This window comes from Hylobates moloch, unplaced genomic scaffold (genome assembly GCF_009828535.3).
Source record: "Hylobates moloch isolate HMO894 unplaced genomic scaffold, HMol_V3 SCAFFOLD_13, whole genome shotgun sequence".
NCBI lineage: Eukaryota > Metazoa > Chordata > Mammalia > Primates > Hylobatidae > Hylobates > Hylobates moloch.
This window is the reverse complement of record NW_026652288.1, coordinates 19,874,697-20,018,875: the sequence shown is the minus strand read 5'-3', so window position 1 is coordinate 20,018,875 and position 144,179 is coordinate 19,874,697. Positions and strand designations below refer to the sequence as shown.

The window sequence follows — 144,179 nt, the reverse complement described above, 5'->3', positions numbered from 1 at the left end:
TGGCAAAACAAGCTCTTAAGTTGGCCCAAACCAGATTTTTTGTTTCTTTTACTTGTTAAATTTAAACATTTTAATGTTAAAAAAAAAAAAGAAAGAGAGATGGGGGTCTCGCTATGTTGCCCAGGCTGGTCTCAAACTCCTGAGCTCAAGCAATCCTCCCACCTAAGCCTCCCAAAGTGCTAGGATTACAGGCGTGAGCCACCATGCCTGGACCAAAATTATTTCTGGTCATCAAACCAGTAGCCATTATTTTTCCAATTTTGTTTGTTGACCTCTGGTGCCCAATTCTGTGCGTCTTTAGTAATTGTTCTAAGATTATCTTTTGGCAACTTTTCTAACTGGGCCATGAGGTTTGATCAGGAGGGTCTCTAAGAGGAACATTCTTTGTAGCATTATCAGCAAAGTGGTATTCCTCTAACCTCCATGAAGTCTAGTTTCAAATGTCCTGGAATCTTAATAATGACCAGAGCAGCAGGTAGCTGTTTTGCATCTAATAAGTCTTTTACATGAGGTTCCTTATTTATTTTGTCTCTATTAGAAGAAAGAAGTCCCTGAGCCCACACTGGCTCAGGAGGCTTTTCTGATTCAAAAATTTAAAAATTATTCTCACTCCCTTATGTTGCCCCTCTGTTAAAATAGAAACAGGGGCCAGGTATGGTGGCTCACGCTTGTAATCCCAGCACTTTGGGAGGCCAAGGCGAGCAGATTACATGAGGCCAGGAGTTTGAGACCAGCCTGGCCAACATCTCTACTAAAAATACAAAAATTAGCTGTGCCTAGTGGTGCACGCCTGTAATCCCAGCAACTTGGGTGGCTGAGGCACGAGAATTGCTTGAACCCAGGAGGCGGAGGTTGCAGTGAGCTGAGGTCACACCATTGTACTCCAGCCTGGATGACAGAGCAAGACTCTGTTTCAAAAAAACAAAACAAAACAAAAATACAAATGCGAATTGATTTATGTCCCACTCCTGAATACATGTAAACTTTGTGCAAAAATATCTTCTATGAAAATGATTTGTAATCTGTAGACTTAATATCTGGGAGATGTCCTTAGATGTAAAATCCCATCGTTTGGGTTGTGGGTTTTTTGTTTTCTCCAAATAAATCTGATCTTTAAAGTTAAAAAAAAAAAAAAGCTTTTAAATTAAATTTTTAAAAAATATTTAAAGAAAATGAGAAAATAAAATTGAAACAAGAAAACATCTCTGCTTCCACAATCTTTCAAAATCGTGAGCAAGTTTGAATGCATATCTACTATCTGTATAAATGTTAGCGGTTTTTCTCTTGGCAAGAAAGCAGGCTCGAATGACAGCAAATAGCTCTGTCTGCTGGGCTGAAATAGCTAAAGCAAAGAGGCTGCTTCCAGTCTCTAAGGAAGTGGTAATAGCATAACCTGCTTATTGTTTACCAGTATCATCCTGTATGAGCCATCTATAAACCAGGACAGCTGTATAATGGGGCTGATGATTCTCCCACAAAAGTATTCATGAGAATAATATGAAAATCCTTATGTCCCATTCTCCTATGGAGATGCATGAAGTTATGTTGACATCAAAAACTCACGCTTCCTGCTCTTACCCACCTTGATCACATGTGATCTCCAGGTCCCTGCAAAGTCTTCTGAAGTGTTTCAGGGACTTCTCAGGAAATGTCTTACCTCTGCTCAAAGCCAGCCTGCCAGCCTCATTCCATGTATGGCATCTCCTCTGTTCTTTCTCCTGCCCCAATTCTCCCCATCTGTGCCCAATGCCAAGAGTCAGTAGCTTTTTCTGAAAATACCAGCTACTCAATATTTCACTCTTTGCTGTGCACACAGTCCCTGTCACAGTGACTCAACTCTGCGAGAAAGCGGCCATTGACGACATGTCACAAATGAGTGTGGCAAGTTTCTTAATAAAACTTTATTTATGAACAATGAGATTTTCATTTTAATTTCATATAATTTTTGTATGTCATAAAATATTATTCTTTTTTTGCTTTTTTCCCCCAATCTTTTTGAAATGTAAAAAATGTTCTTAGCTCACAGGCCATAAAAGAAAGACAGGGAGCAGGCCAGGTTTTCCCACTGGCTGCAGTTTGCCAACCACTGCCCTATACCCATGACACTGCAGTGGAGGCCCCTCACTCCTATGAAAACGCCAATGTATCCAAGGATGCTGTCTGCAGTGTTTCCAAAGCTTCTAGTCCTCAAAGTGCTGGGAGGTGCTGGGATCCATGCAGAAATGAAGGAAGTTTCCTTTCCCCAGCTTTGTGGAATACTTCGTCACCTCAACCTGGAAGCTTCAGTTGCCCATATGCCCAGAGATAATCAAAGTGCAACCACATAATGAGGTCATACCCAAAGCTGACTGAGTCCTCCTCCTATAACCCCACCCAGATGTGGATCCAGGTTTTGTGGCGCTTGAAGAATGTAAAATTTGGAGGCCCTCTTTTAGGCCGGGCACAGTGGCTCACGCTTGTAATCCCAGCACTTTGGGAGGCAGAGGTGGGCGGATCATGAGGTCAGGAATTCGAAACCAGCCTGGCCAATATGGCAAAACCTGGTCTCTACTAAAAATACAAAAATTAGCCGGGCATCATGGCGCATACCTGCAGTCCCAGCTACTCAGGAGGCTGAGGCAGAAGAATCACTTGAATCTGGGGGTCGGAGGTTGCAGTGAGCCAAGATCATGCCACTGCACTCCAGTCTGGATGACAGAGCAAGACCCCATCTAAAAAAAAAAAAAAAAATATTTGGAGGCCGTCTTTTAATACAAGATGGGTGTGATGGTGGCATCAGTGAAAATGGTGGAATAAAAAACTCCAAAAGTCTGTGCCTCCCTAAAATCAATGAAAAATACTGTAAGAATTAACTTTCTCAGGATTCTTTTTTTTTTCTTTATAGAGACAGGCTGTCACTATGTTGCCCAAGCTAGTCTCAAACTCCTGGCAGCAAGTGACCCTACCACCTTAGCTTTCCAAAGTGCTGGGATTACAGACGTGGGCCACCGCACTCAGCCAACTTTTTCAGAATTCTGGAAACTAATCAAAAGCTTGTAGTAATCAGGAGAGTGTCTCAGCTAGTAAAACAGTTGCATCCTGTTAAGAGCAGGGGGTCTCTGTGGCCTTTTAACTGACTCTGGTCTCATCCTCCTCTCCCCAGCTCAGCAGTAGCCTTGAAAATAACAGCCTGTATTCCCAGTATTAGAACCTGTCCCAGAGGGAGCGGAATGGGAACACAAAGAATTGTAATTATTGGTTCTATCCCCGGAAGACCAACTCAAAAGCCCTGCCCTTAGCTCATCTAACTTGGAACTCAGCCAAGCCAACACAGCAGGCAGCAATTGCTAACAGTCAAGGCATACAATAGACTAACCAACGCACTTGGATGGAAAGCCTAGGGGAATGAGTTCCTTCCGGCAATAAGGACTTTGAAAACCTCTGCTAGATTCCTGGAAATCTAGAAGGCCACACACCTAAAGTGGTACGCATGCTCAGAAAAGACCTGATAAGGCTGTAAACTTCCATGTCAGGTTGACCTTCCCTTCAGGCTCTGCTCAAGCAGGTGAGGGCTAAGGCACAATTGCAAACCACCTGGCTGAATGTTGAAGATGTGTCCCAACACCCACAAAAAGCCCATCTGCAAAGACTGGGAGATATTTTGGTATCAGGTGTTCAAGGAAAGCTCTTTCTAATCATTAGCTGACTACTATAAGTCATGGATAATGGAATATAATTGAGAGTATCGAGAAATAAACTCATATATTTATGATCAACTGATTTTCAAGAAGGGTATCAAGATCATTCAATGGAGAATTGTCTTTACAACAAGTGATGTTGGGACACTGGATAGCTACGTGAAAATAAATGAATTTGGACTCTAACAGCTTAGTCCCTGGGCTGCTGGGGGAGGGAGAGGGTAGAAGGGAGGCGTGGCTGCTGGGGCCCCCTCTAGACAAGCACTCTGGTCCCCACCCTGCTGTTCTAGGGGTTCCTTCCAAGCACACTCTTTCCCCAACAAGATCATTCCATTTTTGTCCCCGTCATTTGGGAAAACGAAGTTTCTCTTAGCTTAACCGTGCCTTCAGCAACACAGAGCCATGCATGCTTCTCAGATGTAGCTCCTTGGACCTCTGGTCACAAGGAGCCTTTTAGGAAGCACTGGGGCCTCACACACCCTGGCAAGGAGCCCAGGGAGAGGGTCCTGTGTGAGGTGGAGTGGAGCAGCCCAGGGCTTTTGATACCCTGGACAATATTGGTGTCAAGAAATTCTTTCTATATGAACAGACACTTCTCAGAAAAAGACATTTATGCAGCCAATAAACATGAAAAAAAGTTCAACATCACTGATCATTAAAGAAATGCAAATCAAAACCACAATGAGATACTATCTCACACCAGTCAGAATGGCAATTATTAAAAAGTCAAGAAACAGGCTGGGCACAGTGGCTCATGCCTGTAATCCCAGCCCTTTGGGAGGCCGAGGTGGACAGATCACTGAGGTCAGAAGTTTGAGACCAGCCTGGCCAACATGGCGAAACCCCATCTCTACTAAAACTTACAAAAATTAACTAGACGAGGTGGCACACGCCTGTACTCCCAGCTACTTGGGAGGCTGAGGTGGAAGGATCGCTTCCTTCCACCTAGGATTACAGGCCTGAGCCACCATGCCTGGACCGGTGGAGGTTGCAGTGAGCTGAGATCTCACCACTGCCCTCAAGCCTCAGGAACACAGTAAGATTCCGTCTAAAAAAAAAAAAAAAACAAGTCAAGAAACAACAGATGCTGGCGAGGATGTGGAGAAACAGGAATGCTTTTACACTGTTGGTGGGAATGTAAATGAGTTCAGCCATTGTGGAAGACAGTGTGGCGATTCCTCAAGAATCTAGAACCAGAAATACCATTTGACCCAGCAATCCCATTACTGGATATACACTCAAAGGAATATAAATCATTCTATTATAAAGATACATGCACACGTATGTTTATTGCAGCACTATTCACAATAGCAAAGACATGGAATCAACCCAAATGCCCATCAATGGTAGACTGGATAAAGAAAATGTGGTACATATACACCATGGAATACTATGCAGCCATAAAAAGAAATGAGATTATGTCCCTTAGAGGGACATGGATGGAGCTGGAAGCCATTATCCTCAGCAAACTAACACAGGAACAGAAAACCAAACACCGTATGTTCTCACTTATAAGTGGGAGCTGAACAATGAGAACACATGGACACAGGGAGGGGAGCAACACACACTAGGGCCTATTGTGGGGTGGGCATGGGAAGGGAGAGCATCCGGATAAATAGCTAATGCATGCGGGGCATAATACCTCGGTGATGGGTTGATAGGTGCAGCAAACCACCATGGCACACGTTTACCTATGTAACAAAACTGCACGTCCTGCACATGTACCCTGGAACTTAAAATAAAATTTTAAAAAAAGAAAAAAGAAAAAAGAAATCCTTTTAAGAACACTGGGACACAAATGATGGGAACAAGACCGAGTCCTGATTTCTGAAAGTTCCGTGGCCCTACAGCCCCAGGAGCAAGAAGGAGAAAGTGATTGTCAACTCAGAGACCTCGAGTAGGTGCCAGGCCTCTCCCATTTGTTAAGGCAGGAACAGCTGGCCACAGCCTCCAAGCTTCAGCAAAGCCAGGCAAAGAAGCAGCCATTCCTGCCCTATCTACTGAACCCAGCATTTCCCACCCACAAGAGCCTTATAAGGACAGGACAGAGTCCTGGGAGAGGAGCTGCCTCATGGTCCAAGAGCAATCTTGGCACCATTCCCTACGGGAGCACCAGGCCCAGGCAAAGGCTCGGAGGGTGAACGCCCAGGCCTGGACGGGGGGCTGCCAGCCTCTAGTGGGCCCAGAGGGACAAAGGGAGAGAGAAGAACTGGACAGAGAGAAAGGAGAGAGAGAGAGAGGCGTCAACGCAAAGGGGAAACAAAGGACATGGACAGGGGAGAAGTGGGGAGAAGCAGTCTCGTTTCTGGGCAGTTCAGCTTCCCACTGGGCAGTGCATATTTCACCTGATTTGTACATTGGTCCCTGAGAGCTCTGTGAGGGCGAGTGTGGCCAGGGCTCTCATTCATCACCGAGAGCTCTGACCAAGTTGGGAATTCCTGAGCCACTGTTCTTTGCTGATCTTATCCAGCTGCCTCCTCCTGTGAGATTGCACCAAGGACCCACTGCCAGATGGGTCAACTTAGGTGTCGTCTCCTTCTGACTCCAACTGTCCCATCCATTCCTCTGATTTCCACCCCATCCTTATATTTTTGCTAAATCTGTAGTTCTATTCTTGACTTCCCTCCAGAGCTTCAGACCTGTACGCCCAGTTATCCACTGAACATCCCCCGTGCATGCCCCTGAAACACCTCACACTCACTATGTGCAAAATGCAGCTCATCGCCTTCCCCAAACCCACTCCTCTTTGTGGCGTTTCTAATCTTTAGCAACCCTACCATGTTTACTTAACATGGTAAACACTGTGAAGGGCCACCGAGGCTCCCCTCAGGAATGAGGGGTTGGGTTTATTCTCCCAACTGCTAGAAGCACTGCCGGCAGAAAACCAGGGGTTTCCTCAACTGCAGAGAGCCCCTCACCCAAGCTCATTCCTTTCCCAGAAAGGTCCACACCCTGTGACCCATCAATGTGAGAACACAAAGACCCAGACCCATTGCCCCAGCTGGCACAACTCTGCAGGGTAGTCCCAGCTTTGCAGCTCCCAGGAGGGTCAGAGGGCTTTCAGTTGAAGCTGTATCGCAGCTCACCTTCTCCATCTGCCCAATCCTGCTTCCTGCCCTTCCCTTCCATAGGCATTGAGCCCAAAAGAACAGCCAAATCAACCTTTGGAAAGCCAATGTCTGTCTGAGACTTTTTTCCTGGGAGTGCATTCTGCATGGTGCCAATCAGAATCCCAAAAGAAACAATCCCAAACACCATAATCGCAAATGGTGAAATCCTGAAAGATCTAAAATCCCTACCATCTAAAGTCCTAAATATCACAACCCCAAAACACTAAAATCCTGAAAGCTGAATTCTGAGGAAGGAATTAGAACATTTTCAGTTGCAGGCAGGACAGTTGTATATTAGTTGCATCACGTTAAGCAGAACTATTACCTCATTATTGTTTTTATTTGCATTTGGTGGAAAATTCAGATGAGTGGATTGGCCACTTAACTGAACGACAACAAAAATTAGAGTTTAAAAATGTGTCATTTTCTGCATTGGTGAATATTCCTTCTGGCTGATGAAATTCCAGGAGCTTTTAATAAATGTAAAGCTTCTTTTGCCTGAAGAAGTCAGCACAGTTATTGACTGGTTTGAAAATAATTATGTTCATGGTAGAATAAGAAGACACGGTGTTGCTGTCCTATCGCCAGTATTGCTTCCACCAAATTCATAAGCTGTATATGAGGGCATGTGAAATGGATTTCTGAGTCCCCAAAACAACATAGAAACATGGCACAGCAGATGGGAAAATGTAGGCTGGTTGCGGTGGCTCACACCTTTGGGCACTTTGGGAGGCCAAGATGGGTGGATCACCTGAGGTCAGGTGTTCAAGACCAGCCTGGCCAATGTGATGAAATGCCTTCTCTACTAAAAATATAAAAATTAGCCAGGCGTGGTGGCACATGCCTGTAATCCCAACTACTTGGGAAGCTGAGGCATGAGAATCACTTGAACCTGGGAGGGGGAGCTTGCAGTGAGCCAAGATCGCGCCACTGCACTCTAGCCTGGGCAACAGAGAAAACTCTGTCTCAAAAAAAAAAAAAAAAAAGATGAGAAAATGTAACAGGGAATACTGAATCATGGAAGAGTTTCTTTTCTTTCTTTCTTTCTTTTTTTTTTGAGAAGAAGTCTGGCTTTATCACCCAGGCTGGAGTGGGGTGGCCTGATATCTCGGCTCACTGCTACCTCTGCCTCCCAAGCTCAAGCCAGCCTCCCACCTAAGCCTCCCACGTAGCTGGGACTACAAGCATGCACCACTATGCCCACCTAATTTTTTGTTGTTGGTGGTGGTCGTAGAGATGGGGTTTCGCCATATTTGGGAGGTCTCAGCCTCCCAAAGTGCTGGGATTACAGGTGTGAGCCACTGTGCCTGGCCAAGAATTTCAAAAAGAGCAACACCACATTGAAAATGAATGTGAACATATTCTCTAAGGAGAGCCGTGCCCTAAAAGAAAAAAAGCAAGTATTCATCTCAATGCAGGATTTCAAAATATAATAATGATCATTAAAGTTGGTTAGCTCTTATGGTCTACCTATGTGCAATTACCCACAATCTATCCCTGTAATACACTTTTTCGTATGTCAATTTTTCTGGTTTTTTTTTTTTAGTTTTTTCGCACTATTTTAAATTGTCAGCATTACTTTTAACAACTCACTATGCTATGGATTTCTTTTTTTTTTTTTTAAGAGATGGGTCTCACTATGTTGCCCAGGCTGAAGTGCATTGACTAAATACAGGCATGATCATAGCACAGTACAACCTCAAACTCTTGGGCTTAGGCAATTCTGCCTCAGCCTACCGAGTCACTGGGACTATGGGTGTGTGCCACCATGCTCAGCTATTCAATGGATGTCATCGTCGCATCATGTCCAATAGGGGAGGTATAAATTGTATAAAGACTTTTATATTTTACCCAAATTTGCTTCCACAAAATTATATTATCTCAATGTTGACTTAGTGTGTAAGCAATGTGCATGTATGTAAAAACGTTGAAACTTCCTCAGTAAATGAAGGGATGTCCGTTTTCGTTCACTGGCATTTGTGAAAGATAAAATTTTTTGAGCACACAGTGGTAACTCACTGTGGTTTTTTATCTTTGATTGATCTCATCAAAAGACTTAGGTTGTCCATCACAGTATTGCAGATGACCGCAGTTATAAAGCTGAGCGCATTGGATAGGAGAGTGTTTTGTATTTAAGTATTTTGAAAAATTAAATAAATAAAGCTGGGTGCATGCAATTACCAACCATAGTGACATGTGTTTATATATTTCCCTTTTGGATCTATTTCTTTATGAATATGTTTCCTCTGCTCTTAACTGTTATACTCCTGTGACTGTCTTTATTCTACCTGAGTCTTTATGGTTGCAAAATGATGTATGCTATTGCCTCTCATATTGTGTCAAGTAGCCTATAAAGTGTTATTGTGTTTTTATATGTTTCTCAAATAAATCCCCTTTTAAAATGTAAGTAAATATCTTTAAAATAATTTCCAAAATTATTTTTTCCAGAATTATATTTTTGGGATTTTGATCTCTTGGGATTTCAACATTTGGGATTAAGGTGTGTGGGGCTCTGTTTCTCAGAATTATTGCCCAAACTCCTGTCCGCAACACCTGATCACGGGGCTTAAACCCTTAAAGTCCTCACGGACAGCTCCTCACCCACAAGCAGGAAGGCTGGGCAATGCACCCTCACTGCTTGTCTCAGACCCCTCACGTCCCTCATACCTATTGCCACTGCCCCAGGTCACCTACAGAGCTGCCCTCCTCCCTCCTTTTCTGACAGCACAACGAGCCAGATTCATCTTCCAAAGCACCACTGTCCTCTCCAAGCTGCAGTCTCTCGCTCTCTTGCCCTTAGAGTAAGTCCAAATGCCTCACCTGGGCCTCCATGATCCAGCCAAGCTGCCCTTGCAGCCTTTCCTCCCCGCACCCCACCGGCATCCCCTGGGCTGCCCAATCAGCCTCCACCAGATTCCCGGGCAAGGGAGCAACGGGGGAGTGCCCAGTGTTGGAGCTGGAAGCCGGGGACGCTGACTTTAGAACTGGCTGGTTGCTGTGGAGCCGCATGGAGTCTTCCCTGGGTTTGTCTCCCTGTTTGTGGTTTGCACTCCAGAGGCCCCTCTGGGCGATAATGAAGCACCAGGAGTGGCGCCAGGATCTATGGATCGCAGACAGAGATGGACTGCCTGGAGCAGGGTCACCAGGACCAAGGCAGTAACTCAGGTCTGTCAGCAACTTTGTCCACTTTGTTTGTCCCTCAGGCAATTCCTAGGGCAGAAGGAGGGCCCAGGACAAGCCGGGGCCCACCAGGGTGAGGATGAGGCCCGTTGCTTGCTCCTGGCTGCCAAATGACTGTCTTTTCATCCGGTTCTTGTCTCACCATCTAGACTTTTATTCATCTTAGGTCTCTAAACTATACAGTCTGATTCTGTGGCATTGACTGGGTGATATATTGATCTGATTACCCCTTATGTGAAATCAGGCCTGTAGATGCCATTTACTCATCAATTCAGAATTAGTTTCTAGTTTCTGAGGCTTTTTGTTGTTGTTGTTTTTACTTTTGCTCTTTACATGGTGTTTCTAAAAGAGCATTTGCTCTGCTCTAGGAGGTTGTTTTGTTTTTGTTTTTTTGAGACAGAGCCTTGCTCTGTCACCCAGGCTGGAATGTAGTGACATGATCTCAGCTCACTGCAAGCTCTGCTTCCCAGGTTCAAGTGATTCTCGTGCCTTAGCCTCCCTAGTAGCTGGGATTACAAGAGTAGACCACCACACCTGCCTAATTTTTTTTTTTTTTTTTTGGTAATTTTAGTAGAGATGGAGTTTCACCATGTTGCCCAGGCTGGTCTTGAACTCCTGGCCTCAAGTGTTCCGCCCATCTCAGCCTCCCAAAGTGCTGGGATTACAGGTGTAAGCCACTGCAGTGGACTGCTCTAGAAGTTTTATAATGACATTTAGACAAAACTGTAAAATTTTGCTTTTTTAAAAATTAATAAATATACATTTCACCTATATATAATAGGAACATTTTGTTTTTGAATGAAAACAATGTGTATACACAAATCTAAACTTTGCTTTCTACAAAACACTTCATTTTGAAGTGATTTTCAGAGTTGTGTGCTTCTTCCAATATTTAATCTTTTAATTTAATTTAATTTTTTGTAATTTAAATAGAGATGGGGTCCCACTATGTTCCCCAGGCTGGTCTCTAACTCCTGGGCTCAAGTGATCCTCCTGCCTTGGCCTCCCTAAGTAACTGGGATTATAGGCACGAGCCACCACACACAGCCCCATTATTTAATTCTTAATATTATTCCTATATATTTTACATTTATTTCTGAGTACTGGGGTTGCATGTTAAAATTGGGGATTTGGAGGTGGGTGGATGACGAGGTCAGGAGATGGAGACCATCCTGGCCAACATGGTGAAACCCTGTCTCTACTAAAAATACAAAAATTAGCTGAGTGTGGTGGTGTGTGCCTGTAATCCCAGCTACTTGAGAGGCTGAGGCAGGAGAATCACTTGAACCAGGGAGTCGGAGGTTGCAGTGAGCTGAGATCGTGCCACTGCACTCCAGCCTGGGCGACAGAGTGAGACTCCATCTCAAAAACAAAACAGAAAAAAAAACAAAAAACAAACAAAACAAAACAAAATGAAACAAAACAAAACAAATTGGAGATTTGGGTGATATGCTTAAGAAACACAGTTATATTATTTGATTCTTCACTTTAAAAAAGGCATCCAAGTATAAGTCCTTTAAATCAGCCGGACTAATATTTGGTGATTCCATTTGTTTGTTTATGAGATAGGGTCTTGCTCAGTCACTCAGGCTGAGTGGCAGTATCAACAGGTCAGTGATTCTCCCACTCAGCTTCCCAAGTAGCTGGGAGGTGTGTGCCACCACTCCTGGATAATTTTTTATTTTTTGTTTTGTTTTGTTTTTTGTAGAGATGGAGTCTCCCTATGCAGCCCAAGCTGGTTTCTAACTTCTGGGCTCAAGCGATCCTCCCACTTCAGCCTCCCCAGTTGCTGGCATTATAGGCATAAGCCACTGCCTGGCCCATCTCATTTGTTTTATGCACATGCACACTTGGAAATTTTCTGGAAGGATACAGAAGAAAGTGTTAACAGTTGTTCCTTTGAAAGAATGAGATTCAGAAGTAAATGCATCTTTCTGTGGCTGCTGGCATTTCTCCTAGCAAGCATAGTAAAGGAGGCATGTACCTTTTCTGTGGTTACAGAAACAGAAATTTCAGTGACAGGCCCTAGTTTTGTGAATGCAAAGAGATAGAGTATTGGGTATGACATTTTTTCTTAGGAATTGCAGTTGAGGTGGTATATCTTCAAGCCAACAGCTGAGATAGACTTTCTTGGCAGGCCATTCTGTGGAGTTGTTACAGGGGAGCCATTCCTGGAAGCTCAGCCTCAAGTCTGTTCACCTAGCCCTTGGAACAATTTTGTAATCACCTAACTCTCTGTATGAAGTCTATTTCTACTTAGTTTTTTTTTTTTTTTTTTTTTTTGACCAAGTTTCACTCTGTTGCCTACGCTGAAATGCAGTGGCACAGTCTCGGCTCACTGCAACCTCTGCCTACTGGGTTCAAGTGATTCTCCTCCCTCAGCCTTCCGAGTAGCTGGGACTATAGGCACGCACCACCATACCCAGCTAATTTTTGTATTTTTAGTAGAGACGGGGTTTTGCTATGTTGGCCAGGCTGGTCTCGAACTCCTGACCTCATATCATCCTCCCATCTCGGCCTCCCAAAGTGCTGGGATTACAGGCGTGAGCCACCATACCTGGCCTATTTCTACTTAACTTGTCTGGAGTTGTCTCCATTGTATGTAACCATACCTTGAACTGACACAAGGAACGGAGGAAAGAGGGGAGACTTATGAGTCTCAGAGGAGATCTTCGTAAGATATTGCTAACAGCCTCCTTTGTTTAATTTTCCCCCCATGGATGAGTACTATGCCTTGAACCAGATCCTGGTCTCTGTATAGAAATGTTCATCCCTTCCTTGTACTGGTTCCTTCTCCACCTCTTCAACAAGATATCTCTATGTTTGTGTGCTAGGACTGTTTGGTTGCAAGTAACAGAAACTGTTAACTGAATCTATTTTAAGACAGATAGATATAGATAAACAGTAATATGGTTTGGAGTTTGTCCCCTCCAAATCTCATGTTGAAATGTGACCTCCAATCTTGGAGGTGGGGCATAGTGGAAGGCCCATTGGATCATGGGAGTGAATCTTTCACCAACAGTTTGGTGCCTTCCCCATGGTAATGAGTGAGTTCTTATTATGAGTGAGTCTGTTAGTTCACTTGAGAGCTGGTTGTTTAAAGGAGCCTGGCTCCTCGTCCTCATTTTCTCTTGCTCCCTTTCGCCATATGACATGCCTGCTTCCTCTCCACCTTCTGCCATGACTGTAAGCTTCCCAGGGCCCTTGCCAGAAGCAGATGCCAGCACCGCACTTCCTGTACAGCCTGAAGAACATGAGCCAATTAAACCTCTTTTCTTTATAAATTCCTCAGTTTCAAGTATTTCTTTATAAAGATGCAAAAAATGGACAGACTGTGTCAGATAGCCAGATAGATATTGTATTGGATCACAAGCAAACAGCAAGGAGGTTGGGGTAAACCGTTCTTTTCCTCCCTCTCTCCTTCTCTCTTTCTCTTCCAGTCCCCAACTCACTTTGTCTTTTGGTCTCTCTTTTATGCAAATTTGTGTATGTTAGCTTTCCTCTCTTAGGCTGGCTCTCTCCCACAAAAGTATAATGATGACTACTGGGAGCTCTTGGCTCAGATCATTACAGTTTGTAAGAGAGAGAAGAGGGGCTTTCCTCTCCCAGCTTCAGTTTGAAAAAAATCCTGTGGAATAATTCCATTTGAATTAACTTGGTTTATGTGCTTGTCTTTTGGATAAATCATTATGTCATGAGGGTGGCTTAGCTTGATTCAAGCAGGGTCTGTTACTGGAAAAGGCTAAATGATGCTTTAAAAAAGTAAATGACCACTACAATGTGTCCCTCGACTGCTCAGTGCATACGTGACTCTATTTTTATATACAGTGAGTCCTCACTTAAAGTTGTTAATAAGTTCTTGGACACTGTGACTTTAAAGAAAAAGTTGATTATAGCAATGCAGGAATGGCTAATTTTTTTATAAAAAAGTATAATGAAACCAATCTTCTTTTCTCATCAATATTATAACAAAAAGGCATTGAAGGAAACTACATTATTCCAGGACTCGCTGTACAACAATTCACTTAAAGTCCCAGTTTCCAAGAGCCCATCGAAGATGTTAAATTAGAACTTCTTGCAATTTTTTTTTTTTTTGAGACGGAGTCTTGCTCTGTCACCCAGGCTGGAGGGCAGTAGTGTGATCTCGGCTCTGCAACCTCCTCCTCCCAGGTTCAAGCAATTCTCAGGCCTCAGCCTCCTGAGTAGCTGGGCTTACAGGTGCACACCACCACACCCAGCTAAATTTTGTATTTTTAGTGGAGATGGGGTATCACCATGTTGGCTAGGCTGGTCTCAAACTCCTGACCTCAAGTGATCCCCCCACCTCAGCCTCCCAAAGTGCTAGGATTACAGGCATGAGATTTTTAAACTGGTTTTCTGAAAAAAAAAGAAAGAAAGAAAGAAAAGAAAAGTCCTGGCTTATAGCATTTGCCAATTTCTGTTATATAATTACTTCCAGCATGGCTAATTTCAAGCTACCAGCAGCTTAACAACTGGCTTGTAAAATTCCTGGAAATTTAACATTTGGCTCTCAAGCTCTTGTTCCACTGTCCCATCCCATACTAGCCCAGGGTTTGGTCTTACGTCAATTCATGTGGCAATAGCAAATTTGCAACAAGCAGAGACTTGAAAAGCACTTGCACATAGGAGCTTACCCTCTCGCTGCACCTGGAACTCTGTTATCAACCATGAGAATGAGCCGGATGACTGAGCTGAACAGTGAGAGACACATGACCCAGTTGTTAGGGAAGCAGGAGCCTGGGAGCACCAGAGTAACATCATTTTGAGTTCAAACTCCATCTTGAAACTTGCAAGGCACATTCCTTGCCAGCCACAACTCGTCATCCTAAGACGTTTATAGTTGAGGAAAACCTACAAGGACATACTCCAGAAAGTCCAGAAGTCCTGATTCCCATAACAATATACGCTTTCAAGAGAATAATAGTTTTGTTTTGATGTACTCGCATACTAAAATGTCAAGAATAGTTTTCTTTAAATCAATAGGATAATAAATGTCATGCTCTCTGCTCACCAGCACATAGGCATAGCTGAGTTTAGTTTTTGCATAGACAGGACCCCCATATAAGAAAAACTTGTCCCTGTCTCAAAAAAAAAAGTCCAAACAGTTGGAAGGTGTAATTTGATAATCCACAGTCATTGTATCAGTTATCTATTGCCACAATAATGCTGTATAACAAGCCATATCAAACTCAGTACCTTGAAACAACAATCACACTTGCACGCCCAGAGGTAGTTGGAGTTCAGCAGCTCTGCCCTTGGCTTGACCACTTTACATTGCAGGTCTGCAGTTACCTGGGGCAGCTCTGCTCCATGGTCTCTCATTCTGAGACCAACAAGCTAACCCCCCAATATGTTCCTCACAGAGCAAAAGCATGAGAGGACACACAGGAACTCACAATTCCTCCTGAGACGAGGTCACTGTATTAACTATGTTTTCCCATTTTCTGTATCTTGATGCTCTGGCATTTGGAGGCTTTCCAGACACATGGAAAGTGCCCTTCTCAGGGCTAGCTAATTCTTAAAGATGGGAAATAACTGACTTAGGACACCTCCTCTCACATGCAAGCCAACCACCCGCCTTTATCGAACTCTCCTATACCAGCCCCAAAGATAAAGGCAAAGACTATCTCTGGGAGGGAAAAGATCAGACAGTATGAATATTCATACCAAAAAAGCACACCAGAGTCGTTACACTCAAGACCAGTAAAACAAATCCTTTTCACTCATTAATCAAGATTTTGTTAAGAAAAAAAACAACAGTGATTTTTTACTGTCCACTCAACTGGATTCCAGAGAGACAGAGATGGGGATTTTGGCTCATAAGAATTTTTTACCCTTCTGATGACTTGTCAGGTCCTGGTTTCCCTTGACTGCAGCTTCCAGAAGAGCAGAGTTTTGGTATCCTGTTCACAGCACCAAAACTATAGAGGCCAAGGAAAAACTTCTCCTTCACTCTCTGAACATTTGCTGAAAAATCAACTGACAAAAGGCAGATTAATAGGAGAAAAGGCATACAAATATACTAACATGTGTGCAGGAGAGAACCACAAAGTGACTACTTCACCCCTTAATGGGGTAGAGAAACTTTTTTTTTTTTTTCGAGGCAGGATCTGGCTCTGTCATCTAGGTTAGAATGCAGTGAAGCAATCTCAAATCTCAGCTCACTGCAACCTCTGCCTCCTGGGCTTAAGCCATCCTCCTACTTCAGTCTCCCAAGTAACTGAGACTACAGGTACACTCCACCACCCAGCTAATTTTTGTATTTTTGACAATTAAAACAATTTAAATGACAGGGTTTCACCATGTTGCCCAGGCTTGTCTTGATGTCCTGAGCTCAAGAGATCTGCCCACCTTGACCTCCCAAAGTGCTGGGAATACAGACATAAGCCACCACACTCAGCCCAGAAATGTATATACTCTTTTTCATAGGGGAAGGAGAAGATGGAGACTGTAGACAATTCTCACCCCTTGCATCAGCATGACCTGGATGTGAGACACGGACTCAAAGGAGATCATTTTGGAACTTTAAGGTTTAATGACTGCCCTATTGGATTTTGGACTTTCATGGGGCCTGTAGCCCCTTTGTTTTGGCCAATTTCTCCCTTCTGAAATGGGTATATTAACCCAATGCCTATACCCCCATTGTATCTAGGAAGTAACTAACTTACTTTTGATTTTACAGGCTCATAGGTGGAAGGGACTTGCCTTGCCTCAGGTGAGACTTTGGACTTAGACTTTTGGGTTAATGCTGGAATGAGCTAAGACTATGGGGGACTGTTGGAAAGTCATGAGTGTGTTTTGAAATGTGAGGACACCAGAGGTGGAATTATATAGTTTGGATGTAACCCCACCTAAATCCCTTCTTGAATTGTAGTTCCTGCAGCCCCGATGTGTCATGGGAGGGACCAAGTAGGAGGTGATTGTATCATGGGGCGATTCCCCCATGCTGTTCTCATGATAGTGAATAAGCTCTCATGAGATCTGATGGTTTTATAAGGGGCTTTCCCACTTCGCACAGCACTCCTTTTTCCTGCTGCCCTGTGAAGAAGGTACCTTTCTCCCCTTCACCTTCTGCTATGATTGTAAGTTTCCTGAGGCCTTCCCAGCCATCGGAACTGTGAGTTAATTAAACTTCTTATCTTTATAAATTACCCAGTCTCAGGTATTCTTCATAGCAGTATGGGAACAGACTAATACAGGGCCCTTGTGGTCCATATCCACACAACCTTCAGCTTCTAGAACAGTCCCTTTAGGGCCTCAAATGGTATTTGACACATAGCACATATTCAATCTATGTTTGTCAAATGACTGGAGGACTCTGAAAGTGAGGCCTGCTTACTTGTAGCTGCTGGTTTCATGACTAAACATTTTTACTAAACTGGCCAGAAGCTTGACATCACTCCTGTCAGACTGGTTTGGATGACTTCATTTCACAGAGCCCACATTCCTCAAAACAGCATCCTCACAGCGTCATCCCTCAAAACAACACCAGCACCTCAAAATAACATTTCACATGGTCATCCACTCAAAACACCTCAGCATCATCTCTCAAAACAACATCACGCAGCGTCCTCTTTCCCACAGCTCAACCCCGCTTTCCTGGGGCAGCCACCAGCTGTGGTAAGGACCCAAACAACAGGAGATAGCACTGCATGGGGGCAGGGACTTCCTCCACTGCATCTTCTCAGAGGGTCTGGAGGAAGTGCCTATCAAAGCTCCTTTCCCAGAGGTGCTTAGGCAAGAGTGAGCAGACACCTTCCTGTGATAAGTCTGCTCATTCATTCCACACCTATTTCTTTTTTTTTTTCATTAAAAAATTAGAGACAGAGTCCTCTGTGTTACCTCAGCTGGTCTTGAACTCCTGGGATCAAGAGATCCTTCTGCCTCAGCCTCCCAACGTGCTGGGATTACAGGCATGAGCCACCCTGCCCAGCCCCACACCTATTTCTTAAGGGCTTACCCCATAGCAGGCACTGTTCTAGAAGCTGAGGTAAGCCATGAACAGAACAAACTCCCTGGTCTCAGGGAGCTTACACTCTAGTGCAGGAAGACAGACAATAAACAAATAATATTTCAGGCAGTAATAAGTACCCCGAAGAAAAGCCAATCAGAGTAAGGAGGCGCAGAATGGCTAGGAAGAATATGAATGTGTGTTATACAAGAAAGAGTTTTTAGAGGAGGTGTTCCTCATACAATGAATTTGAGCAGAAACCTGAAGGAAGTGAGGAAGTGATGTCTGTGTGTATCTGGGAGAAAATGGTCCAGGCAGAGGAATTAAAAACACAAAGACCCTGAAGTAAGTGTGTCTGGTGTGTTTGAGGAACAGCAAAGCATCTAGTGTGGCTCAAGTGAGGGTGAAAGGGGTAGGCGATTTGAGAGGCAGCGTGGAGCCAGGTCATGAAGATATAGTAAAGATTTTGGATTTTTCCCAAGTAGCATGAGGAGCAATTAAAGCATTCTTAGCAGAGAAGTGACATGATCCAATTTGAGTTATAAAAGGAACACACTGGCTGGCTACAAACTAAACTAGATTTGGCCAAGCATGGGAGCAGGGAGACAGGAGGCTTTGCAGTAACCCAGCTGAGAAATGATGATAGCATGGACCACAGCTGTGGTGGAAGTACCTGGAAATTCATCTCAAAGGCAGATTTTCTGATGACTTATACGTAAGGCTTTAGAGAAAGATGAAAGTCAAAGATGACTCCCGAAATGACTCAGAGCTGAGCAAATAGGAAGAATGCAGCTACCATGGAGAAATGCTTTCAATTCAGCATCTTGCATTTCTCTGAAAAGAAAATGAAAATCAGGAACCAAGAAAAGGACATGCTAAGGACCAGGGTACAGGGATCATAGTCGGCTGAAGTTGCTGACCCTGCAAATGTGCATGCTGATGGGCATGTAGATACGAAAGGGGCACAGTGAGGACCATGACGCTGATGGCAGGCATGTGGGTTCAAATACAGATGAGTGCATTGTACAGGTAGGGTGCCACTTCAGGTGTGTGTTAGAACATGCATGTACTGCACAGTACACTCAGGTGAAGTCTTGTTACTCACCTTGTTTTTTTTGTTTGTTTGTGTGTTTGTTTGTTTTAATCAGACAAGTTCTCACTCTATCACCCAGGTTGGATTGCAGTGTTGCCATCTCAGCTCATTGCAGCCTCAACCTCTCGGGCTCAAGCAATCCTCCCACCTCAGCTTCCTGAGTAGCTGGGACTACAGGCATGTGCCACCACACCAGGCTAATTTTTGTATTTTTTGTAGAGACAGAGTTTTGCCATGTTTCCAGGCTGTTCTCAAACTCCTAAACGCAGGCAACCTGCCCCGCCTTGGCCTCCCAAAGTTCTAGGATTATAGGTGTGTGCCACTGCACCCAGTCACTCACCCGTTTTAACTAATGTATGTACTAGACTTCTGGCTGAATTGTTCAGTAAGATTTATCTGGTTCTAAATCCTCCAATGGCAAAACTTTGAGGTTTTATTTGGGACTTGGTGCATGAAAAGCCCATAGCCTGGAATGAGAACTATTAATACAAGCAGTTTACTCTGAATTCTCATAGACAATGAATTATAGATTCTGTGTAGAAGAGTTTGTTCTTGGGATCCAGTTTCTCCTTATGGGTAAGCTGGTGAAAATCCATAACTACTGCAATCAAGAGTATAGTCTTTCCCTCTCAGGTTTCCTCCATCCAAGGATGCCTGCAGATACCCCTTGATGAGCCCACACTGAGATGGTCTCACATGGCAAAGTTTGCTCTACAATGCTTTTGTTTTTGTTTTTTTGAGACAGGGTCTCACTCTGTCACCCAGGCTGGAGTGCAGTGGCACAATCACAGCTCAATGCAGCCTTGACTTCCCAAGCTCAAGTGATCCTCCCGCCTCAGCCTCCCGAGTAGCTGGGACTACAGGTGTGTGCCACCACAGCCAGCTAATATTTTTGTATTTTTTGTAGAGATGGGGTTTTACCATGTTACCCAGGCTGGTCTTGAACTCCGAGGCTCAAATGATTGGCCCACCTCAGCCTCCCAAAGTGCTGAGATTACAGGCATAAGCCACCCGGCCTGGCCCATGCTCTGCAATGTTTACTTTTTTTTTTCTTTTTTTTCTTTTTTTCTTTTTTGAGATGGAGTCTTGCTCTGTCTGCCAGGCTGGAGTGCAGTAGCATGATCTCTGCTCACTGCAACCTCTGCCTCCCAGGTTCAAACAATTCTCCTGCCTCAGCCTCCTGAGTAGCTGGAATTACAGGTGCATGCCACCACACCAGGCTAATTTTTGTATTTTTAGTAAAGACAGGGTTTCGCTGTGTTGGCCAGGCTGGTTTCAAACTCTGGACCTCAGGTGATCCGCCCACCTTGGCCTCTCAAAGTGCTGGGATTACAAGCATGAGCCATGCGCCTGGTCTGCATTGTTTACTTCTTGCCTCAAACTATTTGCTCCTATTCGTGGTCAATAATTCTTAATTTTTGCTTACATCCATATTTCAAAGAGTATTTGTTTTTGTCTAATGTCTGTAAAATGCTGAACGTCAGCTCAAGTTTCAGCCAGCCACATGATGGGATAGTTCTGCTTTTCCTGCCATGCTGTATTTGTCTCTGGGATCAGCCTTCCCTGTGAGCTTCGGCAACAGGATGGATATCTTAAACCCCTCTAAGAAGTCACTCTCACACACTGCACACGGCAGACTGTGAACACTGAGGCAGAGCCTGTGGCACAACCAGGAAGTTTGCAACAAGATTTTGTATATATTTTTTCTGTAACAATGCATCCCTGGATTAGTGACAAAATAAGAAAGCACAAAATGCTTTCAAAATATCCATTCTTGGCAGTCTGTCTTAATTAATTTTTTTCTCATTTTCTCATCCCATGGCACAATGTTGACATTCTTGGCAGTCTATAAAGTAGAAGATACCAGTAGATTTTCCTTGATATCATAAACAAATGGTGAATTACTGGTGTTTATTTTATTTTATTTTTTATTGTTTCCATGTTGCCCAGGTTGGTCTCGAACCCCTGGGCTTAAGTGATCCTCCCGCCTTGGCCTACTAAAGTGCTAGAATTACAGGCATGAGCCACCCCCGGGGTATGCAGGTCACACTTGGGCATTATGGAAGTGTGGCATGCCTGGAATAGTACAGGGCTTCTTGGTCCAGTTTTGCCCTTGCTGAAGTCAGAGACATTGGACAAAGTCATAGATCTCCTGGTCTCTAAGATCCACTTTTCTTTTTCTTGAGGCCTATTTTTTTATTTTAAGTTTTTAGAGATGGGCCTTGCTATGTTGCCCAGGCTGGCCTCAAACTTCTGGTCTCAAGAGATCCTCCCACTTCAGCCTCCTGAGTAGCTGGGGCTACAGGTGCATGCCACCACACCCAGCTACTTCTTTGCATAATTTGACTTCCTGACTCACCTTCTCACAGGCTCAGAATCACCTCCGTGGTATGCAGGTCAGGCCTGGGCATTATGGAAGTGTGGCATGCCTGGAATAGTACAGGGCTTCTTGGTCCAGTTTTGCCCTTGCTGAAGTCAGAGACATTGGACAAAGTCATACATCTCCTGGTCTCTAAGATCCACTTTTCTTTTTCTTTTTCTTTTTTTTTTTTTTTTTTTTTTTTTGAGACAAAGTCTCGCTCTGTCACCCAGGCTGGAGTGCAGCAGCATAATCTCGGCTCACTGCAACCTCTGCCTCCTGAGTTAAAATGATTCTCCTGCCTCAGCTTCCCAAGTAGCTAGGATTACAGGTGCCTGCCACCATGCCTGGCTAATTTTTGTATTTTTAGTAGAGACAGTGTTTTGCCATGTTGGCCAGGCTGGTCTTGAACTCCTGACCTCAGGTTATCCACCTTCCTCGGCCTCCCAAAGTGCTGGGATTACAGACGTGAACCACCATAACTGGTCTACTTTTCTTATTTTGAGCCAAGGAAAGCCCTCCTATTATGCCCAAGTATGAGGATTAGCCAGGATTTTTCCCCTGGGAAACCAAAACAGGCTGGGCGAACTCTATCCTATCTAGGCATGTTCATATTCAGGAAAATGCCTCTGGCTCTCCCTCTGATATTCAGTTGGCCCCTTCTTCAGGGGCTGGCACGGTTTGGCTTTGTGTCCCCATCCAAATCTCATGTTGAATTGTAATCCCCACGTGTCAGGGGAGGGACCTGGTGAGAAGTAATTGGATCACAGGGGCGGTTTCCCCTATGCTGTTCTCATGACAGTGAGTGAGTTCTCACGAGATCTGATGGTTTAAAAGTGTGTGGCTGTTCCCCCTTGCTCTTTCTCTCTCTCCTGCTACACCATGGTAAGACGTGCTTGCTTCCCCTTAACCCTCCACCAGGATTGTGAGTTTCCTGAGGCCTCCCAGTCATGCTTCCTGTACAGCCTGTGGACTGTGAGTCAATTAAACCTCTTTTCTTCAATAAATTACCTAGTCTCCGGTAGTTCCTTTTTTTTTTTGAGACAGGGTCTCACTCTGTTTCCCAGGCTGGAGTGCAGTGGCACAATCTCAGCTCACTGCAACCTCCGCCTCCTGGGTTCAAACAACTCTCCTGCCTCAGCCTTCCAAGTAGCTGGGATTACAGGGTGTGCCACCATGCCTGACTAACTTTTCTATTTTTAGTAGAGACAGGGTTTTACCATGTTGGCCAGGCTGGTCTCGAACTCCTGACCTCAAGTGATCTACACCTCCCTTGACCTCCCAAAGTGCTGGTATTACAGGCCTGAGCCACCATGTCCTGCCTCATGTAGTTCTTTATAGCAGTGTGAGAACAAATATAGGGGCCAACATGTTAAGATTATAAGAGCACTGGCCTCGTGCACAAACATTTAGAGAATTCAAGACATCACAATTTTTCTAAACTACAACAATATTCCCAGAACTCAAAACATACTGAAATCCAGATCCCTACTGTTTTATTGCCTTTCATGCAAGAACAATAGGTAGTCAATATTTAGCTAAGTGGAGTGTTTATTTTGTACAGGCATTTGGGCAATGGAGTGGGATTCAAACCTGCATGAGCCATGTTGTTCCTTAAAATACAATGAGAATGATGGAAGAAAATTGCAGAACCTTCAAGACTGGAAATAATAGCTTTGGAGAACTCTTTTTTTTTTTTTCTTTTTTGTGAGATGGAGTCTCACTCTGTTGCCCAGGCTGGAGTACAGTAGTGCCATCTCAGCTCACCGCAACCTCTGCCTTCCAGGTTCAAGCAATTCTTCTGTCTCAGCCTCTCAAGTAGCTGGGACTACAGGCGCCTGCTACCATGCCCAACTAATTTTCGTATTTTTAGTAGAGACGGGGTTTTGCCATGTTGGCTAGGCTGGTCTTGACCTCTTGACTTCAAGTGATCCTCCTGCCTCAGCCTCCCAAAGTGCTGGGATTACAGGCATGAGTCACCACGCCCAGCCAGCTTTGGAGAAATCTCACACTTGAGACTAAGTGTTCCACTTGAAGAACAAGGTATTATTTAGTGTTATGTAAGTTCATCAAACTATGAACACTAAGAAATTTCCTCATAATTTTGAAAATGAGAAGTTGATATAAACCATGCCTCCACAATTGCTTAAGAATTGGATTCTGTCCTGGAAGAGAAGGAGGCTTACGGTAGCTCTACGGAGGCTGCTTCAGAGCTCTTGCTTGATTCCAGCACTGAGCTAGGACTCTAATAGACTTGGCTGCTATGACAGGATAAGCCAGGAAGCAAAGCAGTCCTCCTAGCTTGCCATCTTCCAGGGCACTCTTAGTCAACACAATAAGCTGAAGCTCAGGGAAGTAGGACACACGCATGATTGGAAGACAGGGTCTTACTTTGTCACCCCCGCTGGAGTAGAGTGGCACGTTCTCGGCGCACTGCAGCCTCGACCTCCTGGGCTCAAGTGATCCTCCTGTCTCAGCCCCCCCAAGTAGCTGGGACTACAGGTGCACACCACCATGGCCCCACTAATTTTTTGTATTTTTTGTAGAGATGGGGTTTTGCCATGTTGCCCAGGCTGGTCTCAAACTCCTGAGCTCAAGCGATCCACCTGCCTCGGCCTCCCAAAGTGTTGGGATTACAGGGGTGAGCCACTGCGCCCAGCCAAGGGGATCTTTATTGAGCGATCAGAATCCAGGTCCTCAAGCAAGAATTCAACTTAGTGCTGACTAAGCTCCTTCCCTCCCCCACTATGGTTTTCTCAGACTACAGAGAAGTAACTCTACCCAGAACTGTACCCAGTATTCAAACTATAACTCTGAAGGGAAGACACATTGGTCTCAAATGAATGAGAAAGCTATCAAAAAGATTTTAGTTGCACTAAAGTCCAAGAAAATGTTCTAGGTCTGCCCATGATAACTTTGAGAAGGAAAAAAAGAAAAAACAAAAAAACAGTGACCTTTCCATTAGGCAAACATACTACAGGCAGCAAAGAAGAAACATATCACATAAAAGGCAGAGAACCCAGTCTGAAAGAAACTACAACTGAGAACAAAGGCCCTCCGTACAAGAACTCATACACAAAGGTTTATATTAGCATTACCCATATCTGACAAAAGGTAGAAACAACCCAAATGTGCATCAACTGATGAATAGATAAACAAAATTGGTATATCCATACAATGAAATATAATTTGGCTATAAAAAAGAAGTACTGATACATGCTCTCACCTAGATGAACCTTTAAAACATTATGCTAAGTGTGGGCTGGATGGGGTGGCTCCCACCTTTAATCCTAGCACTTTGGGAGGCCTAGGCAGTAGGATCACTTGAATCCAGGAGTTTGAGACCAGCCTCGGCAACACAGGGAGACCGTCTCTACGAACAAACAAAAAATTAAAAAAACAAAACAAAACATTATGCTAAGTGAAAGAAGCCAGTCACTTAAAACCACAAGTTATGTGATTCCATGCATATAAAATGTCCAAATAGGCAAATTATCTATATAGACAAACAGTAGATTAGTGGTTGCTGATAACTAGGGGGTAGAAGGGTAAGGGAGCGACAGCCTAAGTGTATGCGGTTTCTTTTCAAGATGATAAAAACAGGCCAGCGTGGTAGTGCACACCTGTAATCCCAGGAGTTTCGGAGCTTGAGCCCAGGATTTTGAGTACAGCCTAGATAACATAGTGGAAGCCCATCTCTACAAAATAATGCAAAAATTAGCCAGGCATGGTGGTACACAAGTGTAGTCCCAGCTACTCTGTAGGCTGAGGTAGGACGATGGCTTGACCCTGCGAGATTGAGGCTGCAGTGAGCCGCGATTGTGCCACTGGACTCCAGCCTGAGCAACAGAGCAAGACCTTGTCTCAGAAAAAAAGAAAGAAGACTGGGCACGGTGGTTCACGCCTATAATCCCAGCACTTTGGGAGGCCGAGGCGGGTGGATCACGAGGTCAGGAGATTGAGACCATCCTGGCTAACACAGTGAAACCCCGTCTCTACTAAAAATACAAAAAAAAAAAAAAAAAAAAATTAGCCAGGCGTGGTGGTGGGGGCCTGTAGTCCCAGCTACTTGGGAGGCTGAGGCAGGAGAATGGCGTGAACCCAGGAGGCGGAGCTTAAAGTGGGCCCAGATCGCGCCACTGCACTCCAGGCTGGGTGACAGAGCAAGACTCCGTCTCAAAAAAAAAAAAAAAGAAAGAAAGAAAATAAATGATAAAAATATTCTGTGTAGACGCTGGGTGCATAACCTATGAATCAGCCCTGCTCCACAAGGAGCAGCACCATTCAATAAAAGATTGCAAAAATAAGACTAATAAAAATATTCTATAATTGAATGTGGTGATGGTTGCATATATCTGCAAATATACTAAAAACCATAGAATTGTACATGTTAAATTGTATAGTGTGTGAATTATATCTCAATAAATCTGTTTAAAATGTAAGAACTAACAATGTTATCTAAAACAAACTCATTTAAACACAAAAAAAGAAGACGCAGAAAATCTGACAAGGCATGGGCAAAGATGTTTTACAGAAAGACATAAAGTCACATTTTCTGAAACTGCTGATGCTAGAAAAGAATATAATAACATGACTTCAATAAAATAAGTTCCAGAAGATGATGCATCGGTTAAGGTCTGGTCAGAAAAACAGAAACCACATTGATTATTTCAATAGAGAGAATTTAACATAGGGAATTGGTTAAATAGACATTCAAGAGATGGCAAAACAAAAAGGGTTAGAGAGGTAACACAGAGTGAGTAACTGCAGTAAGCAGCCACCACCCCTGGGGAAATAAAGGAATAAAGGGAAATAAAGGAGAGAGGTGGATGTTATCTGAACCTTCTATGTAGAGAAGCCCCAAGGAGTTGGGACATGGACCTCTGAGGAAGGGGTACCCTGGATGCTCCTGAGTTCGAAGAAGAGGCCCCACGGAGCTGGGTCTTAGGCCTCTAGGGAGGGGTACGGTCCAGCTGCTGCTTATTCCTCTGAGGGGTTAAACAAGGCTAGTTCTATTCTAATAGGAGAATGCAAGGGAAGTTGGAAACTGGAACCAGCTGCTGCAGTTGGGGTGACATACTGTTCTGGGTCATTCTGACAAAAATTACATGCGAACAGGAAGGAGCGAAAGACTTCTCCTTTCTTCTGCCTTCTTTTTTTTTTCTTGAGATGGAGTTTCACTCTTGTCACCCAGGCTGGAGTGCAATGGCACGATCTTGGCTTACCGCAACCTCCGCCTCCCAGGTTCAGGCGATTCTCCTACCTCAGCCTCCTGAGTAGCTGGGATTACAGGCATGCACCACCAGGCCTGGCTTTTTATATATATATATATATATATTTTTTTTAGTAGAGACCGGGTTTCTCCATGTTGGTGGGGCTGGTCTCAAACTCCCGACCTCAGGTGATCTGCCCACCTTGGCCTCCTAAATTCCTGGGATTACAGGGGTGAGCCACCCCGCGCCCGGCCTTCTTCTGCCTTCTATCTTTTTGCCACCATGCCTGGCCTTCTTCTGCCTTCTAATCTTTTTCCAGTTGCCCACTATTTGCAGAGCCTAACAGAGAGCTAGCTGGTAAGAGGTATAGTTTGCAGATTTCTTCTTATAACTTTTTTTTTTTGAACAGGGTCTTGTTATATTGCCCAGCTGGTCTTGAATTGCTGGACTCAAGTGATCATCCTGCCTCAGCCTCCAGAGTGTCTGGGACCACGGGGGCATGCCACTATGCCTGGCTAATACTTTTAAATTTTTTTTGTAGAGATGGGTTCTTGTTACGTTGCTCAGGCTGGTCTTGAACTCCTGGGCTCAAGTGATCCTCCTGCTTCGGCTTCCCAAAATGCTGGGATTACAGGTGTGAGTCACTGTGCCTGGCTATTCCACATTTTTATAAAATTAAAAGAAATACATAAAAGAAGAAAAAAGCAAAACCCGAGGATAGGTGTTATTTAAGTTTAACAGGAAAGCATTTTTACTTTTAGTTTTTTTTTTTGTTTTTTTTTTGAGACAAGGTCTGGCTCTCTCGCCCACTGGAGCACAGTGGCGCGATCTCAGCTCACTGCAACCTCTGTCTCCCAGGATAAACCACCCTGCCATCTCAGCCTCCCAAGTAGCTGGGACTACAGGCACACACCGCCATGCCCAGCTAATTTTTTTGTTATTTTTTGTAGAGATGGGGTTTCACCATGTTGCCTAGACTGGTCTCGAATGTGTGAGCTCAAGCGATCTGCCCTCCTTGGCCTCCCAAAGTGCTGGGATTACAGGCATGAGCCACTGTGCCTGGTCAGGAAGTCATTTTTAAACATGAAATAACTTGGAATATGAGGATATCATGGAATGAACAAAAAATTTTGGAATTCCTCCCATAAAAAGATAAAGTCTTTTGAATCTGGGCTGGTCTTATGATTTTTTTTTTTACCAATAAATTGTGGTGGAGGGGAAACTATTTGAGTTCCAAGCAGCTTCCATTCTTAGTCTGCTACCATGTGAACAAGCCTGAGCTAGCCTGTTGGAGAGGCTACAAGGTGCCTTGGCTGATCACCAAACCTCAACCATCCAGTTAAGCCACCAGCTGACTGTTATTGCATAAGTGAGCCAGGAAAGATCCACAAAACCTCCCAGTTGAACCCAGCCAAATTCACCAACCCACAGGTTGTGATCGAATAAACAAATGATCGTTGGGGGTAGTTTGTAACACAAGTAAATGCTAACTGATACATGATGAAATCTATATAAGCAAATCAAAATGAACAGGTCAGAAATAGAGCAGTGAACAATGAATATACTTAAATACTGAAATTAAGACAAATCAATAGGGAAATCATGGATAAAATAGAATGTAAATATCATAAAACCTGACAAAGTATTTTTTGACAAAGTATTAATATAATAAAAAATTATAAGGAAAAATTAGGAAGGACAGGGAAGAGGTGGTACAAAGTCAGACTGTTTTTTTCTTTTTGAGACAGTCTCACTCTGTTGCCCAGGCTGGAGTGCAGTGGCGCGATCTTGGCTCACCACAACCTCCACCTCCTGGGTTCAAGTGATTCTCCTGCCTCAGCCTCCCAAGTAGCTGGGACCACAGGCACACGCCATCATGCCCGGCCAATTTTTGTATTTTTAGTAGAGATGGGGTTTCAGTGTGTTGGCCAGGCTGTTCTCAAACTCCTGACCTCATGATCCGCCCGCCTTGGCCTCCCAAAGTGCTGGGATTAGAGGCGTGAGCCACCACGCCCAGAAAAGTTCAGACTGTTAATCTATCTTTAATGGAAAGGAAGTCAGCACTGATCAATACTGAAACATACAGTTTGAAAAATTACAATGTCCTATTAATGATTTTTATAATTTTAACCTTTGAGGCTGAGCACAGTGGCTTATGCCTGTAGTCTCAGCTACTACGGAGGCTGAGGTGGAAGGATCACGTGAATCATTCCAGTTCAAGGCTGCAGCTATGCAGTCCAGCCACTGCATTCCAGCCTCAGCAAGACCCCCACTTTTGAATTAATTAATTAATTAATTAATTTTTAGCCTTTGAGAAATGTTTTATGAATCATTTTCTCTTGAGATGAAGTAACAGTTATCTGATCAGTTCCTTCTGTTTTTCTCTTTTGTCAAATTCAAATGAAAATAAATTCAATACTGTATTTTTAAAAAAATATGTGGAGAAAGAACCTATTATTGTTAATGTTACTCTACCTGTATATTTCTCCGTTCATCCTTAAATCTGTATTTATGCCTATAATAATGGTGTTCACCAAATGTGAATAGTTTTCTGTGATATTAAAATTTGGATGATTTAAACTGTTTTGCATTTCTGAAAAATTTTATAAAGGGCTTGTATTTTTATTTTTTTTTGTAGAGACAGGGTCTCACTATGTTTCCCAGGCTGGTTTTGAACTCCTGCCCTCAAGTGATCCTCCCATCTTGGCCTCCCAAAGTCCTGGGATTACAGGTGTGGACCTCTGTGCCCAACCAAGCTTGTATTATTTTTATCAAATTGACAAGGTTACAAAAAGAGTTTATGAGAAGTTTCACAAACAGTCTCAGTGGAAAAGAGCATTTGCATAAGGAATATTAAAATGCTCTAAGATTTATGCTCTAAGATGTGATCTGTCTAAATTGGTGGTTCTCAGTCATGGCTATACATTATAACTACTGAGGAGTTGTTTTTTGTTGTTGTTGTTGTTTGTTTTTGAGATGGAGTTTTGCTCTTGTCGCCCAGGCTGGAGTGCAATGACGCGATCTCGGCTCACTGCAACCTCCACCTCCCGGGTTCAAGTGATTCTCCTGCCTCAGCCTCCCTAGTAGCTGGGATTACAGGTGCCCACCACTACACCCGGCTAATTTTTGTATTTTTAGTAGAGACCGGGTTTCACCATGTTGGCCAGGCTGGTCTCGAACTCCTGACCTTAGGTGACCCGCCCACCTCAGCCTCCCTAAATGCTGGGATTACAGGCATGAGCCACCATGCCCGGCTGTAAGGAGCTTTTAAAAAGTACCCATGTCCACGCTTCAGCTGAGATCCATTAAATCCAAATCTCTGGTGGTAGGGCTTGGGAATTAATATATTTTAAATGTTCCCCAGGTGATTCTGATGTGCAACTCTGGTTGAGAACCACTGGACTCAACAGGCCAATGAGACACATTCCCAAACGCAATGTTTGTTGCTGGAAATTCAAGACACTCCATTTTGTGCCTACTCCAGCTCATAAGGGCATACACACCAGGACCAGTTGTTAAGGTAGAAGGGGAGAATGAACACTGGATAGGCTACTGGCAGTCTGATTTCCCTTGTGGTCATAAGATGCCTGTCAGCTGGAACTGTGGCAACATGTTTTCTTGTTTACATTCAGGGGAGAGAGACTGGACTGGCTTTTCTTCCTCCAGAAGCTCTGAGTTAGCACCTCTTTGTGTCTCACTGGCTCAAAATGGATAAGGCACACCCATTACAGAACCAATTTCTAGCAAGCGGAATGGAATTATTGTGATTGGCTTACTAATGTTTCTCAAACTTTATTGTGTATAGGAATTGCCCGGGAATCTTGTTAAAATGCAGATTCTGATTCAGCTGATCTGGCATGGGGCCAAGATTCTGCATTTCTAACAAGCTCCCAGGTGATGAGAATGGCTGTTGGGGTGTCAATTATAATGTCCACCTCAACTACCAAGCACACGAGATATTTACATTAGCCTGAGGAGCATATTCTTTCCTTGTAGGTAAATCTAAAGAGAAGCCAGTTATAATCAGAAGTGCTTAATGAGCATGGCAGATTGCAAAGCATATGTGAAGGCACAGAAGCAAGAAACTGCTCACTGTGCATAGGGAATCATGAGCTGGAGAGGAGATAGGGACATAGGCAGATCACTAAAGGGTGGGGCTTTAAAGTGTGTCTTGCAGAGCACCAAGCCTGTAAGAGATTCTCCATGAAGAAACGCCTTCTAGGGTCAAATTTGGTTGGGACACATTGCATATTATGTCCCTCACTTGGATATTTACAATGCATATTTTGATTTTAAAGGCACTAATAAGTCTGGCAGAAAATAAACCTTTTGTCAAATAGAGATAATACCTCATAGGTAATTTGTGGAGCTCAGTTCAAAATGAAAATGAGGGGCCCTTTTGTCAAAAACCACTAAGACTTTCTAGATGGTGACATCAGAGCATTAAACCAATCGTAGGTACCCCCCAGGCCTTGTGCAACTGCACAGGTCACGTGCCTGTGCTGAAGCTGGCCTTGTTCTTGGGGATATCTGGAACATTAAATGAGACAATGTATAGAAAGTGCTTTGGTGCTTGCATGTTGTAAGTACCAAACAAATACCTATAGCTTACACATGGCTTTTAGTAGGACTCTTGGTTGTAACAGAAACTCACTTCATCTAGCTTAAGCAAAGAAGCAGAATTTACCATAAGGATCCAGGAATGCGGCTCAGACTCCAAGGGTAAAGGCAGCCAGCCAGGCACAGAAACATGTGAAAGAGAGACATTGTCAGCACTCTCCTTTTCTCTCTCAACTCCACTCTTCTCTACAGGTTCCCTGTCTTACAGGATGGAACGAGTCTGCCCAAGGGATCCCAGGTCCAAGAGACTTTGGAGGGTTGGGATCTCTTAGTCCCAGTTCCATATTCTAAGGGAGGGCCTGTGATGGATTTATCTAGTTTCACCCACACTAAGCAACTGTATATAAAGACCCTTCTGCTATTATCAGCTCAATGGAGGGGAAAGGAGAAGGAAGGCAAAATGTGTACACCACAGTATCTCCTATTCTTACTTGATCTTGAGACATTTCTTAAAGGAACATCTATTAACACTGAACACAGCACACTAGGGAAATGCTGTCGTGGGTGATGGGGAGCAATGAGATGGTTGAAGCAGAGGCCTGAGCGCCAGGAATTGGATTTGCATTTTAGATAGCAGTGAGCAGAACTGATTGGAGGGAGTGAGACTGGAGACAGGAAAGCTGATTAAGAGCCAGCTACAGAAATCCAGACCTGGGAAGCAAGGCTAGTATTAGTGAGGAGGCAGAGGAAGACTGTCTCCAGAATTACTTGGCAAGTAAAAATCTTCGAGGCTTGGTAAGTTATTTATATTTGGAGTGGGGGTAAGAGGAAGAGACAAGGATGGTTCTCAGAGGTGTAATTTGGGGAATGAATAGGTGGTGACACTGCCAATTACAGAGACAGTACAAGAGTGGGGGGTAGGGGATGGGTGTGACTTCAGTTTTTAACATGCTTGGTGACAAGAAGAATATTCAAATGAAAATATCTAGAAGCCTGAAATATGAGCCTAAGGTAGGGGCCTGGGATGGATTTCAATGTCAGACATTTTTCGGTAATAGTTAAAAACCGAAGAGCCCATGTATTCAACAGGCACTTGGGGGCACAGTGTGAAACAAAACACAAGGTCCTTGCCCTCGTGGAGCTCACAGTCGCCTAGGGAAGACATATATTAAGCAAACTATACGGGAGGCCCTGAATGTTTACGAAGTGCAGCATGTCAGAAGAGCCAGGACCTGTGTAAACCATCAAGAACAACTCGGACACGGTGCCTGTTACAGCTGTGTGACCTGGAGCCGGTTAGGTTAGAATCCTGGAATCACCACTGCTTTGCACGGAGGTCCAGGACAGCAAGGCAGATTTGGAGTTTCCAACTAGCCTGTAAACCGGGAAGGAGAGAGCGCTTAGTACGCGAGAAAAAGAAACAGCCAACGAGTGAGAATCACTGGCCCAGCTGGAGAACGCTGAGTTTCTTTTGTGTGCACTGGGACCAAGCACTGGGGGCCGACAATTTGCTGAGAGCTGGCTCCACCTGCCTGGGGTGCAACCACGAGAAGAGTGATAGCCCTCTCAGGGTACAATCTTCCACCCCCAGGTGCATCTCCCTCGTCTGGTTGTGGGAAGGTACAGGGTGAAAGCTAAAGGCCTGAATTAACGTCCGGCTCTTGTGGGCGCCAGCACTCCGGAAGCGAAATGCCAGGAGTACCCCAAGGTGGGCGGCGAGGGCGCAGACACCCGCACACCCAGTTGAGGGAAAACAATGAGCAACCGCGTAGGAAGCCGAGGGTGAGAAGATTCAGAAGTCGAGGCCCCACACGGAAAGACAGTCGAACACAGGGTTTGGCAACAGCACGCCTGCGCTGTCCGATCCCGGCGCGCGCTCCCCGCGCCGCGGCGGAGCCCCGGAGGGAAGCGCGAGCCCGCAAGGTGAGGGCGGGGGAGGGCACGCCGGAGAGGCGGCCGAACACGTGAGAGCGCGGAGAACGTGCGCAAGCGCAGGGCGCTCCCGGCTCGCGCGGCGTGAGCGCGGGAGCAGGGACGCAAGGCATTGAAAGGAGCCGCGCCTCGGTGAGCGCTCCCCCTCCCCTTTCTCCCGGGGTGCATTGCGCGCGCCCGGTGGGCGGGGGGGAGGGGAGGGGAGGCGGCGGTGGCAGCCATGTTGTTGTGAGTCTCTGTGTCTCACCCTCGGTACTTCGGTGGTTCGGAGGAGGAGGGGGAGGAGAAGGAGGAGGTGGGGTGGGGGGGGAGGGTGGTAGGTGGAGAAAGAAGACATTGCCGCCACCGAAGGCGGAGGAGGGGGAGGACCGCCAAGAGCGACGCCGCCGTGTGCCCAACGGTCGGTGTCCCCGGCTGAGGCAGCGCGGCCGCAGCAGCCCTGTAAGTCAGTCCGCGTTCGCTCTTTCTCCGGTTCTTTGGCGCCGCCGGGGATGGCTCCCCAGGCTTTGTGTGGCGGCCTCGGCTGGAGCCGATCGCCAGCGGGAGGGCGGACAGGGCCTGCTGAGTGCCCGGGCCGGTGCGGCCTGGGGCCCGCTCGCACAATGCAGGGGGAGGGGTGCCGGAAGGGGGTGTGCGCGCGCGGGGGAGGGGGCGCCGCGCCGGCCGCTTTCCCGCTTCCTTCCCTCCGCGGGGCCGCCTCCTCGGGGGCCTGGGGAGCCGACCCGGTTCACCCTCCGATTCGGCGCGCTGGAGGTTAGAGACCGAGCTGTCGGCCCTAGGGTTCGGAAAGTGGGGGAGAGGCCAGGTGGCCCCAGAGAAGCATGCGGATTGCAAGTGGGTGAAGAGGAAGGAGTGGGTTTATGAAAACAAGCGTGGGCATTTTCAAAGGCCCGAGTGTGTCCGGGAAAAGCTTGCCGTGCTCGTGCACAGATGTGGGTATGAAGCAGTGACTTGGATTCGCCTTGTTTAGGTTATAGGAACGGATTTCAATATTCAGAAAAATATGTAAATTAAAACCAAAGACAAGATTAGCGGCTTCTACTATTTGAGCAGTAGTTTTGAATCTGAATTGGGTCATATTTTGGGGAAAATGTTTAAAGTTTTATGCCCAAACACGTGTAAAAGTAAATGTTGTTTCTGAGAACACAGCTAGAGAAAACCTACTTATCTTAGCTTTTTATTCTAACATACGTAAACTTTTGAAGAGAGGAATGTATTGCCAACATATTAGGTGCAATAAGACATCATGTTAGGACTTAGTACTTGGAGATTTTTACTTGTTGAGAAAACGGGGCAGATGTTTTGGTGAAGAAAAACATGAGAAAAATGCTTATAAATGCTTAAGAGAAATGTAATACCTGTAAAGGTACTGTATGTCAAGAAAACAATATTAATAAAGGGAGTTACCGAAGGATTTTAAAAGCTTGTTTAATTGTTAGATTTCGTGTTTAATAGGTGACTCTTCACCATGTGACCTGGAGTATTGGAAGATGACTTAAGGAATCCTGAAAAAAAAAAAAAAAAAAAATGAATATTTTCAACTTGTTTCTATTCTTAGCTTCCTTTTAAACAGTGATTTACTTCATTTGCTCAATCATCATGAATAAATGATGGCCTTTTCCGTGCTGCAAGAATTTCTTTAAAATTCCGATTTTTGGTGAAATTGCGTTGTGTAGCATTTTCTTGGTGTCCATGAGGGCAGTTTTTGTATGCAGAAAAGGTTTACGATAATCTTCAAAATAAAATTTTATTTCAGAAACCTGGTTCTTGAGGATTTAAGTCCAGTTTTTTAATTCTGTTTACAGGTCTAGCTATTTTGAGTTATAATTGCCAGTAACAAACTTAAGCATCTTCCAACAATTTAAGCTGTGTTTAACACATGCTTTCCTTAATTTGATTCCAAAGTTCTCTTAGGTGTTTCAGTATTTAGCAAGATTTAAACTTCTTAAAAGAGCCTAAATTAATTACTGACATTTAATTTGCTCTTACAAAGCTGTCGCTTTAGAATAAATTCTCAGGCATTACAAATATTGTATATAAATTACCAAATAATACTTGGATTTTGTTTCTCTTAAGCATTCCATACTTGTTTATGAATCTTTTTTTCTTTTTTGAGACAGGGTCTGGTTCTGTCGCCCAGACTGGAGTGCAGGTGAGATCTTGGCTCACTGCAGCCTCCGTGTCCCGGGCTGCAACTGTTCTTCCACCTGAGCCTTCCGAGTAACTGTAGCTGGGGCTACAGGCGCACACCACCACGCCCGGCTAATTTTTGCATTTTTTGTAGAGATGGGGTCTCACTGTGTTGCCTAGGCTAAACTCCGATCTCAAGTGATCCTCCAGCCTCGGCCTCCCAGAGTGCCAGGATTACAGGCGTGAGCCACCGCACCCAGCTTGTTTATAAACCTTTCTGGTGTTGAAAGATAATTTGCCTTCCTGAGTAGGTACTTACCTTAGTTAACAAAAGTAATTATGACCAGAGATTTGGGCCAGGTGTGAAATCCACAGCCAATTTTCTCAGTGACCAAGCTGTCTCCTTTTTATAGACCCTAACATGATCTGCATAATTTTAAGTGGAGGTTGATTCCTGTCTCCTAAACTCAAGTTGTACATACGTCTTAACTTAAATACCTTGTTGGGTTTCCAGGATATGGAAATACTTTGTATTTTTTCATATTCTTAAAATTTACAGATATTTAAAATATCTGAATATTTGAGTCTCACATGGCTTTGTCTACATGGCTGTAATCACAGCTTGAGACCGTTTTACTAACAGGTGTGATTAAGATAAAAATTACACTTATAGCCAGGTAAATTGGTTCGTGGCATATTAAGTAGATTTCTTGCTTTTTTTCTTTATTATTATTATTATTTTTAATATAGGCGAGGTCTTGCTATGTTGCCCAGGCTGGTCTCAAACTCCTGGGCTCAAGCAGTTCTCCCGCCTTGGCCTCCCAAAATGTTGGTATTACAAGCATGAGTTCCGGTGCCAGACCCTTGCTGTTTTTAGGAAATGCATTAAAATAGTCTGACTTGTTCCTTTTGTCCTGCCTCCTCACTTCGCTTTGATGAGTTTGTAAGAGGGAACGCTGATGAAATATGGCTGAGCCCCTTCCTCTCTTTCTCTCTGGGAGTCTTCTCCCTGCAGAAAGCACTTAATTTGCCCTGCTTTTTCATGAGACTACCAAAGTTAGACTCCCCATTTCCAGAGGACAGTAGTTGTCCAGTGCTACTTGTGACTGGGTTAGAATAATTATGGAGTGTGCTGTTAGGAAGCCCACTTGGCCTAGGTCTGAACTATGCCTCCACTGTGGCTTTATCAGTAGTAAAGGAAATCTTTGGATTAACACAAGTCCAACTACTGTCTTTCAGTCAGTTCGAAATTCTGTTGTGGAAAAAGGTTTCCTCAAACCCTATCATTTAGGAGCTAATATTTTAATAGTGATTTTTATATTTGGCAATATATATAGACAGGAGACAGTTTTTATTTAAAACTTAATTGCTTTTGTAGTTGAAAAAGTGGAAGTTTTCTATTTTCAAGCTTTTCCAGTGAGTGAAACGCTGTATAGAATTATTAGGTAGGTGCATGATGAATGCTTTTTCTTTGAGTTTCATGTAGCATTATGTTTAGAGACATGTTAGTGTTTTTTTTTCCTTAGTGACTTTTTCTTCAAATAACTTGAGAGTTATCTTTTTAAATGAAAAATCAAGACATGCCTAATTAAACAAAAGTATTAAAAGTTTTATTTGGCCTTTGGCTGGTTCCTTTTTATATTCTTAAGTGCTTTAAAGAATTTTTAAACAGATTGTTTATTTAAGCACGTTGGCAAAAGCATAGTTTCATTAGTAAGCTCCATTCTGCAAGTTTAGCTACTGGATCCCAACCATTTTCAGGTTGCGTATTGCATATTGTTGATTTTCACATCTTACTCTCTCACTGTTCTTGTGGAGTAATAAAAGATTTTAGAATAGAGTGCTGGGAAATATCCAAATGTACACACCTTGTATGCATATCACTGTAGCTGGCAAGTGCAAAAAAAGAAGTAACATGAAGTATAAAAGGAGAAGGGAGGTGTAATTGAAGTGTTAGATGGTTTGATTGACTGCAAATGGGACAGGAAAAAAAAGGTAGTCATCACCTATTTGGAGCTAAATATGTTGGGACCACAGTAGCCCCCTAAAATGTTTCCTGGAAGGGACTTGGTACAATTGGCTATGAAACTGCACTCAAAACCACCTAGTCAGTACTGCCCAGGGAAATGGAACCTGTAGCTGGCTGCCAGCACACATAAAATGTGGTCATGGTGGGGCGGTAGGGAAGGATTATTTACATTTTTTTAGTTCTGGGGAAAAATACACTAATGGAGGGAACCTGGTTTGAGGACAGCTCTTTGATCTATTTTATTGTAGTAGCCATCTTATGACAAGAGTAAGAAGTTCTGGATCTCAAAGTGGTGATCCCTGACTTTAGGCAGTTTCTGAAAAACTTAAGATCAGTGAGAGAAAGATGCAATTGGTCTTATTCATTCAGACATGAAAGAAGGCAAATGAGTGTTAGAGGGAGAGTGCCCCTAAGTATAGGTCTTTATTAGGCAGTCAAATGAAGCAAACTGTAGGAAGAAAAAAATGTGGATTGTGTTGTATGATTTTATAAATACCAAAAATGTATACAGATTGGAACTACTTGTATCTTCCATTTTCTTGACCATGTCATTTTTAAGTTAGTTTATTAAGAACATCTCCATAGTAGCTTATCGGTAGTTTTAGCATGATTACATGCAAAAACATTCAGTTATCTGTGATAAAACTTGAATCTTTAAAACCAATTCAACATGAACAGAATTATGTTTTGAAGTTGAGAGGATAATGGCTCCAGGTTTTGCCTATAGGTGTTTTCTTGGACCACCTTTCAATGGAAGTGTAATTTATTACTTTTTTTCCAAAGGAGAGTCTTAGGTGCCCTCGTCTTAATATCTAAATTATGTGCATGCTACACTAGCAAGAATAGGAGTGCTCTACGCTCTTGCGAAAGGTAAATTGTTTGCCAGTTCTTTCAGAATCGTGGTTGAGAAAATATTCATGGAGTATGGACATTCAGTCCATTTGTAGTCTGAATATTAAAATTGTGTCTTTTCATCAAGCTAAAATACCTGCGCAAGTTTTTTGGAGACAGAGTTTCGCTCTTGTTGCCCAGGCTGGAGTACAATGGCGTGATCTCGGCTCACTGCAACCTCCGCCTCCCAGGTTCAACCGATTCTCCTGCCTCAGCCTCCCAAGAAGCTGGGATTACAGGTGCCCACCACCACGCCTGGCTAATTTTTCTATTTTTGGAAGAGATGGGGTTTCACTGTGTTGGCCAGGCTGGTCTTGAACTCCTGACCTCAAGTGATCCACCCGCCTCATCGTCCCAAAGTGCTGGGATTACAGGTGTGAGCCACTGCCTGGCCTCACACATTTTTTTTTGAGCGTTGCAGACGTATCATGTGCCACACTGTCCTTAGATGTTGGTGATACGGTGATATGTGGTCCTTGTTTTTAAGGCCTTTATAGGAAAGTGGAGAGAAGATTAAACTTGTGATTACAGTGCAGCATGCTAGCCTGCCACTGAGGTGGTATTATAAAAGTGCTGTGGTGTGGGCACGTGGCCCATGCCTGTAATCTCAACACTTTGGGAGACTGAGGCGGGACAATGACTTGAGTCCAGGAATTCAAGACCAGCCTGGCCAGCATAGGGAGACCTTGTCTCTACAAAAAATTAAAAAATTAGTCTGGCATGGTGGCACGCACTTATAGTCCAAGCTATTTGGGAGGCTGAGGTGGGAAGGTCACTTGAATCCAGGAGATTGAGGCTGCAGTGAGTTGTGATCGTGCCACAGCGCCCAGCCATGGAATCTTGAAATATTATAGAAGTTAATTTAGTCCCGAGATGGGTAAGGTGGCATTCAACCAGAGGGATTAATAGCTGTAGTAATCCTGATATGGGAGAATGACAGAGTTTAAGGTACAGTTATAGGGAGGAGGATGACAAAAGAGAGATAGGTAGAAGCCCACCAGATTGAAGTCTTTTATCTAATATGGACAGTTCAGGATTATAATTTAGGAAGATTTAGACAATCATGGTGTCCTTGAAAGCCTTAGAGAATTACTATGTAGTTAGTTTTCCTGGATTATATTAGGAGTTAGGTATTTGACTTTTCCTTGAGGAACTGACTATAAGAAAGACTATGAGGCTGGGCGCGTAACACTTTGGGAGGCCGTAGCAGGTCGATTGCTTGAGCTCAGGCATTTGAGACCAGCCTGGGCAACGTGGTGAAACCCCATCTCTACAAGAAATGCAAAAATTAGCTGGGCATGGTGGCTCACGTCTGTAGTCCCAGCTACTTGGGAGGCTGAGGCGTGAGGATCTCTTGATCCCAAGAGGCAGAGATTGCAGTGAGCCAAGATCGAGCCACTGCACTGCAGCATGGGCAACAGAGTGAGGCCCTGTCTCAAAAAATAAAATAAAGTAAAATAATACTATGAAACTTTATATCTGTTAACGGTAATGTTGAAGATATTTTCTGTTACAACTCTGTTGCCTCAATAATGCTCCATCTAAGAAATTGCCTTTTTTTTTTTTTTGATACTGGGGTGAGGGCGGGTGTCTCACTCTGTTGCCCAGGCTGGAGTGCGGTGGTGCAGTCACTGCTCACTGCAGCCTCAACTGCCCAGTCTCAAGCAGTTCTCTGACTTCTGCCTCCTGAGGAGCTGGCATTACAGGCACACAACATCATACCCAACTAGTTATTATTTTATTATTTGTAGAGGCGAGGTCTCACTATGTTGCCTTGGCTAGTCTCGAATTTGTTGCCCCAGGTGGTCTCGAATTCCTGGACTAAAGCGATCCTCCTGTCTTGGCCTCCTAAAGTGCTGGGATTACAGGTCCAAGCCACCATGCCCAACAGAAATTTCTTTTAAAGCTTAGTGTTAGGAATAAGGTTGCATCCAAGGGGTTGGTATGATTTCTTTCTCTGGATAATGAGAATCGTACATACCCACTGTTTGTACAATTACTAGCACAACTGGTTAGCATTAAACTTACTAGTTTATTTGCTATTTTATTTAATAAATTAGTTATTTTAGAAACTTTTTTTTTTTAAATTCGAGGCAGGGTCTCTGTCACCCAGGCTGGACTGCAGTGGTGTCACCCAGGCTGGAGTGCAATGGTGTGAACATGACCCACTGCAGCCTTGACCTCCCTGGCTTTAGTGATCCTCCCACCTCAGCCTCTTGAGTAGCTGGGACCACAGGCATGTACCAGTACACCCACCTAATTTTTTTGTTTGTTTGTTATATTGTGTATTTCCTTTAAGATAGTCTGCCGTCTTCCAAACATTTGCTTAAGTGAATAAAGTAAGTTTATTTAAATTATACTCAATATATATTTTTTTAAAACACAGACTCTTTTAAAAATATATAATTTAGCTGGGCATAGTGTGGCACTACTGTAACCCTAGAGGTTGAGGCAGGAGGATTGCTTGAGCCCAGGTTTGGAGGCTATGAAGGCACCACTGCACTCTAGCCTGGGTGACAGAGTAAGACCCTGTCTATAAATATATATATGATTTAATACTTAATCCTTGAAACTAACACAGATTTGGTTTCTCTCCATACATTTCTACCTAGATGTTTGGTGGTGTTTTTGATGTAATAACTTGCCTTTTTAAAACTTAAGTATTTAGGAAATTGGCTTGGTTATTTGATCTCACTTTAAAGTTAAACAATTCAAAGCTTGTTCTTGATTACTTGAGGAACTTTAAAAACCGCAATTCATACTAATCACCTAAATGATTCCTTTTACTTCAAAGATTTTATACAATTCATATATATTTCTTAGACTATTCATAAGTCATAATAAACTAAATATATTTTAAAACTTTTAACTATAAGTTAGGGTTTTCCTAGACAAAAGTTAAATCTCTATCCTACCCAGTCTTGTGAGAAAATTGAATATATTTCATACCTCACATTCATTTTTCTTTAAGATGTCTTGGAAATGACTAGAAACACTACATAAAATGTATTTGTGTTAACATTTACAGAAAAGTTATGGTAATACTGGTTTAAGGTTAAACAGTTTTAATTGTAGAATTTCTTGGAGCCAGTAACAGAAGGAAGGAAAGATTGAACATGTACTCAGAGCTTGCAAAGGAGCAAGTGGGTGCTACTGAGCAGCATACCTGAAATGTATTGGACAAGGGACCACTTATTTCTGAGAACACTGAGTTGGTGAATAAGGAGCACACTTAGGAAAATTCCAAAGAAACTGCATTAAAGTCTGCTTCTTAAAATTGTTATTTTTCTCCAGTTGTCTCAGACCATGCATTCAGATTTCTTCCTTTAGTTCTCTGTTACAATTTAGTTAACATTTCTTTTTCTTTCTTTTTTTTTTTTTTTTGGGACAGTCTCACTCTGTTGCCCAGGCTGGAGTGTAGTGGCGCAGTCTCCACTCACTGCAACCACCACCTCCTGGGTTTAAGCGATTCTCCTGCCTCAGCCTCCCTAGTAGCTGGGATCGCAGGCACCTGCCACCACACCTGGCTAATTTTTGTATTTTAGTAGAGACGGCCTTTCACCATATTGGCCATGCTGGTCTCGAGCCCATGACCGCAAGTGATCCACCTGTCTCGGCCTCCCAAAGTGCTGGGATTACAGGCGTGAGCAACCGTGCTAGGCCTTTAGTTAACATTTCTTAAGTTGTTTTTCCTTGGTGAGGTATTAATTCTAATTGATAGCATGTAACAATTGAAAATTACTAAGATAGCCGTGTGAGACGAGTCTTCATTTGTTGGACTTTCAGCCTAGTACTAATAGGAACAAAAAGTAACACAATAACTTTTGTACTTTGATAGTTTCCAAACTGTAATGCAGTTAAGCTATATTTATATAGGACATTAAGAAATTTATTTTGCTAACCTCAGTAAGTCTTACAACATGGAGAAATACAAAGATAAAGCTAACACTACCTTCTCCTTTACCAAAGTTGAGTGAGATGTTTATTTTTTCATACTTCCCACAAACATACGTAGTCATACATTGCCTCCCTCCTTTTTTGAACAAAAATTGGATCATATCATACACATTAGGCAACTTGGTATTTTTACTTAATATCATGGACATTTTACATATAACTTTAATTACTTGTAATTTTTGTACTGGCTCATTGTTTTAATTTTTTTCTGTTGCTGAGTTTGGCTTATTGTTTTAATTTTGTACCACCATATAAGTGGTGCTGCAGTAAATTATATAGTTAATTCATTTGTGTTGGTGCTGTTTAAGGTAAATTTCCAAAAGAGAAACTTCTGGGTCAAAATATTTTCTTTTTTTGTGGGGCAGGGGGCGGGGGGCAGTGTGGAGCGCAGGTAAGAGCTGTGGCCCCTGCTGTGTTGCTGGTCTTGAACTCCTGGACTCAAGCAGTCCTCCTGCCTTGGCCAACTAAAATGTTGGGATTATAGGTGTGAGCCACTGTGCCCAGTCCAAAGAATTTTATATTGATTTTTAAACAAATAAAAAGTTCAGTTTGATCTGTCATTAATACTCTAGAAAACACTTGCATTTCAATATCATTTATTACCTCACTTAATCTTTGCAGCAGCCCTATGAGGGAGGCATTGTTTCCATTTGCAAATGGACAAATGAGATCGAGTTCATTTAGCTAGTTACTGGCCAACCTGGAACTATATTCTAGGTCTTTTGATTCTGATTTCTATTACACCATGATGAGTGATACTAACAATTTTTTAGTTGGGAAACTTCTAGGGTGTTTGTGGATGTATTCCTTAGCCATATGGTGATGTATGAGTGTTTCAACCCTATCTGCACAGGGAAAGCATCACCCGGAGAGCCTAAAAAACACTAATAAAAATCCGCTTGTCTTGCCGCCCAGACTCGTTCAAGCCAGCCTTGGGTAGGTGGGACCTGAGCAACTAGTTTATAAAATCCTCCTACCTGGACTCTGATGTGTGTTATAAGTGTTTGAGAACCAGTGATCTCAAAATTGGGGTGCTCCCATCCCTGAGGGGTACATGAAGAGTTTCCAAACTACATCTGTTAGTGCATTTAGTCTTTTGGGAATCAGTTATCAGGTCCTCACCATATATGCACTGAGAAAGGTAGAACTCTGATCCATCCCATATCTTACTGTTGTGTATTTTACCCAGGTAGTTAAACTTTGGCGCCAAAGAGTTAGCTTTCTTTTGTGACTAATCCTATCTTACATTGCTGTTGGAGTGAAACATAGCATTCTATAGAACTGGCATATTTTCACCTCCATTGGTATTTTCTGAATTCATATCAACAATAGTCTTGGATGACAGGAGTAATGACAGATTTTTTTTTAAACCAGTTCACTTGTTCCTTCCCTAACCTGTTAAAGAATACATTACAAAGCAAAGGACAATACTAAAATACTTTGAAAGCTAGAAATATATAAATCATGTTTATCACAGCATACTGTCAAATATATTGGCTTTAAATTAAATGTATAATTTAGTTGGCCCTGTTTGTTTTTTTTTTTACATTGAGGAATTTATCCAGAGTAGGATAGAACTAATCCAGATGAAATGACATTTATAAATACTTATCCTGTGTTTTTCTTTTATTTATTATTTTTTGAGATGGAGTTTCACTCATTGCCCAGGCTGGAGTACAGTGGCACAATCTCGGCTCACTGTAACCTCCACCTTTCAGGTTCAAGTGATTCTCCTGCTTCAGCCTCCCGAGAGGCTGGGATTACAGGCGTGTGCCCCCACACTTGGCTAAGTTTTATATTTTTAGTAGAGACAGGGTTTCACCATGTCTGCTAGGCTGGTCTTGAACTCCTGACCTCAGGTGGTCCACCTGCCTCGGCCTCCCAAAGTGCTGGGCTTACAGGCATGAGCCAGCATGCCTGGCCTGCTTTTCTTTTTTCTTTTAAATCAGATGGTGAGAGAATATTTACATCTACAAACTGGGCTTTGCTTTTTAAAAACCTGGTGTATTAAAAGTAAGGCTAAAGATATTTACTATAGTAGGCATTGAGTGTACACATACATTCTTTTATATTGCTTCTAAAATGGTTGGAAGCTTACAAACAAGACTAAAATGAAAATATTTTTCTTTTAAGTGATGCTTAGTTTAGATGTTTTATTGTACTTTTTTTTTTTTTCTCTCTTGAGATGGGTTAACCCTGGTCATTTTCCCACTCCTGGTCTCAAGTGATTCTTGCCACCTCAATCTCACAAGTAGCTGAGATTACAGATATGTACCACCTTGCATGCAGAATTACATAACTGTAATTTATTTGCAAGTCATGATACAAATTCTGCATGTAAGTATATTTAATTTAGGAAAAATCTAGTCTTGCTCAGACATCGTAGTAAACATTTTTTTGAAATAAGCTATAGAAATAACTTATTTTTTAGTGCTTAGACGTGGCATATTATTAACTAATTTATTAAATATTTGGGTCCTACCATATATAAAGCCATTGATTTCCAAGTTAACATGACTATAAGAACTATATAAGTGTGTGATTTTATCATGTATATATTTTAAATATTTCTAAAGATATAACTAGTGTGTGGAAAACATTCTAGGAGTTAAGAACTGTAAAATGCAATGTAAAAATCATGCCTATCCTTTTTCTAGGTGTGACCACTATTAATGGTTAAGTGTGACTTATGCTTGCATCCTGTTTTTACAAAACTAGGATGATAGGAGCGTAGATTGGTTTTCACTTTGCCTTTTCGTGTAATAACCTGGAATATTTGTATTGTATCATTTCCCTTCCCTATTACTATATCCTTAGTATTCGTTTGACTTCCCTCATAACTAGTAACATTTCATGGAACACTTGTATAAGCAGAACAGTTGATGAGATTGTGTGGGATTTTTTTCTTTCCTAGTTCTGATTTAGAGAAGTTTTAAAATTTAGTGGGCAAGATATATTAGTAATACTGCAACATACCAGTTAAATTCTGTGGGAATTAAGAGAAAGATTGTTTGGGGTCAGCTTTAGGGAAAGCTGCATTTGAGCCAAACTTTGAGGAATTTGTGGGATTTGCGCATGAAGGAATAAATGGTAAATGATTGTCCAGGTGTTTTTTTTGTTTTGTTTTTTGAGACAGAGTCTTGCTCTGTCGCCCAGGCTGGAGTGCAGTGGCGCAGTCTCGGCTCACTGCAACCTCCGCCTCCCGGGTTCGAGTGATTCTCTTTCCTCAGCCTCCTGAGTAGCTGAGATTACAGGCACACGCTGCCACACCTGGCTAATTTTTATGTTTGTAGTAGAGACAGGGTTTTACCGTGTTGGCCAGGCTGGTCTCGAATTCCTGAGCTCGGGTGATCCACCTGCCTCGGCCTCCTAAAGTGCTGGGATTACAGGTGTGAGCCACCACGCCTTTTAGAGAGTAGTGTAATTGGCATTAGCTTGAGTGATAGCTTATGCTTGGTTGGTGTGGGAAAGAGCATGGGCTTTTTGGAATTTTGATAGTATTATGTTCTCTACCATTTTAGTAGCTTTGTATATTAGGGTAGGGAAATTGTGGCCAATTTCCCTGTTTGCAAAGTAATGATGCAGTATTGACTTTGCTAGATTATAGTGAGAATTGTATATAATGTGCCTGGTACAATCTGTGGCATAAAATGGGGTGCTCAATAAAATTTCTGTTATTCTCTTTGGGGGAAGATTATCTGATTAAAAATTAGTCTCCAAAATTTGTACCCATTTGGAAATCAGTTTTTAGGAAAATTTTTCATACACTAGACAAAAGTATGGTTGAGGAAGTAATAAGCCAAATTAAGTTCATATGAAGGCTTGGACCCTAAGTGAATTAAAAACTGCAGTTTATAAATGTTTTAAAAATATTTTTGTCCAAATTGTGTAACTGACCTTCAAGGCCCAGCTTAAATACCACCTGCTTTATGTGGCTATCTATCAGACTGCTATATGTATTTTATTAAACTTTATTTTTTTCTAACCACCTGCCCTTTTCATTTATTAAACTTTATTATGGAAGCTTTCAAACATGTAGAGAATAGTAAGTATTGTGAACCCTTGATAGCTACCATCCTTGTTCAACATTGTATGAAATCTTATTTATACCCATATTTTACTTTTTGAAGGAGTATTTCAAAGTAAATCCCAAACAATATGCCATTTCAAGCATAAATGCTCTTACTGATGAGGACTTACAAAAAACAAACCCAGTCCTCTTGCTAGTATCATAACTAATAGAATTCCTTACTGTTATCTAATACTCATTCTATATTTGAGTTTCCCTGATTTTTCTCAAAAAAGTATAGTTGGTTTATGAGAAGTAGGATTCAAACAAGGCTTACACAGTTTTTTTTTTTTGACATTTAGGCCTATACCACAGTCTATGTAATCTGCTTCCCCCCTTCAAAATTTTATGTCATAAATATGTATTTAGATCAGTAGTTTTATTATAATATTAGACAGATTGAAACTTAGTGTTTTTTGAAGGCAGTTCTTCATATGTAGTGGTACTGTTTCATATTACGAGTCATATAATGTCTTACTCCACTATTAGGATGATGTCACATTTTAAATCACAGAAAATAATTTAGGAATACTAGGCCAGGTGTCGTGACTTATGCCTGTAATCCCAGCACTTTGGGAGGCCGAGGTGGAAGGATTACTTGAACTCACGAGTTCCAGATCAGCCTGGGCAACATAGTGAGACCCCATCTGTAACCCCCCCCCACACACACAGACAAATTAGCAACATAGTGAGACCCCGTCTGTACCCCCCCCACACACACACAAATTAGCCAGGCCTGGTGGCACCCGCGGTCCCAGTTACTCAGAAGGCGGAGTTGGGAGGTTCCCTTGAGCCTAGGAGGTCAAGGCTGCAGTGAACCCTGATTATGTCACTGTGCTCCATCTTGGGCAACAGAGCGAGACCCTGTCTCTTTTAAAAAAAAAAAAAAATTATAATATATCTTTAACTTTAGAACCACTTTTTAGGCCAGGCACATTTGCTCATTCCTGTAATGCTAGCATTTTGGGAGGCCAAGGCAAGGTGCAGATCACTTGAGTTCAGGAGTTCAAGAAAGACCAGCCTGGGCAATATGGCAAAACCCTGTCTCTACAAAAAATACAAAAATTAGTTGGGCATAGTGGTATGCATTTGTAGTCCCAGCTCCTGAGGATACTGAGTAGAAGGATCACTAGCCCAGGAGGTCAAGGCTGTAGTAAGCCATAATCAATGCCACTGCACTCCAGCCTGGGCAATAGTGAGACCCTGACTCAAAAAAAAAAAAAAAAAAAAAAAACTTTTTGTGTTATGTAAACAGTTTTTTAAAGTTTGTCATCTTCATTTCCATCTAAATTATTTGACCTGCTTCTCTCAGACAATACCTAAAACATCAAAACCCAGCATAGATTGAGGCTGTTTAGTGTGTAGATCTTCTCTAAGTAGTATATTTTTCAAAATAAGTCAACTTTTCTTCAGCAGTATTTTGATTCTACAAATAAGTCAGTTGAGAGGATGCCTTATAAGAGGAGAGACTTTTGTAAGAACCCAAATATATGGTGTTTCCCCTTTCAGAGAATTTTAATGGAACAAAAATCTTATGTTTGCACATACATAGATTTGTCTAAATGATGGGGTTGGAATAAAACATTTAATTAAAAGATTTGAGCTTTGAGCTAATAGGGTCTTTGAAGGAGATTTTTGGCTTCTGTAAGTCTGTACGTTGACAACACTAATTTTTATGCCAAATTTCATTCAAAACATAAAACTTGACTTTTCCATATTGTAATTGAGTCAGTAATACTATTCTTTGTTATAGAGTTTTTTTGCCTTGCTAGTAAAGCAAGCAGAGGTAACTCCCCCACGAAAGTATTTGGACAAACTAGAAAACAGACTGTTGATGTAGCTCTTGGTTGACCCACTAGCTAAGTGACTTGTTCATCGTCACTGAAAAACTGTATGATTCAATTTATGCCCTCAGAAAAATAAGAAATTACCAAGAGTTGGTTTGAGTAGTAGAAACTTTGTTAAATCTTTGAAGGCTAATGGTCTCCTATAAATACCTAAACCTGGATTTAGATTTACTTTTGTCATGTGAATGAGAAAAGGCATTGCTAAACAAAAAAAATTTGTTGGCAGATTTGCAATTAAGTGATTTAATTTGCTGAGCAGAAGAAAGTGTTCTTTGGGAATTCAGCACTTGTTTGTTTGCCGTAGATAGCACTGATGTTCAATGATTATGTTCATTAAAATCAGTCCATCTGGGTGCTGCAGTGGCTCACACCTTTAATGCTAGCACTTTGAGGGGCTGAGGCAGGAGGATTGCTTGAGCCCAGGAGTTTGAGACCAGCCTAGGCAACATAGGGAGACCCCTGTCTCTACAAAAAATACAAAAATTAGCTGGGGGTGGTGGCATGTACCTTTAGTCCCAGATACTCCCAGAGACTGAGGCGAGAGGATGCAGAGAGCTATGATTGCACCACTGTACTCTAGCTTGGGTGATAGAGTGAGACCTTGTCTCAAAAAAAAAAAACAAAACAGTCCAAGGAGGATGATTACGGAGAATATGTCCTAAGAAGCTTAAGTCATTCTGTGTATTGACTTATTTGTGACTCAACTAGGTTTTTATGTAATTTTGTTGTCTTTGTAATTGATGCAAAAGGAAGGTATCCATGCTGTGGGTGACAGACTTGGAGAAGTAATGCCCGTGTGAAGTTGCAATCATTAGTCATTTTGTGTTGGTAAATGTCTTCAGCAGTACAAAAAGTCTAAGCGAAAGCCTTGTTCATTGTCCTTATGTTAAAATAAGCATTGTATATTAATATACAAAGACATATAAATACTTAGTCACTATCCAGATACTGATTGATTTTATGATTGGAATTCACATTTCATAAAATATGGTCTTTTTCATTCATTAAATGTTGAACATTTACATAGCTAAGACAGTCACTAATCCCTTTGACCCCAGAGGTTAATTTCTACTATGGTGTTAATTTATAATTACAAGATTATAAAAGTGTCATTAGTACCATGTGGCAATAGAGTGCTTTAATACCATTTATTGTATCTCCAAATGCTTTCCCCACCCTATTTTTAATGGTAGGCATATGGTAAGAAATTGAACCAGATATCCAGGAAGAAATAATATTTTTAATTTAAAAAAATTTTTTGAGACAGAGTCTTGCTTTGTCACCCAAGCTGGAGTGCAGTGGAGTGGACCATGGCTCACTGCAGTCTTGACCTCCCAGGCTCAAGCAGTCTTCCCACTTCAGCCTCCTGAGTAGCTGGGACTGCAGGTGCATGTCACCATGCCTGGCTAATTTTTTTAAAAAAAGTTTTTTTTTGTAGAAGCAGGGTGTATTTAAAAATATCTGAGACTGGGTAATTTAGAAAGAAAAGAGGTTGAATTGTCTCATGGTTGTACAGGCTGTACAGAAAGGATAGTGGCTTCTACTTCTGGGGAGGCCTCGGGAAACTTAGAATCATGACAGAAGGTGAATGGAAAGCAGGCACCTCTTATGTGGCTGGAGCAGGAGGAAGAGAGAGGGGAAGGTGTTACATATTTTTAAACAACTAGATCTTAGAAAAACTATCACAAGAGTAGCACTGAGGGGATGGCAATAATCCATTCATGAGAACTCCACCCCCATGATCCAGTCACCTTCCACTAGGCCCCATCCCTAACACTGGGGTTTACATTTTGACATGAGATTTGGGTGGGGACACAGATCCAAACCATATCTCAGGGTCTCACTATGTTGCAAGGGCTGGTCTTGAACTCCTGGGCTCAAGTGATCTTTCTATATTGGCCTCCCAAAGTGCTGAGATTACAGGCATGAACCATCGTGCCTCGCCAAAACAAATACTTTTAATGATGTAAATGTCCTATATTAATGCATTTTCTTGCTTCTTTACACAAGCTATTTGTCAATTTTTTGGCTTTTGTTTTTTTGTTGTTGTTGCTTTTTTTTTTTTTTTTTTTTGAGACAGGGTCTTATTCCGACCATGGCTCACTGCACCCTCAACCTCCTGGGCTCAAGCGATCCTCTCATCTCAGCCTCCCGGGTAGCTGAGACCACAGGTGTGCACCATAATGCCCGGCTAATTTTTTAATTTGTTGTAGAGCTAGGTCTCCCTATGTTGCCAAGGATGGTCTTGAATTCCTGGCCTCAGGCGATCCTCCCACCATAGCCTTATAATGTGTTAGGATTACAGGCATGAGCCACTGTGCTCAGTTGTTGACATTTTGGATTATGCACTAGTAAATAGGAAAACTATCACTGAGCTAAATCAAATTGTTATTTGAGTGCTTCACCTATTTTTCCTCACATCATTAGTAATAATCTGCCTATTGAAAAATTAGCTAATATTGTTAAAGTTTAGAATGAGCAAAATAAGATACTGTCGTTTCTTTTGCTAGGAAACAGTCATAACCTCAAAAATGACTTTTTAATTCAAATATAAGATTATACTGGGTCTTGGCCAAAGAAAAGTTTCTGTCATATATTTTCTGTGTTGGTAAGTTCTCATTATTTATTAAAGAAAATAATATTGGAGATTTGAGCCTTAATAATGCAGACAAAAAAAATTGAAGATAGAATTTATACCCCAAGCAGTACATGGTGCCATACTCCTGAATACATTTTTTTTCAAATAAACAGTGAAATAGTTTATAACCAGTTGCTAGTAGGTCCTATTGCTTGTTAGAAAAGATCTTTCCTCCCTAAGATTTAATCATTCGGATAAAGTCACTAAATTTATGTCCAAATTCCAGCTTTTTCATTACCATCAGATGACACCAGCATTTGTAGCTGTTTAAGAGACAGCAGATTGACATACTTTAGAAATTTAGGAGTCCCACTTAGTAGCATATGGGCAACTGTCTCCCCATCCCTTCAACTTTATTATAATCTATATGCTGAGTATTGCCTGAAGTTGGAAAAGTTATTTGTCTCCCATTGTCATGCCCAGTTTCTCCTTCATTCTCTTTCTCGTAATTGAAATAAACAGTAACACCCTAAACTGAAAAGCTGAGCTTAAGTCATGCTGATGGGGGTGGGGTTTTTTTTTTTAAGTCTTTTTACTCTAACTACCCTGATTATTGAAAGATAATAAAATCACCTCCATTTAGATATGATCTGAGACCCGCATTCGTTTAAAAAAAAAAAAAAAACACACTCTAGTAGTATAAGTGAAAAAGTTGAAAGCAAAGCCTTAATGCTTAACTTTCAGTATACTCATATTTGGAAGTGCATTTTGTGTATTTGAGTTTTGGGGAGCAGTCAAGAGAGAAAGTGAACGAGAGCGGAGGTCTGCAAACTGTGGCCTGCAGGCCAAATCTGACCCATCACCTGTTTTTGCATGGCCTGCTGTATGGGAATGGTTTCTACATTTTTTAATTGTTGGAAAAAATTTTAAAAGAATAATTTGTGATACATGAAAACCACATGAAACTCAGATTTTACAGCTTATCAAGTTTTATTGGGACATATCTGTGCTCATTCATTTTGGTATTGTCTATAGGTGCTTTTGTGCTACCAAGGCATAGTTGAGTAGCTGCAGCAGAGATCATATGGCCTGCAAAGCCTAAAATGTTGACTCCTACACTAGGGGTATGATTTATCCCAACAGTAAGAATGGATTCAAAGAGCTAAGAGACCTCTCAAAATTATCCAGAGGTTCTTTAACTTACGTGACCTCATCTGTTTGGACCACTGATAAAAACCTGAAAGTGAGCAAAAAAGGTAAAGCTCTAGTGCTTACTTTGACTCTTGAGAAAAATTCATGTCTACTACTGATACTGTTTTTTTTTTCCTTTTTTTTTTTTTTTTTTTTTTCCTGCTTTCAATACTGGTTTTAACAGTTTCTTGGGTTTGCCCTTTCCCCACATTGACTACCTTCTTGGTAACCATGGCTCTTAGGTTAGAAGTACTTATTGTTGTCTCTGCATAATTTTTCTCTTGCGGTGACAGCTTTAAGGCTACTGGCCGAAGCTCAGTCACTGAAATCTGAGGTTGGTCTTGTATTAAGGTCTGACCTAGCACTTTATTTTAGCTATTACGGATAACAGTAACCAAGGGATTGAATATTTCTCCTTAAAATTAGTTTGCATTTTCTTAGACATTTACTTTGTGAGAGTTAGGTCCATCTTTAAATTCCATTGGTAACTTTTACCTTTAGTAACTGAGCGCAGCACAGCTCCTGTTCCATACCGTGAGCGACCATGTGGCCACCAAGGAATCAAAAGTTTCTTATCCCCTACCCTTTCGTTCTTTCTATTCCCATTTCTCATCCCCTACCCTTTCATTCTTTCTATTCCCAAACAACGTGTTTCTTTTTTTTTTTTTTTTTTCCTCTCCCCAAGTTGTCTGAACCAAACCACGTTTCTGTGTGCCAGGGCTGTGTTAGCAAATCCCACTTCTGACACCAAATGTAAGGCTATAGGATAAAAATACAGTTTATCCTACTGTACCCTTACAACACAGAACACTTCTATGATCCCACATGTATTGCTTGATATGCTGTATCAAGCAATCAGTCCTGCAGCAAATTCTCCAGTGGACACCAGCTGGGCATCCTCTAACTCATTTCTGACCCTATCTCCCTGGAGAGAGCATCAGCTCCCACACACAGATTGAGGACTTGGGCCTATAAGACTTCCCCCCTACTTCAGATGCCAGTCGCAAGTCATAGGTTGTCACCTAGACTTCTGACTGACCAGCTGTAAATCAGGTGTTCCTCTGACCTTCTTTGGTCAATTAATTTGCTAGAACAGTTCACAGAACTCAGGGAAACACATTACTTAAATTTACCCATTTATTATAAAAGATATTACAAAGAATACCGTTGAGAATAGCCAGATGGAAGAGATGCATTAGGATGACGTATGGGAGAATGGGGCAGGCCACTCTCCAGGAACCTCCAAGAGTTCAGCTATCTGTAAGCTCCCAGAACTCAGACCTTTTGGAATTTTGCAGAAGCCTCATCTCATTACATAGGCATTAAAATCTTTGGTGATCCACTAAGTTTTCAGTCCATCTCTGGAAGCAGGAGGGGGAACTGAAAGTTCAAACTCTCTAATCAAAAGGATGGTTCCCCTGGCAACCAGCCCCCAGGCCGGCAGCTCATTAGCATGCAGAAGACACTCATCACTCCAGTGATTCCAGGGGTTTTAGGAGCTTTTTGCCAGGAAATGGACAAAGGCCAAAAATACATTTTACAATATTACATTTTCAGCCTTTATTCTAAGGTGATACTTTCCTCAGGTGTAAAAGTCTGGATTGGCACTCCTTTCAGCACTTTAAAATCTTGTCCTGTATGTTCTGGGCCCCGTTTTTTCTGGTCCAAGTTAGCAGTCATTCATATATCATTGTTCCTCTTTATGTAATATGTTGTTTTTTTTTTCCGGCGATCTTCAGGACTTTTTATCTTTGATTTTCAGGGTTTTTATAATGACTGTAGGTGTGGAATTTTTTTTATTGTTTATCTTTCCTCTGGTGTTCATGGGGCTTCTTGGATCTGTAAATTTGACTCTCACTAAATTTGGGGGAATTTCTGGCCATTGTTTTTTCAATATTTTTACCATCCTGTTCATTCCTGGAACTCCAGTTACATGTAAGTTATACTTTTTGGTATTGTTCCTGTGAAAATTATACACGGTAGGTCATTCTTGTAACACCCAACTAAATCACAATCTAGGGTCCAGAGGAAAAAGGCACTTGAGCACTTAACATCTGATCCAAAAATTAAATTTTCAACAAGCCTAGCTGTAGAAATGGCTCGCTGTAACCCTAAGACCTGTTTTACCTAGTAGCACCGGAAACAACTTGCCACTACTCTGAGACCAGCTTCATCTAGTCAGAGCTTGCCAGTTCTCAAAAGCTGCTCTAGTACCAATCTGTCAAAACAGTCTGTAACGTTTCTCTGATAACTTCCAGCCTTCTCTTTGTTCTTCAGACATACCCAAGACCATCCAGTCTGTATATATATGCTCCAAATTACATTATTTTCCTTTCTTTTTCTTTTGTTTTTCTTTTTTTTTTTTTTTTTTTTTTGAGATGAGGGGGCTCTCGTTCTGTTACCCAGGCTGGAGTGCAGTGGTACGCTCATGGCTCATTGTAGCCTTCACTTCCTGGGCTCAAGCGATCCTCCCACCTCAGCCTCCGGAGTAGTTGTGGCTATAGGCATGCCCTACCAAAACAGGCTAATTTTTGTATTTTTTTGTAGAGACATTGTTTTTACCATGTTGGTCATCCTGTGACCAAATGGGACCATATGGAGAACATTAGGTCTTATCTTTTTTTTTTTTTTTCCTTGGAGACAGGGTCTTGCTCTGTCACCCAGGCTAGAGTGCAGTGGCACAATGGTGGTTTACTGCTGTAGCCTTGACCTTCCAGGCTCAAGTGATATTCCCACCTCAGCCTCCCGAGTAGCTGGGACCACAGGCATGCACCAATGTGCCAAGCTGATTTTTAAATTTCTTGTAAAAATGGAGTGTCGCCGTGTTGCCCAGGCTGGTCTCTTAATTCCTGGGCTCAAGTAATCCACCCACCTTGGCCTCCCAAAGTGCTGGGATTATAGGCATGAGCCACTGCACCCAAATTAGATTCTTACTTCCTAAATACAACATTTTCAATTTAGAGAGGCATCTCTGTTTTATTTGGCTTTGACATTTTATAGGTCACTGAAGCTCTGTTCATTTTTTTTCCACTATTTTCCTATTCTTCAAATTAGGAATCTTGTTGATATATTTTCAAGTTCACTGACCCTTTCTTTTGTTGTTTTACAGTCTGCTAAGCACATCCAGTGTAATTTTTAAATATTTTTTTCAGTTTCAGCATTGGTTATTTTTATAGTTTTTTTTTCCTCTTGAAATTTTGCATTTGTTCATTCCTTAGGAGCATATTTTTCTTTATATCTTTGAACACAGCTATGGTAGTCTGCTAATTCTAACCTGGGTCATCTTGGAGTGGTTCTTTATTAATTGACTTTTTCCTTTAGGTCACATTTTCCTTTTTTCTCACTTGTCTAGTAATTAAAGATTACATTCCAGACTTCATGATTGATGTATTGAAGATGCTCTAGATTCTGTTGCCTCTTTGGAGAATATGGAGGTTGTGTGTTTGTGGTTTTTTTTGTTTGTTTGTTTTGAGGTTGGAGTCTCACTGCGATGCCCAGGCTGGAGTGCAGTGGCACGATTTTGGCTCATTGTAACCTCTGCCTCCCAGGTTCAAGCAATTCTTCTGCCACCCAAGTAGCTGGGACTACAGACGGCGTGCCACCGCACGCAGCTAATTTTTTTGTATTTTCGGTAGAGACGGGGTTTCACCATGTTGGCCAGGCTGGTCTCAAACTCCTGACCTCAAGTGATCGCCCACCTCAGTCTCCCAAAGCGCTGAGATTATAGTCATGAGCCACCACACCTAGCCAAATGTTGGGTTTTGTTGGGACTCAACCTCCAAATTTCTGTGACTTTTGTGGTGGTCAGTGGCAGAAACTTCTGCTCAATTCTTTTAGCCTTAATTGAGTTCCTTGGAGTCTGTCTCACATATGTGCAGTTCAGGCGTCATCTAAAAATCCCAGTGTAATTTATACACGGGACATGGCATGTCCTCTCTGGGATTCCCTCTTACTTTCCAGCAGCTCTGGTTGCTGTAGACTCTGTCCTTTGGTTTCTTCAGGCCATTAAGGCTGAGTTCTTAAAGGAATTTAAGGACCCTACTTCCACATCTAGGCCTTCCCTCGGGCAGAAATGCCATTTAAAAAAAACAAAAACAAAAAACCTTACTCTGTGCTACTCCTTTAAGTATAGACTATTCTCCCGTTTCTGGGCTTTGTTTTTCATTGCCTTCACATAGTTGTTGGCACACAGAATAATTCAAGAACCCTTGACCTAATGTTTTTCTACAGGTCTTAAGGTAGATTGCTATCATAAACTGTGGGAAAACCAGTCTTCATACAGAAATCAGTGCTTCCCTTTCTCAGATCATGCTGATATTAGTCATAGCAGCAATATAATATAAAAATAGTTGAAGTCTGTTTAAACATTTCTTTGTACTAATTTTTGTTTTTGTTATTCAACAGGTTTGATCTGTGGATGAAATGAATCATGATTTTCAAGCTCTTGCATTAGAATCTCGGGGAATGGGAGAGGTAAATGTTTACAAATACTAAGAACTTACACCTCACTTTATTTTGAGCCATTGGAACTTATTTTTTTTTTTTAATCATCACCCTTCCTGGAAATAGTGGTCATATCTTCCAAACTATATGGAGGGGTTTAAATTTAAGATTGTACAATTCTGCAATTCTGTTGTGATTTTTGGCTTAAAAAAAAAAAGCTTTTAGCCGTAATTTTTAGTGTGATTATTTGTGTCTAGGTGATATGATTGACTTGGTGAGATAATTTCTTGTATTTTGGTAATGAACTATAATTAGCTTTGCTCGAAAAAAAACTCTTTAGCTTTGTTCTGCTGTTTTATATATGTATGCCGTGTTTGCTTTAGCCATACTTATTTTACTATTCTCCCTTAGAAAAATCTCTTGTTCACCCAAAACTGTTTACTTAACAAACTTCTAATCTTCTACAAGACTCGACTGGGATGTATCTATTGTCTAGTTGCTATCTGCCATAGAATTAAGCCCTTCATCTGGCTTCTAGTTCTTTATACAGGCTTTTATTATATTGCTGGTTACAGTTTGTTTTACACTTGTCTCCCCTGTAAATTATTAGCTTTGAATGCCTAGCATAGTAGACACTTTGCATTTCTTAATGGATTTTATCATTCTCGTTAATCTATGATTTTCTTTGGAGCACCAAAGTTAACGTCATCATTACATATTTTAAGGCATCAAATACTTAGTTTTTCATATAGCTGATGAATACTTAGAGAACTTTGATTATGGAGACTCTTGTGGTGACATCTATATTTTGTCATGTTCTGTATTACTAACATAGACTTTGATAATAGAAGATAACAGTGAACAGACTTAAGATGTGTAATTAACTGCTTGCTCCTGGAGATTATTTTACCTTGGTAGAATAGAGACCTTCATGAGACTCACTCCATCCAATGCTGTGCTCTTCAGATGCAGAAAAGAGTCCAAGTCTCTCCTTTGGGCCACAAGAGGGCACCCTGCAGCTAGCTAACCCTCCCCTTCTTCAGAACAGCGTTTTCCAAAGAGTATGTCATTTTCAGAGGACTGATTTAAGGGTGAGTTAAGGTGCTTAAGCTTAAGTATTGCCAAAATAAATTTGTTAGACCAGTGCATAAGGTAAAATTCTCAGCCCTAAGAAAAATTGAAGAAATTGAATTTTTTTTGTTAAACAAAATCTGTAGCTTCACTGCAGTGCAATATCTGGTTAGGCATTATTTATGCTATTGGCAAATAAGAGGCAGATGAAAAGGGCTTTTGTTCTTTCCTGGCCGCTAGTTTTCTTTGGTCTTTAAAAAGCAGAATAACATACATTAAAAGCAGGGTTGAGCAGTGCTTCAACCTTCTTGTCTGTGACAAACTTGAACTTGCTGATAATTCTTTAAGAACAAGAGAGTCAGGACGGGCGCGGTGGCTCACGCCTGTAATCCCAGCACTTTGGGAGGCCGAGGCGGGCGGATCACAAGGTCAGGAGATCGAGACCATCCTGGTTAACACGGTGAAACCCCGTCTCTACTAAAAATACAAAAAATTAGCCGGGCGTGGCAGCAGGTGCCTGTAGTCCCAGCTACTCGGGAGGCTGAGGCAGGAGAATGGCGTGAACCCGGGAGGTGGAGCTTGCAGTGAGCCGAGATCGCGCCACTGCACTCTGGCCTGGGGGACAAAGCGAGACTCCGTCTCAAAAAAAAAAAAAGAACCAGAGAGTCATACCCCGACATTAATTTTAGACTCCCTGTATCTCTTCTTAGATGTAAATTGTATATATGTTTTCAAACTGGTGTTTTTTCACTCTTTCTAAATAATATTTAATAATTCTGAAATTATCTTTGCAGATCAAAAAAATGTCATGATCTGCAACAGTAGTTGAAAGGGTTTAGTTATTTGGGGGAAAGAGTAGCTGGGTTGAATGGTATGTTACAAGAAAAAAGCTTAAATCCAGACTTTCTTATTGGACATGTCAGATATGCAGAGTAAAAGTGACCACGGTTTCCTGCTACCTGGTGGATAGCAGCATGTCAGTGTATCTGTAACCTTCATCCAGTAAAAATATATTTTAAAATAAGATGCTCTCATTAGTTTTATTTCTTAACAGTTTAAGCACTAACACTGTCACCTCAAAGAGATAGCTAAGAAAAACCTACTGAGATTTCTGTCTCTGGGTTCTCTCTCCCACAAGCCTTTCTATCTTTCCTCATCTCACAGGCAGCAAGGAACCTTCTGGGATTTCCTTCTTTGCCTGTCTCTCTCTCACCAGTCTTCTCCTCCTTTCCTGACAGGTGAGGTTTTTTTGTTTTTGTTATATCCCAGAATTCATTCATTGGAATAAATTAAAAGTTTCTGGCTCTTAAGTTTTCTAAAAATGCTTTTTAAAAAAAAAATGCAAAACTCTTTTTAAAATAGATTACCCTCATCTTGACTTTCTTTAAAAATAGTTTTTGCTTACTGTTGTCTTAAGTGTTGTAAATCTCGAATGTACAAAGTGTTGCATCTACATGTAGGACTAATTTCAGATTTATGGTGTTTTGTAGATCATGATGTCTTTACTGAGCCATCATCAGAAGGCATCCAGAAATAGGAGATTTGTATTCACATATTCATAAACTTACCCTCTCTGTTTTTACACTGATAGCATGTTTCTGTCGAAAGACCTGCTGATTTGCATTATGTCATGTGGCTTAAAAAGAGCAAAACTAATCTATAGGAGATTGAACTCTGCTTTATTAGTATAAAGTCAGACACACTGCATAGGCTCATACCTATTAGCTTCTCTAGGTTGCTGGAGCACATATAGCTGGGTTTCTGCTTATTTTTTAAATAACAGGAAAGAGGGCCCTGTCTGAAATTCTTCAAAAAATCCAGAATCTAACTTTAAATCACCGAATTAATGTCTTTTATTTTGAGAATATCTTTATAGCTTAGTATGATAAGCAGTGCTCTCTCCTGTCCTTCCAACACGATAATATATAAAGAAAGCATTAAAGAAAGCCTGTGTGCTAAGATTCTATGTAGTGCGGTGAAGTGGAAGACTTACTAGGTAGGGAAGTAAGGAGACTTGTGTTTTCTCGTAGATCTCTCACTAGTGTTATGACCTTGAGTAAGACTGACTTTGAAAATAGTAATAAGAATAACCTTTTGTATGAATCACATACATCTCTGAAATGCTCTTGCTTTTATATAAGCTCTTAGGGATAACTGGAATGGAAACCAGCCATTTCAAATACTGTTTAAATAGCTTATCATAGTTTGTCTACATAATCTCTATCTTAATTCTATCTTAAACTTTACCCACTGTAATAGGAAGAATATCATGATAATATTTTAAGCATTTTTATTTTTTCCTTATTCCCAGTGGTGATCTGATACTGGATTTTTTTTGTTTGTTTTGCTAGTCCATATCTCTAGAATAATACTTGAAATTTTCAGAAATCAAGATGAATTAAACTATGATTGAAAAGAACTATCTTTTATGGTAGTTAAATGTGAAGAGAAGGGTCTTCGAATTAAGTAGATATGGGTTCAGATCCCATTGTTAACATTTACCAGCTTATATGTAACCTTGATCAGTTTTCCTCATGCAGAATGTGACTATAGTAGTAAACTGTTCTTCCTAAGTAGTGGGTTTTCATCATCCCCCTAGGGTAGTCAAACTGACTCAAGAGAAGTCAAACAGCTATAGACAAAATCGTTAAAGTGAATAATATAGTATTTGAAATAATCAGTTGAATGTTGTGGGTCAGTAAGTTATGTTTGATAACAGTAAAGGATTCATACTGTTGGTAGTGAAGATACATAATATTTATATGTCTGCTGTGTACTAGATGCCATTCTTTTTTTTTTTTTTTTGAGATGGAGTCTCGCTCTGTCGCCTAGGCTGGAGTGCAGTGGCGCGATCTCGGCTCACTGCAGCCTCCACCTCCCAGGTTCAAGTGATTCTCCTGCCTCAGCCTCCCGAGTAGCTGGGACTACAGGCGCGTGCCACTACGCCTGGCTAATTTTTTGTATTTTTAGTAGAGACGGGGTTTCACAGTGTTAGCCAGGATGATCTCAACCTCCTGACCTCGTGATCCGCCCTCTTCGGCCTCCCGAAGTGCTAGGATTACAGACGTGAGCCACCGCACCTGGCCGTAGATGTCATTCCGTGCAGTTTATAGATGAGGAAACTGAGGCGCAGAAAAGATTAATTAAAACTAGTCCAAGGGCACATAATAGTACTTGAAGAGCAGTTTGAACCCAGGGAGGTCGAGTGTTTACTACTTCCTGTTGGAAGTGATGACATTTAGTAATGTTTGCTGTTGATACCAAGGATTTGAGAAAATGAAAGTGTTAATATGTTTCATTAACAGAAAAGATTAAAGTCTGGAAAAGCACCATTTTTGTGTTCTGTGGAGTTACTTTGTGTTTTGTTCTCTGTGTTTCATTTGTTGTTGTTGTTGTTTGTTTGTTTTGTTTGTTTTTTGTTTTTTGTTTTGGAGATAGGATCTTGCTCTGTGGCCCAAGCTGGAGTGCAGTGGCATTGTCTCAACTTACTGCAACCTCTGACCCCTGGCCTAAAGTGATCCTCCCACATCAGCCTCCCCAGTGTCTGGGACTACAGGTGCACACCACCACGCCTGGCTAATTTTTATATTTTTTGTAGAGACAGGGTTTCGCCACGTTGCCCAGGCTGATCTTGAACTCCTGAGCTCAAGCGTTCTGCCTGCCTCAGCTAATTATAGCTCACTGCAGCCTCAACCTGCCAGGCTCATTCTGTCCTCCCATCTCAGCCTCCTAAATAGCTGGGACTAGAGGTGCATGCCACCACACCCGGCTAATTTATTTTATATTTATTTATTTATAATTATTTTTTAAAAGAGACAGGGTCTGACAATGTTGGCCAGGCTGGTCTCTAGCTCCTGGGCTCAAACTATCTTCTCACCTCCCACAGTGCTGGGATTACAGACGTGAGTCTCTGCTCCCTGTTACAACTTAGTTTTGAGGATCCGTTCTTACCTCTTTTGAACTTCCATTATAAGTAGAGTGACTTTACATTCTGATTTGCCCAGGACAGCTCAGATCTATATTTTCTCATGGCATAATTATTAATAGCATCTCTTTTCGCAGAAGTATCCCATTTGGGATGATAAATTATATAAATAATTTAAAACATAATTTACATTTTAAATCCTTTTAAGTCTTGGGATTATGTTTATTTGGTTGGTTTAGGGGTTTTCCATAACAATTTAAAAAGTCTGAAGTATAGGTATACTCATATAAATGCCTGAATGGGAGTTTATTTTATTTTATTTTTTTTGATGCAGTATGCCTGGGTGCTGATTGATTTCTTTGGAAATGGAGAAAGCAAGCCATACGTACTTTTGAAGGAAAAGACACTGTGTATTCAGTCAAACATTGGAGTTAGGATAGAAGAGCAGATTGATAAGAAACACTGAGTTGCCTGACCTTCTTTTAGAGTTTGTGAAGTAGGGAACTAATATGAAGTGGTATTGGATAACCTATTTTATAGATCTTAATGGTTTCTTAATTTTGTTTTCTGTAATGTTGTATGGTTGCTATTTCTACTACAGTAAAAGACTCTCCAGGGGCAAATCTCCTATTTTTATTGCTGTTCTAATCAATGCATTGTTTAACCTTTTTTTTCCCTCTTTAACTGTGTTCTATTCTGAATTGTTGCCTTCCCCTACATTTAGTTCACTTTAACCTATTCTTAGTCACCAGCTAGTAGATCCCCTAAAAGTATTTGAATCAGTATCTAAACTGTCAGAGCAGTTTTTAGAATATCAGTGAAGGCCTTTGGTAGAGTGTTAATTTCAACTATTAAATTTTCCTGTGCGTAAAAACTTCTAAATGTTTGAAAATGAAGATACTCATAGTATAGTGCTTGGCCATAGTAGACACACTTGGTAAGTGGTTTACAGACTCCCCCCGCTTCCCTGCCCAGATATACAATTTGCGGGGGTTTTTTTCCTTTTTTTTTTTCTTTTTTCTTTTTCTTGAGACAGAGTCTCGCTCTGTCGCCAGGCTGGAGTGCAGTGGCACGATCTCGTCTCATTGCACCCTGGGCCTCTCAGATTCAAGCAATTCTCTTGCCCAGCCTCCTGAGTAGCTGGGACTAGGTGCGTGCTGCAATTTGCATTTTAAAGCATTTTAAAGGCACTCCCAGAACTTTAATCCCAAAAGACTTCAGAATAGTCTCAAAGTGGTGCTATTACTTTTACTACCTCATAAGAATAGTCTGTTTTAGCCACTTTGTCTGTGATAAATGCTTTATTAGTTGTTACAACTTTATTTTAGATTACTTATTTGTTATTATTTTGATACTGAGACATTTTTCTTCGTGAAGTATGGGATAAAAGCATTGCTTTATTCTTTAAGGAATTATTTTCATCGGCTTGGAATGGCTTATACAGTATTTTTAAAGGATTAACTTGGGTTTTAACTATGAATGTTCTATTATTTAAATATATCAAGTATGCTTTAGTATTCATATTACTAGATTTATGTTTTGTTGAATATTTACATGAATCTTTTATGGTGAGATTTTTAAAATAGAGGGAATAGAAGTTATAGTTTACTTACTGGGATCTTTATTAGAGCAGATTATTGTTTAAAATGTCTGCTCTTTATAAATACCAGTCATTTACAGCCCAGGGCCATCCTAGCATTTAAAAACTTTTTTTAAAAAATGGAGTTCTTTTCTTTTTTTTAAACATTTAAACATTTTAATTGACATTTTTTAATTAAAACATTTAGTTTAGCAAAAGATCTGTAATTCAGGAACATGCCCAAATTGAATTTTTTCTCTTCCCTTTAAAGCTGCTTCTCCTGGTTTGTTGTTGTTTTCCTATTTTGGTCAATAGCACTACCATTTACCTTTTTACCTGTTTAAGTTGTTAAACAGGTTATTCTTTTTACTTATCTTCCCCACCATTTGTATTCAGATCCTTTTGACTCCAAGGTGTCTCTCAGATCCATTTTATTTTCTCAGCTTTCTCTGCCAGTACCCTCTTGTTTGTTTGTTTGTTTTTTGTTTTTTTGAGACAGAGTCTCTGTCATCCAGGCTGGAGTGCAGTGGCACAACCTCCACCTCCTGGGTTCAAGCACTTCTCTGCCTCAGCCTTCCGCGTAGCTGGGATTACAGGCGCGGGCAACCACGCCCGGCTAATTTTTGTATTTTTAGTAGAGACAAGGTTTCACTATCTTGGCCAGGCTGGTCTTGAACTCCTGACCTCGTGATCCACCTGTCTAGGCCTCCCAAAGTGCTGGGATTACAGGTATGAGCCACCTCTCCTGGCCCAGTACCCTCTTTTAGTTCTTGCTCTCTTGGCCCTCTTATTGTAAATTGCCAAAATTGATCTGCTTGTTCTTTCTATTTGTTATTCTTACAACTTGAGTTTTTTGTAATACATAGTGTCACCCTTGCTAACTCTTCTCTATTCCCTGTTGCTTCAGTAGAACATCTAACTTCCTTAGCATGTCTTTAAGGGTCTTCATAATCTGATCTGCCAGCATCTGTTAGATTTGCTAGCATGAACTTTTGACCTTCCCACATGTTTCATCTCACACCCTATTCTACACACAGTGCATTTTCTCAAGTTTTGCCTTTATTAATGGTTTACTACGTCATACACACAAACACATCTTATCTCAGACCCATTTCAGGTATTACTGTGTTATATTTATTTTAGTTTATATGTTTGTGAGCTCTCTAAAGGTGAGCGGACCATGCCCTTAAGAGGTAAACATATACGTAATTGAGTGTGATAAGTTTAATAGAAGTATACACAGGTTTTATTGTTAGCACTGAAAAGACTGGACACCTAGTTGAGAGTGATGGTGTCTTATGAATGCTTCTTTAAAATGCTAAGTTCACTTCTCAGAAAACCAGTCTGTTCTTTTCAAGCAAACATATCCAAGTTGGCCACCTCCTAAGCGACAGGGACAGTAGGGAGATATGAATGAATATTAAAGAATAAGAATTGCCCAAAATGTTCATTTTGAGTAATCAATAAATGATTGTATCAACACAATCTTTATGTGCTGTGCATGTCACAGTATAGGATAGAGCGAGGGCCTTGAGATTCTTTCTTTTCTATGCATGTTTTCTATCATCCATAGCTTTTTGTTATGGGTTTGACAGATAGTACTCAGCAGCTAGTAAGAGGTGCATTGAATAACTGAGTTAAGAATGAAAAAGTATTTTCTATTCTAGAAGATGATAGGAGGTGGTCTAGGGAGAGGACTTGGAAGTGAAGGGAAAAGTTCAATAATTCCTATGGATATGCTTATTAAATCTGTTATTGAGTAAAGAATTTAATAAGCCTTTTGAATAAATTTACATTATAATAAAAATGTATGAAAAGTGAAGAAGAGTCAGAAGTAGATTTTGATTTTTGTTTAAGGTCTAGAATTATTAGCGCCAGCACACAAAAATAAGTGGGGAGTTAATTTACTATTAACAAAACAACTTAGAAAATACATCACTCTGAATTTTCATTAGCATTAAAAACTAATGTATACATAGCAGTGATATGTTTGAGACTTCTTATGTATTAATTCTTTGTAATTAGAATAAAATTTAACTGTAATTTTTCCTCCAAATAGCTTTTGCCTACCAAAAAGTTTTGGGAACCTGATGATTCAACAAAAGATGGACAAAAAGGCATATTTCTTGGGGATGATGAATGGAGAGAGACTGCATGGGGAACTTCTCGTAAGTTACTGGTATATGTGTGAGAATTGTGAATATATTTAGCATTTTATAAGTCATAATGCACCTTTTTTTTTCGAGTGAGTCTCCAGATTTTTGCATTTTTTTGTAGAGTTTCGCTGTGTTGCCCAGGCTGGTCTCAAATAACTGGGCTCGTGCAATCCTCCTGCCTTGGCCTCCCAAAGTGCTGGGATGGTAGGCGTGAGCCACCACACCCAACCCTATGCCATTTTCTTAATGGCAGCTAAGAAATGTAATTTTAGAAGTATTTGTCACTATAAGATTTTATTAAGGGTTTTTTTTTAATTGATTGTAAAATTCTGTGGCTATTATTAAAAAATAAGATGCTGGTGAGGTTGTGGTGGAAAAGGACCACTTACACACTACTAGTGGGAACGTAAATTAGTTCAGCCATTGTGGAAAGCATTGTGTCAATTCCTCAGAGAAGTAAAAACAGAATTATCATTCAATCCAGCAATCCCATTATTGGGTATATACCCCAAGGAGTATAAATTGTGCTACCATAAGACACACATGTGTATGTTCGCAGCAGCACTATTCCATAATAGCAAAACCATGGAAAAACCTAAATGCCCATCAATACTAGGGTGGATAAAGAAAATGTGGTACATCCACACCATGGAACACTATGCAGCCATGAAAAAAAGATTGAGATAATGTCCTTTGCAGCAACATGGATGGGGCTGGAGACCATTACCTTTAGCAAACACAGAAAACCAAATACCGCATGTTCTCACTTATTAAGTGGGGGCTAAATAATGAGAACACAGGGACACAAAGAGGGGAACAACAGACATAGGGACCTCCTTAAGGGTGGAGGGTGGGAGGAGGGAGAGGATCAGAAGAAATACCCATCAGGTACTATTTTTAGTACCTGAGTAATGAAATAATCTGTACACCAAACCCCTGTGATATGAATTTACCTATATAACAAACCTGCACATGTACCCACCCCCGAATCTAGAATAAAAGTTTAAAAATAATAACATTCTGAATTTTCATTTAAAATGGAGGCTAGATTAATTTAACCATAGAAATTTTTAGTCTTAAATTGTACTAGATGATCGTGACTGATTTATCTAATTGCAGCTAAGCCTAGCTTTATTAGATATTTGCCATACCCAGGAAGGAAGTAGACTGTCTTGGTAAGATAGAGCTCCCAGAAAGGGAGCAGATCTTTAAATGTTTTGATTTCAACTTCATAAGTAGTGGGGAGAGACTTAGGTCTAAGAAACTGTTAAGGGAAAATTAACTGGTGTATAAGGAGTATAACATGCAGGAGTGACAGTGTTGGCAAATTAAAGATCATAGTTAAATGCTTTTTTTTTTTCCTTTTTAAGAGGGTGTTGCTCTGTTGCCTAGGCTGGTGTGCAGTGGCATGATCTTAGCTCACTGCAGTCTCAAGCTTTTGGGCTAAAAAGATCCTTCCGCCTCCTCCTCCCGAGTAGCTAGGACTACAGGCTCACACCATCACATCTGGCTAATTTTTTTTTTTTTCTCCTGAGACGGAGTCTCGCTCTGTCACCCAGGCTGGAGTGCAATGGCCCAGTCTTGGCTCACTGCAACCTCCGCCTCCCAGGTTCAAGTGATTCTCCTGCCTCAGCCTCCCAAGTAGCTGGGATAGTAGGTGCCCGCTACCACAGCCTGCTAATTTTCATATTTTTCGTAAAGATGGGGTTTCACCATGTTAGCCAGGCTGGTCTCGAAATCTTACCTCAGGTGATCTGCCTGCCTCAGCCTCCCAAAGTGCTGGGATTAGGGCATGAACCATGCCTGGCCGTGTCTGGCTAATTTTTAAAACTTTTTTTTGGAGATGGGATCTCAATATGTTGCCCAGGCTGGTCTCGGAACTTCTGCCGTCAAGTGATCCTCCTGCCTCAGGCGTGAGCCACCTTGTTCGGCCCATAGTTGTATTAAAGTAGTTAGCATATCATTTTACTGATTGTATTTTAAAATGTTTCCAGTTAATAAAATCTGAGAGGTGTATGGCTAGATCATGTATTTTACAAACATTTTCTTTTTTTTTTTTTAAGTTAATACAGTTTGCTTAAGCTCTGCAGAATGACCAAAGTAATAATGAAAACAAATTTTTGGATGATAATTACCCAATTATCATTATTTTTCCAGTGTTAATCATGAGATATTTTCTTATTCTCTAAATCATTAAAATATATTAGAAGATTTAACACTTCTATATAATGTTTAATTTCATTGTTAAAATAAAATAATTGCCAAAAAGCTAAAATCTAAAAGGTTAGGAAAGTCTGGAAAATGTTAGTGATTTCAACAAAGTAGGTTGCAAATGTTGGCAACAAGTAATTTAGACAAAAATTTTCTTAAAACATTGTAAATTTCCTTTGAGTTCAACTAATATGTGATACGTAATATGCCAGGTTTGGAGAATATAAAGATAAATGATATGACCCTTGTCCTCAAGGAATTTTTATTTTTCTGAATTAGAATTAACCTGTATTAGGTTAGACTCATAATTTTAAATATTTAGTAATTTGGACTGGGATACATCTTCCCTACAAAAGGCATATTTCTTGCTGAGAGCATGTGTGCTCGATAACTTGGTTGATAGACATGATTTGAAAGTTGAATGCACAATTTATTCACCAGAATCAGAACCAAGGATTTAAAAAAAATTTTATCTTTTTTTTTTTTTTTTTTTTTGAGACCAGGTTATAAGACTGGCTAATTTTTGTATTTTTGGTAGAGATGGGGTTTCACCATGTTGCCGAGGCTTGTTTCGAACCCCTGAGCTCAAAAAATCCTCCTGCCTCAGCTTCCCGAAGTGCTGGAATTAAAGGTATGAGCCACTATGCCCAGCCAACCAAAGATTTTTTGAGGTGTTGAAAAGCAAAGCATCTTGAGCACACAATGACAAAGAGAGATTATTTCAAGATGGATGATAGGGAAACCGTGAAACTTATTATTTCAGTCAATTTTTTGTACCACTCCTCTCCCAACTCTCATAACATTTTGAAGATGAGTGTTTGTCTTTTACTAGAAACCATGAGAAAATTAGAAATGAATGGAATTTTGTTTACCTAACAAACATTTATTGAATGCCAGACACATAAAAATATGCGTAACACCTTCTTGTTCTAAAGGAATTGTCATTCTAAGAGAGCCTCTTTCCATGACTGCAGGAGACTTGACATACTTCCTCTCAGCAGAACCACATTACTTGTGATTATCAGGTTCATTATGTTCTCCAGCACTTCATGGCATTTGAACATGCTGGTTTCTGTAACTGAAATGTCCTATCACCCCCACCTCCCCAATGGTTACCTTTTTTTAACCCTTTATTATCAGCTAAAATATCACATCCATCTGTAATTGCAGCACTTTAGGAGGTCAAGGCTGGCAGATACTTGAGGCCAGGAGTCTGAGACCAGCTGGGCAATATAGTGAGACCCTGCACCTTCCCACCAAAAAAAAAAAAAAAAAAAAGAAGCACACTTCCTTTGGTGGCATTGATTCTAAGACTTAGAAGGATTGATACCCATCTTTCTTATTTTTGCTTTTTTTTCCCTTAAATTTTACTTTTTCCTTTAAGCTCTGTTGGACTTGAATGCCCGTCTTCCAGATCTCATAGTATCATGGATTATATTTTTGTTAAAGCGCTTTTATTCTATTCTAATTGCTTTTTATTAAACCTATACTCTTGAGGACAAACTGTGTTGTTCTCGGATTCCTCATGTATAGCTCATTGCCTAGCATACAAGAGAATAAATCAATATTTCAACTGTGTAATGAATGGATGCATGACTGAAAGAAGGATATAATTACTAATCTCATGGATGCACATACTGAAACGGAAATGTTTTGATTTGGTTTAACCTGGCAATCATTTCAAAATTATTACAGTTAATAAAATTATAACTGGCTACCAGTATGACATTTCAGCCTCAATAGTTTAAATACTGAGTATTTATACCGGTCACAAACAAGCCAGAGGTAGCTGGTAGCTTACTGTTTCTTTCAAAAAAATTTCCAGCGAAAACTATTTTTATTTGTATTCCATTAACTCTCAGATCTTAAATACTACCTTTACTTTTCATCTCAAAAGTATGGAGAAAAAATATATCAAATGAATAATTTTGTTTTAAAATTAATGGAAAAATTTTAAGATAGAAGATAATTTAGTTTTTTTTTTTAACCAAGAATAGAAAATTCTATGGTATTATCGATTTTTCTGGACTTACTCATTTGTGAGTATAGCGTTATAGTTGTGAGTTCTGATCTACCCAGTGCGTTACTGTGAACTTGAGAAGTGTTTCTGCCAAATTGAAAGTTTATTTTATTTTATTGTTATTTTAATGTATTTGTTTGCAGTGGGGAGCAGGGTCTCATGTCACCCAGGCTGGAGTGCAGTGGCACAATCATGGCTCACCAAAGCCTTGACCTCCTGGGCTCGGGTGATGATACTTCCACCTCATCAGCCTCCTTAGTAGCTGGGACTGTAAGTGCCCGTCACCATGTCCAGCTAATTTTTGTATTCTTAGTGGAGATGGGGTTTCACCTTTTTGCCCAGGCTGGTCTTGAACTCCTGAGGTCAAGCAGTCCACCTGCCTTAGTCTCCCAAAGTACTGGGATTACAGGAGTGAGTCACTGCCCCTGGCCTTTTTTTTTTTTTTTTTTTGAGACAGGATCTCACTCTGTCACCCAGAGCGGAGTGCAGTGGTGTGAACATGGCTCACTGCAGCCTCAACCTCCTAGGTTCAAGTAATCTTCCCACTTCAGCTCTCAGCTCCTGAGTAGCTGGGACTACAGACCTGTGCTGCCATGCTTGGCTAATTTTTAAACTTTTTGTAGAGGTGGGAACTCACCATGTTTCTCATGCTAGTCTCAAACTCCTCTGCTCAAGTGATCCTCCTCAGCCTCCCGAAGTGCTGGGATAGCACGTATGAGCGCCTGCTGTTCAGCCTCTTCTAGGTTTTATCCCTGAAGGTTTATATTATGAATTGTTATGTTATAAATTGTCAAAAGAACGTTAACTTTTTAAAATGATGTTTATAAGCAACTGATCCTTCAGGTAGTATCCTTTGGGTACTATTTCTACCTTTATTGACCTTTTTGGTTGTACTGTTCTTAACATAGGTTTTTATATGTTTATTGCCAAATGGCTCTTTCCGTCTGTATTTTCAAGATCTGTGCTCCAGCCAGTTAGTCTCAACCAAAAATTTTCTCCCAAATTCTGTAGGTTGCCTGTTCACTCTGATGATAGTTTATTTTGCTGTGTGGAAGCTCTTTAATTAGATCCCATTTGCCAATTTTGGCTTTTGTTGCCATTGCTTTTGGTGTTTTAGTCATGAAGTCTTTGCCCATGCCTGTGTCCTGAATGATATTGCTTAGGTTCTCTTATAGGGTTTTTATGGTTTTAGGTCTTACATTTAAGTCTTTAATCCATCTTGAGTTAATTTTTGTATAAGGTGTAAGGAAGGGATCCAGTTTCTGCTTTGTACATATGGCTAGCCCGTTTTCCCAGCACCATTTATTAAATAGGGAATCCTTTCCCCATTTCTTGTTTTTGTCAGGTTTGTCAAAGATCAGATGGCTATAGATGTGTTATTTCTGAGGCCTGTGTTCTGTTCCATTGGTCTATATATCTGTTTTGGTACCAGTACCATGCTGTCTTGGTTACTGTAGCCTTGTAGTATAGTTTGAAATCAAGTAGCATGATGCCTCCAGCTTTGTTCTTTTTGTTTAGGATTGTCTTGGCTATGCGGACTCTTTTGGTTCCATGTGAAATTTAAAGTAGTTTTATCTAATTCTGTGAAGAAAGTCAGTGGTAGCTTGATGGGGATAGCATTGAATCTATAAATTACCTTGGGTAGTATGGCCATTTTCATGATACTGATTCTTCCTATCCATGAGCATGGAATGTTCTTCCATTTGTTTGTGTCCTATGAAGAGCTTTATGTAAAGATTATAGTAATAACATGCAAAATAAAACATTGTGCTGATTTTTCTTACTTCAGTATATTAATTTGTTTAACTACATGTTGTTTAACTTAAAAGTATAAGTATATAATTGTGTTTTTTCTTCCAAACAGACCATTCAATGTCCCAGCCTATTATGGTACAGAGAAGATCTGGACAGGGTTTTCATGGAAACAGTGAAGTAAATGCAATACTGTCTCCGCGATCAGAAAGTGGAGGCCTTGGTGTGAGCATGGTAGAATATGTATTAAGTTCTTCTCCTGCTGATAAATTGGATTCTCGATTTAGGAAGGGAAATTTTGTAAGTATTTTGAATAAAGAAATAATATTTGCTTGAGAGTTATTTGGTTACATTACTTTTATTTTTAATTCAATTTATTTTTCTGTGCCCTTCCTATAGCTAAGGGAAATTTTGTAACTGTTATTGCTATTCTGCTTAGCCACTTGAAAAACGTGAAATGATAGAACCATTGGAAATATGTATGATCTGAACCGTGTTACAAAAGTCAAATCATACTAATTTTAAAACATAATCTGCAAAATTAAAATTGCTTATTCCTGGTAGTGCTTGATCTGAAAGTAACTAAACAAAATCGTCTCTACGCATTAAAGAAAATTTTAATCTAGTTTGTGGTGTTAACTGCTTTTCCAGCACCGCTATAGTTAAGGTTGCCTTAGCCCTTCTGTTATAAATCACTAGTTTGTACTCAATTTTTTGGCCTTTGATAAATTAATTGACTACGAAATTAAATAAGATTCAATGCTTTTATTGTTTACATGCACTATAGTGTAGTGTTAGGTCACCTTATGGTGCCTTTTTTTTGTGTTCTATTAAATATTCAGAATCAAACAGATTCTTTTTCCTCAGGGCACTAGAGATGCTGAAACAGATGGACCTGAGAAAGGAGATCAAAAAGGCAAGGCTTCTCCATTTGAGGAGGACCAAAACAGAGATCTTAAACAAGGAGATGATGATGATTCTAAAATAAATGGCAGAGGTTTGCCAAATGGAATGGATGCCGATTGCAAAGATTTTAAGTAAGATTTTAACTTTCTCAAGAAGAAAAGCGTATCTTTTTAGGGATTATTACTGTTAGTTGATGTGACTGATTTAGACATTTTCATCATTTAGGTTGATTTCCTTTGAACTTTGTGTTAATCTGGACAAATTTTATTTTTTTACTATAAAGAAAATTTGTGATTATGAACCATTAAAAAAAAATAATCTTCAAACCAGCCTCTGAAACAGTGCATTCTGTTGAAGGAGTAATGTTAGAAGCTGTGCTTACTTTTCTGGTAATATAATAGTCTAAATTTGAACTTTTTCCTCTTTGTTAAGTTTTAGTGAACTGTAGGTTTACTCTGATTTTTTTTTTTTTCCCCTCTTGGGAGTGCTTTTGAGCACCTTTCAGTGGAGTTTTCTTCCTTCTGAGTATATATGCCCTGCCTCCCATTTAACTTTTAATCTTAAGAGGAGACAAAATTAGCTTAGGAGCAGTAATCTTTCTTACAATATATGAGTTTGTGCTGATACTTAAGATTATTCCTGCAAATAGCAAGTGGGGAACATATTAGAGACTTTTAAAAGTTAGCTTTAAGCTCATAATTTTTTACACTGTAGCCTTTTGTTGTCTTTTTATGGCAGTTAAATAAGTATTTTAGCCTTTGGTCTTAGATTAGACAGTATACATTTATCTACATATTAGGGAGTTGTTTCTTTGTATTGATTTTCTGTAATATTTCAATAATTAGGTGCTTCGGAGCCTGTATCTGAAAATGAGTTGTTTCTTTGAGGTCTTATGACCATGGAGTCTTACATAAAATAGTATTAGGTATATGGTGGGTGGTATACTTTTACATTTATTGCCTTTAATTATCAAAAGCAACGTAACAATGCTTCTTAAAAACAGTGCCATTTCTATCTGTTCTGAGTGCAAAAAAGCATCCAAAACCAGTAAACCTCTTTTAACAAGAAATACACTTAATGCTATTCAGATTTAGAACTTTATTCTGAGTTTGTTCTTCACTATTACCTAAGTTTTAGTAAAGGAAATGCATGTAAAATTAAGTTGATGATAAACCCTTCAGAGTATACATTTATAATTGAAGTGTTAATACACCATTAACTATAGCAAGAAAATAGCACCACTGATAGCATTACTTTTTTTCCTAATGTCCTCTATTTTTGCTATATGTGAGTTACTTTGTGTGAGAGGTTATACTTCTCCCCTGAAATATGAATGTGGACTTTACATTTATTAGCATTCTAATTTTATTCCATTAAGTTTTTAGGTACCTGTCTTAAATTACTAATTATTTTAGATACAGTATTAGTTACTACTTGACAGTATTAAAATTATTAACACAATCAACAGCTGTGGTCATATGGTCACTATGCCAGCACATCATTAATTTCTACATTAACTAATATGTCATCAATATATACATTATTGGGATAGAACAGAAATGAGTAAAAGAACTATTAGACACTTACTTTTTTAAGAAAAATTGGCTGATTTTAAAGAAAATGCTTTTAGTTTTATCTTTTCATTCCATATGTTCCAAATGAAAAAAGAGCCTTTGGAATGTTCACGTACAGAATTAGGTGTGGCTGAAAGGGAAAGGAGTTTGAAATCTTCTGATTTTGCAAGGACAAAATGGTTGATGTTTAAATGAAGTGTAAGTTTGCTTACATATCTACAGAGAACAATTCTTGTAATCAAGAAATTGCTTTGTAAACTACTCTATATGTTAGCAAATTTATTCCAATACAGACCACCTGAAGTTGGGAAGAGTTAGCTGTAGCAACTGGCATTAAAAGCCAGGTAGAACAGTTACTGCCATTTACTTAATGCACTCAAGTTTGAATATCCTGTGAATGCATGGTTACTCTGAACAATAAACTCTTTCTTACAAAGGAAAGGATCCTATATAAAACATTTATGTATAAGATAAGCTATAAATGAGGATTGATAATGGGTTAGAAATGTAAGTTTAGACCATGAAGGTGTTAATAAGAAGAGAAGCCAGTGCTTAAAATTTAGTCCAGTGTTAATAAGTTCCTTGTGAAAATTAAGGAGGCCATATAGTAGTAAGGTCCTTTTTTTTTTTTTAATGTAGAAAGATCCTTTTCTTGCTGTGTATACTTAAGTTTTGATAAATGTCATACATTTCCATTTCTTTCTGATGGTTTCACCTGAACTATTTGTATAATAAACATGGTCTTTGGAGGGCTTTCATAAATAGTTGCTTTTGTTCTTATTAGTTGGAATCAAAAGGTCATCTCTTAAGTCTCCTCAATAAGAAAACTGCAGCTTGAAAGATGACATGACTTGCTCAAAATCATATTTAAAAGACAAAGTCAGAAGTCAGCCATTTGACTTATCATGTACAGTACCCTTTTCCTGTTGCATCCCACATTTTGGCCCCTTAAATAATGAAGACCATTATGATCTCTTATGGCCAGATTTTTTTCTTAAGTACTATTAAGCAGGATGTTATGGCAAAATTATGTGTTGGCAGGGCAGGACAGCAGTATGGTAAGTGGGTTTTGGTTTTCAGCTTTTTCATAATTTGCCACTTAATAACCTACTGTTAATACACTGTTCTTTGTGACTGTGACTTGAGACAGAGATTTCAGGTAATATAAGCCTGAGTTGCGATACTGGCCAGTTTTTCTAATCTGTAAAATTGCATTATGTCTTTATGTTATTCAGATTGAAGGGAGTAATCATTAATAATATTTTAAAATCCTCAAATCATGCCAGCTCTTAAGAGGAAAGTTATATTAAATAGAAAAAAATGTGATAAGGTGGCATAGTGACCCAGAATGCCTTATTCACTGTATTTTATGACCATTTGTTTTTCATGATTTTTCTATTTTCCCATTTCGCCATTTGACTTGTTACTTTTATTCATAATGCTTTTCTATTTTCTTTATGTAGTCGTACTCCTGGAAGTCGTCAAGCCTCTCCAACTGAAGTAGTTGAGCGCTTGGGCCCCAATACTAATCCCTCAGAAGGACTGGGGCCTCTTCCTAATCCTACAGCTAATAAACCACTTGTTGAAGAATTTTCAAATCCTGAAACTCAGAATCTGGATGCCATGGAACAAGTTGGTCTGGAATCCTTACAGTTTGACTATCCTGGTAATCAGGTACCAATGGACTCTTCAGGAGCTACTGTAGGCCTTTTTGACTACAATTCCCAGCAACAGGTAAAAGCATGCTCTTTCTTTAAGAAGGTCCTCTTAACTATATACTGGTTTAGCCTGAAGTGCTATGTGGCACTGAAAAGAGTGGTAGGGGTTTTTGAGTACTAAATGTTTTATTGATTAAAGTGTCTTTGTATTTGAGAAAGTCCTCCCATAAAAAAAAATGTTTAAAATGTTTTATTCAGATTTCTAATTAGAAATGAAAGATTTTGACACTAATCTTTGTGTTAAATATTTTCCCTAATAGCTCTTTCAGAGGACTAATGCACTAACAGTTCAGCAGTTAACTGCAGCTCAACAGCAGCAATATGCATTAGCAGCAGCTCAGCAGCCACATATAGGTGAGTCTTCATAAGTTCTCATTTTGACCAAAGTCTTGTTAAAATGTCTAGGATGTTTCACTTTTCATTTACTGATTGGTGAGGTTTTGTTACTTTTTGAAACATCTGAGATCAACAAGTAATAGATTGTATGACAAAGGTATTTATTAACTAGAGAATTGTTTCTGATTATTATTTGCATCACTGGTTAAATTAAATAAAAATCTGTAATTTGATAAAAGTCATCACATAAGTTTTTCTCCAATGTGAAGTTGAGAAAGTCAGACACCTGGAAATTCAAATTTAGTTATTTGTGTCCATTATCAAGTCAGTATGTTCATTTAAATTTTTTCGTAAAATATTTTTTTCCATGAAGTTATTTGGTCTTTGACTTTTAATCTGCTAGAACTCAGGCTTGGTACATTATGTTGTCTGTACTGGGTCTCCCCACTACCTCCCACAATAATAATATGGGAATAGCTTCCCTCTACCCTTTACCCAGTTTCCCCTAATGGCTACACTTAAATAATTACAGTACAGTATCAAAAACAGTAATATGATATTGATGCAGTATGTATGTATAATTTTATTTTATCATGTGTAGATTTGTGTAACCATTTTTATGCCTGTCTGATTTTGGCTAAGTTTGTACGAAGACTATTAACATCAGAGTCTATGGAAGGGGTTCTCTTTCCTTAACGTCGTATTGTTCTGTGTTAGTGCAATAAGGCTTCCTAAGCCCTAATTTTTATTTTTCAGTTTTTTTGTTTGTTTTGGAGACAGAGTCTCACTCTCACCCAGGCTGGAGTACAGTGGCATGATCTCAGCTCACTTCAGCCTCCGCCTTCTGGGTTCAAGAGATTCTCCTGCCTCAGCCTTCTGAGTAGCTGGGATCACAGGCGTCTGCCACCACACCCGGCTAATTTTTGTATTTTAATAGAGACGGGGGTTTTACCATGTTGGCCAGGCTGGTCTCGAACTCCTGATCTCAGGTGATCAGCCCCCCTCGGCCTCCCAAAGTGCTGGGATTGCAGGTGTGAGCCACCACGTCTGGCCTATTTTTTGTTTTCATCAAAAATTTCAGGCTACACAGTGGCGCCATCCTGAAATCCCAGCACTTTGGGAGGCCAAGGCAGGTGGATCACCTGAGGTCAGGAGTTTGAGACCATCCTGGCCAACATGGTGAAACCCCGTCTCTACAAAAATACAAAAATTAGCCGGGCGTAGCAGTGGGGGTCTGTAACCCCGTCTACTTGGGTGTCTGAGGCAGGAGAATCGCTTGAACCTGGGAGACAGAGGCTGCAGTGAAGCAAGATTGCACCACTGCTCTCCAGCCTGGGTGACAGAGAGAGACTCCACTCAAACAAACAAACAAAAAGTCCACATTTATAGGTGAGTGCCAGTCGCAGCCTATACTCGGGCCCTGTTTCTTTCCTCTTTTTGCCTCTCTTTCTTTTTTTCCCCACCCCTTTTATCCCTTGTTTGTCCTCGTATGTTAGAAATGTACTGCTACCTGTCTATTCATGGACAGCACAACGGTTTTTATTTCTTGAGGCTTTATGTTACAGTATTTGGCAGGCTGATACATCTGTTACTCTTCTTTTTTGGAGTTTTAAGTTTTTGGTTCTTATTTGCTTTTTTGTATGAACTTCAAAATTAGCTTATCTACTTCCAGAAGATAGGATTAAATTTTGTAATTTACTTAGGGAAATAGGACATCTTTATGCCATCAAGCATCAGGTTTTTTTTGTTGTTATTGTTTTTGTTGTTGTTTCTTTGACAAGGAGGTCTTGTTGTTTGACCCAGGCTGGAGTGCAGTGGTGCAGTCTTGGCTCACTGCAACTGCTGCCTCCCAGGCTCAAGTGATCCTCTCACCTCAGCCTCCCGAGTAGCTGGGACCACAGGTGCACGCCACCACACCTGGCTAATTTTTGTAGAGACAGGGTTTCGCCATGTTGCCCAGGCTGGTCCTGAGCTCAAGTGATCCACCCACCTCAGCCTCCCAAAGTGCTGGGATTACAGGCGTGAGCCACCGTGCCCTGCTGACATCAAGTATTCTTGTCCGGGGTATGATGTGTCTTTATTTTTGTTCAAGTTTACTGTAGTGTCATTTGAGTGCTTTAAATTTTTTCTCATATGGGTTTGCATATTTCATTCTAAGTTTATTTTATGTTTTGTTATTGTAAATGGCTTTCTTCCTGTCTTTCATTGTAGCTTTAAAGTGTTATCGATGTAAAATTGAGTACCATATATCAGATTTCATGAATGATGTTTTAAAATAGTTGAATCATCTTCCCATTCTTGGAATAAAAAAGACTTGTATATAACAATTATTTCTTTTAACATACTCTTTCAATTTGCTAGTATTTCATTTAGGATTTTTACATCTATATAGTTAGGTGAAATTAGTCTCTGTGTATTTGCAGTTTTTTCATTTTTTTTAGTGTCAGCATTCTTGCTTCACAAAAATAATTTTAGATAGGTCTTTTTTTTTTTTTTTTTTTTTTTTTCGAAGACAAGGTCTTACTCTGTCACCCAGATTGGAGTGCAGTGATACAGCCTCAGCTTCCCAGGCTGAAGCAATCCTTTCATCTCAGCCTCCCAGGTAGCTTGGGACTATAGGTTCAAGCCACGATGCCCAGTGAAATTTTTGTAGAGACGGGGATTCACCCTATTGTCCAGGCTGGTCTCAAACTCCTGGGCTCAAGTAATCCACCTGACTCAGCCTCCCAAAGTGCTGGGATTATAGACATAAGCCACTGCACCCAGCCCAGCCATTTCTCTTTTATTTTAATGCCTTAGAGTATTTTAATAATATTGGACTTATGTAATCTTTAAAGATGTGGCAGAACTTTCGTGTGTGAGAAACCTAATATAAATAAATTTGAAAACCTAGAAAGCATAGTGTATCAAAATTGACCCCACATTTTAACTCAATTCGACAGATAAGCATATTCATTGTTGACAATCTTTTTTATCCACGTTTGCCTGGTCACCTCTTAGCTGGCCAGTAGCTCATTTAGAAAAGGACTAGTTGATAGAAACATGTAAATGTACCATATAATTTGCAGTTATTTAGTAATCGCATTTTTAAAAAGTAAAAATAGGTGAGATTAATTTGAATATTTTATTTAGCTCATATCCAAAATATTGCAAAATGTAATCAATATGGAACTTACTAATGAGAATTTTTGCATTCTTTATATTGTTTTTGAAATATAGCTGATCTCAAGTCAGCTTTGAATATAGCTGATCTCAAACTAGTCACATTTTAAATGCACAGTGACCGTATGTGGAAAATTTTTAGAGTGTGAGTTGACAAATGTCTTCTGTACAAAGGGCTATTGAATATTTAAAGCTTTGCATCCCATATGGGTTTGGTCATGACCACTCCACTGTGCTGGTAAAGCATGAAAATAGTCATTAGATGATGCATAAATATTGCTACATTCCAGTAAAGCTTTACTTATGGGTACTTCAAATAATTTTCGTTGTGTTTGAATTTTATTTTTTTGAACCATTTAAAAATATTAAAACTATTCCTAGCTAGTTTATACAAAAATAGGTAAGACATAGGCTTAACCCATATACTTGGCCAGACAGAAATAATAGATAGGATAGAATGAAAACAAAAAGGCAGGGTTATGTAGTCGATTGGAGGGTTCCTAGAGTACAAGGAGTTGAGGGAGAATCCATAGTGGGGTAAATTGGGAATAAAGCCAGGTGATGGCTAGAAGGGGAATAAACAAACAAAAAGGGGCCTGTACAGTTCAGGCTTTGGGGGTTGAGTTATAGTAACCATGTAAGAGCTCCCCCAGCTACTAATAAAAGACTTGGTTTGGAGATTTGACCCTATAGTATGTAGTTTAGGCAATAATTCTGATACCACATAATGAACAAGTGAGTGCAAGAGAAACTCTCATGTAAGATAATGTTTCAAACAAAAATGACAGTACAAACAAGAAGGATCAGCTAGAAAACATGTCACAGAGTTCTAAGATATGGAAGGGAACTTTAAAGTTGTGCAAAGAACGTAAGATTATATTCAGAACCTTAAGAGATAAAGGATGTGAGCCATCAGAAATTATCAGAAGTCTTAAAACAACAGATTGCTGTGAAAAGGAGCCATTTTATGGTCTTGTAAGTAAGTCGTTGAAAAAGTAGTTCTAGGTGAGCTGCGTAATTGGCTATCACCTACCACTAAATGAATTAGGAAATAAAACGTAGATGGTCACCTAGAACGCTGAAATTCCCTACAGTAATCAAGACATGGGAAATATAAAGGAGAAATGAACAGCTATGGAATGAGTTAGGGAGTAAATAAAAATGTACAAAGCATTTGTAAAGAAAACTGTAAACTTTTCCAGAAGTCTTGAATAAATGGAGACACGTGATTTTTCTGGGCAAAACTCAGTGTTATAAAAATGTCAGTTCTCCCTAAATTAATGTGTGTATTAAATACACTCTTGGTCAGAATCCCAGCAGGTTTTTTTTTTCTCTTAAAAAAAAAAAAAAAAAAACAAAAAAACAAAAAAACTTGAAAGCTTGATTTTGATGTTTGTCTCAGAAAAGTAAATGGTACTTTTCTGTTGCCCAGGCATGGAGTGCAGTGGCCTATGGCTAATTGCAGCCTCGACCTCCCAGGCTCAAGCAATGCTCCTAGAAAAAAACAGAAAATTAATGGAAAACTAAAAATAAAGTGGAGGAGGAGGACTTGCTCAACCGTATTGTTTCAGAGCAGAAGCAGTCACTGCCTGATGCAGTAGAAGCCAATGCTATGGCACCAGGTTTTTGAGAAAAGCTTTTTTTGTAGGTCAACCAACAAGGAGACAGGAGTCCAGCTCAAGTCTCTCTCCCTGTGCTGGCTTTAAGGGAGTAATTTTTATTAGAAAGACCTTAGGGGATGGATTTTGAGATTATTAAGTGATTGGTGGAAGAAAAGGGGAGGCCTGGAAAGTCCTCAGCATGCACAGCTATCTCTTCATGCTACCTGATGGGTCACATGTGCAAATTGCAGGAGAGTTGGTATGAAACGCAGTGGAAATTTGGGCTGTGATGTCAGCAAGCTTGTTCTGCACAGACTGCAGTCCATATTGGTTTTAACCAATTTCAGCCAGTTTTGTTATCTTATAAACAGAGAGTTTCTGCATTTCTTTCTGCAAATTCTTTCTTTTCATATCTGCCATCCTGCAAACTCAAGAATTTTCATTAGTCACTGCTTTCTTTAACTTTTTGGAGCACAGTTTCAGTTTTTTAAAACAATTATTATGACAATTAAAAGAGTGTGGTACTGGACTCAAAATATATGAGTAGATCATTGAACAAGATTACTTTGAAATAGATCCGTGTGTGCATGCATGCTTGTTTAGGGTAGAGTGATGAGATGAATTTCAAATCAATGCCAAAAGAATGATTATTTGGAAAATAGCTTGGGGGGGAGTTATTGGGTCTCATTCCTAATGGATTGAAATTTTTAATGAGAAAAACAAAAGCATAAAAGATTTGATACAGTTTCCTTGTTGATAGCCAAACAACCATGAATTAAAACAAATTTTTAAAAAAATTTTTAATTTACCTATTAGGTTGGCGAGTCTTCAGAATGTTTGATAATGTCCTGTTTTGGCAGGAGTGTAAGTGGCACTCATGTTTTTGGAATCTAAATTGGTACAGTTTTCCTGGAGAATAATCTAGAAATGTGGGTCAAGAATTTATATGACAAAAACAGAAAAGTCAGGTGTGTTGGCACCTGCCTTTATTCTTCGCTACTGGAGGTTGAGGCGGGAACATCAGTTGAGCCGAGGAGGTCGAGACCAGCCTGAACTCTGCAAGATAGTGAGACATTGTCTCTTAAAAAAGAGAATTTATGTTTTCGTCCATTGAAGTGAATTTTTGTAAGGGTATAGTAATGTACAGACCTGTGTATCTAAAGAGAATAATGGCATTATTTATTTATAGCAAAAGATTATGAACCATCTACATATATAAAAATAGTAGACTGATTATATCATGTTCCTTCTATACAGAAGACTACATATTATGTAGCCATTAAAAAGAATGAGTGGCTGGGCACAGTGGCTCACGCCTGTAATCCCAGCATTGTGGGGAGGTCAAGTTGGGTGGATTGCTTGAGCACAGGAGTTTGAGACCAGCCTAAGCAATAGGCAAAACCCTGTCTCTACAAAAATTAGCCAGGTATGGTAGTGCATACCTGTAGTCCCAGCTACTCAGGAGGCTGAGGCGGGAGGATCACTTGAGCCTGGGAGGTGAAGGCTGAAATTAGCCATGATCATGCCACTGCACTCCAAGCCTGGGCAACAGAGCAAGACCTTGTCTCAAAAAAAAAGGACGAGCTAGGTATGTATCTGTAGACAGAGATTTATGATTAATTGGTAGGTAAAAAAGTGTATTAAAGTACCATTATAGAGTACAAAATGTATGAGTATATATGCATTTAGAAGTACGTATACATATCAGGAAAGGTTACATGAGGATTTTCACTTTCCGCTTTATGTCTCCCAGTATTTGAATTTTTAATAACAATCTTTATATCATAAAACTATATTAAATTAAACTTTTAGATTTTTTAGTGGTGTAAGTAGAACAGGAATCCTAATACATCGTTTTCTACTTTTGTGATAAAGGTAATTCATGATGGATGAAGCTGCAAACCAAAAGATAACTGAGACAGGTCTCAATCAGTTTAGAAAGTTTATTTTGCCAAGCTTAAGGACATGTCCATGTCACAGCCTCAGGAAGTCCTGACAATATGTGCCCAAGGTGGTTGGGGCACAACTTAGTTTTATACATTTTAAGAAGATTTGAGATACCAGTCTATGCATAAGATGTACATTGGTTTGGTCCGGAAATATGGGACAACTGGAAGCTGGGAGGGGGCTACCAGCTTAATAATAAGAGACAAATAAATAAGAGACAAATGATTGCATTCTTTTGAGTTTCTGATTAGTTTTTCACTGAATGCACAATTTACAGGAATAATCAGTTATGTGTTAGTCTGGCTTAGTGAAGAAATCAGATATGCTTTTTTCTCATGTGAGCAGAGGGATGACTTTGAGCTCTGCCTGTCCTTTGTCCATAAGGAATTTCCTTGCGGGCAAACTGAGAGGCAGATACGTAGCTTTTTTTTTTTTCTTTCTTTCTCTTTCAGTCTTTCTAGCTATCTTATTTAGGAATAGAATGGGAGGCAGGATTTGCCCAATGCAGTTCCCAGCTTAACTTTTCTTTTTGGCTTGGTGATTTTGGGGAGATTTATTTTCCTTTCACTAACCTGAGTGGAATCTTGTAACCTTTTTGACCTAGGGCATAGTTAAAAATAGGACTCAACAAATGGCTTTAAAATGAAAGGATTTTATTGAACTCATAGTTTAATTCATATTTTCTTCACAAAAAGTATAAACCAAAATAAAATTCTAAGGCCCCCAGCAACCATCTGAATGGACTTCTTCCTTGGCCACGGTGCTCTTAAAATTTAACTTGAGGCCAGGTGCTATGGCTCATGCCTGTAATCCCAGCACTTTGGGAGGCCGAGGCGGGCAGATCACCTGAGGTCTGGAGTTCACAACCAGCCTGACCAACATGGACTCTACTAAAAATACAAAATTAGCCAGGCGTGGCGGCGCATGCCTGTAATCCCAGCTACTCGGGAGGCTGAGGCAAGAGAATCACTGGAACCCAGGAGGCGGAGGTTGCGGTGAGCCAAGATCGTGCTACTGCACTCCAACCTGGGCAACAAGAGTGAAACTCTGTCTCAAAAAAAAAAAAAAAAAAATATTAACCTGAAAGACTGATTCAGGCTGTGATGGGAAGTGGGGGTTGGACATGCCTCATTATACCTCTCCAGCATTAACATCAACGCAGACCTTAAGTCTGTTAAGGAACAGAGTCTATTCTCTCTGAAGCCTGCTATCTGGAGGATTCATCTGAATGATAAAACTTGTTTCCACAACCTCTTACCGCAACCCAAGCATTTCCTTTCTATTGATCCCAGGTCTTTAGATAAACTCAACCAATTTGTCAACCAGAAAATTTTAAAATGTACCTATGGCCCTTATATTTGGCTCAGAATAAATCTCTTCAAATAATTTACCAAGTTTGATGCTTTTCATAGATAAAAGCAGATTTCTTAAATGGCTGTGTTGTGCCTAGACATGAAATCAGTGTTGAGGCTTGTATTTTTTAAAATTAAATAGGCTATAAAAAATGATTGTGTATAGGGAAAACTCTCTAAAACCGTGTTGTTATTTATTTAGGAGACAGAGTCTTACTCTGTTGCCCAGGCTGGACTGCAGTGGTGTGATACTGGCTCACTGCAACCTCCACCTCCTGAGTTCAAGCAATTCTCATGCCTCAGCCTCCCGAGTAGCTGGGATTACAGGCATGTGCTACCACACCCAGCTAATTTTTATATTTTTAGCAGAGACAGGGGGTTTCACTGTGTTGGCCAGGCCGGTCTTGAACTCCTGGCCTCAAGTGATCCGCCTACATCGGCCTCCCAGAGTCCTGGGATCACAGGCGTGAGCCACCATGCCTGGCCTAAAACCTTGTATTTCCTCACTCTCATGACATGACAACACAGACTACTTCTGTGACCAAATGTGTGGGCGGTTTTCTCCACACACCAAGCAGGAGACACCAGCTGTGTGTCCTCTAATTCAGTTCCAACACTGTCTACCCAGAGACAGTGTCAGATCCCAGAAGTTGAGGCCTCAGTCTCCAGGACTGCTTTCCACCCCCAACACACACTAGTCACAAGTCTGGGCCTCCAGAACTTCTGACCGACTGGCTTCAAGTTGGAGTTCCCACAAGCCCCTCTTTGGGTTTGATTTGCTGGAATGCCTCATAGAACACTTACTTTTACTGGTTTATTAAGAAAGATGCTGTCAAGGATACAGGTGTGCAGAGCTTCTGGGTAGGGTGAGGCATGGAGGAAGGGGTGCGGAGCTTCCATGCCCTCCCTGGGTGTGCCACCCTTCAGGAACCTGAATTTTGATTTTAAGGCCTAGTAAGATAATATTTTCCTTTTGAATGCTTTTCAAAAATATTACTATTATCATTTATTATTATTATTGTTATTATTATTATTTTGAGATGGAGTCTCGCCCTCTTGCTCAGGCTGGAGTGCAGTGGCGTGATCTCGGCTCACTCCAACCTCAGTCTCCTGAGTAGCTGGGATTACCAGCGTCTGCCACCACTCCCAGCTAATTTTTTTGTATTTTTAGTAGAGACAGGGTTTCACCATGTTGGCCAGGCTGGTCTTGAACTCCTGACCTCAGGTGTTCCGCCCGCCTCGGCCTCCCAAAGTGCTGGGATTACAAGTATGAACCACCACGCCCGGCCTATTATTTCTTATTTATTTTTGAGACACGGTCTCATGAAGTAATTTTTTCCAGTAGGTATGGTTGAAAGATCTATACAGTGATTCCTCAACATTTGAGAGTTTCTTTTCTCTTTAATGAGTACTGCAAATGTATATTTTTAGGTCTTTTTCAGCCTTTACTAAATTCATATGGACATATGTTACACTCAGAAGTGAGTGTAACTGGCCTTTAAGCTCTTTCTTGTTTCCTTATTGACTGGAAGGTAAAGTCCAAACTACTTAGCATGAACCAGGAAGCTCTTCCTTGGTCTTCATGATGGTTATACCTCCAGTTTTATTTTATCTTACACTATACCTCATTCGTTTTCCTCACCCCTTCCAAAGTTTATTAGACGTTCCTCCTCTCTATGCCCAGAGCACTTAATATGCTATATTCTATTTGCTAATATACCTGTTTTTCTCACCAGGGGGAGTGCTTTGTGAGGGCAAATTGTATATTCCTGCCTCACTGAATCCCTAGCTCATAATGTGACTTTATAAGATTGAGTGAAAAGCTACTATTTCCCAGTAGCAGTTCTGGCTGTCACATTTATTTTATGCCAGTCTTGTGCTAATACATACTGTGCAGTCATTTATTTTTGAATTTATATTTTTATTTTTTATAACATACCTTTAGAGAGAGTACAGTTGTGTCTAATCGGTATTACATTTAATTCTCACAGCAATTCTGCAAAACAGCTGTTTCTTAAATGAAAACTAATTTAGAGTTAGCGGTACGTGCCCAAGGTCACTTAGTAAAAATTTGAACCATTATGCACACTTTCCTCCCCACCCCCACACCACACCAGATGCAGAGTAGAAATGTTTTTATCTAATGAAAAAAATCATACTTTACATTGTCGTTTATTATTTCTCTCCTTTTAAAATATAGCTGGTGTATTCTCAGCAGGCCTTGCTCCAGCTGCATTTGTGCCAAATCCATACATTATTAGTGCTGCTCCTCCAGGGACCGATCCGTATACTGCAGCAGGATTGGCTGCAGCAGCTACATTAGCAGGTAACATACTATTTGTTATTCTTTATTATGGTTGCTTTTTTATGTATTTAGTTTTGGGTGTAAGCTTTATTTTTATCTATTTGGGCAATTTGAAATTCCTAAGAAAAACTGAAACATTATCCAGAATGAACTAAAGTTTCCAGGAAGTTAGTACTATTTTTCAACTGTAATGCTACAGGGAAAAGCTTAAGCAATAACTTTTCCTCGTATACGTAATTGGCTTACATTTCAGCTTTATAGTTTTAGCAATCTATTGTCAACCATGAATCTCCATTTTAATGACAAACCCCATTACCCGCAGAGACAATGCAAAGTAAAATTACTTCTCAGAAAATAGAGGTAGGTGACCTGCATACATAGGTCAGGGATAGAATAGAGTAAGATAAACAGTTACAGTAATTCTGAGAAAATATGTATCTAAAATTTCTTGAGCAATGCTAAAATGTACAAACAAGCTGGGGGACAAAAAGTTTGGATCAAGTTGGAAAGAACTTACTAAAAACCGCCCAGCCTGAGACTACCACCCAGAATCTGAAATAAAAGCCAAAGCTGGCCAGGTGCAGTGGCTCACACCTGTAACCCTAGCTCTTTGGGATGCCAAAGCGCCTGGCCTGGGTGACAGAGTGAGACTGTCTAAAAATGAAAACAACAACATAAAGGCCGTATTTATTGTCTGTATAAGTAAGGAAAAGTTGTGTGCGGATCAGGCACAGTCTTATTTGAACAAAGCAATTTGCTGATCTTAGTTGGAGTTGTTGGGAAGAGTTTGTTTTAGGTTGAGGTGGCTACTAAGACAGGAAATTTGTTAGTCTGAGGCATTGTATTGATTATACAGGCAAGAATAGGTTAATGTCTGCCTTCGAATTTTGTTTATTGGAATGAGTCTGCTAATGGGCTGACTTTCAAAACTTGAGGCTGTCACCTTTTTTTTGTTGTTGTTTTTTTGGCTTTGAGCGATATCTTGACTAAAATATTGTCACTAATCAGTTTGAAACCCACTTCTGACAGTCAGTCTTTTCCTAGGAGACTGACTTTTTTTTTTTGAGACGGAGTCTTGCTCTGTTGCCCAGGCTGGAGTGCAGTGGCACGATCTCGGCTCACTGCAAGCTCCGCCTTCCGGGTTCACACCATTCTCCTGCCTCACCCTCCCTAGTAGCTGGGACTACAGGTGCGCACCACCACACCTGGCTAATTTTTTGTATTTTTCATAGAGACGGTGTTTCACTGTGTTAGCCTGGATGGTCTCCATCTCCTGACCTTGTGATCCATCCGCCTCGGCCTCCCAAAGTGCTGGGATTACAGGCGTGAGCCACCACACCCGGCCAAGACTGACTTTTAAAGTCAAGATCTTGTTTTAAAAAATCGGGAAGAAATTTCAGATTTATATTTGATATCTTAGCTACCACAATGAAACTAAGCTGTCATTAGCTTTTGGTGTGGACTTGGATGGGATTCTATAAGGGTGTGAGCTTTTCTGGTGCCATTTAACTGAATGTTAGTATATAAAGTGTTGGTATAATACAGAGAACCACTAAACTGTGGGTCCGATAGAAGTAACTTGAAGAGGTCATTTAGTTTGTGTATAAGCATTCTGTGTATTTTGGACTTAGGTTTTCTAGGACCAGCATTGTCCAGTAGAAATACAATGTGAGCCAGAAAATGTAGTTTGAGATTTTGTAGTAGCCACATTATAAAAGTAAAAAGCAATAAAATTAATTTCAATAATACTCTTTAATTTGTCCCAACATATCCAAAATATAATAATTTCAGCATGTTAATAAATTCAGGCTCCTGGCTAGGTTGGATGAGTTTCTAGGTAGATGTTATGAATAGAGTTTACAAAACTTATATTTTTTATAATGTATCCTTTCATTTTTACAATGTGTCCTTTTTATTTTATTTTTACAATGTATCCTTTTCATTGTTTTATTTTTACAGTGTACCCTTTTTACTGTTTTTACAAGGTATCTTTTTATTGTTTTATTTTTACAATGTATCCTTTTTTTGGTAAACTCTATTCAGTGCTTTATAGTCCTCATTCCAGGTTCAGCTTACCTGGCTATCTGTAGAAATAAAAGCTTTTTATTTTAGTGATTCAGTCAAATATACTGGGCTTTTTTCCCCTTTGAATGCAACATGAAACCGAGAGTTTGACTTTTAAAAATACATTAATACAAATAAAGATGTCCTAAAATTCCACTGATAACATTTTAGGACATGTTTGTTATGTAAGTCAGGAATCATGACATTTTATTCATTACTTTAATGGTGAAGCTTATTGTGCATAAAACTATTTACTTTCCAGGAATCAAATATTATCTTGAATAAAGTAGACTGGAGCAGGAACAATTTATTCTTATTTTCCTAGTTTGCCTTCTATTTTTCTTTGTGCTTATATTATCTAGTGCTTTCTTGTCTTGACTCAGTTTCATTTTCCTAACCACATAAACACGTCTCATTTGTTTTCTTATAATTTGCAATTGTTCTGTGAGAATTGTGACTGTGAAATATGAAAAATATTTTAAAATTTAAGGTTTTCAACTCAAATACCATTGTAGCATGCTTGGTATCAGAATGTTCCCCAGTTTTGTGTTATAGATCAGTAGTCAAAATTCTCTGAGAGAAATGATGAATTGAGCATTTAAAAAATCTTAGTTTTATGGAATCTGTGTTCCCTGAATATATTATCTACATAGTGTCAGACCCAAAAATTGGCATTCATTAAATGTTGAATAGATGGTTAAGTGTCCTGTCAGTTTATTGGTAGCCTTGAGGTTGGATTCCTTGAGGTTAGATTCTCATCTTTTCCCTTTAAGACCATTGCTGTCACCCATCGATACTTTGTCTTTTATTATAAAGACATGTTCTTCTCTAAGTCTTCTTCCTGTCCCCTTTTATAATCTAATGATAGGTAACTAACCTCATGTCTATGTAAAATCTAGTAACTTTTTTTGGGGGGGTCGGGTGTGGGGTTTAGGTCCAGCAGTCGTTCCACCTCAGTATTATGGCGTTCCGTGGGGGGTGTATCCAGCCAACTTATTTCAGCAGCAAGCTGCAGCTGCAGCAAATAACACAGCCAATCAGCAAGCAGCATCACAAGCTCAGCCTGGACAGCAACAGGTAGGCCTTCCTTCTATTAAGTAATACCAAGTATTTGAAATTCTTTGAGCTCCTAATGTTTAAGATTTGTGTTTTTCGACTTATGTTTCCTCACTGTGTAACACGACTCCTGGCATAGTTGATACACAAGTATTTATGCATGGGATTTTTTTTTTTTCCTAATCAGTATTATATGAATTTAAAAGATTTGGTTGCATTCAGTTTCTGTGTTTCTGTTATTTTGTGATCTTGAAATCTCTAGCAGTTTCTAAATTTCTTTTCATCACTTCTTATTAGTGTGTTAATAATGTTCCTATCAAAATAATTATTCCTTCATATTTTTCCAGGTATTTAAATTACAATTTTAAATGTTAATGTGTTTCTGACCAGTAAAAAGGGGTTAGTAGGTATTTTTTATTTTTAAGCAAGAAATGATAAAATATTTTCACTAGTTAGCTTTAATTTCTGGAAAAAGAAAGATGTTTATATCTTTAAAATTTCACCCTTTTTCAAAAGAACTAACTTCATAAATCTAAAAGCACTATAATAAATATCAGAATTCTGGCTGTCACATTCATTGTATTTATACTGAAGAAGCACCATGGTACTGCTTGCTTGGCAGTTAAACTTCATTCTGAATTTCCTGTAATATATTTTATTTTATTTTATTTATTTATTTATTTTTTTTTTTGAGCAGTCTTACTCTGTCACCTAGGCCGGAGTGTAGTGGCACGATCTTGGCTCACTGCAACTTCCACCCCAGGTTCAAGCGACTCTCATACCTCAGTCTCTGAAGTAGCTGGGATTACAGGTGTGCACCACCACACCCAGCTAATGTTTTCTATTTTTATTAGAGACAGGGTTTCACCATGTTGGCCAGGCTGGTCTCGAACTCCTGGCCTCAAGTAATCCAGCCACCTGGACCTCTCAAAGTGCTGGGATTATAGGCGTTGAGCCACTGCACTCGGCTAATATATTTTGATTCTAAATAGATGCTCTGTTGAAGCTATTTTTAGCTCAGTCCTTTGACATCATATCACTTCATTGTTTAATAAATTATTTTTTAATCTGTATCTTTGGACAAACGTAATGTCACATTAGCTTAAAATATACACACCTGTGTTTGATGCTTGCTTAACAGAGAAGGACTTATGACTCCCACTTGTCCTGAGTTGTTTAAAATTAATGATTAAGTTTATCATGCTTGTGTATGATTGCTACAACAGCCATGTATTGCAGAATAGTAAACCTTGACCAGACTAAGTTTTCACCTTGTTTTGATATATAATCTTGTGTTCTTTTTAAAATACTATGTTTAAAAGCAGCTTTTACTCTTATTAAGGCTTCTGAATCCTGAAAACTTGATTTGGTTTGCATCAGTGTCGTAACAAATTCTTAATTTATTTGCCGAATCTTTCCGTATTTCCTTTTTCAGTCTTAGTGGGTTTTTTTGTTTGTTTGTTTTTTGAGATGGAGTTTCGCTCTTGTTGCCCAGCTGGAGTGCAGTGGAGTGATCTCAGCTCACCACAACCTCTGCCTCCTGGCAGCAGTTCTCTTGCCTCAGCCTCCCAAGTAGCTGGGATTACAGGCACATGCCATCATGCCCGGCTAATTTTGTATTTTTAGTAGAGAACAAGGTTTCTCCATGTTGGTCAGGCTGGTCTTGAACTCCTGACCTCAGGTGATCCACCTGCCTTGGCCTCCCAAAGTGCTGGGATTACAGGTGTGAGCCACTGCGCCCAGCCTAGAAAATAATTTTAATAAAATCTAATTTTAGACCGGGTGCAGTGGATCACTTGAGGTCAGGAGTTCGAGACCAGCCTGGCCAAAATGGTGAAACCCTGTCTCTACTAAAAATACAAAAACTTAGCCAGGCATGGTGGCGTGCGCCTGTTGTCCTAGCTACTGGGGAGGCTGAGGTGGGAGAATCACTTGAATCCAGGAGGTAGGGGTTGCAGTGAGCTGAGATCATGCCATTGCACTCCAGCCTGTGTGACAGAGCGAGACTTCGTCTCAGAAAAAAATCTAATTTTAAGGTTTTAAGATTTTGCCATTCCTCCTACTCCCAAACAAATCTTAAAAAAAAAAAAAACAAAAAACAAAAACCAGGTGTCAGCAACGAGCCTTACAGCACTAAGCTCTGGGGCTCCATGCACTGATGTGGGGCCAGCCACGGGGAGGCGGGGATCAAGTAGCTGAGGCCAGGGTTTTGGCCACCTCCCGGGCAAGTTGCAGGGCAGTGGCATCGGGAGCAAAAGCGGCATGACGCAGCTCATGCACCTGAAGTCCTTTTATGAAAAAACCTCCTCCTGGGCTTATCAAGGAAGATGACACTAAGCCAGAAGACTGCATACCAGATGTACCAGGCAATGAACATGCCAGCGAATTTCTGGCTCACACACCAACTAAAGGACTTTGGATGCCACTGGGGAAAGAAGTCAAAGTTAAGCAGTTACTTTTCATTGGATTGCTTCATAATTTCTTGGTGATGGAAAATTCATTCCTAAAGCAACAAGATTAAAGGATGCTTGGGTTGGCATTGCAAATGGTATGGTCACCAAACGGGCGACAAAGAATGCCCTTTCTTTATCAAAGGCAACCGAAAGAGCAGTTCAGAGTAGCACATGAAGATCCCATGTATGGCAGCCTGTGAGGCAATAAAAGACATGAAAAGGATGTAAGGATACAGCAGTTAAAACAGTTACTGGAGGATTCTACCTTGGATGAAGATGGGAGCAGCTCCAGTTCCTCTGAAGTAAAGAGAAACACAAGAAAAAGAAGAGGAAAGAAAAGGAAGAAAGAAAAGAAAAAGAAGAGGAAAGAAAAGGAAGAAAGAAAAGAAAAAGAAGAAAAAATGGAAGCACAAATCTTCCAAGTCAAATGAGAGTTCTGACTAAGGGTGACAAGGACTTGACTTGTTCAACATTCCCTTCTCAAGAATTAAACACTGTAGCCAAGGAACAGAGTAATATGCAGTCGGATAAAGTACCAGAATAGAGATGCCGAGAGAGGAGGATATGTGGGTCACAGCAGTGAGCTCCCACCTGCCTTCCAGTGAAGATGTGACCCCAGGAGAAGTATCTCCTTCCATGTACTAGCTCTGGACAGTGGCTGATTTTAAGCAGGAAAGTTTCTTCGATGTTGTCCTCCCTGCTGGTCACATGAGTTCAGCATTCATTCTTTTGAAATATCTTCCACAAGGTGGCAGGACTGAGGGAATCTCTGAGGCATGTCTTCCAGGCCCTGCCACAGCTTGTGCCTTCCACAGAGTGGACTCAGTTCCAGTGGATGTCAGGCTGGAGTCTTCTCTGTTGTTGAGAATAATAAAAGCTCATTATTTATTTTTTTAAAAAAACTACCTTGTTAAAGAGCACAAATATTAGAAATAGTTTTTAACCAAAGATTTTCTGTAACCTCCATGTGGCTTTATAGATTGTTCTAGCTGTTAAGAGCTAGTGATTGTGTTTTTGATGTTAATGTATTTTGCGATTTTTCATGCTAAGTCTACATTTCCTTGCATGTAAATGTTTAAAGAATATCCAAAGGCTGTTTGTAATAAATACACAGTTGTCCAAGATAAATTTACTTATCTATTATTTTATATTGATTTTAAGAAAATCGTTTTACCTTTGTAGGTTCTCCGTGCTGGAGCAGGTCAGCGTCCTCTTACTCCCAATCAGGGTCAGCAAGGGCAGCAAGCAGAATCACTTGCGGCAGCTGCAGCAGCAAATCCAACATTGGCTTTTGGTCAGGGTCTTGCTACTGGCATGCCAGGTATACAATTGGTCATTTGTGGAAATTTGAATAGATTTAAAATGTTAAGTGTAGGTACTCACACTGAAGAGTGAAAAAAATCAAACTGTATTTAAAATCTTGCCTACCTTGTAACGAAATATTTAGAACTCAGATGCTAATAATTGAAATCAGTATTGATTGTGAGACTCAATGATAGGAATGGTAAATATGTATCAGAATTCTCAACACAGCCATTTTTTATAGCATCTGTCTAAACCTAACCCAGAATTTTTAATATGTTGCTTCAAGAAGTAAAACAGTTGTTGAGAGTTGGTATGCAAGACAGAACCTATTTGCCACTCCTGCTTTATAAGAATAGTCGTTTAGTTAATACCAGAAGAGTTTGCAGCTAATGTTTCTTTCTTTGAACCCTGTTTAATCTTGTTTAGCCCATTTATAGTGTTTAAAACTATTATTTATAACTTAATAGCAACAGTGTTGATAATGGGTCTTTGAAAGCCTAGTATAAAAAATTACAGTGTAAAATTTCTACCCATTGCTACTGTACAACTTTTGGGAAAGGGCAACAAAGTACTTTTTTGTGAAATGATCACTAATAATAATGGAGGAAGAAGGGTTTTTAAACTTTAAAGCTATATTTGAATATCAGTAGATAAGGCATAACTTGCCATTCTCTTCTGAAGATTTAAGTATGCTTTTTTTCACTTTTGGTATATCAGTGGTTGTCCCTATATGGGTTACTTACTAATGATATTTGAGTTCCAATTTCCATTTAATCATAATGCAGTTTACTTTTCTATTCAGATCATTTAGGAAATGTGTTCAGTGTATTGGAAAAAATAATGACTTGCATGATTGAGGGTTTCTTTTATATATTAAGTATTTGTAAATACTTTGGTTTGTTTGAAGGATTTCTATTTCAATTACATTTATTCGTTCTCTCTGGAATTTTAAGATCTGAATTTATCATCTTGTCTGGCTCACGGGATAAAGAGATTTTCATCCTGCTGTCCCTGAGGTAGAATTGATAGTAGAGTGGGTGGCATTCTCATTATTTTATTTTTTATACCCCAGCCGTATATTTTTGCTTCCTGGACTCTGCTGTCATGGAGTCATTGTGGATTAGAGACCTTGGCAAAAGCAGACTTTTGAGAAATGGACAGTGAAGCTGAAGTTGTTTCAGGCACATGGACGTTGGGCTGAAAAGAAGTGAGCTGGGAGTTTCTGAGGGCCACTAAGACTATTTTGGGTTCTTCTTAAGTTTTAGCTATATGTAGAATGGGGAGAGGAGTTATGGAGTACAGCAGTTTTTCCTGCTTAACTAGTTTCTCTCTGGAACCTGGAATTAAGAGAGTGCCTCTGGCCTGCATGTGTTTGCTGTGTCCTGTAACTCATTGATCCTCCTAGGCTCTTGATGCTGGCCCTATTACTCATTTCTTAGGCACGTGCCACCACGCCCAACTTTTTTTTTTTTTCTTTTGTATTTTTAGTAGAGACGGGGCTTCACCATATTGGCCAGCTGGTCTTGAACTCCTGACCTCGTGATCCACCCACCTTGGCCTCCCAAAGTGCTGGGATTACAGGTGTGAGCCACCACGCCCAGCCACAACATGTCTTAAAGTGGATTACTTAATCTTTTGAGCCACAACTTTTTAGCCTTTTTAGAAATACAAACGTAAAAACCACTCTTATAAGAAGGGCCTTACTAGGATTTGTATTTGTATGTTTCAGTGACTCTTGGGCTGTTCACATGATCCCCTCACACTAAAACTTTATTTGATGCCTTCTGTACTTCATTCTGCCAAGACTGTGATGATGAAATAATTCTCATTTTCCATATCCAAATAGTTACACAGTTATAAAGCTAATGTGTATACTAAAAGGGGCTCACTTGAGAAAATCGATGTTCCTTCAGGGCTCATACTTTAACTCTTCTTTCTAGCTTCAGTACTTTATCAGATCCCTAGTTACTGTTCTATTCTTAACTCTTCTGCTTTATATCCTGTGTGCTGTTGTTTTTCTGTCTTGAATCTTTAGTCTTTCCCTTTCCCAATCCTTCCTTTCAACCCCACTGTGCTAGTCTGCCTGTTCATCCTAAACAGCTTTATCTCTGCTCTGCTTCCGTCGTGGACTATTTGTCAAAATTTATACTCTGTCCCATAACTCTTTTAAATTCTGCCTCCATAATTCCTTTGTAGTATCTCTAATACAACTCAGTGACAGTTACAAAGTATAATTTCCTCTGTTATGTTTTTTTATGCTCAGTTTGTTGCAGTTCACCCTGTTGACTGTGTCCAACTCTTTGTAACTCCTTTCTGCTGAGTGGTATTTCACTCGTAGCCTTTTCACCTCTCATTGCTTTTTTATCAGTCTCTGCTTCCTCTATGTATATCCTTAAATATAAAAGACAGTCTGGCTTAATGGCTACCTTCTTTAGAGTCAGATTTGCTGTATTTCCACCACATAGCTATTGTTATTTTGCTTTTTGAATTTTCGTTTCAGATAGGAAAAGTGGAGATAGTTTAGACTTATTCCTCAGGAGAGTATATTTGCATTAGTCCTTTCAACTATTATCCCTGTGAATTTACATCTGCATCTTGGATTCTTTTCTGAACACCTAATACATGTCTGTCCTTATACCAGACATTTCTACGTTTTTGTTGCAGGCACTCCTCAAATTGAAAATGTCAGAAAATGAACTCACATTTCCAAATTTTCCTGTCTACTGTTTACCTTGTTTCACTTTACTATTCTCTAGAACGAGAAACTCTTAGCTTCAACTTCAAAGTTATCTTTAACTATTGGTTTTCTTCTGTGCCTCCACATCCAATAACTTGCCAATTCTCTACCAGTCTGTCTCATGGTCATTTTTATTTTTATAGAGACAGTGTCTAGTGTCTATGTTGCCAGACTGGTCTTGAACTCCTGGCTTCAAGCAATTTTCCTGCCTTGGCCTCCCAAAGTGCTGAGATTATAGGCCTACCAAATCTCTCAACTTCCTTCATAGTCCTGTGCTTTAATGCACTAGACCATATATTGTTACCCAGACATACCATGCACTTCTATGCCTCTAGTCCTAGCTCATGTTCTTTTTTTTTTCTAGCTTAAAATACCCCTTTATAAATTTTAAACAAAATTGGTGTATATAGCTCTTGCTTTTTAAAATTTCAGCCCATAAACATTTTGTAATTAACTATCCTTCTCATCTTTTAATATGGTCCCTTTCATGAAGCTTTCCTCAATCTTTCCCAGTGCTCATTCATTAATAATTACTCCCTTGTCTGCTCTCTTTGGTATATTACTCGCACCTTTTTTTAGTACTTCTGTATGCCTTGCATTTCATTTAGCTATTTGTGGTTTATTTTCACCATTCTACAACTCTTATTTTAATGTGGTCTTAGATGGGAAATGTCTTAGAGAGTTTTGTTTCTCTGAAGGGAAGTTGTTAGATCTATGTCATATGTTAAAGTAAATGGCATTTTAGAATTAAGAAGGGGTGTGTTTCCTCCTCTGCTAGATTGCATAATTCTTGAGTATGAGGACCATGTTTTTTTGTTTTTGTTTTTCAGTTCCCCATGTCTTGTCTTTCTATATCATTCTTCCCTACATCTTTTTTTTCCTTTTCCCACTCTTCATACATTCATCTAACCAGTCACAGACTTTCTCAGTAGCAAAAAGATAATTCAGATGAGATCAGGCACAATCAGGGTTGTATGGCCATAGACAAAAAGAATGGAAATTAGCAACTTTTGAACGGAATTACAGTGAAAATGCTACATATTTAAACTTGTGGATTAGAACAAAAACAGAACATAGAGAATATATAGGTTTTAATGATTACATTAGAAAATTAGGGTGGAAATGAATGAGGTAAGCATTTATCCAGAAATTCTAAAAAAAATTAGAGAGAGAATAAAACCAAAGAATGTAGAAGGAAGCAAATAATAAAAATAGGAGCTGATATGAATGAAACAGAGAATAAACAAAATAATTATCCCGGAAATTACTTTGGAAAGACAGTGAAGTTGACCACCTCTTTGAAAAGACAATAAAGTTGATAACCTGAGAGACATCAAAACAGAAAAGGCATAAATAACCAATAACAGGAAGATTAAACAATCTAGCTATTAGGAACAATCTCATGTTAGTAAATTAGAAAATGTAGACTAGATAAATTATGATGTCCATCTTTATCATAAATAGAAATTCTGTTCTTATAATTCTTAGGCCAAAAAATAAGGGGAATCCTTGACTCCTTTTTTCCTCACATCTCACGTCTAATCTCAGTGTATCTCGAGGGTTCTCCGAATTCAACTACCTTTCTACTGTCACTTCTATTTTGACTTGGTCCTCATTATGTCTCCTCTGGATTAGCTTTCCATCTGGATTCTCACATCTTCTTGTCCCTCTTTTCTCCCCTATGGAGTCCTCTCTCTACACAGTAACTTGAGTGTAAGAAAAGTCAAAGTAATTCACTCCTCTCCTCAAAACTCTAATGGTTTCCTACCTGAAGTCAGAGTAAAAGTTCAGGTTATTAACAGTGACCTGTAAGGATCTGGCCCCTTGTTGCCTGTCTTACTCTTTGCTCCGTCTCTCTTTCAGTCGTACTGGCTTGCTTTCTGTGTCTTCTATTTGTAGATGTCTTCCTACAGATATCTGCTTGATTACTTCTCTCAGTTTCTTTAGATTTTTCCTCATATGTCATCTTGTTGTGGAGATCCTTCATGACTCTCAGCTTTGAATTATTAACACTATTGTCACTGCCCAATAATGTCTATCCACTTTCCTGTCTGATTTTTCTCTCCTTTTAATATGTAAAACCGTCTAACATACGTTTTTACTTACTTTTCATCTCACTTGAAGCAGAAAATAATCTTCTTTAAGGATATTTTTCCTTATTTTTCCCTGCTTTATCCCACTACCTAGAATAGTGCCTGGCATGTGGTGGCCACTTGATAAATATTTGTCAAATGGATGAATTCATGAAAAATTAAGCTAAGTACAGAATGAGAGTGGGAAAAATATCATTCTGTGACAAAGGAACAGAATGCACCAAACTCCTGTGCTAAGGGGAAGCGTGGTGCCTCTGAGGAGTTTGAACCCCCATTTTTCCAATACAAAAAAGGTACATGAGTACCAGGTAAAACTAGAAAGACAGCCAGGAACCAACCAGATCATGTTGTGGGCCGTATTCAGAGCTTTGCTTTTCATTTCAAACCCTTTGGAAGGTTTGGAGCAAGAGTGTGGATTGATATCTTTTAATATCAATCTCAGACCACAGTCTCTGTGGAGAATGTGTTATAGACATGGGACAAAAGAGCAAGGGCAGACCATATAATCTGGTTGGACGGGAAAGTAGCCATCAAGAGAATGGATGGATTTGAGAAAGATTTAGAAGGTAAATGAACAGGCCTTCAGAGATGAGTTGACTGTGGGTTATTTCCTCTCTGGGAATTATATATGCAAAATTTAGTTAAGGAGCAGTTAAGTGCTGTTTGATTTGTCAATAGAGTGTTTATAGCCAAGTGTCCAAATGGATTTACTTTTATTTATTTATTTATTTATTTTTTATTTTTTTTTTTTGAGACGGAGTCTCGCTCTGTCGCCCAGGCTGGAGTGCAGTGGTGCGATCTCGGCTCACTACAAGCTCCACCTCCCGGGTTCACGCCATTCTCCTGCCTCAGCCTCTCTGAGTAGCTGGGACTACAGGCGCCCGCCACCACACCCGGCTAATTTTTTGTATTTTTTAGTAGAGACGGGGCTTCACTGTGGTCTCGATCCCCTGACCTCGTGATCTGCCCGCCTCGGCCTCCCAAAGTGCTGGGATTACAAGCGTGAGCCACCGCGCCCGGCCAGATTTACTTTTATTTTTAATTCAAATTCAGATGTTAAGTAAATGACAATGTTTTTGAACAAGAATATTTTCTGTGTGCCTTGAATTTAGGACTAGACCACACATACCAGTTAAGACTGTTGACTGGTATGTACAGCTTGAAATTTACTAGTAACATGGATGTTTTATTAGCAGCGTGCTAATGCTTATTTTTGATCAGAATTACTGTATTTACTAAAAACAACCTATGCATGTGTAAGTATCAGTCTTACAGGTGTAGTGTTTATCTGAGCACTGTTGATTATATTTCAGCTGAATTAGCCTACTGTGTTTAAAGGCAATAAAATGTTCATGCTGCATTATCACTAATTTTACTGTAACTCTCACTTCTGCATAGTATTAACAAAATAAGACTTAAAAATTGATATTGGTATATATTTCAATATAGTCTGTGTTTTTAAAAACTTCTTAAAGGGCCAGACACAGTTGGGAGGCTGAGGCGGGAGGATCGCTGGCCCAGGAGTTAAAGACTAGGCTGGGCAACGTAGTGAGGCCCTATTTCTGTAGAAAATAAAAAGAAATTATCTGGACCTGGTGGCATGTACCTGTAGTTCCAGCCACTTAGGATGCTGAGGCGGGAGGATCATGTAAGCCCAGGGGTTTGAGGCAGCAGTGAGCTATGATTATGCCACTGTGCTCCAGCCTAGACAACAGAGCAAGACAGCACTCTTTAAGGGAAAAAAAAGTTGCCAATACATTTTTTGCTGATAGTTGTAAGGTTATTGGGCCTCAGTTTTTGTCGCTTTATAAGGCAGCCTTTCTAAACTGAGTTCCAGAAAAGAATAAAGCCTTATTACTGCTCTAAAGTATCCACAGTGTATATAGTTAACTTCTTTCCTATGATTCCAGAGTGATGCTTGTTACATACCATCCCTAGGAGAATTAACAAAATACTTAAATCATTTTCTGTGTTTTTGGTTCAACAGGGAATCTCCATTGAGAAAGGCTGCTAAGAAGTTAACTTTATTCTCCACTAGTTGTGAAGATTACCTACCTTGTGCTTAAGGCTACAATAAAACTAAAGCCTGTGTGATTTTTAGTTAAACTCTAGCTTGAGAATCTTCAAAATAGAATGTTTGGCTTAAGTTTTTAAAGAGATGGTTACAAATGAAAATCTAAGGGAATGCTGGTAATGAGGCACTTGGTTTTGAACTTCAATGAAATTGCATAGTGAACATTTCATACAGCATTCTACCTTGCTACTCCCAGTTTTTTTAATCCTTCCTCTTCGAAGGAGTAAATGGTGATTTTTTTCTAATATCAGCCCTTCCTTCATAGCCTGTAGTTTCTATATTAAGGAAAATACCTCTTCATTTTGTGGCCCCTGCATAAAATTTAGAGAAAAAATGTTTCATGACAGTCTATTACTTTTTCATATATTTAGTAAGACCTTGTCAAATGTGTTGCTTTGCATATATTAACTAAGGATTTTATAGTAATAGTACAAATGGCTGTGTTTTCTAGTTGAAAAAATACAAATGCAGGGGAATACAAATATGCATGTTTTTGTAATAAGTGCTTTCATTAGTAAACATTTATTTTATTTAGGCTATCAAGTACTAGCTCCAACTGCCTATTATGATCAGACTGGTGCCTTAGTGGTTGGCCCTGGAGCAAGGACTGGCCTTGGAGCTCCAGTTCGGTTAATGGCTCCAACACCTGTTTTAATTAGTTCAGCAGCAGCACAAGCTGGTAAGTGTAACTGACATTTTTAGGATAATATTTTTCTGGTGTTGAGATATCATTTTTAAAATACAGAATTTTCTGGGTGGTTTAAAGAAGTATCTGAAATTTATTTTACAGCAGCAGCAGCAGCAGCAGCTGGAGGAACTGCAAGTAGCCTTACAGGCAGCACAAATGGTCTGTTTCGGCCAATTGGCACTCAGCCACCACAGCAGCAGCAGCAACAGCAGCCAAGCACTAATCTGCAATCTAATTCATTTTATGGAAGCAGTTCTTTGACTAATAGCTCCCAGAGTAGTTCTTTATTTTCTCATGGACCTGGTCAACCTGGAAGTACATCTCTTAGCTTTGGAAGTGGTAACTCTTTGGGTGCTGCTATAGGCTCAGCCCTCAGTGGATTTGGTTCATCAGGTAAGTCTGTTTTTACAATGAGTGTACTCTGCTAAGTGGAAGAGGTATATGAGTGTGTTTAACATTAAAATAAGCAATAATAGCATGTAGGATAGGAAGGACAGGAATAAAGTATTGGACTACTGGTTTAATTTTGTAGGAAAAAAAATATCCTGCAAATCTTTTCAACACTCACCAATGTTTAACTCATTGTAGGCAGCCTGTTCTTTACTCATATATAATACATTTCCTTTTTCCTTGGCTCTAGGAATTGATTACTGTAATTTTTGTTTTAGTAAGGTTTATTTGGGTCAATGTATTATTCACTAATAGCTCATCTTCATTCACTACATAATATTAATGTTTGTGGAGGCAAATATTTTGCCATCTTAAATTTTTGGTATTTTAAAGCAGTTATCTTTGTGTGCTTATTAGATGGTTTATTCCTATTAAATGCTGGTAGTTTATTACAGTTTTTAAATTTGGCCTAATATAAAAAATACATATGTGTGTGTACAAATAATGAAATGTTCTACACAGAATCCCCTAAGAAGCTACCAGTATGGTTATCTTTTAGATTAAATAAGTTAGCCTTTGTCACTAAAAATTTACTTAAAAGGGTATCTATTCATGTATCTTAGCTTTATATAACACTTAACAAATCAAAATTTTAAATAGCTTCACTAAATAATTGACCCACTCAAACTGGTTCCTGGATGCTGTGGTGGAGGAAGAACTAAGTGAAATCAGAAGAGGCCCACGTTGACTTCTTGTTGATACACTTGGTGTATTCTGTGAGGTTTCCACAGTACTCAGGAAACATTAGGGAAAAAACAGCTGACCCAGTTCTGTCGGTGCAGTTGGCAGCCTTTTCTTCATGAGGATAGGGCTATTTGGACCTCAAGAGATTTTCTGTTTCTATAACATAACTTGCTACAGTCCTTAGTAACTGTTTCTCATTTCTTTTCTTACCACATCAAATTATATTCTTTTCTGGTGTGGAAAATGGCACAACTAACACATGCCAGGCATTATTAACAATGCTTGCCAGTTTTCTAAGGGAGTGTCTTCTGAACTTTTATCATTCATATATACAGGAAGGATGGTCTAGAACAGCCATAAACTTTTAGATGGCAGAATCTTTTTTCATTTATTGTAATGAAGTACAATAAGTGAATGTCATATTTGACTGACTCAAAATTATCTGAAGACTGCTCATAAGAATTTCTGAGGGAAAATCCAGTGAACATGGGGATTGTTAAATCTTTTCATTTTTGTACTTGAGTTTTTTCATTGCTTTTGGAGTTGTGTATTTCTTTGTTCACCTCACGCACTCCCATAGGACTCATTCCTTATTTCTAACAGAATTGGGACATTTTCTCCAAAGAATCCTAAATATTCTGAGGAAAACTGGAAGAACAAGTAACATAAAAAACAAACTGTGGAAATAGTTTTAAAATTATAAATTGTAGGCCCTAAATAATTCAGAAAAAAAGAGAGCATTGATTAAACCCCATGTTTCCTTTCTCATGTAGTATGTCACTGATGGTCTGGTTCAGATTTCTAGGCCCCTACTCAATTCTTTCATTTCCATTTGTTTCTTAGTTAAGGCTGTTTTCCCCCTTGCAGGAATTGATTTACATGAACATTTTGTTTACTACAGATGCCCTCTTTCCCCAAAACTAACCTTCACACCTCCGTTATTTACAAGCATGGCTTACTCAATTCTGACTCCAATCTGTAAGAGCTTCATTTTACCTTACTTTAGAGAGCATTAGTGATTGCCACCCCTGAATGCCAGTAAAGAGTCCATCATCTCCCTCCTCTTGGGCATTTTGTGGGAGTTTATTCAAGTGCTATACATATGGACTCTTACAAGTTTGCCCACTGCCTTTTCACGTTATGGCAATTACATACTTACATGAGCTCTAAAACATAATACGGTTGTGTGCCTGTATACACATATACAAGTAACCTACACAGTCATTCTCTTACCTCTATGATGAAATTATTAATGTTTAGCAGTGTTAAATACCCCATTTTATGATATAGTTGGCCAAGAAGACTAAACATTGTAACATATAATTTAAATCATCTTTTCTATGACCTGTTATTTTTTAAAGTGTTGTTACAATTGAAAGTTTATAATTTAGCTGTTTTTTTTTTCACAGTCGATGAATGATTAGCAGTCTGTCCACCCTCTTAGATATTTTAGGTACACTTTGTTTCATATCTCATAGTCATACTGTTGGAGATAATTTAGGCATATAGTGAAACTTAAAGAGCCAGCTTCTTTATATTTAAGGTTATTTCTGAATTATTTTTAAATGTTTGGCTTGACTTTTCCTTTTTGGAGGAAAATATTGCATGTGTCAAAACTGGTTTCTTGGATTATTTGTCAGGGGAATAATGCTGCTCTTATTAGAGCTGTTGTCTTTGTCAGTTAAATTGTTTTCTGAAATAAATAGGAATTTAAAATGTAGCCATATTTTAGAAAAATCACTTTGACAGTGTCCTTTTAAATTAGCATAGTTAATGTAGCATACATTGCCAGTTTTACCAAAACCAACTCAAGAATAGCCGTTTATTACATGTGCTTATAATTCATTTTTGCAATAAAAATGCATATAGACACCTAGTATTTTCTTACTATGATATCTTAAAATGTAAAATTTTCAACAAAACATGGTCAGTCTCAGAAACTGCACTGGCTGGTATAAAAGGTTGAATAGCATTATAATCTTTTGCCTAATGTAGCATAAGCCTGATTTTTTTACCCCTTTATAGAATTTTCAATTTGGCAAAACCAACGTAATCAAGTTTTCTGTCTGTATTATACTCTTACCTTGGTCTACTCATGATGTACTCTCCTTAATTTTTTTCTTTATACCCTGTATGACCTACTTATGTATGACTTGTGGTTAAATAAGATTTAATAGAAACTTACAGATTCCTTGAAAAGCATTGCCATATTGGTCCGAATATAGAGCTTGTCATTTAAAAATTTATTTGGCAGGTTCAGAAATGTGGTTTGAAATTTTCTTAGATGTAAAAGTTATTCAGTTAAAAGATAAAAGAGGCTAGTGCTTAGAAATAGGAAGGAAGCATACTTGAATATATGGGCTTTAAATGAGACTTGAGAACTGAGAGTTTGGACAGCCCTTAGATGCATGCTGTGGAATTTGATTATCCAGACAGGTGTTGATTAACAGCCAGATCTTGATTAGCTCTTCTGAGCATGTATAGCTCACCAGGGCCTACATGGCCTTTATTTTCTGCACTATAAAAGGAAAAAAGATTAGAAGGATAATAGTTACATTTGGTATTAAGTAAAAATTCGGTATGCAGTGTATTAAGGGATGTGAAGTAAGAGAAATTGTGTATCATCAAATGACAAAAACCCGATCAGCCTTGAGTAAGGGGCTCAAGAGGCAGTACTGGCATCTTAGGAGTAGAAGAGTCCTGTGGGATAAGTGAAAGTATGTCTTTGGTTTGATAACAGTGAGAGCTATTAATTTTTGAAAAGTTGAGTTACTTTGTAATATAGTTAAAGAACAAGGGAGAATGTGTAGTGTGAAAAATACTGTTGAGTTAGCTGCTCTCTGTATTTCACAACTGATCAATATTCGGGCCAATATGGACTTAAAGGGCTATGTTTTGAACACAGCTAGATGACAAATTAAATATGAATGGTGAAGGAAATGTACTAATATTTTATTTATTCGTATAATCTTTTCTTGGCATTGAGTTAAAGTCTAAGAAGCAGGTTTCAGAGATTAGGATGCTACCAGAATTTAAACTTAATGGAATTTAATCTCTAGCATGTCCTAATGCAGACAACTTGCAATTCCAGGGTTTATAAATCATACCAGGGTATTAAAGCACAGTAATCAGATGTGTCAGTGGTAAATATGTGTGAAATAATGAATCATATGACTGCTCTGTTAAGTATTTGGTTCTTTATTGGGGTGCATTTATACCCTTTTATGATTAATAAGTTAGTATATATAGTTATCACAGTAATTATCTTCTCCAAAATGTTTCTAAAAATAATTATTGTGATCACTTCTGTTATTGCCCAGCGAGAGTTGGGGATAGGTTTTATTCAGTTAACACTGTATGTAATTAGGGTTTTTTTTATTTCTTCTTCAGTTGGCAGTTCTGCAAGTAGTAGTGCCACAAGGAGAGAGTCTCTATCTACTAGCTCTGACTTGTACAAAAGATCTAGTAGCAGCCTAGCACCCATAGGGCAACCATTTTACAATAGTCTGGGATTTTCCTCCTCTCCAAGTCCAATAGGCATGCCTCTGCCAAGCCAAACTCCAGGACATTCACTTACGCCACCGCCATCACTTTCATCACATGGATCCTCATCCAGTTTGCATTTAGGTAAAAAAAAAACCAAAACCCTTTTTATTTGTATGTATACATGTATGTGTGTTTGTGTGTGTGTTTATAATATATGTAAAATATTTAATGTTGGATAAAACATGCCAAATTGCTTTTGCTTTTAGATATTAGTCTTTTGAAAAAGTTCTGCTTTCCTGAAAATTCAAAATGAGGGTCTAATGTACAATAAGGTAAAGACCCCCCTATTGTTTCTTATGTTTCCTTTATGAAATATAATGGTGTGTTTTTTCTTGTCTGTGCTTTTGATTTGTGTGTTTTAGAGCATCTGAAAAGTCAACTATTTAAACATAATAGTGAAAGAGAAATTTCACTATCAAAAGATTTGCACACCATAAGAAAAACATTAGTTACATAGCTACTGAACTAGGTTAGTACACTGGTTTTTGCTTTGGTCTTTCTATGCCTGGCCATTTTATCAGATAATTATTTCAGTGAATTTGAATTTAGTGTATTTGTCACTTAAGGAAGCTTATAGGCTTGAGCCATATACTTCTCTTTTGGATATGTTAAAGAAAAAAAAATGTTTTAGGTTTGTTGTACCCCTGAAGTTGGAGCATTGAGAACTTTGTTTATATTTGTATATTAAAATTGTTCCTACCCCCAAATTATTAAATTGGTGATTACCTTTTTTCCCTCTCCAGGAAGTATTTATCCATGTGGATAATACGTTTTGAAGGGCTTTGGATATCAGAGGCTGTGTATGAATCCCTATCATGTCAAAGAAATTATTTTTTAAAAACTTGATTTTGAATTTTTATAATTCTAGTTATTCAGCTGAAACTGAGGGATTCTGTTGCCAGCTTTTATGTAATTGGAAAGATTTAAATCAGCTTGTGTTTTAAAAAGTAATGTTGCTACTGTAAGCAGATATACTGTAAGTTAGTGATTATGTTTGACCAACCCCTCCAATTACATGGGTATAGCTTTAAAAAAAAAAAAAACTTACTAATACAATAAATGTCCGTGTAACAAAGGTATCTGTTGCATTGTTCATTTTGATTTATATTATTGCCCACACAGTGGGTTAGATTTCTTTTTTAAAGACTCTGGTCCTCCATCCCAAATTCTGGGCCTTTGCTCATTTGGGGTATTGATACTGAACATATACAGCCAATTAATATATTCAAATGGAGCCCTAAGATCCACTTTGCAGTACTAGATGTGTAGATTTACCAATCTGTAGCCTAATACCTTTCTTCATTTATCATCTATTCTTAGTCGCAGGAGCTGCTCAGCTCCTGATTTCTGTTATTACTGCTCAGGCATCCTCCCTTCGTAAGACATGTCTGTGAAATAGACACAAAAATTTGGAACATAACAAACCTAAGATTAGACCTATCATAATAGTTTTTTGTTTTATTGTTAAGATTTTGTCATGTCCTGTCATCTTTTCATAGGTAAGTTTCAGATCAGATTCTTGTTCAGCTCTTACTGCTGTGTTGTGCTTTAGTGCCTGTATAAATGGCAGTAAATAGGTTCTACATAGCTTGCTTAGAAATCGGATATAAATGACTTTTTAGATGTCTCTATGATTAAACAGCAATGTAGGTATGTGCTTCTCTACCTTTCTTTAGGTTGTAAAGAAACCAGCCTAATAGATGCTTAGGGAAGGAATTCTGGTCAGTTGTGGGAAATAATCACCACTGGGCCAGCATTCTGCATTATAGACCAACATAGCTTCAGCTTGAAATCTGATATTTTAATACACTTCTGATTGGAATTAGTAATTACCTGTGTTATTTTCTTTTTGTGACCCCCAGTTTCCCATAGCTTTAGTGGTAGTATGACTGGCAACATTGTTAACAACAAATAAACCCATACCAGATTGAAAATAACTTGAAGAATTTAATAAATTTTCTTTTTGCATACTTTTTTTTTTTTTTTTTTTTTTTTTTTAAGACGGAGTCTTAAAAAATGCTCTTTCGCCTAGGCCAGAGTGCAGTGGCACGATCTCAGCTCACTGCAAGCTCCGCCTCCCAGGTTCACGCCATCCTCCTGCCTCAGCCCCCCAAGTAGCTGGGACTACAGGCACCCGCCACCGCACCCGGCTAATTTTTTGTATTTTTAGTAGAGACGGGGTTTCACCGTGTTAGCCAGGGTGGTCTCGATCTCCTGACCTCGTGATCCGCCCGCCTCGGCCTCCCACAGTGCTGGGATTACAGGCGTGAGCCACGGCGCCCAGCCTTCTTTTTGCATACTATTCATGGAAATAATCTACTCTGCACTTCCCTATGAATGGATCATGATGCAAGCCTGTCCAGTCAAAAAAAAAAATATTTTAATTATATACCCATGAAGTAGATTTCTTTATGAATCAAGTCTCAAGGCTGATAGTATAAAAGACCTATGGAAATGGAATTTGCATATTTTTAAAGTAATTTTACTGAGCTCACATATCAAGAATATGAAATCATAAGAGAGATAAGTTCTCTCAATTCTCATTAGAATTGGTTGGAATTAATTCCAGATTATGTTCCTGGGAGATTTTATTTTAAGATGTTAATGTTACAGCCATTACAGTTACCTGTAAGGCTTGAGATCTGCATCCCCAAAGTATGTTCCTTTGTTAGTGTTAGTTATTTGAGATTCACAGAAAATGCCCAGTAGCAACAGTCTGTGCTGTCTTTCAAAAAAAAAAAAAAGTTTTCATTTTTTAAGATAGTAGGCTTATAACCAACACATGTATTTTTAGCAGGATGACTAATAATCACTTTTGGATTGAAGTATAAGAATTTCAGTGCATAGTTTTGGGATGTTAATTTTTTTATAAAAATCTAAGACACTTGTTCAAATTTGCAACTCTGTTGCTTATTCTAATATATTAAAGTTAGATGCATGAAAAAATAATTTTATTCTTCCTTTTTTATTGTGTGATATCTGAGGTTCTATTTCAAAAAATAACTACAGTATATCATACATTTTAAAATAATTTCTTATTAACTCTAATCTCCCTAATTGACTTAAATGGCTTTAACAATTGTTCCATTTGAATCACAGTCAAAATAAGGTTCATACATTGCATTTGTTTGATATGTCTTAATGTGTAATTGTTTTTTCTTCATCTTTTTTTCCCCTTTCCATTTATTTGATGAAGAAACTTTGTCCTATTGATTTTCCCACACTCTTGACCTTGCTGATTGCTTCCCCATAGTAGTATTTAAAATGTTCCTATATCTCTTTCCTGTAAACTGGAATTCGATCTAGAGGCTTGGTCAGATAGTTTATGGGTTGGTTGATTTATTTTGACAACATGGGGTTCTGTTACTTTTTGTTGCACCATATCAGGAGACACGTGTTTGGTTGTCTCCATTGTGAGATGACCAGCCTGATCCACCTAATGGTTTAAGCAGCCTTTGATCACTTTTTTCCCAGAGGTTGCAAAATGGTTAATTGTGTCATTCTTTATTCATATATTATTTGGAACTTTTCTATAAAGAAGAATAGCTATCCCTCATCAGTTGTAAGGTTACCCTGAAAGACAGTTCATGTAAGAGTCAGAATAATGCATCATTCTTTCCTTTACTTTCAGAATAAGGTTGATGCCCTAGCAAATTTTAAAGGTGGCTCATGTGTTTTTATCCTCATTGTTATCTACAAATGGGTAGATTTGGGGGATAATTGATATGTTTCAGTTCATTGCAGTGTAAGACATCAATTTTATATCTATTTTTGATTCTAAAATTACACCTTCTTTGGCCCCTTGGAGCCCCTTTATATTGGTTCTCCTGTAGACAACAACTTGGAGAGAGAATGATTTTGAGATTAATAGTTTTTACCCTGAAAGGCAGAGAACAGTGTAAAATTCTGGGATTCAGGTTCAATATTAAATATTGAGTTATTTTCTCATGTTGTATTAATCTATAGGAGGGGGGCAATCTACCTACAGTTGTTTTATACATCATTGTCTAGGATAGAAGTCAGCATTTTTTTTCTTTTTTTTTGAGATACTTCACTCCTTGTGAAGAACATTAAATATTTCTAGTATTGCCTTATTTTTCTACCTGGAGCTAGCCGACTAGTTCTTTCCTTGTTTTCCTTCTTCTAATAAACTTTTTTAATATAGTGTTGATAATTTTTTTAACTCCAATCTTTATGCTCATAGTAATTTGATTGATGTGGAACTTATTAGGTATAAAGTGTTCGTATTTTTGTTATTTAACTTAGGTTTTGACAAACTAATGGCTTCTTGCCCTGTACCTCTTCATTTTTGAACTAGCTATTTTTTTCTTAAGAAAAAGGGTGCTAAAGTGTAATGTGGGCTTTGAACTCAGTAAAATTTGTTGAAAGGGGACTATCAAGTCTGAAGAATGTCATGTATTCAGCAAGTAAACGGCTGTGCTTTAGTGTGCTATGGATTATAAAATTTCATAACCTGTCTTCCAATCACAGAAAATTTTAATAATGGCCAAGATATTATAAATTTTTAGAATCATTCTGTTAAAATTGCTGGCCTTTGGCAGACTTAGTAGTCTTGTGCTTCTCTTATAATAAAATATTCAGAGAAGTAAAATTAGTACAGCAAAGTTGATAGTAAGGCCACCTGCCATTTTTCTGAGTTTCACATATAGTCATTAATGAAAGCAGAAAACAATATGAATTATTTGAAGCATTCACTGAAAATACTGTTATCCTTTAGCAGTTACAGTTCTCTGTAACTGAATAGCATTCGATAGTTTTTTTTAAAAAGCACCTTCATATTCATTATTTCATTTCATCCTAATTGTTGGCATAGACTGTCAGAGTGGTTTGTTCATTAAAGATGAAGAAATTAAAGATCAGTTTTTTAATAGACTTTCCCAAACCAGTAAATAACAGAATTAAGGCTAGCATCCAATTCTGACTCGTGATACTATTCTTCGTTTTTCCATTATGTTATTCTATAGGAACTGAACAATTTTACAGAGTATGTAAATAACTTATTCTAATTAGCCTCTCAGAATCTAATGATTACCTCATTATGGTATAAGTTATGCTTTTCTTTGGTTAAAGTATGTATAGGATTACCAGCTTTTTAGGTTCCTTTCTCAGTTTAGTTATTCTTGAGATTTAGATAAAAATACTTATCTAAGCACATATGTTATATTTGTACTTCTTATTTGTAATAAGAATGCTTGTTAATCTAAGGCAGGCAATTTAGGGACTGTGTGTAGAGCAGCACACCCGACTCTCAACAGAATCTTACTTACAGGTTCTCATGTTAATATAAATTGAAAAACAGCTACAACCCTCTGGTAGACCTAGAAGTAATTTATTTGCTGATGAGTAGGAAATAATGTTGAAGAAATTGCATTACTAGTTGTATGGAAGAATTTGTGATGTTTGGTTTTCTGTATAAAAATGTCTTGATCTTGGTTGTACTTGTTTTGGATTACTAATTTTTTATTTATTATCTTTTAATAACATTATCAGTGACATTGTGGTTCTAATGTCTGAGAAAGTTTTCACCAGTTAATTTACTTAGTTAAGATAATCACAAACTTAAGACTAGAAAATACTTGATCCGATCCTGTGTTTTGGTATCAGAATCACTCAGGCCACTTGTTTAAAATGCCTAGTAGTAGACTTCACAAGGATGTGAACAGTTTGCAAATATGCGGCAACAGTTTTTGCTCGTTACAATGATTGTGGGGATTTATTGGCATTAAATGCCTGGCAGCCAGATGTTATACTTTGCATAGTCAGCACAAAAATAGTTTCGTCCTACTGAAATTTTCAGTAGCCTTCACATGGAGACACTGACTTGAAATAATTTGTAGTTACTGCTAAAAGCTGGCAGAGATTATTTTTAAAATTATTTTAATCTACCAAGAATTCATCTGTAATTTACACCATTCCACCATGCTTATAAGGTACCCTAAGGATCAAAAGGTAGCCTTTAAAATACAGGCAGATGTGCTTCATGAGAGATTTGCAGTGTTAGCCAAATAACATAAAAATGAAAGTAGCATATATCTCTCGGAATGGCATTGAAAAATTGTTACTTATATGTAGAGAATATTTTCACTGGAGTTGGTTTTGTTGTGATATATCTAGGAATGGATCCAGCGGAAGAAGGGCAAGATCTTTTACATTATAAACTATAAAATACTGATGGAAGTTACAGATAACTTAAATAAATGGAAGGACATACCGTATTTTAGGTTGAAAGACTCCTTATTATAAAGATACCACCAGCTTTCTTCTAGTTGGTCTAAAGATTGAACGCCATCAATAAAATTAGGTTTTAAAAAGAAATTGATAAGCTGATGCAAAAAATGAAAATGGAAAAGCAGAACCAAAAGTAGTGAAGACAGTTTTGAAAAGCAGAGTTAGAAAACTTAATACTGCCAGATACCAGAACTTAGAAAGCTACAGTAACTAAAACTATGGTATTGGCACAAGGATAAATAAATAGAACAGCAGAACAGAGTAGTGCATCCAGAAATAGTCCTACTCATTTAGATCTGTAACGACCAAGTTGCCACTCCAGCGTATATGAGAAAAACGGGTGTTTCAGTGGCTTGGGCAGGAGTAGTTGAATATCCAAATGAGGGGGAATGAACTTGGACTTGTTTCACACCACACATACACATATGCACACAAACACGCTTTATTCTCGAAGAAATTACGTGACTTATATTCATGAAGTTAGTAAGAGGCAGAACCAAAATTTTGAGTCCACATTTATCTGGCTTATTCCAGATGTTGTACTGCTTCTCAAAGGATGCTTTTCTATTTATTATTTATTTATTTATTTAACAAAATCTTGCTCTGCCTCCCAGGCTGGAGTGCAATGGTGCGATTTCGGCTCACTGCAACCTCTGTCTCCCAGGTTCAAGCGATTCTCCTGCCTCAGCCTCCTGAGTAGCGCGGATTACAGGCACCTGCCACCACGCCCAGCTAATTTTTGTATTTTTTTTTTTTTTTTTGAGACGGAGTCTTGCTCTGTCGCCCAGGCTGGAGTGCAGTGGCGCAGTCTCGGCTCACTGCAAGCTCCGCCTCCCGGGTTCACGCCATTCTCCTGCCTCAGCCTCTCCGAGTAGCTGGGACTACAGGCGCCCGCCACTACGCCCGGCTAATTTTTTTGTATTTTTAGTAGAGACGGGTTTTCACCATGTTGGTCAGGCTGGTCTTGAACTCTTGACCTCAGGTGATCCACTTGCCTCGGTCTCCCAAAGTGCTGGGATTACAGGTGTGAGCCACCATGCCTGGTCAGGATGCTTTTATTTATAATACCTATCTGAATAAATTAAAAGGACCATGTTTCCTATGTTTCACATCTTTGTAAACTTTTTATACAATTGTAGTAAAATATAATTTAACCTATTGTGACTTTGTGGAAAAGTAAGTTTGAATGTCAGTGTATTGGCTTCTTTGTGGTTTTTCACTTGCTAACAATTGATCTTTAATCCAAATTAAATGCTATTTACTTTAAGGGTCTTTTAAATATTTCATTACTAATTTTAAGTTAAAACTGATCAGATAAGAATCTTAGGTACAGTGGCTCATGCTTGTAATCCCAGCATTTTGGGAGGCTGAGGCGGGAGTATTGCTTGAGCTCAGGAGTTCGAGACGAGCCTGGGCAATGTGGCGAAACCCTGTCTCTATTAAAAATACAAAAATTAGCCGGGTGTGGTGGCATGTGCCTGTAGTCCCAGCCACTTGAGAAGCTGAAGTGGGAGAATTGCTTGAGCCCAGGAGATGGAGGTTGCAGTAAACTGACGTTATGCCACTGCATTCCAGCCTGGGCGTGACAGATTGAGACCCTGTCTCAAAAAAAAAAAAAAAAAAAGAATCTTATTTGTAATACTTTAAAATACTGTAAATAGTATATAAATAGCAAGTTTTGTTTTTATTTCTAATTACTGAAAGTAATTGCTATTTTATCTTTTCTATAGTTTTATTAGACTCCTTTTTAGAATTTTTATGTGATTAAAAATTTTACCTATTCAATATTGAATATCTATGTTCAATACAATATTGAAGCCAGCCTCTGCTTGACTAGGAGAAAAAAAAATCCTTATTCACTGTCATCGAGTTTGTAGTTTTGTGGTAAATACAGATAAAAACAGCAGTTACAATATAATGATTGTAATGTTCTTGTCTTATTTCACTTTATTTCATAATCTTATTCTATAGAAACATAGTGATTTCATTGGAATTATTTTCCTTTATGGGTTTTTTGAACCAAAATTAGCATACATTGGATTATAATAGAATTGTTTCTAGGCTTATTTTCTCCACTAGATTAGAAACAAGAAAGCCTAGGCCTTTTTCTACAACTAAAAATACTCAGATTTCATTGAATGTTTGGGTAATTGAATTTGAGTGGTTTTCTTTCTTTGTTTTATTGATGAATTTATTATTGAGTAAGGACACTTCCTTTTTAAAAAATACTTGGTATCCTACATAGATTACTATATTAAAGCATTATTTGGCTGTTCTCAATGAGTGTTTTCTTTGTTCAATGTGCCCAGATCATACTCTTTAGAACACTGCACTATGAAAATGAAGTTTTGACAGTCAGTTGTGGAGTTTTTGTTTTGTGTGTGTGTGTGTGTGTGTGTTTTTTTGTTTTTTACCTTCCCAGTTCTTCAGCCCTCTTCCCAGCACCACAATGACCCCATCAAGAGAGATAATAAATGTACCATAATCTTTGTGTAGGATCAGAATTTATTCCAGTATTCATAACTTTTGAAGCAAGTTTTAAGATTTCATAAATCCTTAGTAATTATGGTTTAAGAGAAACAATCCCAGCTCCTGTAATTTTTCTTCAATCAGGCAACTGGCCATGAAATCTCAGCTGAAATATTTTAAAGGAAATTCAGATATGGCTTGCTCATGTATTAACTTACTACCAAATGTATTAACCAAAGGAAAGAATTTAGGCCAAATCTGACAAGGTCATATGATATATGCAGGGAAAAGCCAACAGGTTCCTATTAGGCTACTCGAACTCACCCTACTACTACTTATCTTTTGCGGGGTTAGGGGTAAGTTTTTAAAAATGTTCTCGTGTCCATCAGTCACAAGAGGAGGTAGTTTTCACTAAAGATAAAAAATTGAGGCAATTTTTGAAACTATATAACATTACCCCCTTTTGATAGTGTAATGGAAATTGACAGGGTGGTTATTGATGGAAATGATGTCATAACTAGTCTGAAGACTCTGTATGTTATGTTAACTAAGTATGTTATTACTTAGTCTGTTTAAATGCTCCTTGATGAATGAGGGGAGATTATTAAATACCTTGTATGGTGATAGTCTGCGCTTAATTTTTTTAAGTTTAACCAGTAGAGACTATAATAAAAGGTAAGATTTTTAAAAATTGCTGATAGAAAAGAATCACAATAGAAACGGAAACAACAGATTTTTATTTTGTATTTTAGAACACTTGGCTTGTAATTTGCATCTAACGTTTGCTTGCATATTGTCATAAAATTAAGAGTTTTAAGGTAGTACGTTTGACATGTTTATATTTTTATATCAGCCTATTAAAATGATGTGGAAGATTATACTTTTAAATATGCCCACTTTGTTTTTTTTAAACTCATTGTAGTCTTAGTCTTTCCTCCAATAAAATTGTTGTGTCTTTATATGGCAAATGTATAGTTATTATAAGTATTCTCACGCCTGTGATCCCAGCACTTTGGGAGGCCAAGGCAGGTGGATCATGAGGTCAGGAGATCAAGACCATCCTGGCTAACATGGTGAAACCCCATCTCTACTAAAAATAAAAAAAAATTAGCCGGGCGTGGTGGCGGGCACCTGTAGTCCCAGCTACTCAGGAGGCTGAGGCAGGAGAATGGTGTGAACCTGGGAGGCGGAGCTTGCACTGAGCTGAGACTGCATCACTGCACTCCAGCCTGGGTGACAGAGTGGGACTCCATTTCAAAAATAATAATAATTATTATTATTATTATTAAAATTTTATTCAGTTTATACCTCATGTAGCTTCAGTCATTTTGCAGACTTAAGAATGGCATGTGAGATTAAATATTCTCTAGGAAGCATAGCAGAGTATGACTGACAATTTTACATGAATTTTTTAGACATAATGGTAAACAAAAATTCAGCCTAATTATTAGCTGTACTTCTTGGATAAGTTATTTAGGTTCTCTAAGCTGCTGTCTCACAAGTAAAATGGAGATATGTCTGCCTCATAGGCTATTAAGAGGATAGCATTCTCATAAAGCAGTGTTACAAATGATGTATCATAAAATAATGGTGCAACCACCTGCCACATTTCAGAAACATAAAGATTTATACTTTAAATGCAATAGACATACAAAAAATTTTAAATTCTGAGGGAAAAAAATGAAAATGCCCCACACATTTGAGTCATTTATATATTAATCTGGAAAGAAATATTATCTTTCTGTAACTTCTGTTTTATATTTTTATTTCCGCCTTCACCCTGTGTGCCTGAACGATATTAAATTTATATGACATTAAGTATTCCAGCTTGGCCTGGCACGGTGGCTCACACCTGTAATCCTAGCACTTAGGGGAGGCTGAAGTGGGTAGATTGCCTGATCTCAGGAGTTCGAGACCAGCCTGGGCAACATGGTGAAACCCCGTCTCTACTAAAATACAAAATGTTAGCCGGGCATGGCAGCATACGCCTGTGGTTGCAGCTACTCTGGAGGCTGAGGCTGGAGAATTGCTAGAACCCAGGAGGCAGAGGTTGCAGTGAGCCGATCGTGCCACTGCACTCCAGCTTGGGTGGCAGAGCAAGACTCCATCTCTTAAAAAAAAAAAAAAAAAAGGAAAAGTATTCCAGCTAATATGATTGATTTTCTTGAATTAAAAAAAACAGGGTGACATTTGTATTAGTTTCCTAGGACTGCTGTAACAAATGACTACAAGTAGGTGGCTTCAAACAATAGAAATTTTTTCCACTCAGTTCTAAAGACTGTACATCTGAAATCAAGATGTCAGCAGGACTATGCTCCAAAGGATCTAGGGGACAACCTTTCTGTCTCTTCCTGGGTTTTGGTGGTAGTTGCTGGCCATCTTTGATGTTCCTTGGCTTGTAGATACATCACTCCAGTGTCAGTATCCATCATCACATGGCATTCTCCCCATGCATCTCTAAATTTTCCATTTCTTATGAGGACAGTGATTGGATGATAACCCATCCTGATCCAATTTTAACTTGATTATATTTACAAAGACGCTTTTCCCAAAGAACGTCACATTCACAGGTACAGGGGGTTAAAACTTGAATATGTATTTGGTGGGGAATGTCGTCCCGTTTGCCCCCTCATTTCCCAAGTCTGAATCCAAAGTCTTAGCCAGTTAAGTAATGGGGTAGAAGCTGGAAGAACTTTGGGCCACATAGTGGAAATTTTTTTTTCCTCAATTGGATGACTTACAACATTTATAAAAACTGACTTTTTGGAGGCCACAACACAGTACAGCATTTTATGCACAATTTGCTTATCACAGTATCCAACATAAAATCTTCAACAAATGGTAGCTACCTTTTAAAAAGTTATTGTATATAGGACCATATTAATGTGCAGATAATAATGTGAGCTGGGCTCGCAGATAGTTGCCTTTTTCAACAAAATAATAAATTACTATATGCCATGGACCCTCAAGGACTAGCATGTAGTACCAACTATGGGGATTTAGAAACATGTAATCAAGATCCCAAGGCGATTCATGTGCATATTGAGAAGCACTCTTCTGTCTTTTCCCCCACTTAAGTTTTCCCACTAAAGCCAAGCAACATGCAGATAGTTTTGAAAAGTAATCAGAAAATACTGAACTAAAAGTACTGAGTTGCCCTCTTTATGGAGTAGAAGTAGCTAAATGCTGTAAAATACTCTGTCCTTGTTTTAGACGTTCCCAGCTACTCCTTCTGTATCTTTGATTCTTTGCCTACTGCAGCTATCATCTTTCAATTTATTGTGATTTCCAGAGCCTTGGCTTCTGAAACAATTACTTAGTAGCCTATGTGTAGTTGTATCCTGTTCAGGACCCAAAAATGTATATATACGTGTGTGTGTGTGTGTGTGTATATATATAAATTATTTTTAATGCAATAGACATACAAAAAATTTTAAATTCTGAGGGAAAAAAAAGAAAATGCCCCACACATTTGCGTCATTTATATATTAATCTGGAAAGAAATACTATCTTTCCGTAACTTCTGTTTTATATTTTTATTTCAGCATTCACCCTGTGTGCATGAACTACATTAAATGTATATGACATACATATATATATTTTGTTTGTTTTGTTTTGTTTGTTTAGACAGAGTCTTGCTCTTGCCCAAGCTAGAGTGCAGTGGTGCAATCTCTGCTCACTGTAACCTTCGCCTCCTGGGTTCAAGCAATTCTCCTGTCTCAGCCTCCCAAGTAGCTGGAAATACTGGCATACGCCACCACACCCAGCTAATTTTTTTACACATATATATAGTGGATACGGGGTTTCACCATGTTGACCAGGCTGGTCTTGAACTCTTAACCTCAAGTGATCCGCCCACCTCAGCCTCCCAAAGTGCTGGGATTATAGGCCTGAGCCACTGCATGGGGCATACTTACTTTCATTTTTATTTGCAATTAGTAGTTGAAAATCTGAAATGAAGCATTAAATTATTTTTATTCTAATTAATTAGTCCCCATACTCTTCTATCGGAATATCCTTCAGGTAGATTTTCCAGAAGGAGTAATTATGTATGTCTTAAGTAAGGGTCAGGAATCTGTATTCTTATAAGAATGTACAGGCCTCATAGATTGAGTAGCTGTCATTCTAATCTCAGAGGGTAGAAAATAATGAAAAATGAAGGCTAGACAGATTTATTTATTTTGTGGTGGTTTCACTTACAGTCTCCCCCAACACCCCCTGCCCTGTGGAGGACCTGCCTTACTTATCTCCACAGATTTTGCATCTTTGGATAAAGGTGGAACTTGTAGATACGGAGGTCTTGCCTTTCATATCCATAGGTTACATAGGGCCAAACTACTGGAGTTCAGCTTCCACAGATTTTTGGTATCTTGTGTGGGTCCTGGAACCAATTAAAGTTCTCATGAATGAACATGAAAGATGTAAATAGCACAGAAGATTGGCACACTGTCATATGCGATAAGCTCTGGCCTAAGGGTCTTGGCTGACTAGCTGCATGTCCCATACCTTTTGGACCATTGGACCATAGTGACCTCATCTGTGAAATTATAGTACTGATCTACATGTCCTGTATACACTCTTAGGCAGATAGTGATTAAACAGTCATGAATGGTAGTGGGGACTGAATGACAAAATGAAAAGACCTTATCTCTTTAATACTTTTGGAGCAGAACATAGCTGCTTTTAGACTACCAGCAGCAGAAGTATGAATATGGATGATCTGTTTATGTGTTTATTTTTAATCAATTCTGGGATAATTTGAGACTAATGGGAAAATTGCAAAACTATACCCTTCAGCCATGTTTTCCAGATGTTACCGCTTTATCACATTGGCTGTATGATTCTCTCTCCCTCCCCTCATCCACAACACTATGTGGGTTTACTTTTGAAAGGAAGTTGCAAGTGGGCCAGCGTGGTGGCTCACCTCTGTAATCTCAGCACTTTTGGAGGCCGAGGCGGGCGGATCACTTGAGGTCAGGAGTTTGAGAGCAGCCTAGCCAACATGGTGAAACGCCATCTCTACTAAAAAAAATACAAAACTTAGCCGGGCATGGTGGTACGCACCTGTAATCCCAGTTACTCAGGAGGCTGAGGCAGGAGAATCGCTTGAACCCAGGAAGGGGAGATTGCAGTGAGCCAAGATTGCGTCACTGCACTCCAGCCTGGGCAACAGTGAGACCCTGTCTCAAAAAAAAAAAAAAAAAAAAAAAAGGAAGTTGGAGGCATGATGTCCCTTACTCAAAAGTAACATTAGTGTATGTTTCTTGACAATAAGTATATGTTTTCCTATAACGACAATTAACTGAAGTCAGGAAATTAACACAGATAAACCACTCATCAAAGCAGCCAACTTTATTCAAACTTTGCTACTTATCACACTGATTACCTTTATAAGAAAGAGAAAGATTGATTTGGGGGACCATTGTCAAATTGAGGATCACAGATTACTTTCATCACTGCTCTTTTCTTTAATCTTGAACTGTTTCTGTTTTTTATGACCTTGACATTTTTAAAGGGTATAGGCCTGTTTTATAGAATGTCTCTCAATCTCCAGATACTTCAGATGACCTGCTTTCAATATTTAGACAACAAAATTTTAAATGTCTAATGTATGTTAAAAATCGGGTTTTACACACTTACTTGTAAGAGAAAAGGTATGCTTCCCTGGGTGAAATTGATTTGTGATAGTTCATCCTTTCAGTGAATTAGTTTCTGGAGAATTTTTTTTTTTTTTTTTTGTGGGGGGGTTGTTGTTGTTTTGTTTTGTTTTGTTTCGTTTTTGAGACATGGTCTTGCCCTTGTCCAGGCTGGAGTGCAGTGGCACAATCTCATCTCACTGCAACCTCTGCCTCCCAGGCTCAAGCGATCCTTGCAACCTCACCCTCCCCAAGTAGCTGGGACTACAGGCACACACCACCACTCCTGGCTAATTTTTGTATTTTTTATAGAGATGGGGTTTTGCCATGTTGCCCAGGCTGGTCTCAAACTCTTGACCTCAAGCTATATGCCTGCCTCAGCCTCCCAGAAATGCTGGGATTATAGGCGTGAGCCACCGCACCTGGCCAAATTTGTGAATTTCATATATGACAAGAACACTTAGTCTTCTAGAACTGAATGTCTACGGTTTTTTTAAAATTCAAGGCAGTGTAATATTATTAGACAGATATTGTATACCATGTGCACAGGAGTTCTGTTGTTAGGAGCTGATAGAATATAAATAAAAGAGTACTTAGATATGGGAGAAATTCCTGGTGCTTACTGGCAGGATATTTGGGAGGTACCAAATAAAACCGGCTTCTTCATTTCCTGGGGTGAGTATGTGTTTTGAATTTGGTATCAAAAATCTTTAATGCATTAAGGGTATGTTTGAGGTAATGATAAGAAATAGTAACAAGTAAGTGGGGTGGGGGGTATGAACAGTTAGGGTGCTACTAAGAAATTTGTGTGAAAAATAGGTTTGGAGTAATGACTTGAAAACTAGGTTGAAGATCTTAGAGCATGTACTCTTACCAGGATGTTGTGGGGTTTTATCATAAAGTGACATCATCAAAATGGACTTTGAAAGGAAAAATACAGTCGATGTGTATAAAAATGGATTGGTGAATCTTAAAGTCAGCTGATTAAGAAAAAAATTTGTAACCAGATTGAAATGATAAGCAAAGCACCCCTGCCCTTCAAAAAGGGCAAGGATGCTAGAGAAAACCCAGTGGCTGTGCAGGATGGTGATAAGGACCCAATTATAAAGAATCAGATGGGCTAGTGATCAGTTATTGTTATGAACAGTTAGAAATATGTAAACAAATAATGGAAGTGGAAAGGCTGGCAGTAGTGAGACAGTATTGAAACACTGAACTCTTGAACGTTTTGAATATCATGCATGGGTGCTAAGATAGTTATGTATAACTCGACCAAACAAGAATTTGATCTTAGTGATTTTGGTGTGTAAGATAGCTTGTTCAATTACACGCTTTTTTTTTTTTTTTTTTTTTGAGACGGTTTCACTCTGGCGCCCAGGCTGGACTGCGGTGGTGCAATCTGTGCTCACTGCAACCTCCGTATCCTGGGTTCAAGCGATTCTACTGCCTCAGCCTCCTGAGTAGCTGGGATTACAGGTGCACGCCACCGTGCCCAGCTAATTTTTTTTTGTATTTTTAGTAGAGTGGGGGTTTCACCGTGTTGGTCAGGCTGGTCTAGACGTTGTTCTAGGCACCAAGTAGCTAGCATGTAGATTAATTTAATTTTACGGCTCTTGGATTGGAGATGGGGCTGGGGATTCAAATAAATAATGCATGATATGCTATGTAATAGGAAGTTCAATGAAAAAAAGTAAAGCTAGGACAGTAGGGACAGAAAGTGAAAGAGAAATGTTCTAACCCAATTTACCCTCCAGGATTTGACTGTTTTACTGGTCTCTGTCCTTATAGTTCTTTTCGACCTTTAATACCTCCGTATAGCTTTGCACTGACAGTGTATCCTTGGGACCATCTCTACCCTGTGGCCTGGATTGTATATATACTACTACTATGCGTAGAGTTTGCATATAATAATGGCATGATGCTGGTAGTGGATTTTGTTTTTCTGAACTCTACTAATGTGTATTTTACAACTATCTATACATTTTTCTTTTTTAAAAGGACACTGTCAAGTACTTTTAAACTGTTAATTGTAATTTAAAAAATTTCCTGCATGTATTTATTTTTATTTCTATTGACTGCTCTTTGATTTTCTTTCTTGGAATGGAATGTAAGTTAAAGATGTTTTTTATTTGTTGTAAATGATAAGGCTGTAGGAATAATAACTGCTGTTTATTAATACTATTGTTTGTGAAATAGTGGATTTATGTCATATATATATATATATTTTTTTTGTTGTTGTTTTGTTTTGTTTTTTTTGTTGTTGAGACAGAGTGTTGCTGTGTCATCCAGGCTAGAGTGCAGTAGTGTGATCTTGGTTCACTGCAACCTCCGCCTCCCCAAGCGATTCTCCTGCCTCAGCCTCCCAAGTAGCTGGGATTACAGGTGCCTGCCACCACACCTGGCTAATTTTTGTATTTTTAGTAGAGACAGGGCTTCACCACATTGGCCAGGCTGGTCTCGAACTCCTGACCTCGTGATCCGCCCTCCTCGACCTTCCAAAGTGCTGGGATTACAGGCATGAGCCACCACGCCCGACCTTATGTCAGATATTTTAAATAAAAATTTTAAAAGCTTAAAATAGTGTATAATTTAGATTTATTACTTAATATTGTGGCTTTTTAAAGTTCCTACCATCAGTGGTTTAAGAATTGATTTATCTTTACATAGAAGTATATATGACTGAATGCAAAAACTACGGATTTAACACTCAATGTTACTGTGTTAATAATGCGAATGAATTTCAGTCTATTTCAGTGGCTTAAAATGTAAGTTTGCTAGCAATTTAAACTTGCTTGTTAATGTAACTGAAAATTTTGTTGGTAGTTTCAGTGTTCTGGCATTGATAAGAGTGCATATGACACTAGATCATATAATTAAGTTTTAAACTAAGCTGCTGAAGAATAAATACACACTTATTTTTCTCATGTTTTCTAGTCTATCATATAGCCACATACATGAGGTATATGGGTGAGATTTTCCCCTCCCAATTTTAATTTTCTGTCATAACAAGTAGGAATTAATGGGGGGAAATATTTCTTTATTGACTGAATTTGTAGCTAAAGTAAATTTTATTTGAGGAATAACTTTGTCAAAAATACTTGCTGACCATAGCTGCTTTGTTGTAGGAGGACTGACAAATGGTAGTGGTCGATATATCTCTGCAGCACCTGGAGCAGAAGCAAAATATCGAAGTGCTTCAAGCACTTCCAGTCTATTTAGCTCCAGCAGCCAGCTCTTTCCTCCTTCCCGGCTTCGGTATAATAGGTCTGATATTATGCCTTCTGGCCGCAGTAGATTATTGGAAGATTTCAGAAACAACCGCTTCCCAAACCTTCAACTTAGAGACTTGATTGGACATATAGTTGAGTTTTCTCAAGACCAGCATGGTTCTAGGTAGGTGATTATGACATTTTCACTTCATTTTTGCTTTGGAAATTGCTGCCTTTTAAAAGCTTAAATTTTTCTGAACTTTAGTCTGCATTAAAGTTGGAAGGTTTTAAGAGCTAAAATTCGATACAGATTATATATTTTTTCTTTCATGTTAGGATAAATTGTAAAAATACAGGTTTTAATTTTTTATAGTTTTCCAGTTTTTTACAGTGAGAATATTGTTATGATGAGAATATAGCAGGCCCCCCCCCCCCATTGGGTTATTTTGATTACATCAGCTCTGTATTACATTTGTGGGCTTAAGTGACCCTCATGGTGTGTTTAAAAAATAAAGCAAACAATGTTAAATGCCTTTGTGTTGCATTATAGGTTGGTATTCAGTGTGACTTGGTTTAGATTGAAACATTTCACATTTGTTACAGGAAAATTTGGTGCCTTTTTACATTAAAACAAATGTAATACATGAGAGATACATCTGAATTAACATAGTCAAGATAGCTTAGAAAGGAAAATAGAATTGTAACACATTTAATAAGTTTAAGATATTTTCTCTCTTTATAGCTTTAAGGTAAACCTCAAGTTTTTAAGTCATTTTAGATTAGATGGTGAACAAATTTTGTCTCCCTATATAGTCATGCATCACTTAATGATGGGGATACATTCTAGAAAATACGTTGTTGTGTGAACATTAAAGAGTGTACCTGTACAAACCTAGATGGCATAGCCTACTACACACCTACTCTGTATATTGCGCCTAGGCTGCAAATCTGTACAGCATGTCACTGTACCGAATACTGTAGGCATTTGTAACAATGGTATTTGTATACCTATGCATAATAAACAATAGAAAAGATACAGTAAAACTATAGTATAAAAGATTAAAAAATCATATGCCTGTGTAGGGGACTTACCGTGAATGGAACTTGCAGGACTGGAAGTTGCTCGGGGTGAGTGAGTGAGTTGTGAGTATATGCGAAGGCATAGGACATTACTGTACACTCCTCTAGACTTTGTAAACACTGTACACTTCAACTACGCTGAATTTATTTAAAACTTTTTAAAATTAACCTTAATGTAACTTCTCCCCCCTTTGAGACAGTGTCTTACTCTGTTACCCAGGCTGGAATACAGTAGCACGATCATCACTCACTGCAACCTCAACCTCCTGGGCTCAAGCAATCCTCCCAGCTAAGCCTCCCGACTAGCTGGAACTACAGGCACGCACCATCACACCTGGCTAATTACTTAAAATATTTTTGTAGATTCAGGGTCTCACTATGTTGCCCAGGCTGAGTTTACTATAACATTTGAGCTTTTTAATTTTTTTTAACTTACTGTCTCTTGTAGTAATACTTAGCTTAGAACAGAAACACATTTGTACAGCTGTACAAAAATACTTCCTTTATATGCTTATTCTATGAGACTTTGTCTGTTTACAGATTTTTTAAACTTTCTGTTAAGAACTAAGACACAAATGCACACATTAGCCTATAAAGTGTAAAGATCATCAGTATCACTCTCTTCTAACTCCATGTCTTCTTCCACTAGGAGATCTTTAGCAGCAACACCTATGGAGCTGTCCTCTCCTATGATAACAGTGCCTTTTTCTGGAATACCTTCTGAAATCTACCTGAGGGTGTTTTACCTTTTTTTTTTTTTTTTTTAAACAAGTGGAATACACTCTAACAATAAAAAGTATACTAAATACACAAACCAGTAACTCAGTTGTTTATTATCAGATATGCACCATACACAATTATATGTACTATACTTTTTTTTTTTTTTTTTTTTTTGGAGACAGAGTCTCACTCTGTCGCTTAGGCTGGAGTGCAATGGCATGATCTCGGCTCACTGCAACCTCTGCCTCCTGGGTTCAAGTGATTCTCCTGCCTTAGCCTCCTGAGTAGCTGGGCTTACAGGCGTCTGCCACCGTGCCCAACTAATTTTTATATTTTTGGTAGAGACGGGGTTTCACCATGTTGGCCAGACTGGTCTCGAACTTCTGACCTCAAGTGATCCACCCACCTCAGCCTCCCAGAGTGCTGAGATTACATGTGTGAGCCGCTGCACCCGGCCATACTATGCTTTTATAAACTGACAGTGCAGTAGGTTTATGTCATCATGAACACCCGAGTGACGTATTGCACTATGATGTTATGACAGTTCCTACCCAATAGGAATTTATCTCCATTATAATCTTATGGGACCACCATTGTATATGTGGCTCATTGTCAATTGAAATGTGGTTAAGCAATATGTGACTGTAGTTGGCAGTTCCTTCAGAGTAACAAATGAGCCTTGTGTCACCCAGAATGGCTATCCTGGTTAGGAATTCATTCATGTTGGATGAATTTTACTTCTAAGGGTTTCCTTTATTATGTTCTAAAAGTTAGATGTTTAGTAATACATTGTATATTATGAAAAATAAATGAATAAGCAGCAAAATTTACATAATTTTCTTATTGATTATAATGTAACCAAACCAACCTAAGAAAGATTAAACATCTGTATATCCAGTTTTTTGTCACTCTAGATAAGGTATTATAAAGAAATGCTATATAACTTTTGTCCTTTTTGCTGTAAATTAGCGGTCTACTATATAAAGTATGTTAATATTTCTGGAAATAACTTGCAGTGCATATATGTGGAAGGGTAGGGTGTAATACTCAAGTGTATTAAAAAACATAGTCATATTAAAAATGTTCCCTATGTAGATTCATACAGCAAAAGCTAGAGAGAGCTACTCCAGCTGAGCGACAGATGGTATTTAATGAAATTCTACAAGCAGCCTATCAATTAATGACTGATGTTTTTGGCAACTATGTTATACAGAAGTTTTTTGAGGTAAGGATTCATGCATATTTGTATATCCACCCATCCAGCTGTTGTACACTTGATGCTAAGAAAAGCTCTGAAAGTTGGGTAAAGTCATTTTCATATAAAAAAAGATAAGTCAGGGATAAGATATTTACAAATTATATATGTGGTAAACATTTTATCCAGGATATATTATAATGAACTCCTAAAAAGTCAACAACAAAAAGACAACCCAAATGACAAATGGACAAAGGACTTGCATAGACATTTCTCTATGTAAAATAATACAAAAGGCCAAATAGGCCATGAAAAGATGCTCATCATCCTTACTAATCAGGGAAATGCAGATCAATCTCACAATGAGATACCATTTTATACCTACTAAGATGGCTGTAATTGAAAAACATAAAATCAGAAAATAACAAATGTGGATGAGGATATGGAGAAATTAGAGCCCTCATAAATTGCTGGTGGAAATGTAAAATGGTGTAGCTGCTATGGAAAACAGTTTGGCAGTTTCTCAAAATTAAATATTGAATCACCACACAATCCAGCAATTGTACTCCTAGGGGTACAGTTGAAAGCAAATGAATTGAAAGCAGAAACTTGAACACCAGTATACATTGCATCATTATTCACAATAGCCAAAAGGCGGAAACAGCCCAAGTGTCCGTCAACAGATGAATAAATACAAGTGGTATATGTGTACATTATAGAGTATTATTCAGCCATAAAAAGGAATGACGTTCTGATACATACTACAACATGGATGGACCTTGAAAATACTAACTTAAGTGAAATAAGCCACACACAAAAGGACAAACATTGATAGTGATCTACCAGTTTGAAATGTCTAGAATAACTAATAGTGGCATAAAGTAGATGAGGGCTTACGGGGCCTAGAGGAAGAAGGGTTTAGAAAGTTATCGTTTAATGGATACAGCATTTGTGTTTGAGGCCACAGAAAAGATTTGGAAACAAATAGTGATGGTGGTTGCACAACAGTGTGAATATAATTAATGCTACTCAATCACCTAGCTAAAAATGGTTCAAATGACAAGTTTGTCACAAAAAAAATTTTAACATGAACCACTTTAAATGAAAATTTGCTGTTAATCCTGATTCATATTTGAAAATATAAAGCATTGGTAGTCAATCTTTGGTGAAGTAGTTAATGAATAACACTATAGTCTTTGGATTTATAGATGTGTGTTGTTTTACAGTTTAGCCAATTTTTAAATTCATAAGCATCTGTGTTGTAGCTTAATGACTTTAACAATCATATCAGAATGTAGTTTGATGATTATCTGGGTGAGAGTTTTGGTGGTCAACGTATGGCTAAGAAAGTTATATATTAAAGATGAAGGGTTTTGTAAAGATGTTCACTTTAAAAGAGTTTCTTTAAAAGGTAGTTAACATATTAGTAACAAGGAAATGTTAGTAAGACTTAACCCAAAGAACTAATAAAATTATTATTGCAAACATCTCCCAGTCTGTCTTAATTAGCTTCTACCTTAAAGCCCCTGCCCTACATAATTACTGATAGAATGAATAGACTGCAAACACTGCCTTACTCAAGTTCAACAAAGCAATATTAAGGTCACTTGTTATTAATGTTATATCTTTTCTGTCAGTTTGGGAGTCTGGATCAAAAATTAGCCCTGGCTACTCGTATTCGTGGTCATGTTCTACCCTTAGCCTTGCAGATGTATGGCTGCCGCGTTATTCAGAAAGCATTAGAATCTATTTCTTCTGACCAGCAGGTAATTGTAAGTTAAGACAAAATTTTTGTATTATTTTATTCAGTTTTTAAATTATTACGTTTTTAATCTTACAATAATCTTGAAGTGAAAAGACTTAAATATTTCCACAACTAGACTAAAATGTTGTTACTGTGTCCTAAATAGCAGGCTACTAATTAGAAGTCACAAAGTAGATAATTTCTAAATGAAGATATTTTAGCACCTGTGTGGCAAGCAGAATGTTAAATGATGAGTGTTTTTATTACTACTTGCTTACTTGATTTTCTGCAGTGTGAGAATGCATGTTACTATTTTCCAGTGTTTATTTTGACGGTGTCTAATGTTTCTATTATAAGAAGAAAATTTTTGGAACCAATAGCATTACTATATGTCAGTTTTATTTACATATATGAAAATGTTTTTTTAAATATATAGCCCAGCAGAAAAGTAACTTAAGAATTCTCTTTAAAAATTTATAATTTTTTTAGAAAAACAAGAACACATAAATTAAATGAGAAATATTCTGTTATTGGATGGAAAGTCTAAATATCTCATATTAATAAAGGAATTATTGATCAAAATAATGCTTAAAATCATTTGAAATAGACAAGAATATTGAGAGTAGGGGGATGAATTTAAAAATGCTGATCCACCAGATTTTTAAAATACACTGTGAAGCAACACTAATTAGTGGGGTTATTGTATATAAGATTAAACAGACTTTTAATAAGAAATTAATGGCCCCAAGTCAATACTGTTTTCTGACTACATGACTACTTTATATATTACAGTGAAAGCATAAGACTGAAGGAAATAATTATTTCTTAAAAGGTAATGGTAATTTAAGTTTGGAAAGAGATTGTCTTTGACTCATACAATAAAAGAAAATTTCAATAAATACTAATATACGGATGGATGGCTATATATGTGTATATATTCATCACTGCATTAAAATCTGTGAGAAAATACTATTATTCCTCCAGAGGAAATTCTGTGTTTTACAGTAATTTTAAGATATGTCACAATGGAGAAATATAAACACATTGAATTATTTAAAAGCTTAGAAACTTCTGTGACAAGTTTCTAACTGGTATAGATATTTTTTAAATGTCTTTGATATTTAAAAATAAAAGCATTAGCAGTAAGTCTTTGTTGAAACAGTTAATGAATAACAGTATTGTTTGGATTCCTTTTTTTTTTTTTTTTTTTTTTTTGAGACGGAGTCTTGCTGTGTCGCCCAGGCTGGAGTGCAGTGGCGCAATCTTGGCTCGCTGCAACCTCCGCCTCCCAGGTTCAAGTGATTCTCCTGCCTCAGCCTCCCAAGTAGCTGGGATTACAGACATGCGCCACCACGTCTGGCTAGTTTTTTGTATTTTTGGTAGTAACCGGAGCCATGTCGCCAGGGCTGGTCTCAAACTCCTGAGCTCAGGTGATCCACCAGCCTCAGGCTCTCAAAGTGCTGGGATTACAGGTGTGAGCCATCGCACCTGGCTATAAGCACTTTATTATAAGAGCATTTTATAAAAGAACAAAGATATCTGACATTAATTCTTCCCTTAGGGAATTATTGAGTTAATATGTAAAAATCACATAGCCCATAAGTAGTCATCAACTTCTTAGCCTTTTCTATGTACTTGATAAACTCACTCAGCCATTAAAAATAATTCCTTTGGTGGTGGAGGTGGTACTAAGTAAGGCAAAAGTGTAGAATTCTGAATTAGTCATGTTAGTTACCGCCCAATAAATATTAGCGGATGATTTACACGGTGAAGACAGTTTAAATACAGCAAGTTCGGCATCACTACGTTGTTTCAACATACATCATTTCCATTTATAATCCTGCAGTATGTTTTAGTAATTTTCACTTTTCAATGGTTTCTGCTAATTATACTACAAGAGAAAAAAATTTAAACCCTTGACAAACAGGAAATAATATTTTTGAATATATTTTTGTTCCTATCTCAGTATTTTTAATACTGAGATACATATACTGAGATTTTTAATATTTTTAATTTTTAATACTGAGGTAAAATATGCTAGTATTTTCTCGTTTGAGGTAATAATTTAAATGACATCCTGTCTTTTGCAGAGTGAAATGGTAAAGGAGCTGGATGGTCATGTGCTCAAATGTGTGAAAGATCAGAATGGAAACCATGTTGTACAAAAATGTATTGAATGTGTTCAGCCACAGTCACTGCAGTTCATCATTGATGCTTTCAAGGGACAAGTATGTTTGAGTTTTGGCCTATAATTTGTTAGCAGGGCATTATTTTAGAATTTTGAGTATCAACATGTTTTTCATAAGTCACTAGTTAATACCCAACACTTATATACAAAAATAGGATACGAAACAGTAAATGTACATTAATTTCTTCCTCTTTCATAGTCAGTAGATAGCTTCATTTTTCTGAAGCTGCAAAACAGAAATAGTTTAATCACATTACTTTAAGAAGTAAAGGTAATCACTGTTAGAATTATTTTTTATTTATACGCAACGATGTTTTCAGGTTTACTCAGAGAAGGGAAGGAGGTTTGGAGAAAGACGTAAGACTGTATAATAAGACAGAAAACGCATAGCAATTTGTAACTAATACATAGTAATTCATATTTCTTAATGCTGAACTACCCTTTCTCTTTTCACCCATTCATTCCCATTGTTACATAACCTCAGGTTCAGGTAAAGTTCTGGTTAGATTCCTTTTGATCAAACATTTTCAGCTCCTAAATGGAGTGCTCCCTGTCCCCACTCTCCAGTCTTTGCTAACATGGTGGTAGTCATATTAAATGTGAGTTCATCACCCTTCTATTTTAAACTGCTTTTAGGTGTTGTCAAAAAAAAAAAAAACAAAAAAAAAAACAGTCTGCTTCATAGAACTGTTCAAAAATGTCAGAGAATACAAATTTTAATTCATCTAATTGTCCTCAGGTATTTGTGCTTTCAACTCATCCTTATGGCTGCAGAGTAATTCAGCGCATCCTAGAGCATTGCACTGCAGAACAGACCTTACCTATCTTAGAAGAACTCCACCAACATACAGAGCAGTTGGTACAGGTATAAATTCCCTAATAATTTGACATGTTTATATATTTTTGGAAATTGTTTTAATTTTTAAAAGAAATACAATTTGTTATTAAACACACTATAGAAAGAGTGAGACAAAAGCCTGTTGTATTCTCCTAACTACACTACTGGATTTTTAGATGAAATGATTAACATGTCTTTAAAGAATATCATTCTTAAGGAATGACTTAGGGAAAGTAATTTTTAAATATCTGTCTTAGGATCAGTATGGCAATTACGTTATTCAGCATGTACTGGAACACGGTCGACCTGAAGACAAGAGCAAAATTGTTTCCGAAATCAGAGGAAAGGTTTTAGCCCTGAGTCAACACAAATTTGCCAGGTATTGCAATACTTTGTAATTTCAGGGGTCAATTCTTTCAACTCATTGACTTTTATTAGTTATCACAGAAATACGTGTAGAATGTAGCATTAAACTATAGTCTTTTTTTTTCTTTTTGGTATCATTAAAATGCACCTACAGAACATTGCTTTTATTTTTTTAAAATCTACATAACAAATTAGCTTTGCCCACATATGTTCATTTATGAAATCTGTATTTGGAAAATAATTTTTCCCGACACTGGAAATGCAGATTTATTTAGTACATGTTCTTGAAAGCCTCACAGCTTTAATGATTTGGTTTTCTTTTTTTGAAATACAATTTTAAGAGACCTGTAACCAAACTTGTGGATGTCAAAATGATGTAGGTTGTTCCATGATACCAATTTCTGTTATAAAAGTAATTGGCTGGGTACAGTGTCTCCCACGTGTAATCCCAGCCAGCACTTTGGGAGATCAAGGCAGGAGGATCAGTTGAGCCCAGGAATTCGAGATCAGCCTGGACAACATAGAGGGAGATCCTTTCTCTACAAAAAATTATCCAGGCATGGTGGCGCATGCCTGTAGTCTCAGCTATGAGGGAAGCTGAGGTGGGAGAATCACTTCAGCAAGGGAGGTCAAGGCTGCAGTGAGCAGTGATAGCGTCACTGCACTCCAGTCCGGGTGACAGAACAAGACCCTGTCTCAAAAAAATAAATAAATAAAATAAAATAAAATAAAATAAAAGTAATCATAAGACAAGAGAATCCCATCCTGACTTCTGTTTTATTGTTCATTGGAGAAAATTCTTTCAAAAGTCAAGGAAATTTTGCTGTGAAGAAAAAAATAACAAAGCTTTGTTTATCTGCTTTAATTTTTAGCAATGTAGTAGAAAAGTGCGTTACTCATGCCTCCCGTGCTGAGAGAGCTTTACTGATTGACGAGGTTTGCTGCCAGAACGATGGTCCTCACAGTGCCTTATACACCATGATGAAGGACCAGTATGCGAATTATGTGGTTCAAAAGATGATTGATATGGCTGAACCTGCTCAGAGAAAGATAATCATGCACAAGGTAATGCAGCATATAACACTCAGATAATTGTTTGTCTTTGTGTTTAGGCTACACATTTAACCTCCTTGGGCTTTCATTTCTTCCTGTATGTTATAACTGGAGGAAAAATTAAAACTGATGGATATCCTTTGGCAGATATATTGGTATGCTTTCCATTTTTGTTCTTAAGGTTATCACGGCCAGGCACGGTGGCTTTTGCCTGTAATTCCAGCAGACTGGGAGGCTGAGGTGACAAGATCACTTGAGCCCAGGAGTTCGAGACCAGCCTGAGCAATGTGGCAAGACCCTGCCTCTACAAAAAAAAAAAAAAAACAGACAAGCATCATGGTGCAACCCTTTAGTCCCAGCTACACTTGGGAGGCTGTGGTGGGAGACCACTTGAGCCCAGGAGTTCAAGACCAGTCTGGGCAACATAGACCCCCATCTCTACAAAAAATTTAAAAATTAGCTGGGTATGACGATGCATGCCTGTGGTCCCAGCTACTCAGGCAGCTGAGATGGGAGGATCGCCCGAGTCCCAGAGGTTGAGGCTACAGTGGGCTGTGTTCATGCCAGTGCACTCCAGTCTGGGCAACAGAGCAATACCCTGTCTCAAAAAATAAATCAGTCATTCAAAAGAAATGGAATCATATTCATTTCTCATCTGTTACCTATGTTTTACATTGTTCTTTTTGCCTTCATCTTATTTAACTGTACAGTTGCCCCTCAGTAACTGGGGGATTGGTTGCAGGACCCACCCACTCCTGTGCCAAAATTCACGGATGCTCAAGTCCCTTATATAAAATGGTGTATAGTATTTGCATATAACCTAAACATATCCTCCCATATACTCATCTCAAGATTACTTATGATACCTAATACAATGTCAGTGCTATGTAAATAGTCATACTGTAATGATAAGTAAAAAACCTGTTTAATACAAACTTTGTCATTTTAAAAAATATTTTTGATCAGTGGTTGAATCCACATAGTTGCCATGCAGATGGCGGACTACGTTTAATTTACCATAATACATGGGTTGAACATTGATTTTAACCTAATACATTTTTCTAAGTAGAATTTTGTGTTTATGTTGTGGGGAGGTAGTACTAACTCATAAAATTCCCTTTAAGCTGTTTACTCTCTGTATCCTCCTCCTAGAATCTAATAATTCTTTAAGAAATTAGTAATTGCAGCAGGAAAACTTATAAAGGAAACTAAAAGAAAGAACACTGAAAAAAACACTTATTTTGAATACTCTTGATCTGGATGTATTCATTTACAAAACGTGGAACAAATTACATAACCCCTTTGGTCCTCTCCTCATATAGAGAGAAAAATGATATCTTAGGATTCCTTCCATCTATAAAAGTGTTTTGGCCTTCTGATTTTTAAAATTCATTCAACTTGATGTAAGTTTTCCTTTCTTTTTCTTTCAAGACAGGGTGTCTGTTGCACAGGTTGGAGTGCAGTGGTGTGATCTCGGCTAACTGTAGCCTCAACCTCCTGGCTCAAGCCATCCTCCCACTTTAGTCTCCTTAGTAGCTGAGATGACAGGCATGCATGCTTATAGTTTTGTTTATATTTTGTAGAAATGGGGTCTCGCTATGTTGCCCAGTCTGGTCTCAAACTCCTGGGCTCAGGTGATCCTCCCACCTTACCCTCCCAAAGTACTGGCCTCTGAGTGTCTACCTATCTTTTAATTCAGTGTTTCTGCTGTAAACTAATGAATGTAAAAAATTGCAATCTTATTTTTAACAGCTACATTAGTTATTTAACTGGTATCATATTTATTATATTTGGATCGTCCCTAATTGTTTAATTGTTATAAGTAGTGCTTTGTACAAAAGTCTTTTCGTAATTTTTTTGGTGGAATAAATTCCTGGATGTGGAATTACTGGGTAACTTGCTATGTTTGGGGCCTCTGCCTGTTTCCACGTGACATAGTTAGATGTAGTGTTTTATTCATTGAACAATTTCGAGAACAGATGTTTGGAGGGATTGAGCGGATCACAACTGCTTTTGCAAAAAGTAGCATTCTTTGGATTTAAATTTTTTTAAATTGCAGTTATTCCTCTAAATTACCCAGAATTGGGGGTGCTTTTTTAAGAAATCAGAAACTAAAATGACTTAGATTTTCAAAGCAGATTATTTGTTTTTCAGATTCGACCTCACATTACTACTTTGCGCAAATACACATACGGGAAGCATATACTGGCCAAGTTGGAAAAGTATTATTTGAAGAATAGCCCAGACCTAGGACCTATTGGAGGACCACCAAATGGAATGCTGTAAATTACAGGAGCAAGAGAAAGAAGATAATTTAACCATGTGAAAATTTTTTTGTGTGTGAATTATCAAAACACAACTCAACTATGAATCTTCAATTTTTTTTTAAAGCAAAACTATTTATTGACTTTATTCATCCATTTGTAAATTTTTTAAGGTTCTTGTGTATATTTGGGGGGTGGGGGATGAATTATAAATTATATTCAGCCCTGAGTGGAGACCTATCAGATTGGATTGCTGGCAAAGCACAGAATGCCTGTATATGATGTAACTGTATCAAAAATAAAAAGCTGTCACATATTTTGTAAATTTTTACCTTGTAAAGTCACAAAAATAGTTTTTAAAGGAAAAAGTACAGTATTCTTTTAATAAACTGGCTCACAGTCTGGTAGGTCTACAACCCCATAGCACAACAGGTTTATAGAGATGTATATAGAATTATAGTCCTTATTTTTTTCCTTTGCGTGAAACCTTTTATAACAGATTAACAATCAACTGCATAAATATTATTAATATTTTAAAAAGAGTTAAGTTGTATTTTGATAATTCACAAACTATCATGCAAATAACGAGCAAGCAGACAAGAATAAAGTGGTTTGAGATGAAAAGAACCTAACATTATTTACAGTAGATGTGGTTTTAATACAATTACTGCCCTAAAATGTCTCTGGCAATGTACAGAAATATTGTATATACTTACATATGTAATTGTTGTAAGAGTTAAATACAAAATCATGGTGACACTTCCAATTAAGTGCACTAAATGAAAAGTTAAGTCACTTATTAACTTTTCAGTTTGGTTTGCAATGAGAAAGAGTGGAAATTTGTATTTTGTTTTGCTTATAGAATTACAGACATGTTGAGGAAGTGTTGAGCTTTATTTTGCTTTTTCATAGAGGCAGAAAGTAGGAACCAGATAGAGATGAAAAGGGGCCACTGAAAAGTGAATTTGATAGCTCAGCATTTAAGCATGATTACATATTCAGATAGCTCTTTTTGCTTTCTATAAATATATGCATTGTGTGTGTAGTAATAGATGTAAGTTTACACTTTGAAAGGAAATCTTGTTTCAATGTTTATTATAAAAGCCTTGCTAATTTAGTAGTGATGCTTTCCTTGGTTGTACAGGTGTACATTTGTAAACCTTCATGCTGTAAATGGAATTTGTTTTATCTCTTTGGGATACATTTGCATTTTAGTGTACATTTACGTCCCCGCCCTCTTTGACCTGGCAATATAGTGTTGTATAATGTAAATTTATTTCTCCAAATCGAGAGTGATTTTTTAAAAATTTTTTATCTTTATATGGTTTCAGAAGTATGAACCAGCTTTCTTTTTATTATTGTGAGATCATTTTGTTTTATAACATAGTTGTTGACTGTTAATATGGACATGCTAGAATTTGGATCACTTTCAATTGAAGTCAGGGTATTGTGCATAATAGAAAGTATTGGACTGAGATATTTGGTTACCATGGAGGCCAATGCTTTTTTCATCTTATTAAATGTGATGTGACTTTTTTCTTTGTACAGAAGAGTACTGTATTTTTGAATAGCCTACTCCCAAGTAAGAGCAAATCTGTATGATAACATTTTTTCCTCTGGACATAAGACATAACAGTAACACGATGTACATTTACAAGCGGCCTTATGTACATTTCCCAACAATCTTTTTAAGGCAAAATTGTGACCATATGTGTATAATTAAAATCGTTTTTAATCCTTTGCCTATGAAAATATTTTGGAAAAAAACTTGCTGTGTATATTCAGTTTCTGAAAGATAAAGAAAGTGCTTTGTATTTTGTTGAAGTCAGTATTTTGTATAAACATTTATGTTGACCCACTTATGTTCAGTGCTGAAAACTAAAATGAACATGCTATCTGTCAGCTGAATATGGAAGAGATCTTTTTTTACTAGAGATCTGCAGAAGAAAAGCAAGGGGATCTAAAGGTTTTATCACTTAGTTGTTCATATTATGAACCTAAAAATAATGGCATAAAGTTTGGGGATGCCAGGCATACTTTTTCATGTTTGGTGTTTAGTTATTTTACTTTTCTAACCCAACATTCCTTGGTGAGACCATTAAATCCAAACACTTGTCACCGTTCCTTCTCATAGTCACACTGGGTCATCAGCATGTCCCAGTCACTGCAGCAACACCTTGTGTGTGTTTGTTTGTTTCATTTTTTTTAAACCCACACAAAGCCGCTCTCTCACTTTTTCTTACTTTACCAACCTCAGAGTATTTTGGCCCGTGTCGAACTTTTGTTCTCAGTATCAGCCCGTGGTTTCAGGATCAAAGCTGTCATGTTGGAGATGGGTAATGGTTTTCCTGTCTTTGTACAGTTGAATTCCTAGTTTTCCTTCATCCTTGCCCTCTGTTGGCACAGGCATTCTCTCTGCAGTTTTAGAAAATGACAAGTAGAGAATATTACATTGAGAAACTAAACCCTCTTCTTGGGGTTCTGGTATTCCCATTTGTCCTAGTGCTGACAACCCAATCTTCCCAATACTTTCAGGCCTGCTCTACAAAAATACCTGTTCTTGTAGAAATTTTACAGTCTGCCATTTTGGGTGCCCACCCCAATTTTTACCTTTTAGTAAGTTGGCATGAAATTTTAGTAAAATCTGAAAATCACATTTCAGAATAAAACAATTGGGCAAAACTACCTAGGCTTTACTCTTGAGTGTCTCCTTTTGATAGGGATTGTTTCTGGACCAGTTTGTCTAAGTCCTGGCTCTTATTGGTTCATATGAAATAATGTTAACTTCACTTCTTTGTATATTATGTATAAATTAGAAAATGAAAAATGTGTGAATAACATTGTATGAAATAAACCTGGTCTTGTGTTTTTCTCTAGATAAAATACCCCTCTGTACCTCAGTTGTAACTTAAGATTGATTGCCCATTCAGGTTTACTCTGATGCAAGGAAAACAAATACACTTGTAACACGTGGGTGCTGTTCTGGAGCCACTGATTCCTGTGATGGGATTAATTCCATCCTTTGATTAGTATTTAGGATCTATAACTGCATACTTCATAGGATAAAACTTTTAGCCTGTTTCCACATGAACTTGAGGCAGTGTTGTCTAAAGGTAAACAATTTAAGTTCAGATGTGGATTTAAAGTTTACCTTATTATTTACACACCTTGTGAACTTACCTAAACCTTGAGCCTTTAATCTGTATCAAGGGATACTACTACCTAACTCATTAATTTTAAGAATTGAGAATATACAAAAGGATACCTAGAACCTACTTTTTTTTTTTTTTTTTTAAGAGATGGATTCTTGCCATATTGGTCAGATTGGTCTTGAACTTCTGGCCTCAAGTGGTCTTTTTACTTTGGCCTCCCAAAGTGCTGGGATTACAGGCATGAGCCACTATGCCTGGCCAAAAACCTAATTCTTTGTTGTTGTTGTTTGAGACGAAGTCTCGCACTGTCGCCCAGGCTGGAGTGCGATTGCGCGATCTCGGCTCACTGCAACCTCTGCCTCCTAGCTTCAAGTGATTCTTCTGCCTCAGCCTCTGGAGTGGCTGGGACTACAGGCGCACACCATCACCCGGCTGATACTTGTATTTTTAGTAGAGATGGAGTTTCACCATATTGGCCAGGCTGGTCTTGAGGTCCTGACCTCATAATCCGCCCACCGTAGCCTCCGAAAGTGCTGGGATTAGGGGCGTGAACCACCACACCCGGCCTGGAACCTAATTCTTAATGAATTGCTTGTTAATACCATTCGTGTTTTTCCGATTCCTGCTACAGCTATAAAAAGAAAAAAAGCCAGAACAATTTGATAGACTCCAAAATGGAAACCTACATAAAGCTAAGTGGGAAAAAGAAATGTCGTCATACACATTGTATTTCCTGAAATTTAACTTTGTCTTGGTTTAGGTCTCTTCTGAGCAACCCTCTTCGATTATTGACATGCTACCTCACATTGTATTGAAATTTAAAAGGTCTTAACAAGGAAATACCACATCTTCGCACCCTGGCTTAACAACCTAAGGAAAGCAGTTTCCTAAATTCACCTGGGACTATATGCCCTCATGACTACACTTTCTCCGGAAGATTTTAAAGCAGCAGGGGACAAAGAAACCCCTAAAGGAGCCCTATTCACTGTCCACCTTCCCTACCTCACTTAAAAGTATCTAGCTTAACATGCCTGGTAGAGATTAGAAAATTTGTTTATGAACAGGGAGCTGAGCAGGAAAAGAGTGCTCAGGAGTCAGGGCTCACCCCTAGGAGGCTGTTCTAAGCGCTGCACTGCAGAGGGAAGGATGGGGCCAGGACTGGGCTGGACCTTCGTTACTTGTAGGGTCCTATCCTGACTTTCCCACAGAACCTTGTGGCTGAGAGTATGTTTGTTGTTGTTTTTATTTTTATTTTTTTGACAAGATCTGGCTCTCAACTAGGCTGGAGTGCAGTGGTGCCATCACTGCTCACTGCAGCCTCAACCTCCCAGGTTAAAACAAGTTTCCCATCTCAGCCTCCCAAGTAGCTGGGACCACAGGCTCATGCCACAATGCCTGGCTACTTTTTGTATTTTTTGTAGAGATGGGGTTTCTCTATGTTGTCCAGGCTGATCTCAAACTCCTGCTCAAGCAATCCACCTGCCTCGGCCTCCCAAAGTGCTGGGATTACAGGCATGAGCCACCAGGCCTGGCCAACTCTTAAGACAATATAGGACAAGACAGCCCAAGATAGCTCCTGTAGGCAGTTTCTCCAGCTTCTACCATGTTCCATTCATAGAACTCTTTTTTTGAAAAGAGCACAAAAATCATAACTGTACGGCTTGTTAATTTTCACAAATACTCATGAATCCAGGATTTAGATGAAGTACCAGAACATTACCAGCACCCAGAAACCTTCCCATGCCCTCTTCCACTGAGTGGCCCTTTCAACCCTTTCAAAGCCGGAGAGCGCAAGTCCTGGGCCCTGTGGCCTTGGTGAGCAACGCCCTGGACTGATCAGAAAGACCCAGTGACTTGGGAAAACATTCCTCTTACCGATAAACTTGAAGCAACTCATGACTGGCTCTGGCACCACCTCAGCAGAGGCAGAAGTGCCATAGAACTTTTAAAAAATGTATTTACCAAGAATTAAAACCAGGTGAAATAGTCTTGTATTTGGTAGTTTAAGGGAAAGCAATTGGCTGGATTAAAATTGATTCAAATGTCAGAGCTCTTTTGGAATTTGTCTAGCAGGTTTTCCAGTTTTTACCAGAAAACCCAACAACAGAAAGATTGATTCAAACTTTCTTGGGCATCAGAAAGTAATGATTCAGAGGCTGGGCTCTAGAATTAGACTGCCCAGGTACCAAACACTAGCTTCATATCTAGTAGGTAAGTGGTTTCATCTTTTAAGCCTTAGTTTCCTTGTGTAAGTCAAGGAAATGGTGATCTGCTGAGATTGTAAGGATTAAAGAGGATAGACGTGAAGCGCCATGGCAAGTACTCGGTACACGTTAGCTACTAAAGCAACTCCCGCGCATCACTTAGTTAAAATAAGTTTTCATTTTTAAAATTTGGTTACATGCAGCCTCTAAACGTGGTTTGGAGATCGTTTATGTTTCTGCAAATGATCAAAACTCTTGATTCAAGTTGCAGATAAATCATTAAGTCATATGTAAATTTGCCCTGATGTATACAAGCTGCCAGGATGGAGAGAAAAGCAAGGAAATCAAAGACATTGTGATGGAAAATCTTGGTATATCTCCACAAACACACACAAAAGCATATTAGAGACCTAGAAGCTGCTGAGGTTTTGTGGAGGTCAGAGTAGCTCAGGACCATCAACTAATCTCTGCCATTTCTCACCCCATCCCTTGCATGATTTTCACCAGTTTGGAAGCCTCTTGATGCTATGGTTATGCTTCAGTAAAAGAACAGGCCTGCAAATAAGTCAATTCTTTGCTGAGTGTTTGACTTAAAGAGCTACCTCCAGGCTGGGCGCAGTGGCTCACACCTGTAATCCCAGCACTTTAGGAGGCTGAGGTGGGCAGATCACCTGGGGTCAGGAGTTCGAGATCAGCCTGGCCAACATGATGAAACCCCGTCTTTATTAAAAATACAAAAATTAGGCTGAGCGAAGTGGCTCACACCTGTAATCCCAGCACTTTGGGAGGCCAAGGCAGGCAGATCACCTGAGGTCAGGAGTTCGAGACCAACCTGACCAACATGGAGAAATCCCGTCTCTACTAAAAACACACAAAAAAATAGCCAGCCATGGTGGCACATGCCTGTAATCCCAGCTACTCAGGAGGCTGAGGCAGGAGAGTCACTTGAACCCGGGAGATGGAGGTTGTGGTGGGCTGAGATCGAGCCATTGCACTGCAGCCTGGGCAACAAGAGTGAAACTCCGTCTCAGAAAAGAAATACAAAAATCAGCTGGGCATGGTGGCAGGCGCCTGTAATTCCAGCTACTCAGGAAGCTGAGGCAGGAGAATCACTTGAACCCGGGAGGCGGAGTTTGCAGTGAGCCAAGATCACACCACTGCACTCCAGCCTGGGCAACAGAGTGAGACTCCATCTCAAAATAAATAAATAAGTAGCTACGTCCAATTATTTATAAATGTCTGCTTTGAGAGTTCAGCCATAGTTGTAGCCAAGTGAGGAAGAGCCCTCCATAAGGGTCCATCCAACTGATGCATCAAGTTTGAAGGAAGCCACAGTAACACTCCTTAATAAAGCTCTGCCAACTTGGCTTATAGCAAGGAAGGCATTGAACTGAGAAAGATTTGCCTATTAGCCTTCTAAACCTTTCCCTCTCAACCTCTGTCTGGACGACAAAGTTAGGATGATGGAAGCTTCCTCAAAGCAGTAGGTATTCAGAAATCAGAAACAAGGGTCTCACCCAACTCTACAAAAAGCACACGTTTTCACCTTCATAGTCAGAAGATATAGGATGTTGGCCAATAATTCTTTATGAACATGGCCATCTAGGATCCTGAGGGAAGTCAAAAGCTGCTTGAGAAGATCATGTGTGATTTCCCTCAGCACACATTTCGGTGCCCATATAGTTGAGCAGAAGCCTTCCATCCAGTTCAGGATCATATCTTTTCTGTGTAAACAGCATGTAGCTCATGGCCAGACACAGGTTATGGAAGGAATGTTGAAGAGTGGAGGAAAATCCACCACAAATCATTCCATGACCAAATAGGACCATATGGAGAACATTCAGTCTTATCTTTTGTATTGTTTTGTTTTTTGAGACAGGGTCTCACTCTATCACCCAGGCTGGAGTGCGCTGGCGCGATCACAGCTCACTGCAGCCTCAACCTCCCAGGCTCAAGCGATCTTCCCACCTCAGCCTCCTGAGTAGCTGGGACAATAGGCATGCACCACTGTGCCCAGCTCATTTTTAAATTCCTTGGTAAAGACAGAGTCTTGTCATGTTGCCTGAATTGGTCTCAAACTCCTGGGCTCAAGTGATCCTCCTGCCTCAGCATCCCAGAGTGCTGAGATCATAGGCATGAGCCACTGTGTCTGGCTGGTCTTACCTGTTTTTTGAGAAGGCATGAGGCCCTAGGCAGGGGGGATAAAAAGTAATTCCTAACTCAAAGCCTTTAAATCTAGACAGGAATCAAGATTTCAAAACTAATCAGTGCCTTGGGCTTGGAAGGGAAAGGTAAAATGAAGAGGATGAGGGGACGGCTTTGGGGGATTGAGAGCAAGGTGGGTGCAGCAGCCAGTGCATTTTCATAGTCTTATTTATTGAGCAACTACTTTGTGTCAGGTTTCATTTTTTGTTTGTTTGTTTTGAGATAGAGTCTTGCTCAGTCACTCAGGCTAGAGTGCAAAGTGCAGCGGCACAATCTCGGCTCACTGCAACCTCCACCTCCCAGGTTCAAGCAATTCTGCTGCCTCAGCCTCCCAAGTAGTGGGGATTATAGGCGTGGCCCACCATGCCCACCTAAGCCTAATTTTTGTATTTTTAGTAGAGATGGGGTTTCACCATGTTGGCCAGGCTGGTCTTGAACTCCTGACCTCAAGTGATCTGCCCACCTTGGCCTCCCAAAGTGCTGAGATTACAGGCACGAGCCACCGTGCCCGGCCAGTGTCAAGTATTCTTGATGCTGAGGATACAGCCCTCAAGAGGCGCACACCCCAGTGGAGGGAGAAACAGAATAAGATTCTTGATACAAGCAATGCTTCAGCTAACAATAGGGGTCATCACAGATTATTGAGCAGGGGAGTGACAAGTGCAGTGGTATGGAGGACCCAGCACAGGCTGGCAGAGCAGCAGTAGAGAGGGACTGGAGGCAGGGGAGTTAGCAGTGCCAGTTACAGAGCTGAGGGGCTCCCCCTGACAAGTGCGGAGTCTCATCTCTTTCTTGCTTTATTCCCACCCCTGGCCTTTTATGGCCAGAAGCCTTGGAAAGCCGGGTCACACCTGGTGGGCCCCTTCCTATGGCAGGGATGAGGACAAAAGCATGTGTATGGGCTCGCCCTGGAGAAGAGGAAGGTTGTCTGGGAGTCCTCTTCTGCGCTGCTCCTTCAAAAGTCAGTTCTGGTTTGAGCACTGGAGTCTGGGCTTGGAGGGCACCTGTGAGCAGAGGAGGGGGGGAGTCACCCCACAGAGTTTGGAAGGGTGACAGCTTCATCTATATTCCAATACCCGCCCTCTTCTAGAGTAGGGTAGAAAACTAGAGAAGGGACTTGGAAGACAAAGAGGCAGCTTTGTCACAGGAAGAGGCAGCTGTAGACACAAAGGCAGCCACCAGCTGACCTAGAGCCCTCCCCACTGGCCCAAGCCTGGCTCACGCGGCAGGGTGGCAAGGGCCTGGGGGCGGCCTTAGAAAGCTGCAAAACTGGCTGGGCGCGGTGGTGATCCCAGCACTTTGGAAGGCCCAGGCGGAGGCTCGCTTGAGTCCAGGAGTTCGAGGCCAGCCTGGGAAACATGGCGAGACGCCCCCGCCTTCCCTATAAAAAAAATAAAAATAATTTTTTTAAAAAAAGCAACTGACCCGCCTGGGTGACACCCTCAAGCCCCCCCGCCCTTTCCCCTCCCGGGCTTCAGTTTGCTCATCGGGGCCTAATCCAGCAGGGCTGTTGCGAAGCTTCCTGGGAGACACCAAGGCGGACCCCCGCCAGGCCCGCCGAGAGCGCCCCCTGGCGGCCCAGCCTTCCCCTGCGCCGCGGGTCCGGGGCCCTTCCCCAGTCCAGGCGCGGCGCACCCTGGGGGATCCGTCCAGCTCCAGAAGTTTCTTCGTCTAAATTACTTGGAGCTGATCTTTCTAAATAGGATTGCTTAGACACACCCTGCCTTCTCGAACAAGGAAAGAACCCTACCCATCCCACTCCACTGCCATGTACGACCGCCTGCAGCCTCATCACAGGGCACATCCAATCACATCCTACCACCGCTGACCCAGGCCTCGCCCCTAAAGCCCCAGCCCTGACATCCTGCAGCCTGGAATCCCACATCTCCAGTCACGTGGCCACTAGCCCCCTTTCCCCAAACATGTCCGGAACCGAACCTATCATCTTGCACCAAACCTTCTTTTGCTCTTCCTCTAACCTTCCTGAACAAGTCGGCCCTAAAACCACAGGTGGGGCGACTAAATTTTTTAGTATAAATATATCCCAAACATTGCATAGGACATAATTATACATTTTATACTAAAAAAAAAAATGTTCATCTGAAATTCAAATTTAACTGGGCATTCCGTTTTTATTTGCTAAATCTGACAACCCTACTGCCCCTGTCTCTGGCCAGCCAGTTCCTCCCCGTCTCCTGGAGCCAGCCCTGGAGCTTCCCTAGACAGATTCCAGAGACAGCTCCTCCAGGCACAAGGTCAGGATGGCGGTGATGGCTAATTATTGCAATGGCTTGTTTTCTTACGTTTCTCCACCCACACTGTGAGTTGTTGGAAGGCCAGACTGTGTGTTTCCCTCTCTTTACCCCAAAGCCTGAAGTTATGTGCTTAGGTAATGCTCACCACTGTAAAGCCGGTAGGAAGTAAGCGCGTTTTTCTGTTTTGTTTTTTGTTTGTTATTGTTGTTTTTGAGATGGAGTCTCGCTCTGTTGCCCAGGCTGGAGTACAGTGGCGCAATCTCGGCTCACCGCAACCTCTGCCTCCCGGGTTCAAGTGATTCTCGTGCTTCAGCCTCCCAAGTAGCTGGGATTACACGCGCACGCCACCACGCCTG

The 144,179-nt window shown here is 39.4% G+C and overlaps 1 protein-coding gene and 1 non-coding gene across 17 annotated transcripts; both read left to right on the top strand.

Annotated features, from left to right (window-relative positions):
• Positions 1–33,148: 33,148 nt before the first annotated feature.
• On the top strand, positions 33,149–136,907 carry PUM2 (pumilio RNA binding family member 2). 16 transcript variants are annotated; one of them, XM_032172324.2, is made up of 22 exons: positions 33,414–33,537; positions 51,633–51,853; positions 56,193–56,261; positions 64,866–64,974; positions 71,058–71,245; positions 71,813–71,982; positions 74,889–75,159; positions 75,404–75,497; positions 85,742–85,867; positions 88,845–88,987; positions 92,602–92,740; positions 100,164–100,307; positions 100,419–100,709; positions 104,841–105,077; positions 122,476–122,743; positions 125,455–125,584; positions 127,192–127,326; positions 129,389–129,526; positions 130,226–130,351; positions 130,582–130,703; positions 131,563–131,755; positions 133,898–135,410. In XM_032172324.2, exons 3-22 carry the CDS (start codon positions 56,211–56,213, stop codon positions 134,027–134,029), a joined length of 3,207 nt encoding a protein of 1,068 aa, XP_032028215.1. In that variant the 5' UTR covers positions 33,414–33,537; positions 51,633–51,853; positions 56,193–56,210; the 3' UTR covers positions 134,030–135,410. The 16 variants fall into 16 exon arrangements, with proteins under 16 accessions (XP_058283001.1, XP_058283004.1, XP_058283000.1 ...); XM_032172329.2 differs by lacking the exons at positions 33,414–33,537; positions 51,633–51,853 and adding exons at positions 57,198–57,322; positions 58,467–58,540; XM_058427018.1 differs by lacking the exons at positions 33,414–33,537; positions 51,633–51,853 and adding an exon at positions 33,149–33,228 and having other exon boundaries at positions 100,422–100,709; positions 127,192–127,320; positions 133,898–136,907.
• A 2,291-nt stretch (positions 136,908–139,198) lies between these two features.
• LOC116481311 (U7 small nuclear RNA) lies at positions 139,199–139,260 on the top strand. The gene has a single exon (XR_004251481.1). It is a non-coding gene; the product is annotated as a U7 small nuclear RNA (small nuclear RNA).
• Positions 139,261–144,179: the final 4,919 nt, after the last annotated feature.

Coding starts and splice junctions, on each gene's coding strand:
- PUM2 (XM_058427017.1), top strand. CDS start 56,211: ATGAATCATGATTTTCAAGCTCTTGCATTAGAATCTCGGGGAATGGGA. Junction 127,327..129,388: donor CTTCTGACCAGCAGGTAATT/GTAAGTTAAGAC, acceptor TGTCTTTTGCAG/AGTGAAATGGTAAAGGAGCT. Junction 131,756..133,897: donor GAAAGATAATCATGCACAAG/GTAATGCAGCAT, acceptor TTTGTTTTTCAG/ATTCGACCTCACATTACTAC.